We start from the raw sequence: 144179 nt of genomic DNA on the forward strand, positions 1-144179 counted from the left end.
TTTTACCATTTGCAGCCATTAAAAAGTATAAAGTATCCATATATAAAAGTATTTTAAGCAGTTATACATATATATATATATACACACATACACACACACACACACACACACACACATATATATATATATATATATATATATATATATATATTTATTATTATTTATTTTTTTCTGAAACATTATATAGTGACAACTGAATTTTTTATGTATTTTATTTAAGTAGTCTATTATACTGTTATAAAAATCTAACTGATTCACATTACAAGCAATCAGAATTTCATCCTACTTTTTGGTTATATAAATATCAACAAGATTTTGTTAGGTGCTATAAAAAAATTGTCCTTTCAGTTTTCTTTTCCTAAACTGCTATTCTTCTCTTTTCCCCCCAAAGTCACATACGAGGGCAAGAGAGGGAAATGCAGAGATGCGTGAGTCTCAATGATGTAATTTTACATGTCTTGTGGGGCTGGCCCATTTGAGCTGTTTTAGAGTCCCTCCTGAATAGGCTGTCATTACACTGCAAAAAATAAATAAATAAATAAATACATTAAAAACCCATTGAGACTTAATATCAAATTGTATTATTTTATCACCATTACTTTAGCTGTATTTTGGTATTGCTGTATCTCTCCACTAGATGGAAGAAGACACCAGTGCTTACTGAGCTGAATCAGACATCCAACACAGTGCTTTCATAAATATCTGTCAGTCTCATATGTGCAGCTCAAAGTGCATTTAAAGTCAACACTGGCCTTGTTTACTCTATTAAATATTCCCTGTATTATTATATATACAGTATGTCATAAAAAAAAATAAAAAATAAAATAAAATAAAAAACTTTGCTGAATTGATGAATTGTGATCACTGGCTGTCAACTTAAAATACAAGTGCCTAAATTGTATACAGTTTTAAGTGTTTCAATGCCCAATAAGGGTGGGATTCCAACCTGGGACTCCTTCCAAAGGCCAGAAAAACCTGTTTAGGGTCAGTAAAGGAGTTAATAGACAATACATGACTTTAATATGAAAATGTATATTTCACATTAATGGTTATAACTGGAATCATAAGACTTGCATTTGCATTACTGTGAGAGTTCTGAAACTCACAACGTGAGTTGAAATCTTGTTAATTTTCTCTCCTCTCCATATGTTTATCACTGTGAGGAAACAGAACTTAATGAATCAATTTTTTTCTCTCTCTTCAAATGCATCTCTCATTTGATGAGGCCCTGAAGCTGAAGAAGAAGCTTGATATGTAATTTAAGCTTCTTCAGTATAAACACAGACACATACATTCGCTCTATCTGGTGTCTGCTGGAGTGGGTCATTATCCATGTGTGTTGCCAAGAGCTGTAAACCCAACCAGCTGATGGAGATTAATGCATTAGATTTATCACAGCTCTCGATGACCACACTATGACAGACATTCACTTTTGGACCAGAGGTGTCAAGAAGTACTAACATAAACCTCTCATATTTCAGTTTTACAGACGGATGAAAGTGTTGGCTGGTAATTGATATGTAATATCATCACCATCCCCTGTACACTCCAATTCAATAGCAGCCTCAGTGAATTTTCAATAGAAATAAGCGCTTAAGAAAATGCACATTTATTTATCATATTTTAGTTCTGTTTGACAAGCACAGAATTCCACACTCAATGAATTAAAAAAACAATAACAACTACAATGACTAATAATGGTTAAAAATGGTTAGTGTTATCGTTTGTTATTTATGTTATGTGTAAAACTGTTTCACTCTCATTATGCTTGTACAAGCATTTTGGAAAACAATGGTTGTTTTATAAAAGTGCTCTAGAAATAAACTTTGATTTGATTTGAAAAAAACCTACTTGTATGTGCAATTTTCAGTTACACTTTTTATAATATAAAGACGGACATAAGTAAAAAAATGTAAATCTAAAAAAATAATAATTTAATCTATCTAAACATAAACAACTACAAGCTAAAAAAAAACAGTCAGCTGCGCCAAACAAGCATCATGACATTAGTAACGTTAAGAGAGTTCATTTGGTAAAACTGCTGAAAATGAAAATAGATCTCAGCATGCTGTCAAGTTCAAGCACAGTTGATTAAAATAAGTTAATTAAATTATAAGCATTGCATTGCCCAGCATGCCCAGAATAAGTTGTGCAAATGACAAAAAAGCCAACTTTACTGCACTTGATGTTAGGTCAGGATTCGAACCTCTGGTTAGGTTCAGTGAAGAAGTTAATAGACAATCACTTATTCTGACTGAACAGTATTATAAGAATTAATAAGAATTACTGAGTTACAAATTAAACTAAATATGGTCAGAAAATATTAACTACTTTTTACATTGGGGGGGGGGGGGGGGGTATTAAATTTGAGAGGTGTGTGCATGGTGTTTTACTTACATTTAATATTTTTTTTTTTTTGTTACATAAAGACTGATACATGGTCTAAACTAATCTATAACAGCTACAGCCAACAAGCAAGAAGTTGCACCACACAAGCACTGAGATGTCAGTGCCACCAAGTGAGTTCATTTGCTAAAACTGCTAAAAATGAAAATAGATCTGTGTAATCGACAGTAGTGCGCTGCAGCCCTGCAGCTATTACACAGAGTCCATTAAGCACACTGGCTCACTGTTTTTAGATGCCGAATGGGAGCGGATGAGAACTGCCTCTCTCTATCCTGCAGTCTAATGAGCTGTGCCTGGATGCTTGTCTTGTCAGATCTGAGGAACGTAAGGCGGGATACAAGCAACACGTAACGAGTCCTGTTTGACTTCGGCAGCGAACCGGCTTTTGGCAGCACCTAGTCTCAGTAGCTGTCATCAGATTTCAGCCACTGTCCAGACAGGCTGGCTTCTACCTCTGGCTCTGTCCTGCAGCATAGAGACCCACGGCCTCATCTCTTCTGATTTAGAGACACCTGGAGAGAAAGAGAGAGAGAGAGAGTGAGTAAATGCCAAGGATATTTCAGGGTGCAAACCAACATGCATGTGCAAACTTACACTTGTAAAGAAATATAACACTTTAAAGCCAAACTGTATCATAAATATATTTCTCACCCTCAGGCCAACAATATGTAGATTATTTTATTTATCTTCAGAACATATTTAGAGAAATTTAGCATTACATTTCTTGCTCACCAATGGATCCTCTGCAGTGAATGGGTGCCATCAGAATGAGTTTCCAGACGGCTGATAAAAACATCACAATAATCCATAAGTAATCCGCATGACTCCAGTAGATCCAGTCCAATGTCTGTGTCTAATGAAAAAGTCATCTTATTTTAATCAGGAGTGAATTATACGAAGATCAAGCTAACAAAAACAGTTCTAAACAAATATATCAGTGGATTTTGATGTGAGAGGACAGGGGGTGAACTTCTTCACTGGTGGAGTTGTTATTATGGTGAGACCATCCAAGTAAATGTGTTATTACATCACTTGCTCACCAATGGATCCACTGCAGTGAATGGCTGCCATCAGAAAGAGTCCAAACAGCTGATAAAATCACATAGTATCCCATACAACTCCAGTTGCTCAAGCATCGTCTTTTGAAGTGGCAAACAAATCCATCAAACCAAATACCTGTATCGCTTCTAATGGCAATGGCATCACATCCATGTTTCAGGGACATTCCAGTTCCATGAAAACATAAAAAACATCTCCTAACTATTCTTTCTTTATCTCTCTTTTAACACTTTAACACACTTTTACCAAGCCAACAAATAAGCCTTCAAGACCCCTTCCACTTAATTTCTTCCTTTGTACAACTTAATTCAATATTTCAAGCAATTGTGGGGTCATAAATCATCTCTGTCAAGATTTATTTTGCAATAATGACCAGGTGACAGTATTTTATATAGACTTTAAATACCACAGCTTGTATGACTGACAACCTAGGACTTTTAATATAATATATACTCTCATAAAAACAAAGAGTCTGAGAGAGAGAGAATGTGCACAGTTCAACGTGAAATGTAACAAAATGAAGAGCATCTGCTTGTGCCAGAATGTGGTCCTACACATGACACTTGAAACAAATGAACAGCGGCATCACCGATTACCAGGCGCTCAGATGAACTGGCTTCCTCTGTCTTCTTTGCATGTGCATTGGGATGGGATGGAAGTGTCTGGATGCTCCACAAAAGCAGCTGTCATATCTGCTGAGACACTATAATAGGGCATTCATTTCTAAGATTCAATGCAGTCTTTTGTGTCTAGGAAAAAAATGGCAATTTCACGAACAGATTTGTGTGATTAAACAGTGCTGTCTCAATATGGATTTAATAAACTGTGAAGACAGAAACACATTTAGGCCTCTATAATATGCTTCATTTAGAGACAGACACATTTCTGATTTAGAGTCTGAAAGAGGGAAATACCTGTTTATTTGCATAAACAAGATTATAATAGCTATACAGTATATAAATAACTGTGGGAATAGAATAGAATAGAATAGAATAGAATAGAATAGAATAGTTTTCAGGTGGTAGAGTTCAGGAAAGGGCATCAGGTAAAATGGGAGATGCCATAAGTATTTCAGTATTTTTAGATATAACTGTGGAACATTTTTAATTATTAATCAAAAATGTGTAAGTAATGTGACTGTGACTTATCATGTTAATATGCTAATTGAGACTAAAAATGATATTACTATGGTTTTACGCTGTATACAAAGGTTCACGAATACAAGTACCATGCGATGCATCTAGTATACCAAATGCTGCCATTTCTGTACCATGGTACCGTCACGCAACAACAGACACCTCAAAAGTAACTCGTTACAATCACTTCACAAGAAGGACAACCAGAATATCGCAAACGAGCTGTGAGAATGACACGAATAATGCGCGTGCGTGTGTAGTGTAGTGTAATCCATATCTCTGCAAGTAGTATCTCAGGGTTACTGACGTGTGTGCCCGCGCTCTTATATCTGTGCGCTCTCGCTTTACGCGCAGTTTGATGGCGTCGCCGCGCACTCCTCTCTGTGTTCTTCGATAATCGCTTATCATCTGACGGTTTATGGACGGCGTGGACCAGATATTATGATAGCACGTTGTCGGGGTTGGTTCTACAACATCTAAGCCAAAGTGTTCTGTGGAAACTGTCACTGCGTGAGCTCCGAACCGAGCCGTGAGAGATAAGAGAAGAAGTTTGCCAGATACAGGTGCGATCTCTCTTTAACTCCAGCTAATGATCACAGACACGGATCTGGACGGCCGGATTCCAGTAGATCATATCAGATCTAACGCAAGGTGAGCTCAGATACACACTAATATAATGATCATCGTTGGTGAGTTTTCTCAGTGAAGGATAACCCTGGCAGCAACAGTGATGCTCTTTAGAGAAATAGAAGGCACACTTTTTACTCAAGTAAATATTTCTCAGGGTAGGTTTGATAGTAGTTGCCACGATGGGAATCTTCTGTTTATTGACACCGACTTAAGATGAATGCATCTTTTGAAATATGAGATAATATCTCTACTAAAGAAGATATGGCATCTTCCTCAACATACTTAGTAGAAAAAATATAAACAGCACAACAATTATGTGACACAAAATTGACGAAAAAGAAATTATTTGGCCAACAAACAGTTACAAATTTGTTGAATTTAGTTTGTACAATGCACTAAAGTATCCTTATTTACAACAGTTTTGAATTTGGTGTTTGAAACCAACATACTAAACAACTGTTAGAGAAAATTAGTGTTATAATTATATTTTTTCATATCGCTCAGATACAACTTTTTATCCCTCTATTTATCAGTTGTATGTTCATTAATTTCTGTAATTGTAACTGAAGGTTACTTCTGTTATTAGACTGTATTATCTTAAATGTTATTCTTTAAACCCGTATCAGTGTGTTAAAAAATCAGACTCTGACTTAACTTGTAGCACAAAGTTGTTGAGAAACCTGAGATTGTTAAAATGTAAGTTTCATTGATCTTTATCCATTAATACTCGTATAAGCACCTCCGCAGATTAGAGCTGCCTGTCAGTGTCATGTTACCACAAGAGTGCTGACAACATGTTCATTTTAACAAGATGCAAAACATATGTCGTAACTGTCAACATCAGCCGTCGATTGGTAAGAGTAGTGAGTGAACCTTACCATTTATCACAGGACACTGAATATTCAGGCAGATAGATACTGTTAGAGTGCTGTAAGGTCTGTTTTATGAGCATTTGAAACTAATTGATAGAATAGAAGCGTGCTGACATCTTCAACCTCTGCCACTTTGATTCATAGTGTTTAGAGTGCACTCTCCTGCCAACATTACACGCACAAGTGTTATTTACAACACACTACATGCTCTCACTCTAACATCACTGCTTTTATTTTGCTTTTAAATTAAATTTATTAGAAGCATGTCCAATGTGGGTGTTTAGTTTAGTTCGGGTCAGAATTCTGTTACAGTCCTGTAGGACCTGCTGTCTGCTGCTTATACCTTCTGTGCTATTTTTCATAAACTTTCACACTGTCTTATGTGGTATTCAAAGATCAGAGGAGCTTTACAGCCAGGGATGAACTGAGTTATATATGAATTTCATAGATGCTTAGATATAATCCAACTGTACACTAACTTTATCAACTGCGAAAACACAAAAATACACATCACAACATAAAATTCTGAGCGGTTCAGCCATGTTCAAAGCCCTTGGAGAATACTGATAAACCCAAACCTATCAACACACATTCTATTTTAATATACTACTCTACCAATTTGGTATGTTGCTTTTAATCTGTATACAGGCATTCAGGAATGGTATGATTTATCATATTGTTGCTACTGTTTTATAAAAGTAGTATATTATGGAACGTGAACATCGTCCAAAAGTGCAAGCAAGGTCAGTGTTTTTTTGTTTTTATTATTATTTTTTATTATTATTATTATTACTTTTAGTAGATTTTAAGATGATAATAGACAGGAATATTAGCTGAAAATATTTCTGTCAAGGGCAGAAATTTTCAGTCCCTGGATTTGTATCACATTTAAAGGAATGCTCTGGGTCATATATAACTGAAGATGTATTGACTGCATGTGTTGAATGCTGTCGATTACCACAAAGTATTTAAGACTCGTCTCTAAGCAACCGTGTGAACGATAATACAGTACACTTACAATTGAACATTCTTTGTGTTCTCTTTAATCCAGTTGCTTCATAATTATGTACTCCCTCTCTCGTTTCATTTTCCTGGGTCAGGGTTTCAGGTTTTCCTGAAGAAAAAAAAACAACCATAAAACAATAAGTCATATATACAGTGCAAGAAAATTCACACAAAATACATTTCTGTCATTATTTACTCATCCACAATTTGTTCTAAACCTCTTTGCCGTTTATTATTATAGTAATTATTATTATTATTATTATTATTATTATTATTATTAAAAACACACAAAAAGAGAACTGGAGTACTTTTGAAGAAGTTTTACATGGCTTATCCAATATATATTATTGAAAATATATTTTTAGCCTCAGGCGAGTTAGATAATATGTAGATCAGTTTGTTTATTTGTCAGAACACATTTGGAGAAATTTAGCATTGCATCACATGCTCACCAATGGATCCTCTGCAGTGAATGGGTGCCATCAGAATGAGAGACCAAACAGCTGACAAAAACATCACAGTAATTCAGAAGAAATTCACATGACTCCAGTCCATCAAATAACATATTGTGAAGTGAAAAGCTGTGTTTTTTAATAAATCCGTCAAGACGTTTTTAACTTCAAATCATTGCTTTCAGGCTGACTCATCTATCCATAATATTGCTTTTTCAGCTGTTTAGACTCTCATTCTGATGGCACCCATTAACTCCAGAGGATCCACTGGTGAGCAAGTTATGCACTGCTAAATTTCTCCAAATCTAATAAAATTCTTCTTAACTGCCAATTTCTTCTTGTTTTCTAAATTAAGAACAAAGATAAGAATATTTTGTTTTCCCAAAAAAAATCTTAATAATGTTCTTATCTTTTTTCTTAAGATTGTTCTTAAGACAAAACCTAAGAAGAATTCAAATTCTTGAAAAAAAATCTTAAAAATCCTAAATAACTTCTTAAATTTAGGACAGCCCCAGACTTGTCTTAAATAATAATTATTTAATGGATTTATTGGGTTATTTCACATTAATTGTTATATTTAATCATTACAACAATAGCTACATATAATACATAGGAGGAAAAGGGATGTGCACGAGTTTTCTGAAGGGACAGCGATGACTGTTAATGTAAACAATGTTCGCTCATGATTAGTCTGTGTGTGACGCTGCTTTTTGCTGAATTCAAAATTCGTTAGCAACTCTAAAACGAGTCAGATAGGGAGCTTTAAAGGGATAGTTCACCCAAAAAAAATATATATATCATTAATCATCTTCGGAACACAGTTTAAGATATTTTAGATTTAGTCCGTTCAGTCAGTGTACTGTTTGAGTACATGCATTACTCCGGGATATTGGTTTGTTTTAACTCAGAGGGAGTGTCAGCCACATTAAAAAAGTTAACAGCTTAAGTCATTTGTGGATTAATGCGTATAGGAGACGCGAACCGTTTCAAACGATTCAGTTCGATTTGGTGAACTGGTTCAAGAAGATCCGGTTAAATGATGATTCCTTCGCGAACCGGATATCACAAACTGCTTTGTTTTGAACTCTCTCACAACAGACACGGAAGAGAAGACAATGATGAATAAAGTCGTAGTTTTTGCTATTTTTGGACCAAAATTTATTTTTGATGTTTAAAAAAATTCTAACTGTCCCTCTTATGTCACATGGACTACTTTGATGATGTTTTTCTTACCTTTCTGGACATGGACAGTATACCGTACACAGTTTCATTGGAGGGACTGAGAGCTCTCGGACTAAATCTAAAAATATCTTAAACTGTGTTCCGAAGACGAACGGAGGTCTCACGGGTTTGGAACAACATGAGGTTGAGTCATTAATGACATCATTTTAATTTTTCAGTAAACTAACCCTTTAATTGAATGCTGTTCATTTTAGCTTATAAATACATAATCTTTGGCAGTATTCAGCAAATATGAATGCGGTGGACGCATTTGATGTAGAAGCACGGACTCACATACCGGAAGCGTTCAGTCAGATGAGGGCTCAAAAACACGGCACAAAAATGAATTAAACATATCGCTGCAGCTTCAAACAGGCTATTTTAAAAGTAACTGTTCAAAAACAGGCCGCATTAAAAACGTGAAGCTGAGCTCCAGTCAAAGTCGCAACGAAAATATACATGGTGAAAATATCTATGGTGCATGCTTATTATGATTATTAGGGTAATCTACCGGAAGCGCAAAAAGAATAGTGTGAGTTTAGCAGTGCGTCATGTATTCATTCAGATAACGGCTGTTATTTTCTTCTTAAGAAAAAAATTAAGATGTTCTTAAGAATATATTTGAGAACTTATTAAGAATTTTTCAAGAATTGCACTTAAGAACATTCTTGCGAACTTCGTGGAATTTATCTTAAGAAATATCTTAATTTATTTCTTAAGAAGATTTTCGTGAATCCGGTCCCTGATCTCTATGTTGTATGGAATGTACAGCAGGTTCATATGCTCTGTTCAACAGTCCAGTCTTCTATAATCTGCTTAGTTTTTTTCTGGGTTCAGCTGTATTGTTTAATACTTTACACCTCTGGATGGCAGGTGCATGGGGTTTTCTCTAAAGAAGATATATTTGTCCTGTGCCCGCTGTGCTTTATCTCTGGTGAGCAGGGAGTCTCTTATAGCTGTGACACCCGTCAGTGCACAATGATAGATTTGGTACTAGTGCACAGGGGAAGTTTATGGAGCAAATGATTTTGCTGAAATATCCAATACGCGAGCCGTTGACTCTCCTGCGTAGAGACTCAATTCAAAAAATAATAACAGACCTTTAAAATGTGTGCATGCAGAACTGCAACTTGTTAGGATGTGCAAAACAACATATTTTCTATATCAACTAGTAGATTAAAGGATAATTAGGTTAGATAGTTAGGTTAGTAGGTTGTTTCACCACTTGTCAACTAGTTGTTCACCGTAACCCATCCCCGTGTGTGCTAAAATGAAGTTCAGATAGCAGCAAATGATTTTCCTTGTTTTTTGTTAATATAATAAGTGGAGTCAAAACCCATGTGGCCTCCTTTAAATATTATATTTTTGCCTAATCAACATAATTGCTCCGTCTCAGAGGGAATGATAACGATGTGCCTCTTCCTTTCTTTTCTTGTCTAAGACAGGCTGATCTTCTGACCACCACTCTAGTTGTGTTTTTTCTCAACACTGCTCCATGGCAACAGGCATGATGATCTATCAGGGGAAAAAAAAAAAACGTGCATCTTTGATATATCTCCAGAACTGCATTAATTGCTTTTCACACTTTAATCATTTGCAACCCCCCACATTATCGTTATGAGATATGTTGATGTAGATGTAGATGTAGATGAAAAGCCTGTGTAAATGATAGATCTGATCTTTTCTCATTGAGTGTGCAATCCAAGCTTGCACATTAAACAACATCTATTTTAAAACTAATGCTCTCCTATCATGTGGAAAATCTATTCTGTGGCTACTGACAGTGTGTTGGTGTGTAAAAAGGCTTTGGATATGCTGTTAACCACAGACATATAAGTGATTGTCTCTGCTTCAGATGTAAGTTCCTTTAGTAACTAAGATGAACATACTGTTACAGTACATTTGTGCGTGTGTGTGTTAGCTGAACTAACACCTGACATCAATATGTCAAGTGCTTCAAGAGGTGACAGAATTCTGTGGTGAATATTTTTTATTTAACATGTTTCCTGTGCTTACTATTTTATATTTTACATCTCTTTTATATGATTTTTCATGTAGAGAATAGGTATTGTTAGGGAATTCTAGGTGGTTTCAAGGATGTTTTTGGAGGTGTAGTTGATTTTTGGGAAGTCGTGGCCTAATGGTTAGAGAGTCGGACTCCCAATCGAAAGGTTGTGAGTTCAAGTCCCGGGCCGGCAGGAATTGTGGGTGGGGGGAGTGCATGTACAGTTCTCTCTCCACCTTCAATACCACGACTTAGGTGCCCTTGAGCAAGGCATCGAACCCCCAACTGCTCCCCGGGCGCCGCAGCATAAATGGCTGCCCATTGCTCCGGGTGTGTGCTCACAGTGTGTGTGTGTGTGTTTACTGCTCTGTGTGTGTGCATTTCGGATGGGTTAAATGCAGAGCACAAATTCTGGGTATGGGTCACCATACTTGGCTGAATGTCACTTCACTTCACTTTTTTTGTCTTTATTGTCTCTAATGTCCTTGCTTGTAAGCTAAATGAGATTTTTTTGTTACCAATTTTTCACTATGGGCAGAATAACTAAAATCTATTATAGTACAAGTGATTTTAGAAATATACCTATGTATAATAAGATATATATAAATTGTAAAACCAAATAAATAATATAAATAATAAGGCTGTAATGCAATAGTGAAGATTGGAGTAAGGGCTGCTGAAAATGTAGCTTTTTTCATCCACTAGGGGGAGTGTAACCAAAAGCTATTACAGTGATTTTAGAAGTTATATGATATAAATAATAAAAATTATTAAGTTAATGTGACACTGAAGACTGGGGTAATGGCTGCTGAAAATTCAGCTTTGCCATCACAGGGATAAACAACATTTGAGCATATTCAAATAGGAAATAGCTATTTTAAATTGAAATTATATTTCACAATATTGCTGTTTTATTGTATTTTTGATCAAATATATGCAGCCCTGGTGATCATAAGAGACTTCTTTCAAAAACATGAAAGTGATCCCATAGTTTATTTTCCAACCCCATATTTTTATACGTTACATAACCATGCATTAATGTCTATTAATCATAATCTAGTGACTTAGATGTTTTAATGAAAGAGACATGATCTTATATAATTGATCTTATATACCTCATTATAACTTAATGAATGCAAACCAAAAAGAAAGATTATTCATATCAGATGAATGATAAGTTGGTAAATGAAAATTATTTCACTTTGAGACACATTTGAAGCCACTGTAAAATAGCCAGTATATATGCAGAGACAAAGCAAATTATATGACGTCTGACCTTACACCAGTTGAATTTTATATTAGTTCATGTTATGTTAGCATATTAGTGTTAACGAGATGTTGCTATGCAACCATAAACATCCTACAATCACAATGTACATTTACAACATAAAAACTAATTTTCTCCTAATCAAAGAAGCCATCTGCACTATAAAAGACCTGTCATTTGTATGCCATATAAATTAAATTACACTATGATATAAATGATACAGAAGAATGTATCTTTAACATGCCACACAATAATAGTCATTCATTATCTCCATTATGAAAACAGTTCAGATTGAGTTTCATACTTAGTGGCATTAAACAAACCCCAAGTACAAGCAATATTGCAAGCCACTAAAATTGCACACATACGGACTATTCAGCTTCTCTGAATTTCATTTTGTTTCAGCAGCGCTTCAAACGTGTCTTTGTGTATTTGAGTTTGAGTCTACAGATGCCTGTGCAGCAGTGATATCCACTGGGTTGACGGGTCTTTCTGCTATCTGACTTCTGTCACTTGCGTTTCAAATGTCCAATGAGAGCCAGAGCTCATAAGGCTGTGAGTCATAGACCGCATGCTCTGGTGTGAACCAACCAAGAGGATAAAATGAATGTGGGTCTGCCTTTGTTACAGGATTTTGTTTGTTCTCTCTCCGTCTCGCTCTCTCTCTAATGTTTTGTTTACGCTTTTAATGATATCACTTCAAGGTATGCCATACCATAGCTGCTGGCGGAAAAGGACATCACTTTGTTCTTGTAGAAATTTGAGCAGCAAATGCTAAAAAGGGATAAAGGAATAAATGTATTGAAAGATTGTTATTATTTACTCACCCTTATGTTGTTTCAGACTTGTATGGTGTTTTTCTCTGTAAAACTGTACAAATGTTACAGAATGTAATAGCTATGAACATCAAAAGTGCCATACAAATATAATAAATTCAAACCATACACACACACAAAAAAGGTTTCCTATTGGCATTGATGGTTCCATGAAGAACTTTTAACATCCGTGGAATATTCATTGCACCAAATTTACTTTATAGTGGGAAAAGGTACTTCAGATTATTGAAATATTCTTAATACTAAGAAAAAAAAGGTTCTTCTTTTGCATCACTAGTAAAACACTCTTCTGGAACCTTTGCTTATAAGGGTATAACAAAAAAAAAATATATATATATATATATTAAAAATGTACTTACTCTTGAGCCATCCAAGTTGTAGACGAGTTTGTTTCTTCATTTGAATAGAAATGGAGAAATTTAGCCATATATCACTTGCTCACCATTAGATCCTCTGCAGTGAATGGGTGCCATCAGAATGAGAATCCAAACAGCTGATAAAAAGATCACAATACTTCACAAGTAATCCACATGACTCCAGTCCATCTATTAACATATTGTGAAGTGAAACGCTGCAAGTTTGTAAGAAACAAATTAATCATTAAGACATTTTTAATTTCAAACTGTTGTTTGTGGCTAAAATACAAGTCCTCTAATCATTTATGGATATAGTAAAAAAGTCATCTGAATCGGAGTCAGAATCAGGAGAAATGTTCACAGATCACCCCTTTTCGAAAACAGTTGAAAACAGTTCTAAACAAATATGATGGTAGATGTGAGGACAACAGGCTGATGGACATTTTACCTGTAGAAAGCGTGATTATGGACTCTGTACTTTGGCCAGAAATAACAGTTTAAATTTTAAATGCCTTGATGGATTTTCTTTTCTTTCTTTCTTTTTTGTTTTTTTTACAAACAAACAACAAACAACTTTCTTTTTTACAACAAACAAACGCTGCTTTTCACTTCACAAGACTGATGGACTGAAGTCGTGTAGATTATTATTATTGTGATGTTTTCATCAGCTGTTTGGACTCTCAATCTGACGGCACCCATTCACTGCAGAGGATCCACTGGTGATGTCATCCTGAATTTCTCCAAATCTGTTACCATTAAGAAATAAACTCATTAACATCTTGGGTGGCCTGAGGGTGAATGCATTTTCAGCAAATTGTCATTTTTTGGGTGAACTGTTCCTTTAAGAGTTTCTAACTTGTATTTCAGGAAAGAAAGTGATTTCTATGGGTTTGGAATGACATAAGGGTGAGTAAATGATAATATAATAGTTATTTGTTGGTGAATTATTTCTTTAACCCAGGTACAAGTAAGGGTAACCCTGGAAGTGCTAAAGCCAGTGACGTGAAGCTTCAGATCCACCCATGATTCCAAGCACATGAGGAGCCCGATGCGCCAGTGCCCCAGCAGGAGACACCATCTTTCTGCTCTTGCTACATCATGGAATGTGTCCTCATATGCTGGTATCCTGTAGGCATAGCTTGTTCATTCCCAAATGCCTTTCCAAGAATTACATAAAAGGGAAATGCAAATTCACAAAATGCCCCGCAGGAAGTGACGCACATGACTTGGTTTTGCATTACAGGCATCTGGCAGTCATATATTTGGCTTTAAGGCATGAAATGAGGAAGGGAAAATGAAGAACTGTGATTGACAGGTTTGCAAACAAGGACAGGGTGCTTCAATGAAGAACAGAAAATGAAATTTTTACTGAAATGCATTTATTCTGCAGTTATTGGTTCTCAGCTATTTTTGGTCTTATTGCATGCTGACTAAGGCCATATTCTCATGATATTGAGTATTATAGCACGTTCAATAAAGACGTGTATAAGGTCATTCAAAAATAACAGACTGTTGTAAAGGACAGTACACAAGGTACATATGTGTGAAAATGAGTGTTGCTGTAATTGTTCTTTAATGATGGCTATAAAAATAAAGCATGCTCTTGCTTTAATCCTAATTAGGATAAATCCCTAACAATAACTGACCATTCAAATTATTTGTAATCTCTCAAAGCCTGTACTAGGCAGATAATACAAAAAGTGACTAGTTTGCATTTCCTGAATGAAATACCAGTTCTTGCAAGGCAGCAAAAGTATAGTCTTAAAGGTTTTAGGCTTTGGTTCATAGATTAAATGCCACATCAGAGCTGCTTTGCGGCTGTAATGACATTCAGTGTTCATCTTGTTTTCTATCAGCTATGCATGTAAATCTATGCATTGAGCAGTTGCTGAGATGGTTAAATAGCTGTAAAGTATCTGGCAAAGACCAAATTACAGCATGCAGTGTAAAGAAATGCAGTTTCTTAAAAAGTAAGGATAAAATATGTATATTCGGTCAGTGTGTGGTACAGGTTTGAGATTCATAAAATTACACAACCACAAAGGCAAAGTTACTTCCTATACTGCATATCTCATTGAAACTATTACTGTTAATATATATATATATATATATATATATATATATATATATATATATATATATATATATATACAAACACTTCTAATGAACTGGATCAGCAGCTGCTGAATAAATGTTAATGTAACGTAATGTAAAATTGAATTGAAGATGACAAAGAATGAATATCAATACAGACCTGGGAGGCACTTAAGACAAATGAAAAAGTATAAACTTGTTTGAAAGGACATCTCAGATTTAATACCTGTAAAAGCATGATTTAACCCAGTGACTAGAAAAACCATTTAGCTGTCATTGTATATAAACTAAACCAAGCACTAGGAGATACTGTATGAACGGAATATGAACCGTATAATAACAGAGAAGGTTTTGAGGGGTGTAAACCGTGCTCCTGGAGCCTCAAAGGAACAGGAGATTGCATATTCATAACGCATTTCATAACGATAAGAAGCTTTATTATTTAGTCAAGTATGCTGTTGTTTTCTTCTAGAATATCATGCAAAATGTGCAGAAATAGTTGTCTTGAGATATCTCACCTGTCTCTGACATCCCTCATCAGAAAAGAGACTGCAGGATGCTGTTGTTTAGCCAATCGGTCTCTGCATATCAGTCATTTTGTGCATTTAGTTTTGCTGACCTGTTCACAGGATGGAAATTTAAGGGAATGTGCTCTAATTCAGTGGCAAAGTCAGTGGAAGTTAGCAAAAATGGCTTACATCGACTTGCGCATAGGATTGAAGGTTCTATCTCAAGAGATGTGTGGTAGAGAAAGAGCGTGGCATTTTGGAGCGTCCAACTCTTGGTGAACAGAAGTCAGTGTTGATGTGAAAATCAATATTTGTATAATCTAGAGGTTTGAGATTTCATGACCCTCTCAGAAGCACCTGCCTCAGTTTTTCTCAGCTTGTTTCTCTGTCATTATTATAATATTATTATATAAGACTCTAATGAACATACCCTTCAGCTAAAGTGCAAGTAAATGTTTCCTTTTGGGAAATACATGAATAAACAGGATTTCAGCATTATTGATTGAGAGCATGTATCTAATAAACAGCGGATGTGTGTGTCCCATCATTCCTAGAGAGGGTTTAGAAAGCAGGGCAAATCCTCTGTCATCTTGAAAGTGGGGTAAATAGGCATTTATTCAAAGGCTTTTCTTGGAAGATCCGATATCAGCTGCAGCCCACATTTAGCCCCAGACTGTATCCAGAGCATTGTGAAATGAACCAGAAAACCCTGGAGAGCAGAGGTGCACAAACTGAATAATGGATCCACACACTAGTATCTGTGCTACACACTAACAGTCTGAACAAAAAATTAAGCCGCAAGTTTAACAAAGCGGCATTAGCTCTTTTGGTGTCTCTTGCTGTTTAAAAGAGGGTTTCTCATGGCTCTGATTTCTATTTGGACTGACATGCTCCAGCTCTGCTGTCGGGGGTTGTTCATCCAGCTTGGAGGCTTTTGTTGCTGTGCCATCCTCATCTCTCATCTCTGCTAGAAATGGCCAATCTCACAGAGGGCTTCCACTGTGGGCTTAGATTTGGCAGGTATAAGGACAGTGGGATTCTCTTAAAGGTCAAAGACTGTGGACTTTCTGTAGCAGTCATATGTGGGAGACTTCTGAAATGAAGAGGCAAAGTCCCTCTCTGGATTAGGGCTTTATTTCAGTCCAGTATGAACTCATGTTCCTGCTTCATTTGAAATGAATACATTTTACAATAAAGTTGCCTTTTGTAGTTAACATTAGCCCTACATCAGTTAATATGAACTAACAATGAGCAGTACTTCTACAGCAAAATGTTATTCTCAGCATTTACTCATATATTTTCAAGAATCTTTTTTTTTTAACTATGGAATACTATTTCCACCATGGGATAAAAATATAAAAAAAAGTAAAAAAATAAATAAATAAAAAATTACTAAGTGTATATTCGGGTCAGGGGGCAAGATTTACTGTGTCAGTTCACAGCATCATTAACGCATATATGATTATTTTTTCTGTGCATTTGTATTTTTGAGGTAATGAATGCAGTTTATGTGTTTTGAGGACTTGATGTTTTTGTCCATCTGAGGCATTCTTCTGGGGCTGTCTGTAGTCTGTAAATGAGCTTATGATGCTAATGTTCTGGTCCATTACCCTCTGAAATGGAAGCATAGCTTACTGCTTGCTGGAGTCCTCAGTTAATACAGCACTGTATCTGACTATGCAAATAGTGAGATGGAATAATCTATTAGCTCACTGGCTAGGTGGCATTTTCAAACAGTCTTAATGAGCAGGTGGGTCAGTGCATTGTATTTGTGGCTCTGAAATTTAAATGTCACTGCTTTTTGATAGAGTTAGCTGATTTCAAGAAGAAAAAAAATCTATTATTTATATGATAATTTATATGAACCTAGTGTCTCCTTGATAAGTTACACTAAAATTAAAGCATGCACAAGACTCTAAAAAAATTAATAAACCAGAAATATGACAAAGAACATAATTTAGCACATACTGCTCCAGGTTTATGAATGTCTCATGACATATGTCTCATTTCACTGAAAAATATACAAAAATTTTAAAAGACAAATTAGACAGATTATACAAATTCTGAATTTGTGATAATAATATGTCATCATGTTATCAATAAAAAGGAACTATTTAAAATGTAATATAATCTAATTACAAGTAATACATTTTTTGGAATTCAGTAAATGCTAAATGAAAATACAAAGAAAATGGAAATGTTTAATTGGCAATTTTATGCAATTAAAAATACATTATTAACATATAAATTAGCTATTTTTCTCTATAATTTCTTTTCCCTAAAAGGATTAGTATACGTAATGTGTTAATTTGTGGATGTGCATCACAGAGCTAGTTCAAGATGCACATTTTTATTCTGGAAGTGAGCTAATAATTTAAAAAGTCTCAGCCAATGACATTAATTTAGAGATCAAGCGGTATATGAACACTACCTGTGTTTCTTTCTCTCCTCATTTATTCTGATGCGGCAGATAAATACCTCAAATACCTGGACATGGCATTTTAGTGGAACTGTTGTTTTACCACACAGGAGTGATGGAAACAGGCCACAAAAAGAAGAAAGGGAAGCGATCACAAAGGGAGAACCAAGGCCCAGATCTCTTTAAGTCTTTTAGCTGATGTATTTTTAATGCTTCCCTCGTGCTGGCGGATGGGTGAAAAAAAAAAAAAGTGTTCATCAACTTTTTAGGGTCACTTCGAAGAGACGTGGTTGTGGGATTCAGTACCATTTGTGGGGGCCTGAGGCTTTCAAGCCTGCCAAAATTAATTTAATTTACATATACGTTTCTCTACCTTTATATTAGAGTCTTTTCCCCTGTAGAGACTGATGTTCTGCTGGGTGGATATGGGAGACTTTAAAACCAATGATCTTTGATACTGTATGCCCAGTCCATAAAGTTGGAGCACTAAAACATGTAATAGTGCTGATTACCAGATAACAAGGAAAGCGGTCAGATCGACTGTCAATGTGCATCTCTTCACTGCAGTTAAAAGCACATTTATTTAAAGAGGCCTATTGATATTAGTTGGTGGAACCACCACACAAACAGTGCCAGACAAACTGAAACAACAGATTGACTCTGTCTTCACAGTTTTGTTTAACGCAGTGATCAAATCATGATATTATTATGCATAACAATATGTGACCCTGGACCACAAAACCAGTCTTAAGTCGCTGGGGTATATATATTATCAATAGCCAAAAAACATTGTATGGCTCAAAACTATTGATTTTTCTTTTATGCCAAAAATCATTAGGATGTTAAGTAAAGATCATGCTCCATTAAGATATTTTGTAAATTTCCTACTGTAAATATATCAGAAGTTAATTTTTAATTAGTAATATGCATTGCTAAGAATTCATTTGGACAACTTGCTTCAGCTGGGACCGATCAGCCCGTGGTGATTGCGTGCAGGTGGATCTCCTTCGTTGCCAGGGCGACGCTGATAGGTGCCCGGGACACGGCTCACCCCCCCCCCCCCTAAGCGTCGTCCTGGTTCGTCTGGCGAGGGGGGAGGTGGGGGCTGGGGGAGGAACAACACCTGACAGACCTGCGAAAGCTGTTCACAGGCGGGAGAGTCCATCCGCATTGGCATTGGCGGTTCCAGCTCGATGTCGCACGTCAAAGTGGAAGTCCTGGAGTGCTAGGAACGCGTCACCCGGGCATTGGTATCTTTAGCCCGGGCCATCCATTGCAAAGGGGCGTGATCGGTGACAAGGGTGAATTTCCGTCCCAGTAGGTAGTATTTCAGCTCCAGGACTGCCCACTTGACGGCCAGCACCTCCTTCTCCACCGCCGTGTACCGTTGTTCCGTTGTGGACAGCTTCCAGCTGATGTAGACCACCGGGTGTTCCTCACCGTCTTGTACTTGGGATAGTATGGCTCCCAACCCGGTGTCGGATGCGTCCGTCTACATTAAGAAGGGAAAGTTAAAGTTGGGAGTGCACAATACTGGCTCAGACGTGAGCGCCGCTTTTATCCTTTTGAACGCTTCTTCTTCCTGGGTTCCCCACCTCACCTTCTCCGGCTGTCCCTTCTTAGTGAGGTCTGTCAGGGCTGTCGCTAAGGAGGAGAAGTTAGGTATAAAGCATCTGTAGTAACCAGCCAACCCCAAAAAGGCCCGTACCTGTTTCTTGGAGGTGGGCTGAGAGAATGGCTGCCACTTTTCCCTCTTGTGGACGGATCAGGCCCCAGCCCACCCGGAAACCGAGGTATTTTGCTTCAGGTAGGGCAAGGTGGCATTTCTTGGGGTTGGCGGTGAGCCCCACCCGCCACAGTTCGAGAAGCATCCTCCGGAGCTGCTCCAGGTGGTCCTCCCAGGTCTCCGAGTGGACGACGGCATCATCGATGTAGGCTGCTGCATAAGCCTGATGGGGTCTCAGCACGATGTCCATCATCTGTTGGAAGGTGGCCAGAGCCCCGTGCAGCCCCGAAGGCGGTCTTCGGTTTGGTGGAATCTGTTAATGGCACCTGCCAGTAGCCTTTGGTGAGGTCGAGCGTGGATATGAACCGGGCTCTCCCCAGCCGCTCCAGCAGCTTGTCGACACGGGGCATCGGGTATCCATCGAACTCAGAGACCACGTTTAGGCGGCGGAAGTCGTTACAGAACTGGAGGGTGCCGTCCGGTTTTGGGACCATGACTATGGGACTGGACCAGGGACTGCGGGAGGGCTCGATGATCCCTAACTTCAGCATCTCCCGAACCTCCCCTTCGACTGCGTGTCGCCGGGCCTCCAGGAATCGGTAGGGCCAGAGGTGTCAAGGGGGACAAGAGACACAACATTAGCTGGCTGTCGTCTGGAGATCTTTCTCACCCGTGTATTCTCGGGTGCAGCTTTTGTAGTCCTCTCCTCGTTTGCTTCAGTTGGAACCGATCAGCCCGTGGTGATTGCGTGCAGGTGGATCTCCTTCGTTGCCAGGGCGACGCTGATAGGTGCCCGGGACACGGCTCACAATATATTTAATTATACTATAGTATATAATATTTTGCCTTTAAAACTATTTTCTAAAACTAAAACTCAGAAATAAATTAAAGCTAAATAGGGTTATCAGTAAAAATAGATAAGTAAACAATAGCAACAAAGGCACATAACAAAACCAGACAAGAATCTTATAGCACGATATGAGTAATTTTATTTCACAGTAATGATAATATATCACAATATAGCAATTTTTTGCTTTAAATAAGGTCTTTATGATATCAAAATATTTAATACCATAGAAATTTCATAATTCTTGTCACTATCACAAAAAAACTAATACTAGCTTTAAAAAAATCTCTTTTTGTGTTGTTTGATTATCATTAATGACTGGGGACAGAATTAGACCACTGTCCCTTAAAAGCTTTCCAGATCCAATATACTGTTACATATGTGTTTTCTTTCTCAATTGTTTGCTTTTACTTTAGACCTAAATGTTTTTATGAGGATTCTTGCAAAGACGGGCAGGTAACATTGCAGTTTAATAAATGACAGGGCCCCAGACTGTGACCACTTTTTTCAGTCGGTGTGACCAAATTTTGTGAGCAGTCTTACTGGTGCAACCACCGCTTTGTCCAACTCATAAGAGCTGCCATTTATATTTTATTTTTTTTGCATTTGAGAAACAACAAATGGCAAAAAACTAGGCTAATTGTTTGAGCTCTGCAGTTCATCAGCTCCGACCTACAGCCTACTTGAGTGTAGCGAAAGCAAACTGGTCCAAGCTCAGAAATGATTTACTCGGTAACCAATGTTGATTTCATGACACTGTCGCTGCACAGTGAGAAGCGTTTGAATACTGCACAGATCAAACTTATTGGCTTTATTAGTCAGTCATTTCTTCTTTTTGCTTTATATTTTGAAATTTCAAAATCACTATTCTAAAATATCAAAACATCAAGAAAACAAATCTTGCACAAATCTTTAATTTTAGGTGGGCTCAGCCCCCAGTGAGGGTATAATAATAATAATAATAATAATAATAATAATAATAATAATAGCCTAATAATAAAAAAATATATATCTAAATAGTTTGATTAATAGAGGTTGTATACTGCAGTATTCCACTGTATTGCATAGATAGGTATAACATTTGAGTACTGAATAAGATAAATTCAAGTTGTCATGATCTCACATACAGTACACAACCTGTTTACTGTACAAACAAAATGTTATTGTTTACATTTCTAGAACAATAAAATATCTTGGTTGGGTGACTTAGGCTTACAACATAACATGTTATCTACTAGCATGTACTGCATGCTCATATAAAGTTTTATAAAGTGTAAACCAGCATATCACCCACCCACCCACACACACACACACACACACTATATAATTGTTTATAAATAATACTAAAATAACTGAAACACTGACGTGCAATATTTGGTGCATCAACAAAACATTTCACAGACCACATTTTATGGAGTTTAAAGAAAAATTATACTCAACTTAACAATAATAAAACTGACTAATTAGGAATCCAAATTGAAACAAATCCAAAGTTATATTTTAAAACCTGACCTTTAAAAAAGAATGTGACCAGGTTTGACCAGGTTGTTAAAAAGCTACTGAAGCCCACCTGCAGGGAAGATAAATTAAACTCTCTTCTTACTTTTGTTTTGGACCTACATGTTCTTTTGAAGAGCAAATGCTCTCTGATTAAAGCGATGCATGAACTTTTGCATCTACAAAGGAAGGGCGGCCCATTTTACCACTGTGTCTTTCTCCCATTATTCATCACTGCCTTTTCCCCTGTAGAAAACCACACTTTATCAAGAAAACAAGTGTGGTTGTCCTCTGTCTGACAGTTGCATGAGGTGAGATGTAAGGAGCGAGAGAGAGAGCTGTAGTGGAAGAATATTAAGCTGTTGGTGGTTTCACCACGTGAAAGAAACAGGGCAACATCAGCATGTACTGTATTGTATGTCATGATAGCATGACCTCCACACAGTCACATACAGCTGTCAGGAGAGCAGGAGGCAGATGGAAGAGGGAGGTATAATGAAGAGGAGGACTTTGAGTGAGATGAGTGAACTGCTCTAGACACATGCATCACGTCCCATAGACAGGAATCAGCACGAATCGAAATCACGCATCTCTGATGTGTGGTACCTTTACACTTATGCAAGCAAATGTGGACACAGTCTGGAAAGAAACATCTTGTGGGCTGTTTTGTGAGAGTATTGTATTTGTGGCTGTGTAATCATGAAATTGTGAGAGATTTACTAACTACAGCAATACGAGTGCTTCTATCTATCTATCTATCTATCTATCTATCTATCTATCTATCTATCTATCTATCTATCTATCTATCTATCTATCTATCTATCTGTAACATTATTCTACTACACAGAATGTGTCAGCCTGTTGGCTACCTAATTATATTTTGTTAATAAAGCTTTCAAAATCATACATAATCCTGCTCAGGACATCCTAGCATTGTGGTGGTAAGGTTTTGCTCTTTGTAAATGGTGTGCTTCAGTCAGATCCCTATCTCGCTGCAGGAAATGTATAGTAGATCAAATAACTTTCTAGAGTTTGAATTCATGTTCACAGTATAGGCTATCAATTTAGTAAAGAGTGGAATGTGACAGTGCTGTAGATTCCTCTCTCATGTAGTGAACAAACTGGTTCAGACCCACGTCAGTGATAGCATTATTAAGCAAAGGAATATTGCACCTCTGTTTTATAAAAAGAAAAAACCTTTAAAGGGCTCTGTGTCATTCTAAGAAAATAAAAATTTAAGCATATTAAATTAGACTGCCACCGAGGCGCTGTGAGAGATCACAGAAGTGTCACAATACAATTATAATCACAGAAAATTAAATTGTGTGAAACAGGTTTTGTGTCTGAATGCCCACGGAGGGCTTGTTTTCGGCGCTCAGATAGAAAGAAGTCTTAAACAAGACCGCAGAATCAGAAAGGAACTTTATTATGACACAGGATCATTTTCCTTCCCGATTATTCTAATCAAGATTCTAAAAATCAGCATTTCATTAAAAAAAAAACATCCACGAAGCAAAAGCGAATGTTCAGTCATTAGTCTCCCATAGCCAAGCATTTGACTACTGGCCAAATCCAGTTCATTTTGCAGTTTGAACCACTAATATAGAAAGAGGCCACGTGACTGACATCTAAAGTGACCAAACACAGTATGTTATTTAAGGACACCTAAATCTGCAATCAGAAACTAAAAGTTAAATACAGTATATGTGTGTGCTAAATCTGATCTCATTTAGTTGCTGCTAAGTGCCTCAAACAACACTCTTGAGGGAGCAATACGATAAGAATGAATTGTGCTTGCTGATAATGTTGTTTATTTGCACACATTGTCTGCATTATTTTAGAACCAGATAAACTAAAGGATTTATGAAAAACAAATAACTGTGCCTACAAATTTGGTGCTGAACACAGTTTGCAAAGAATTTTATAGCTTGCAGGCTGATTCCTAATGCTGCTGTTGGTTGTGAAGGATGCAACAGACACCTCATATGCACTGTCAAAACTGTACTTGACTAAACTGTGTCTGGATTATATATACACTATAATATATTTATTTTTCTAAATAGCTTTTTATATTAATATTTTGAATTAGATGTTTATATTTTCAGCGTTCATTTTAATATGTTTGTAAAATAATTATATGTGCTTTTGTCATTTTTATTATTTTTTCATCTTTATAAATATTAGTATTTGTGATTAATTTTTAATTTCCATTGTAGTTTTTGTTTAGCAGTTATTTTAGTGCTTCTACTTAAACTTCTTCCAGTCATATATCAAGTTTTTCATCTAAAATGTATTATTTAATTTCAGCTTTATTTTAATTAACAAAATGTTTAAATAGTTTTGGTTTTAGTTAGGAATAATAAATGTGTTCTGGAATTTTAATCTTAGGTAAATATCAATTTGAATATCCATTTTTCATTCATACATTATAATGCTGTAATGTAATACTAATGCTTTGTTATCATTTTAAATTGTAAAATCCTATTATTTAGACAGAATACTATAGAATATAATATAGGCTATATCATGAAAATAGTTAGCAATTATCGAGATTTTAATATCAGAGCCAATTTTGATAGGAAAAAGTGTTATTAAAACGACAGGAGAATAAAAAAGTAATAGCCTGATGTAATAAGCATAGTCAAATGCTATACCAGCACATATATATACCCAGGATGGAAAAACCAAGGATAACTCAAAACATGTGTGAAGTTCATGTATTTATTTATTTGTTTATTTATTTAATTAATTAAGCCCTATATAAAGTAAACTACAAAAACAGAACCTCAATAAAAACCATACAACACAATATACGGTCTTCACGGCTCCCACTGCGTTACTGAAACACACGTGGAGATTGCCCACCGCTCACCACACCGACTTCCAGCTAATCAGGAACCTTGGTCCCACAGCTGCCTCCACAGAGTCCCTTGACCGACGGTACCAGGAGAAAACTAAGATCAACACCCAGCAGATCATGCTACAAACCACACAGTAAACCACACAGTAATCCACACAGAAATTAACACAGAAATTCACTCAGTCTGCCACGAGCTGCCCAGGGAAAAACAACAACTCCCCAAGAGCACTTCACTGGCTCAATTTATACACCCTTACTAATTGCCACTGATCCGCTTCAGCTGTGGGATTCTCACCTCGTCAACCTCAAGATATGGGACACCTGCTGAATAGAGACAGAAAACACCAACAACACACACACACAGACCTCACGGGTCATAACATAGCCAATAAAAACTCATCCATGACTCCCATCATGCATTGCGGCATGAATAAATTATTAACTTAATTGTCGTTGTAACTTTTTATTCTAACTATATTTTATTTTTGCAGTTTTAATGTGAATTATTAGTATCTAGTTTTGTGATGTTCAGAGTAGATCTGTTTATCTGAATATGCTGTTTGTCACCGCTGTTGAGATTCATACGCTGATTCTTGTAATCTGTGTGTGCCTAAAATAAAGACTCCTTAATAAAAAAAAATATTCAGAATCACTTGCAAGAGATGCCTACAAAATGTATAGAAAATACAGACTCTTTCATTGAGGAATCAAAGCTGTTACAATCAATAGTGGAAGTTTTACTTAGAGAAAAGACTGTAAATGAGTTCAGTAAATCTGGTCAAACAATGATTACATTAAAACATAATCATCACCACCCGATGACTTTTGCTCTTGGCTTGCCAAGTTAATTTCCAAATTAAAAAGTCACATGTCAAGATCCCAACTAAAGCAAACACTGACCTCTATAATAGTGACACACAAATTGTGATTTTCTTGTTTGGTGATTTTGCTTGTTAACATCAGGTGTCTTCAATAATGGTCAATCATAACTCAATTAACTTCTTAATTATCTCATTAACTTCAACTTTGCTTCAGTGTAACTTTAACACTCTTTTAGAGTGGGACCATATATGCTCCGAGCAGTGTTAATTTAACACTCTGGCTTTTACTGTGAAGAATCAAGATTAGACCACAGTTGAATTTCACAAGTGCAACACTATGAATTATTGATTCTGCACATCAGAATCGCCCTCACTCACAGATGGCAAAAGAGTGCTGCTGAATTCTCATGACTCTTCACTTTTCAATTATATAGCAAGGATTTGGTTTGATGGGTGGTTTCTTTGAATATCATATTCATTCTTGAGGAATATTGAGCCTAGTTTTCCTTTGTGATAAATGGTAAATGCCAATTCTTCCTTTGACTCATGGGCTTTGTAAGAAAACCTCAATGTGCATGAACAATGGGTTGTGAAATATATTTTCAAGCATCAGTCAACATCTGTTGCTTCACTACCTGAAATAGTATAAAACTGCAAACTTCAACATAGTGAGCTGCATCTACAACATTTTAAAGTGTCATACATGTGTTCCTGATGCAATATTTTCCTAAAGTTTTGCAGCATATATTAGAAAGCACTTTAGCTGATTCTAAGACATTACATGTATTGTTCATGGATAAAGCAATTCCATAATAAATTGCAATTAGATCAGTGAAAAAAGTCCATAGAAATGTTATAGGTTTGCCGTATTTGAAGATATTCACACATTTATATATAGGCTTTGCATTACATTTACATGAATACAACACATACAAAACAGTATATTATAGATATGTTTAAATGAGCCACGATCAAAAAAATTACAATATAGCTGATATACGGATATTCGAGAGAGTATCTTCTTCTGTCAAAGCTACCGATCGGGCCACTGTTGCTTCCTCACAAATGTTTTTGTGCATGTTTTGAAGCCTTGCCAATTAAAAAATTTAAGCAATTTTAAAGCATTAGAAGATGCAAAAGACAACATTCAGTACTCACGCTCTGTGTTCTGTGGCCACAGCTGCATCTCATCTCAGACAATGCTCAAACACTGAATTGAGTTCTTTCTCATGTCTTGCTTTAAGGGACAAATACACATGGCAAATTTAAACACTTAAGTGATTTTAAAGCATTCAAATGAAAGGAGAAGCAAATAACTCCATTCAGTGTGTTCTGTCCTTAATGTTAATGTAAACAAAAATGCTCTTGACTGAATAACTTAATTTATACAGTGAAGAATATGAAGTTATTTTACATTTGATTATTGATTTCTGTACCTGAACACCTACGAACCTAAAACCTAAATCAGTGTTCTTTGTTCTTTATATTTATTTGTGTTTTTATTACATTTGTTCTTATTTACAGCCTTTTTCACTTCAATAATGTCTTCAATAATGTTTGAACTTTATATTGGTTAGGCTAGACGTTTTTGCTGTGATAATTAAATTGGAATCAATAATTTTAATCTTAATTTATATATATATATATATATATATATATATATATATATATATATATATATAAGCTTATTTAATGTAACATGGGTAAAAAACAATGATAACAACTTTTTTTCAAAATGAAAATGTTGGCAAGGCAAGTAAAAATTTGGAAGCACAATAATAATGTTATTATTGTTGTTGGCCCTATAATTAAATAGTGTTGTCAAAGGACCCAATACCTCGGTACTAAGTCTATACTAAACAAATGAAAATGCTACAGTACCAGATTTTTTTAAAGTACTGGTGGACGTGGTGGTACCGAGTACCCAGTCAACCCAGTTCTTGATGAGCTATCTGAAAGGTGCGCAGATGCGCTCTATTCATAAAAGCACTGGAGGAAACACACCAAACTAACAAAACACTTTATAGACAGACACCCAGATCAAATGATAGAGTTCAAGCAGGCAAGTGTCATAGTGTTTCCCATACATTGGGAAATATCAAAACTGACCGCCACGAACAGATTTTACAAAAGGTGTTGAATTCGTTGAATAAACATGAGTACTGCATGAGTCAAAGTCAAAAACCCAGTGGGGGTGTTTTGAAATCACTGTATTTCTGAAGGAAACCGACTGTCTTCAGAAAATGATGGATGTCATTTTCATTTCATCTTGCCTGTTGTTACGAAGAGAGAGTCAGAGACGTTCAGATCCAAATTGCAGCATTTATTAAACAGAATGGTCAGAGAGGCAGAGATCAGGAATGGTGTCAGGTGTATCAGGGATAACCAGAATCTTAACCAGAAACAAGCAGAGATTGGTACAGAGAATCAGAGTCAGAATACACAGTCCAAAGGTCAAACACGGGAATAACAAACACTAGGAAAAAGCTCTGAAATGTCAGACAGGCTAAACAAGACTTCGCAATGTGGTGGCGTGAGTGTGCTGCTTATATGTGTGTGCGTGTATCAGCTGAAATGAGGTGCAGGTGTGAGTGCAGATGCAGGTGTGTGTGTGCAATCAGTACCAGGAATGAGGCAAGATGGGAAATGGAGTTCTGAATGAGTCCTGAGTCCGGAGTGGAGTGCCTGAAGATCTGAAGATCATGGGCACTCCAACTAATGATCGTGACACCTGCAACAAATGGTTACCATTGTGTCATATCAGTCAGCAAAGCAGTTCTGGGCCTTTTTTTTAACAACTAACTTAGTTGTTATTCTTGGCTTTAAAATTCAAAAGCCCTTTAAAATTAAATATGTACACAGATTGGATTAAACAAAAGTATAGTCATTTTTTTTAATTAGCTTGTTTTTGTGTTTTGCTTTGGTACCGAAAACCGTAACAACACTAAATTAAACAGTAAAAAATAACAGTTTTTGAACAGTGGAGTATATATATATATTATGGCTGGGCATTAATTGATGAACGCTGACAATTATTTTATCGGGCATTAACCCAGTTTTTTATTATAACAAAAGTCTGTTGCTCATTGGCTCTGAATACACATACATACAAACCATGGGTCACAGTAGGGGTGGGATGTTGATCAGTACTGGCTTGGGATGGGTGTCATCATGCGTCTCAACCAATGAGAGCATTTGGGGTGGGCCTAAGACTGCGCTCACGACTTCATAAGTGTGAAATAGGAAGTTTTTGCACAGTGGAGCGCATCATTTTGTTAACTTTTATGGTTTATTATTCTAATTCGTTTGGGATGCAGCAACACCCAGGGACATCTCACAATATAGTATAATATAAGGGAAGTCGTGGCCTAATGGTTAGAGAGTCGGACTCCCAATCGAAAGGTTGTGAGTTTGAGTCCCGGGCCGGCAGGAATTGTGGGTGGGGGGAGTGCATGTACAGTTCTCTCTCCTCCTTCAATACCATGACTTAGGTGCCCTTGAGCAAGGCATCGAACCCCCAACTGCTCCCCGGGCGCTGCAGCATAAATGGCTGCCCACTGCTCCGGGTGTGTGCTCACAGTGTGTGTGTGTGTGTTCACTGCTCTGTGTGTGTGCACTTTGGATGGGTTAAATGCAGAGCACAAATTCTGAGTATGGGTCACCATACTTGGCTGAATGTCATGTCACTTTCACTTTCACTTATATTGCTTTACAGATCTATAATTTTTTCAACCTAGAAATATTCACGCATTCATACTGCACAATTCAGAAGTTCAGCACTAACTGCTACTACTGTACAGTATGTAAAAGGAATACTGCTGTAAAAAAAGACCTTATTTGCTAAACAAGTGTTTGCAAACCAAATTTTATTTCACTTTTGTTTATATAGAAGTTCTTTTAAATGAAAGAAGTGCACAATACACTACTTTTATAATTTCAAGTAAAAGTACACAACATAGTTTATAGTTGTGGCATGAACTCTGCTATTCTTTTAAATAATGATTTATATAATAATAATAATAAATGTCTACTTTAAAAAATGTTTCTTTCAAAGAATACAATCAATATTTTTATAGTTGTCATCCTTAGTGTGATTAAAGTGACCGTTGCACATTTGAACTTTGTGTAAGTACATCATAAATAGAACGAGGCATCAGTTTACTGTCTGGGATTTGTCGTGTTGTGCCGCGCTGCTGGTCAGTCAACTGTTCTAATAGACTGACCAACTAACCAGTGGCCAAAACCCCTTAAAAAAACAACAAATCAGATTTGTCTGACTAGGTAAGAGCAACAGGATTTTAATAGATTTTTATTTCAGCACTGATAGCTCTGTAATATCTTTGTTTCCATCTGTATACACATTATGTATTGCCTTATTTGTGTAATTTTTCACATGCTGTTGCAATGACAGAAAAATCACAAACAAACAACGTTGACTTGACTTAAAAATAGTCAAAATAAAAGGTTTTTTTTTTTTTTTTTTTTACAGGAGTTTTGTGAGTCTCATTATACTTTCTTTGTGTGTGTGTGTGTGTGTGTGTGTGTGTGTTTGACCAGATGAAGTCTGCCGGAGTTGGTGATGAAGGACTCTTTACGGAGAGCTACTGTAACATCTGCAATGCTCAGCTGATCTCCGAGTCCCAGCGTGTGGCACACTATGAGGTGAGTGCGTAGACACACACACACAAACACACAAAAACACAGAGCGAGAGAGAGAGCAGTGACAAACATTACAGTAAAAGCAGGACTCATCAATTGATCATTAGGGATGTAATAATCATTTGTAACCTAAATGCTTCTCTCATGTATCTTTCAGTCGCTGCTTTTAAAGTTGTAATGAAGTGCACCTTTCCTCAGACCCACAACCCTTTCATAAGTAACCCAATGATTGACCATTAAATAATCATCCTCCTGCATTATTTACGTCTCTCACGTACAGTTGAGACCGTGGAGTACGCATTCACTAGATTAATGAGTGCGCTAATGAGGACAAACTCCCGTGCACAAAATCAGTGTAGATGAGGGAACATGTCTGTTCAACAGGATCGCTTGGCCAGATTGGTTTACAAAGAGAAGTGAGCTATATTCAGTGCTGCAGTAACACTTTAGCTCTTCTGTCATTGATCCCTGCGATCTCTCGTCTTGAGAAAACACTCTCAGATGTAACAACGTGAGGCTGATGTCCTGAATTACACTTAAACAAGGCTGAATTTACTTGTATTTATTTAAATATAATTACATACTGTCCCTCAGATGGCTTAAAAGAGTTATTTTTTGCCAGTTAGAGGAACTGTCTTTTCAACCAGCTGTTGCCAAGCAGATTGAAAATGACTAATCGAAGTAAAATGACATTAAAATTTTTTTCAAAATAACCAATTCATGTTTTACACAACACTTTACATGAAATTAAGGAAAGAAAAAAAAGTGCTTATATAACAGCACATAAAAAAACTATACTGTATTAATCTACACACTTTTTAATAAGACATTTTAATGTAAAAAGGTAGATAGTAAAAAATTTAGATATTCATGAACAAGTATTATTATCATTACTGCTAATATTAAAATCAAGACACTCAAAACAATGTTTAATAAAAAAATGTTTTACATTTATCAAATATTTTATTTTTTCCTTTTGCTTTCTAAAAATAATATTTCTACATTATTAATATTTATATTAATAATATTGTATTATAATAATTAATACTTCTACTAGTACTACTATTAATAATATTAGAAATATATGAGAAACTTAGGGAATATATGCCGCAGAGGGAATTTTTTGAAGGTTCTGTTTCACTGAACTGAATTATTCAATGAAATGGACAACTCGAAAATCTGTAATGATCTCAGCAGAGATGGGAATCATAATAAATTTTCTGATTCACAAAAAAAACAAAACAAAAAAAAACATTCAGATCCAGAAATAGCGTTATTGCCAACAAATTTGTTCTGGTGAAAGAAGCTTACAGTACACAGAGACAACAACAACAACATCAACACACAGATGATAAGAAAAAAACATGTATGTGAAATACACACACACACATATTAATATATATATATATATATATATATATATATATATATATATATATATATATATATATATATATATTTATATATATATGTGTGTGTCCATTATATATATATAAACTGAAGTAGACAAAATTTGTATTTACACCTGTGGTATATAGATGAAAAATGAAATAGAATAGGATATACAATGAAATGAAATAAGTTTAAGGATTATATTAAGTAAATAAACGTAGTATTGCACATCTTTTATTGAACAGCAGGGGAGAACATTTGCAAGGGAAAGAAAGTTTTCTTGTGTCTGGCTGTCCTGTAGTGACGGCCAGATGGTAAAAGTTAAAAAAGGAGATGGCTTGGATGTGAGGAATCCAGAGCTATTTTCTGAGCCCTTTTCCTCACTCTGGATATATACAGTTATTGAAGGGTGGGCAGGCGAGCACCAATAATCCTTTCAGCAGTCCGAACAGTCCTCCAGGAACACAGAGCTGGGTTAGTTTGGTCTGGAGGAGTGCTGGGATGATTGTATTGAAAGCCAAACTGAAGTCCACAGACAGGATCCTCACATAAGTCCCTGGTTTATCTAGATGTTGTAGGATATCCACGGACCTGTTTGCTCAATAAGCAAACTGCAGGGGTCCTTTAAGGGTCCAGTGATGTCCTTTAGGTAGTCCAACACCAGTCTCTCAAAAAAACAAAACAAAAAAAACAACAAAAATGATTCATTTAGGAATAAGTTCAACAATGTGAAACTGCCCTATTGTGATGCTTTTAAGGAAACTTAAAGACAAGATTGTAAATGAAAATAATCACAATATTCACATTGTTGATTTTTTTTTTTTTTTTTTGGAAATGCTGTTAATAAAAAAAAATATCTGATCCATCATCCCTATAAACTATACACCTGACATGAGAAACAATGGAAAAAATATTTCCCCAGTATCCAAAAAAGACTGCTGTGTACTCTAAGAAACTCCAAGATGATAAACTTGTTACTGTGACCAGTTCATTTCAGGACCTGGATCAACTGGCCATTTCCCTGGAGAGGTGAACAGAAGGAAAGGGAGAGAATGAGAGAAAAACAGAGAGACAGATAGAGACATTCTTTGTGATAACATGAGTCCGTCGCAGCACAGTACGCATAAGAGCCCTTCCCCAGGGACTGAACCACACCAAACTCTCTCCCACTGTCAGAGCAACTTTAATGGACTTTCGGATATCTAGGAGCTTTTTCCTCTTTCAATTTCTCATGCTACATGTGAGCATGTGCACGCATGGCTTATAATCTAATGGATAGCTAATGGACATATACTAAAAGCTCAGGTTTAATGTCTTATCTCAGTCTAGAGAAAAACCTTATTACCTGTCAGCTGCCCTGCACCATCTGGATTGGACACTTCTGTCTTCTCCATATCACTCTGTATTGTGTGTCCTGTCCATTTCTCCATTCTGCTTTCACTTGTTTATTTCAGTTTCCCTGCCTGTCTTAAAACATTTTTTTATATCAACAAAAAGATAGAAAATTAATAAACAATACAGAAGATGATATTATGATTTTATTTGGTCCCTCAGAGTCTACTGACACATCTAAAATTAAATTGGGCACACTATCCCCCTATCTGAGGCTTCAAGTAAAAAACTTAGGTATAATCTGCGATAGTGCACTGAAATTTGATAAACAGATAAATCAAGTAGTCAAAATGAGTTTTTTCCAGTTAAGATTAATCGCTAAAATTAAACCCTTTGTAACATGGAAGGACCTGGAAAAGATAGTTCATGTATTTATTTTCTCAAGATTTGACTATGGTAATGCATTGTATTATGGTATTCAACACAAAAGTTTAAACAGACTGCAACTAGTCCAAAATGCGGCCGCAATGTTACTGACAGGCACTAGGAAAACTGAGCATATTACCCCTGTATTAAGAGAACTACATTGGTTGCCTGTTTTCTATAGGATTAATTTTAAGATACTTTTATTTGTTTTTAAGGCCCTACATGGTAATGCTCCGATATATAGAGCTGATCTAATCCAGGTGAATAAACCAAAGAGAGCACTGCGCTCCGAGTCATTAAACCTCTTGGTAGTCCCGCGGACGTATAGGAAAATGAGAGGAGATCGCTCTTTTGCAGCCACTGCTCCCAAGCTGTGGAACAGTTTACCTCCTTATATCAGAGAATGCTCCTCTCTTACAGAGTTTAAACGACAACTGAAAGCTTACTTTTTCACTTTGGCATTTGATCATTCATGAGTGCTGTGCTAGTGGTGTAATAGGTAATTATTAATGCCGCTTGGATTATAAGGTTGTCTATGGCAATGTTTAGACTTTAAATGTGTTTTTATGATTGTTGGCTTACTCTTTGTACAGCACTGTGGTCAACTTCTGTTGTATTATTGTGTGCTTTATAAATAAATTGAACATTGAACATTGAACATATAATGATATAATGATATATATTAATATTAAAACTTTTAATACTCAAGACCACACTGCCAAAAGCACTAAAAGTTGGTGTAAATGACCATGGTTTTGATGTGCTTAACTGGCCAGCAAACTCAACATACCTGAACACCAGAGAGAATCAAGAGGAAGATGAGAAACAAGAGCCCAGACAATGCAGATGAGCTGAAGGCCACTGTCAAAGAAACTTGGGCTTCCATACCACCTCAGCAGTGCCACAAACTGATCACCTCCATGCCACGCCGAATTGAGGCAGTAATTAAAGCAAAAGTATTGAGTTTCTGTTGCCAAATGTACATACTGTACAGTCATACTGCTCTGCAGGAATGGCACTGCAAAATTCCAAATCATTCAAATACCCCAAAACGCAGTATTTTTAATAGCTGTATCATTTGCTTTGTGTCCTCTTAAACTCTCAAATCAAATCTCTCCCAGACCAAGTGTTGCCCCTCTCTCCCCCTCACTCTCTGGTCTTTAGCTCATTCTGAGTGTATCAGTAGGGCCTTTTGCACCGCTTTAGTTCCAGAACTAAATGTACAGTAGGGCTGGGCGATATATATGAAAAAAATATATATCTCCATATTGTCAATTTTTTTTACGATATTCGATATATATCTCGATATGTTTGCATTTTAAAAAAAACTGTCTACTGTCTCTGGTTTAAGAGAAGCTCTGTGGCATGAAACTGTTCCCATTGCCACTAAAAACCCTCTTAGATAGGAAGCTATTTGCTGAAGCACATAGGTATCTCTTTTATATATACCGTATATTATGAAAACTGGTAAAACAAATGAAACATATTATAAAAATTAAATTCCTATTAGTCATTACACATTGCAATAGCCTGTTTCTCTATTAACACAACAGCGATTGAGTTAGTTTATTTATACAGAGACCACAATCGCAAACAATACAGTCGAGATCTCATGACAGAACACAGACCGGCTGAATGATGCCTTCATTCTGATCGCTAAACTCCAGCTTGTTTGTTTTTCAGATAATCTGCAGCGGCGCTTCATAAGGAGCGAGCGTTTGGTTGCCATGATTGCCAGATTGCTTAAAATAAGATAGAAGAAAATGCCTAGAAGAAAATGTATCTATGAAAATGTATCTAACAGCGAAGCTCTGATTCGAGGATATCTGGCAACCACACTCATGAGAGTTCACGTATTAGAGTAGTGTAGTGCAGTCCGCAATAACATGTTCCCTTTTTTGGACATTTGGGGCGTTCTTTTGGGAAAGTATGCTTGAATTTGAAATATTTGATATATAGATATTTTCAAATTTTACATCGTCTTCAAAATAATTCTGATATTATCACTAATATTCGATATATCGCCCAGCCCTAATGTGCAGTACTAAAGTACTGGGACGATTTTGTGCAAACTATTTCCTGGTACCATTTAAAGGGTTGCATTCACACTGACAGTGTGTACTAGGACGTGACGGAATATGGTCGACAGCGATGTCATTTGTGCGAGGTGTTCAACAACGTTAACAAAGAAGAACATCGTTAACAACTGGAGGATGGAGGAGCTGTGTTTTTGTTCTCACGGGTTTAACAGAAATGGACATGGAATGTCGACGTATACGTAAAGCGATTGAAAGAACAGAAAGGCGACAACTGGCAGTGCTACTGTACATTTGCCTGCACTTAAGCGTCAGTCCATTTAACGCGGTTCATCATACTTGCAAAATAAGTTGTCACATTGTTTACAGTATGTTTACACTGCTTTTTGATTCATGGCAGGTGAAGGTGTTTTTGAACGCGTCTGGTCAATCAATGTCTACTTAAGTCACGGGTAGTACCAGTTGCGCTGGTAAGACCCTGCTCTGGAATAGGAGCTAATCTGGTTCTTAAAAAGTGGGTAGTTCCACAATTAGTTCTGCTACTATGAAAAGGTTCCCACTGTGCGAAAGGCCCTAATAGCCAGTTTCATCTGCTCTCAGCACGGAGCTCTTCACTGGACCAATGTAATCCAGTCTGACTGCTTCACAGACAACATCTAACTGAACTCACCCTGAGCCCAGCTGTGCCTTCACTGTCCTCCAAGTCAAACAGAGTCTTTAACTCACTCACACAGTACAGTATATAGCTACTGTGGGACAGATAAAATGAGTCCACCAGTAGAAATTGTTACAAATCACTCGGGAGGCTGAGGAGTAACAGACAGAAGGGTTTTTTAATAGACACAAGCAGAGGAGCAGGTAGTGATGGGTAGAGTGACGAATGGATCCGTGACAGCTGGGTGAAGACGTCAGAGGAGGGAAGTGAACCACACACACGCACACTGGGGATCTTGATCTTCGGAGAATCGCTGGAGAGAGGTAAGTAGAGGAAGAGTTAGTCCTTTGAGTTAGCATACAGGTAAGACCTTGTCGCGAACGAGACCGGACACTGATTGAGTGCGTGTGTGTGGTATTTATGGTGCCGAGGTGATTGGGTAATGATGAGGGTCAGGTGGAAGTGCTCAGTACTCAGGTGAGGGCGTGCGTTGTGAATGAGTGGAGGTGGAACCTGGCGTGTTTGTAACAGTACCCCGCTCCCCACAGCCCGCTCCTGAGGGCCGAGGACCCCGACGACGTGGTGGACGTCCTCTTCCCCTGGGAGCTGGTCGGTGAGGATGATTGGAGTGGAAGGTGTCGAGTAAGTTAGGATCCAGGATATCGTTGCGTGGGACCCAGGAACGTTCCTTTGGACCGTATCCTTCCCAGTCCACTAGACATTCCAGTTGTCCACCACGCCGCCGGGAGTCCAGGAGGAGTGGGGGGGGGCCTCGGTTTCACCAGGTTCTGTGGAGGGAGAGACAGAAGGATGTGAGGTTTAACCCTCTCAAGTCGATTAACGCGGATACGCGTTTTGAGTCATTTTCTCCTGATAACCCCGAAAAGAACTTAAATTACACTTTCAGTTTTAATCGTACAGATAAGAGCAATACATCAATCGAATCTGTAAAGGGTCTACTTTTTTTTGGATACAGACATAATAACAACAAAACTTTGTGCACTTATAAAATAAAGATAACAAACAAGGTGCGCTGTCTGCAGCCTTTGTCTGCGCTGATCTTCTTTTACAAACACGTCATTTAAATGAACTGTAACTCCGTGAATACTCAACGAAAATACATGAGAGAGATATCTATAGAAAGCTTGACATGTCTATTTTTAAACTAAACAAGTGCCGCCGAAAACAGATATTCTTTGATAAAGTAATCCATATGAAAACAACGCGATGTCTGTTTTTCATGTCTCCCTTCATTATATCTAATGTGACCACGCCCCCGCGCCGAACGCGCTATTCAGATTCAAACTGAAGCGTGCGGCTTGAATACGCCCATAACAGAAGAAAAAGCAGCGAGACTGTTCAAGTTTTTTTTTATTTTACTGTTTGCTTCGCGATGAGAGGAATAACACATAATTCACCCCAAAAAGATGTGATGTGGTTGAGGATTTGAGAAATGGATTTCCTCAGAAAAAAAGAATGAAGCACTTTATTCAGCAGAGATCATAAACATGAGTAAGTCTCTTTTTATTTATTTATATACTTGTACTAGTTTTCACATAACGTGTAAACGTTTTACTAGTTAGACTTTTTCCAAACGATAATTCCTGACTAAATGTATAATCAAGTGAAACATTATGAAGTTTCAATAACAATATACAACACTATACCCTTCAAAAGCTTGATGTAAATAATATAAATGTAACAAATAGATAACTGTAACAAATGTAAAAACAATGTTTTTCTTTCAATTTATTCCCCCTAAAAACCCAGAAAAATATTCAGCTCTTTTCAACTTTATTAATAATAATAATAATAATAATAATAATGATAATAATAACAACAATAAATGTTTTTTTGTAGAAAATAAGATTGTTAAAAGGATTTCTGAAGGATTGTGTGACTGGAGTATTGATGCCAAACAATTTGTTTGAAAGTCAGCTTTGATTGTTTCTAATAAACTGTTTACCTGCTCCCCCAAGTGGATATTAAATTATGTTGTGGGATAATTAAATATATTATTAATAAACTACAAACATAAAATTATATAGATTTATTTTGTTCTCACATTCTCTCTTGTAACTCCTCACTCACAGTGGCACAGATGACTGAAAGGCTCATTATGCAGCTCATTATGCAGGCCTTTGTCTTCTCAGGTGTAAATCACAATGATATTCATGGTAGTTGACGCCTACTCGCATATGACTTTTACCAACAAAAAGTGTCTTAGAAAATTTAAATCAATATATTGTTTTCTGTGAGTGAGTAAACAAGATAATTTTCACATCATTTAGAAAGAAAAATTCTAGGCTACAAGCTCCAGTTCTCAAAAATCCCGGGAACCATTGTTCTTTATGTGTTTTTTGCCTTATTCAAGCATTTTAACATTTTTAGTTTTTCACTAACCACGCATAATATTTTTTTTCTCAAAAACACAATCATGTACATACATGCATTTCACATATTATTATGGCCCAGTTTGTGCTGATTACAGTGAGATTAGTCTTTACCCATTTAGATACTTATAAGAAACTGAAAAAAGCACAAATGTCAGGGCATGACAAAACTTCTCCAGGCCCCAAAAATACCCTTAGACTCCAGAGGGTTAAGGAGAGACACATGGAAGGTGGGGTGAATCCGGTACTCAGGGGGTAATTGAAGTTTGTAAGTGACCGGATTGATCTGCTGGAGGATGGTGAATGGGCCAATGAATCTGGGACTTAGCTTGCGGCAGGGCAGGCGCAGGTGGATGTACGTAGGCGCAGGCAGTTTGGTACGTTGGGGCCTCAGATCGGCGAAGGTCGGCTGTTGTTCTGCGTCTGTGTAAGGCCCGCTGGAGTTGGTGGTGTGCCGCGTCCCAGACCCTCTCGCTCTCCCAGAACCAGTAGTCGATGGCGGGGACATCCGAGGGTTCACCTGACCAAGGGAAGAGTGGAGGTTGGTAGCCGAGTAAGCTCTGGAATGGAGTGAGTCCGGTGGTAGGTTGACAAAGGGAGTTTTGTGCGTACTCGGCCCACCCAAGGAACTGGTTCCAGGAGTTCTGGTGGCCATGACAGAAGGTACGGAGGAAGCGTCCAATCTCCTGGACCTTCCTCTCCGTCTGCCCGTTCGACTGGGGATGGTATCCGGAGGACGGGCTAATGGCCACACCTAGGAGTGAGAGGAAAGCCTTCAATACCCGGGAGATTAACTGGGGACCTCGGTCCGAGACAATATCCTCTGGGATGCTGAAGTACCTGAAGACATGGTTAAATAACAGCTCGGCCGTTTCCATGGCTGTGGGCAGACCCTTCAGGGGGAGAAGATGACAGGATTTAGAAAATCTATACACTATGACAAGAATGGAAGTATTATTATCTGAAGGAGGAAGATCGGTGATGAAATCCACCCCTAGGTGTGACCCAGGCGATTGGGAACGGGCAGAGGATGGAGCTTGCCTGATGGAAGATGGCGAGGGCCCTTGCATATGGCGCAGCTTGTGCATCCATTAACGTACCTCCTGACATCCGAGGCCATGTTGGGCCACCAGAAGTGTTCCTTAAGCAATGAGAGGGTTTCATTGACCCCCGGGTGACCAGTGCCAAGAGATGTGTGAGCGGAGTGAATGAGTGGAGTGCGCCGTGTCCTGGGAATATACTGATGTCCCGGTGGGCAACCCGGCGGGGTGTTCGTAGTAGGATCGGTAGGAGTAAGGGTCTCTGCGGACCAGGTAATAGGAGAGACGATGAACTTTTCTGGAAGAATGGTTTCTGGTTCTTCAAGATTCTCTTCGGGGGCGTGACACCGGAACAGGGCGTCAGCCTTTACGTTTTTCACCCCTGGGCAATATGAGATGGTAAAGTGGAAGCGGGTGAAGAATAACGCCCAGCGGGCTTGTCTTGGATTTAATCTTTTGGCCACTCGAAGATACTCCAGGTTTTTATGATCTGTGAGGACCAGAAAGGGGTGTTTGGCTCCCTCCAACCAATGCCTCCATTCTTCTAAGGCCAACTTGATGGCCAACAACTCCCGGTTGAAGATATCATAGTTGACCTCCGCCAGGTTGAGTTTCCGGGAGAAGAAGGCGCATGGGTGGAGGTGACTGGGATTCCCCTGCTGCTGAGAAAGGACCGCTCCCACTCCGGTGGTTGAGGCGTCGACTTCCACGACGAAGGGTCGGGATGAACCAGGAGTGGGGCGGTCGTAAAGGCCTCTTTGAGGGTGTGGAAGGCCTCTGTGGCGGCAGGAGTCCAGGGGAGAGATTTGGGTTTGTTACGGAGGAGACTGGTGAGAGGGCTGGTGATGGTACTGAAGTTTTGGATAAACCGTCTATAGAAGTTGGCAAAGCCAGGGAACCGTTGTAACTCTTTGAAGGTGGTAGGAGTGGGCCAATCTCTGATGGCATTTACCTTCCCCTCGTCCATCCGGATGCCACTGCTGCTGATGTTGTATCCAAGAAACTGCACTGAGGGCTGATGAAAAGAGCACTTTTCGGCCTTGAGATAGAGTTGAAAGGCCCTCAGGCGTTGCAGGACCTCCGCAACGTGGCGTTGATGTTCTGCCAGGCTCCGGGAGTATATGAGGATATCATCTATGTAGACGAGGATGAACTTGTGGAGGAACTCCCGGAGCACCTCATGGATGAAGTCCTGGAAGACGGAGGGGGCGTTAACAAGTCCATACGGCATCATGCAGTATTCATAGTGGGGAAGTGGGTACCTGAACTTGACAGTGATATTGTTGAGAGCCCGATAATCAATGCATGGTCTTAAACCTCCGTCCTTTATCTCCACAAAGAATAAACTCGAAGCAGCAGGGGAGGTAGATGGACGAATATAACCCTGGGCCAGCGCCTCCTTGATGTATTCCTCCATGGCTTTCTCCTCCGGAATGTATAGGGGGTATATCCTTCCTTTAGGCACTGGTTCACCCGGCGGCAGATCGATGGCACAGTCCCACGGCCAGAGTGGAGGCAGCTTGGAAGCCCGTTTGGGGCAGAAGATGTCACTGAAAGGGGCATAGCAGGTAGGGATGTCGATGGATTGGTTTTCCACTGGGCTCTCTATTGAAGTGGAACAAACTGGTAGAGGTTCAGGGGAAGATGTGGCCGGAACTGGACAACCTGAGATGCAGCTCTTGAAACAGGCGTTGCCCCACTTCAGGACTTCCCCGTCTTCCAGGAGATTACGGGATTGTGCTGCTCTAACCACTGGCGCCCTAGAATCACGTCAGCGGTGGATTCCTCCAGAACCAGCAGATGGATTTCTTCATGATGGAGTAGTCCGGTTTGGAGGGAAATGGGACCCACACTATGACGCACGCATCTTCTACTTAACGGTTTGGCAGTGATAGTGTGGTCTTGGTAGGCTGACGGCGTTGCCGTGGTAGCGAGCTTGAGCTGACGGCAGAGGGCACCGGAGATGAAGTTGCCGGCTGACCCAGAATCGAGGAGGGCGGAAACTGGAAGATATATGTAAGCAGCAGTAAGTGTCACAACAGTGGTGAGTGGTTTCATTTGGTATCTTGAAGGGAGAATGGCACTCACCATGGGACGAGGAGGACGGACGGCGCATACAGCGATGGCATGCCCCGGGGCTGCACAGTAGAGGCACAGATTCTGGGCCAGCCGTCTTTGTCTCCATAGAGAGAGACGATATGAGTCCACTAGCATGGGTTCGCTGGCTGGTTCTGGGGGCTGGTTCGTTCCATCCACTGGAGGCCGCTAGAGTCCTAAACTGAAGGGCATATTCATTGACAGACATTTTTCCCTGTTTGAGATTATACAGCTTCTCACCAATGGAAGAGTCCCAAGCTGGTCTGCCAAAAACTTCTCGGAAATGGTCGATGAAGCTGGAATAAGACTGGATAACTGGGTTATTTTGAGTCAATATTGAATCTGCCCACAGTAGTGCTTTATCTTGCAGTTGAGAAATTACAAAGGCTACCTTGAATCTCTCGGTGGGGTACAAGTGCGGTTGCATCTCCAGGACCAGCGAGCATTGTAGGAGGAAACCGCTGCACACCTCTGCCGAACCAGAGTAGGGAGCTGGCTGGGCCATGGGACTGGCGTGAACGGAAGGTGAGGAAGTGCTGGCATCATTGACGGAAGTGCTCGCTGGTGTTGGGGATGCAGGTGTAGCCGTGAGTGTTCTTCGGAGTGCATCGACCAGATCTTGAAAGGGGTCCATCAGTCTCATGCTTGTGCCTAGCGGTGTTGGTCCGGTCTTCTGTTACAGATCACTCGGGAGGCTGAGGAGTAACAGACAGAAGGGTTTTTTAATAGACACAAGCAGAGGAGCAGGTAGTGTTGGGTAGAGTGACGAATGGATCCGTGAGAGCTGGGTGAAGACGTCCGAGGAGGGAGGTGAACCACACACACGCACACTGGGGATCTTGATCTTCGGAGAATCGCTGGAGAAAGGTAAGTAGAGGAAGAGTTAGTCCTTTGAGTTAGCATACAGGTAAGACCTTGTTGCGAATGAGACCAGATGCTGATTGAGTGCGTGTGTGTGGTATTTATGGTGCCGAGGTGATTGGGTAATGATGAGGGTCAGGTGGAAGTGCTCAGTACTCAGGTGAGGGCGTGCGTTGTGAATGAGTGGAGGTGGAACCTGGCGTGTTTGTAACAGAAATCTTGCTACAGTATGTGATTTATACCATGGGAGATATATTTGGGATATCTGTGGAAAGGGCTGCTTAGCGTTATTTATATATGAGAGTGTTCTAAAATATATAGCTTATATATTTTAGTTGTTGTGCTTAATCTCTTTGAGAGGGATTTAATGTCCTGAGTCTGACTGACTGTCAGCCCAATAAAAACTACCAGAGAGTATCATCTTTAAATTCCCTTTACTGTTAAGCATCACTACTTGTTTGATGAAATCAACAACTAATTTCAAACAATCACCAACGATGTATTAGAATGTTTTGTTTGGGAGAGCTGAGAGTTTAATGGGTATTTACTTCTTTTTAAATAACATAAAAAAAAATCTATTGTGTACAATCGCAAGCCTTATAACTTTCTGATGCTTTTAATAACCAACGGCCCATTGCAGTTCATCTGATGGAAGATTTTCTAAAACCAGATACAAACTATGTAAAACCAGTCTTCCCAGTGTTGTTATTGTCAATTAAAACTACTAAACTACTAAAACTGCTTTTAATTAAAATAAAGCTGAATATGTATATATATATATATATATATATATTATCCAAGCCTTTCCCTGAACCAGCAGAAATTACCTGCAATCTGTTCTAAGTCTAAACTTATATCAATCACTTGCTGAATACCCACAGATGCTCCCATTCCAGCTTTTAATATCAAACATACTGCATATTAAATTACAAATTCAAGGTATTCATCTCAAACCCACGGTGATATCAGAGCATTAACATTCTGTCCTGGTTTGATTACTTATCTATGCAAATGCGGCTGTACTCCAAAATCTAGTGAGCTGGCTTGCTGCATACTGCCTGCATAGACATCCACCTGAAACAGAACCTTGTGAGTGATTATGAACATTCTATAAATGCAGCAACACCACAGAAATAGATATTTTCTCTAAAAACAAATGGGAGGTTTGATTCACAACTGATTCCAATAGAGTTTGCCGTTAGCATGTGTTACTAAACTGAATGTCCAAAACTTAAATGAGCATTAAACAAACATATAGGCCGTGAATAAAAGATAAATGGTCAGTTTTAAATGGAGAGGGCTTATGATGCTAGACCAAACCTCTAACAACTAATTAGCTACATTTTTGAGTGTCCTGAGTATGAAATTTGAAAAAAAAGTGATGTGATGAGTTAAAAATAATCCAGGTTTTAAAAATCACCCTTCTCTATTTTGTTGTGCAATGTTATAATGTCTTATTTTAATTGACTACTTGAAATATGTAAACAGAAATATTTTAAGTTTAAATTATAACTTTTCAGTGTTAAATTACTGTTTATTACTAAACAGTATGTACACACTACCATTCAAGGTTTTTGGAGTCAGTAAGATTTCTGAATAATAGTTTTATACAGCAAGGACACATTCAATTGATCAGCAGTAACAGTTAAGAGATTTTAAATAAATACTGTTCTTCTGAACTCAAAGAATCCTGAATTTTTCTTTCTTCTTTTTTAAAAGCAGCACATCTCGATGATAATAATAAATCAGCATATTTGCATATTATTCAATTAGCATATCAAGTAACGTTGAAGAATGTAGTAATGGCTGCTAAAAATTCTACTTTGCATCACAGAACTAAATAAAAAAAAAATAATAAAAAAACAGTTAAAATGTATAGTAATATTTCTCAGTATTACAGTTTTTACTGTATTTTTGCTTAAACAGTAGTGAGGGATACAATACAATATTTCCTCTCATTTTGGTCAAAATTAGATATCTAATAAGGCAGCATAATGTTGCTGCTTACTGTTTGGAATAGTCAACTTCACTAGGTTTTGGAATAAAACCATGCTTTAGTGTACATGTTCTGCTAATACAAACACTTCTGCTTGCAGGATGACATCACTGTAATTGACTGAATAAATATATTATGTGATTTTATAGAAACAGAACTGAAATGTCATACTGCAAGCCTTTCATTTCTCTATTACATTTTAAAAGCAGTGTTTTGAAATATATCCGTCCTCAGTGAGCTCAGGAAACGGCTCTGCATAAACACTGTGTGAAGTGGAGCGTTTTTACGCAGCCCAACTTGAAAATGCAGTGCAGCTTTAAGTTTTATATGCAGCTTTAAGTTTTATATTAAATGGGGGATATGAAAAAAAAATGTTAGACTGCCAACATGACACATTTTATATCTCAAATTCTCTCATATATGGCCTGATCTCATACATATAATACAGTGTTAGAACAGGGCAGGTAGAAAACTGTTACCCAAGAGGCCGGCAGTACAAGTGGAGAAAGAAAGTCACCATAGAGTGAAACATTCAAAGCCTGGACAGTACTGAATCTTGAAGTGGGTATGTTAGCTTTTTTTTAAAAAAAAAAAAAGGTCACTGGGGCTTTGCTCTCCCGACCCACTTTGATTATTTGATATGTACGTGGCTGTAAATGTTTTGAAAGCTAAGTAGTCACATGCATTTTTCAAAATTCAAGTGACTGCCAAACTATGCCAAACTATATACATATACATATGTATATGTATATATGATGGAAGATGAGACTTTGATTGGTTTATTGTATGTTACACCCAAAAAACACCCATTACTCATTAAGAGAATAGGGAGAACCCATTTAGACCATGCGCCAGGGCGCGCCAACCGCTTTTCCGCCGTTAAAATAGCAAAAATGGATTTGGACATGCCCTGAGTGCACCTGCGCCGTGCGCTTTACACTTTGCTTTAGATCATTAAAATAGGGCCCAAAGTTTGTTTTTAAAACTTTCAGTCATTTCAACACAACGGGAGCCAAAAGCATGATGGATCAAAATTATGTATGTCCTGTTTTTAATTCATAATCTATTTATTGTATAGTCAAATAACCCTTTCCATTGCAGACTGGATTGTTGGTAATGTGTGCATTATGTTAGGTATTGCAGAACTGGATATTTACTGGGTGTCATATGTTACATTCATTTCAAATCAAATGAGAACGCTTCGGATTTCAATTATGTGCTGTCTTTCTGTCTCTTTTTCACACACAACAGAGCAAGAAACACGCCAACAAAGTACGTCTGTTCTACATGCTCCACCCAGAAGATGGAGGTCCACCATCCAAAAGACTGAGACCAGACAATCCGGTATTTTCCAAAGCTTGTATAATAAAATTCCACTTTAGATTATAGTTGTCCTCTCTTTTATGCTTATTATTAATAATACAGTATATTGTTGGACATCTGGAGACACATAATGTAATTTCATTGAAATACCAAGCCAAGTCGCATCTGCAAATGATCTATTGTTTTATATTATAAAGCCTAAAAAAACATGTATTTTTGTGCAGTGTTTTACTTTAAAAGGGCCCATGTGCTATTTTTTAAACTAAATTACATGTGGTTTAATATTTTGTCTAATGCAATGACAAGTCATATATTTGAATTACATGCATGTTTAATTTTAGTTCCCAAGCAGCGTTTAGGACTGCTGTACTTACAGTAAATGATAAGTTATATTCCTTAAGAGAGGAAAATCACTAATAAGGTCTCATGTCAATCGTTTTTCCTTGATAGCAATGAAATTAAATGGAAAGCAAGTTGAGACTTAAGTTGCTTGGCTCTCAGTTATTTCTTTGGGAAAAACATTTACCCTCATCTCAAAATTGTCTCGATGTGTGCTCAGATACTTACTGTAAGTCTGCCAATCAAAAATCTGAGCTATTACATCCACATTAATTTTATGTTCTTACTATATATCACAATTTTTTTTAGCATAGTGTAAATGAAAACATCTATGAAAAAAAAAAGACTTAGCAATATTTTTTCTTTGTGATAATTGTTGATTAACCTAAAGAGAGACATTTTTGTCTTTGGTGAAATGCTAAATGAGGTCAGTGGAGATTACAGGCACTGAGCTTTTGATTTTTCTTTTAATTGTTTTTTTTTTAACTCCTCAGAGACAGAACGTTAATGTTCCATTTCCCCAAAAGGCAAATGACGGGCACAGCAGTCATCTAATGTCTTCATGGACTCTGAATTAAGCCATGATTAACCCAAGCCGGTTAGGATTTAGATAGACAACTTGAAGAGGCGATGAAGAGTTTCAAGGCTTTTTATTCTTTTCTGGCAGTTCTGGCAGTCTAAATATACCATAAAATCTTAATGATCACAGTGTGTATTGATGATTTGAAATAGAGACACATACAGGTTGTTTTGACTGGTTATGAAGTGCCTGATCATTTGTAAATGCTTTCAGAAGGGTGTCTGAGGTTAGGAGAAGTTAGATTATCACTGGCATTCAGTAAAACCGTCCAGTTATCATTGTGTTTGATCTGTAGTCTGTGCTCTTATACAGAACTCATTAGTTGGAATGTTTATGAATAATTCTTCTTGGTACAAGGCAGTCCTCGGCGATGACTGTGCTGTCACTTTCAAACATCATTTTGGGAAAATTGAGGCAGACAGGCCACAAATCAAAACCAAAAACAAAACGAGGGAAATACAAGATTCTAGACTAAAGAAACCAGTGCTGCTCAATCTTTCACTGACTGAAACTTTGAGTCTGTCACTTCACAACATTTTTGTCCACTCCACACATCCACACAAGTGAATAAGGACTTCTCTGTTAAGAATAGATGGATTGAAGCAGATCTTTCTCACATTTGCTCAGTTATCGGTCTGGAATCAGTCAGAGATATCATGTGCCCTGTCAATGCTGTCTCCCACAGAACAGAAAATCACACAAGATCTCCTTTCACATCGCTCTTTCTCTATAAGACAGCCATGTACTGAGAAACAGACCCTCATAGACATGTTTCTTCAAGACAGAAATTATAAAATGGAGAAAAAATTCAAACTTCTGCTTTTTCCTAATGAAAAGACTGATCTTGTATATGTCTCCTCTACAGTTTTAAAGAGACCTCAGTGTCTCAAACAGTGGCCAGATTTGCTAAGAAACCAAAGTCTACAGTAAAAAGTCAGATAATCAGTCTGTTAGTCAATATGAAACGTGTTTCTGTTTTTGAATCATTTAGGGATTTTAGTGGAAAACATCTGAGACAAAGTGGATAGTTATGTGAAAAATTACTGAGAACTCCATTAAGCTTCATAAACTAAGAAAGAGCAATGAGCAATTACATTTTTCTCTGGCTTCAATTTCTCATTATGTTCACACTGCACCCAATTCCAAACTTTAGGACTCGTTTGGACTTTCATTCTGTAAATGATCATTCTGTAAATGAAATCCGATCCATGTTACAGTGTAGAAAATATCTTCTTGGTTGCCATAGTAATGAATTAGGTGCCACACAAATGCCAAAAAAACAGACTATAGCTGTCATTGCTTGGTGTTACACTCATGTCACACCATGAATGACCTAAAAACCCCAAACTTGAAATCTCATAAGAATGAAAGAGATAAAAAAACATAATAAAAAAAAAGATTTTAATTATATTTGCTAAAGTCTTATTCATGTGGGCTACAAAAATAACTAAGCCAAATAATAATACATAAATAAATATCAATTAAATGTACTATTCAGTATCATTAATAAACTGTTATATAATTTGTCAGTATTTTAAATTAGAATTTATTTATATATTTTTCATTTCAATAAAAATTTTAGTAAGTTATTTTATTTAGTGTTTGTTAGTTTGGTTTATATACATTATCTTAAAAAAATGAGAAAATGTTGCATTGGCAACTAGCTGAAAAAAGTTTGTTTCATAATATTTTATTTCTGTTCAATTTTATTTTAAGTAATAAAAAATGTTTTATTTAATGGTTTAAATTTTTGTTAGTTAATGATAATAACACTAAATAAATAAAAACAATTCTGTTGCGTGTCCAAACAAAACCACCTGTGACCAAAAATAATGCCAATTGTGACTTTATATCTTACAACTGCAAATTTACATCTCTAAAAGTGGTACAATTCTACGTTTTACTTCATGATTACCGTTTTACATTTTTTTTACATTGAAGTGAAAACAGGCTTCTATAATGGAGACATTCCAGTTACCTCTTAAAACTCGCCTTGTTTTCCTGACTCCTCCACTTCATAAGAAAGGAAGTGAGTACACTGAAGCTGTGGAAAGCTTGTTTGAGTTTCTTTTTCAAAAATGTCAAGCAGAAGTACACAGACTCGCAGTAGAACAAAAGAGGAAAGTAGGTCGGAAAGGTGCTTGGTGATATTTTATATATATATATATATATATATATATATATATATATATATATATATATATATATATATATATATATATATTAAAGAATTTTTTATATTTTTTTCTCCTTCTCTATTCTCCTTCATTTTTTAAATCTATTTTTTGTATGCCGCTTTTAACCGCCACAATTATTGTTTCTGTGACTTTCCTCCTTTGGGTTCTTATTTTTAGCTTGTTTTTGCACCCTTCCCAACATTACAACAGACGAATGAGAGAGTGGAGGAGAGAGATAAACAGACTTCTAATATGAGTGCTGGTACTACTAGATTTCAGTGCTCCGTTTGACACTGTAGATCATAACATACTTCTAGAAAGACTGGAAAACTGGGTTGGGCTTGCTGGGATGGTACTCAAATGGTTCAGGTCATACTTAGAAGGGAGAGGTTATTATGTGAGTAAAGTAGAGCATAAGTCTAAGTGGACATCCATGACATGCGGAGTCCACCAAGGCTCAATTCTTGCACCGCTCTTGTTTAGCCTGTACTATATATGCTCCCACTAAGTCAGATAATGAGAAAGAACCAAATTGCCTATCACAGCTATGTTGATTATACCCAGATTTACCTAGCCTTATCACCAAATAACTACAGCCCCATTAACTCACTTTGCCAGTGTATTGATGAAATTAACAGTTGGATGTGCCATAAAAAATAACAAATCCATAAAGCAAGGAGAAACCATGGTGATTGCATACCCAGGGAGCAACTGAGGGTTCAGTGCCTTGCTCAAGTGCACTTCAGCCATGGGTATTGAGGGTGGAAGAGAGCACTGTTCATTAACTAATAAGTCTATATTTCTGCTGAGTTATAAAGGTTTTTATTATTATTATTATTATTATTTATTTATTTATTTACTTATTTATTTTGCAAGCAGCTCATATATATGACTGGCCTCACCTTGAAATGCTGATTTTAATCTGATGAATGTGAAAGCAGAGCACAGCTGAGCTCGTGTTTGTCATTGCAAGGTCTGATACATCAACTTTAATCACACTAAAAGATTAAAAGTATCGTTTTATGGAGGTGAGGGGTTTGGGTTTATATAATGATATTGTAGGACAGGACTCAGAGGAGCATTGAATTGCTCAGTGGCTGTTCTTTCAGGGCTCAGAGTACCAGAGCTTTCACTTGTTTCTTTTTAAGTGTCTACAATCTCAGATGCTTCTCCTAGAATTCCTTAGAAAAAAAAACAGAGAGAGAAATTGATACATTTGTTGTCGTGCAATCAGTACAGAGTTTTATTTAAGTACTTTAAATAATAAAACAAACATTTATATTAAATACGTTTTTTAATGTCTAAACATATATTTATATATGAACATTTTCCAGAGAAACAATCTTGTGCATGATAAAAGTAAAAAAAAATGTGAGTAAAGGCTTTCATTGTCTTTTGAACTTTTTGAACATTAAAGAATGCTGAAAATATGCATTACATTTTTCACAAAAAAATTAAGAAGCACAACTGTTTTCAAAGCTGATGATAAAAATGTTGAGAATGATGAATGATGAGAAAATTCTGTTACTCAGGAAACAGACAAATGTCTCCATTTGCCCCACATCTTCTCTCTTGGCGTTTTAGGGGAAACAATTGTGAGGTTATAGAGTTGTGGCAGAGCAGTTGTGGTGGTCAGGCATCTGCTGCTTCAACATGCTGTCTCACTGAACAAGGTGAGGAGGAACAGAGCTGTCAATGACAATTAAGATTTTATCATGGGCACCGAAAGTCAACAAGATGGCTGCCCCGAGGGAGCGTGACAGAGAGAGCTGTCTGGATATTCATTTGACAGAATATCTACAAAGAGACAGACCCAAGATGTTGTAAGAAGTGAGAGAGAGAGAGAAAGAAAGAGGGATACAGTACGAGAAACAGACCATTACACCTTCCAGTGGAAGTGCATCTCAGATTTTCCATGACTGCTGATTTACAGACATTTTGCTGATAAAGCCTCCCTCCTGATTGTTTTTTTTTAAGTGGAGAAATGTCTGGGGCCTAATACTGGGGAAAATGTCTTAGACAACATGCTTAAGCCAAACTTTTTTTTCTCTACTCTGAAATGAAAATATGGCAGATTTATTTTTAAATGTCTGATTTAGATCGAGCAGATGCTATCTGCAGTGTCAACAACAGTAGTTCACCCAAAATCTGTCATCATTTACTCACACTTATGTTGTACCAAACTGGATTATTATTATTATTAAATTTGTTTCAGTGCTGAAGGTGCATTCAGTGATTTTCTTCATCATTAAAAAAACCTTACACACACAAATGCATAGTAGGTGAGTTGAGGTTAATTGGGACGTTTCTACCCAGTCATCTTAATGGTCAAATGTGTCACAGTTTACATGAATTCACCCCTGCTTTAACATTTTGATGTCTTCCTCGCACAGAACTATTGGATAGCTTCAGATGACTTGAAATATAGCTCACAAGACAACTTTTTGGTGCTTTTTCTCCTTTTTCTCCACGTGGCTTCCTTTATGCTCTCAGGTTTCCCACTCCTCATCTCATCTTCTCTGTTTTCAGTCTGGAAAGATCTCACACAGAGACTACACCATATTCAGTTTTACAACAGGAATCAGTCAGTCATTTCTTAAAGTTCTTCTGCACTCTTCACTGAGATTGTGATTCTAATTGCACTTAGTAGCTACTGATTTTATCTTGCTGGACTATATAGAAACATAAAAAGAAAAATGTACATATATGGTAATAACAACTATATTTATTATTACAATTCATAATATTCATTTATCTACAATATTTATTTGTATCACTAAACAGATCTAATATTTTTATTTAAAAGATTTTCCTTATTTGTAGGTATTTCCAAAATCTTTCCAAGTTCCCCACACAACCTGTTAAAACATCCCTTAAGCTCCACATACCTCTGTCTGGGCTCCACTGATCTAAGACTGCTCTAAAGGAGTGTTTGGTGTGTTCACTGACTGATTTTGTTTCGTTTATAAGAGATGATAAGCTGGACTGTTGCTTTGATCAGGAAAGTTCTTGGCTTCTCTTTTCACCTGGTTTACTTAAAGCTGACTTCTTTCCTGCTGGACTGGATCAGGACCTGACTGAGAGCGGGGGGTTGGGAAAATGCCAAGGGCCCCGTCTGTGCTAGAACTGATAGTGGCCCTGTAATCCACAGTCCAGTCTCCAGACACGTGAAGGACAGTTCAAGCCACTGGCAGCAGCTCGCAGCACACAAAATGTGTCCATAATCATTCTATTGTCTGTGAACATTTTTACTGGCATATGAATATTCAAAATATCTTCTGGCTGATAGATTCTGGAATCTGAAGCACATCTTATCAGTTTTTGATGATCAGAGAACCCTGGCTGAATATTTTATTTGTTTGATTTCTTACTGTCCATCTGAAATATATGTGATGACTACCACAATTTTGGAAAATATTTAAAATGTTAGCACTTTTCACATTACTGACTCAGAATCACAATCATTGTACTTTTCATTTTTGAAAAATAATCAATCTAGTATTTGAGAAATAACTGGAGCAATAAGTCTGCCTTTTCACAATATATATATATATATATATATATATATATATACAGTATTCCTAGAGACTATGGCTGGGTAATATATTAGATCTAAAATATCTATCCATCTTATAGTCAATTATATGTGTATATAGTTATATAATATCAGTGTGTGTATCTACTCTGGTATGGTCTAAGGAATCATTTCATCCATTGTTGCCAAAAAATAATAAATAAATAATTTTCTATACTTTTTCACAATGAACATGGGAAATGAAAATACAATAATACTTATTTACAAGCTACCACTAATAGTAATAAAAATGTGTTCATACCTTAAACCATCAATAACCTAAACTTTTCAATGTGACAATGTATGTCCTATATATTATGGACATCCATTATATGTGATTCATGTGCTATATGTCCTGTATTTCTATCTTTTTTTTAGGACAGTGCAGAGAATGAGGTGGACAGAAACAAATGCTGTACGCTCTGCAACATGTTCTTCACTTCTGCCATCGTGGCTCAGTCGCACTACCAGGGCAAAACGCACGCTAAGAGAGTTCGCTTGGTGCTGGGGGAGACGCCAAGTCTGCCAGCATCCACAGGTAAAAAACATTAAACTAAATGCATTCTAGTATTGTTTAGTTTCTTTAGATATTACTTCATAAAATATGCTAAAAATAATCTTGTTTTTTGGTCTTTTTCCACTTTTACTGAGAATAGAGACACTATACAGTAGTGGATTAGACCCAGAGGTGTGTCGTGAATCAGAGCTGTAGGAACATAGAGACTGGTTCATGCATGAAGCCCAGAGCGCTAAACTCAACCTAAAGTTCATTTCTGTCAGGCAGGCTTTGTTTATGCCCACCGGCCCAGCTGTTTGTGCAGTGGTTATGAACACAAGCTACAGTGAGCGTCCTAAAACATTACAGGGATACACAGACACAAGACATCAAGAAACATACTGTAAGATTGCACTGTGGAGTCGTGCAGAGTAGTTGTCTGTTAAATGTGCAAAATTGTGAAAAGGAAGCCTTTATACAATAAGCAGACAATCACATGTGTGCACAATATGAGATAAGAATGATCTAGAATATCTCATGTTTCACTGCTAAATCTAATGCTTCATTTGAAGTAAGTGATACAGTGTAAAGTTGTGGTCAAAGTTTTACATACATGTTCCAGTATCTGCAAAATGTTAATTATTTTACCAGAATTTCATACAAAATGCATGTTATTTTTTATTTAATACTGACCTGAATAGACATTTACATATAGTCCACAAGAGAAAATTATAGTTGAAAATCTGCATCGACCCCAATTTATTATTATTATTATTTATTTATTTTATTATTATTTATTTTCATTTTTGAAAGAAGTCTCTAACCTAGGCTGAAATTAACAGATTAAAATTCTAAAATATTATTGTAATTTAAAATAACTTTTCTATTATCATGTAATTTATTCCTGTTATGACAAAGCTGAGTTTTAATATGCTGCTCAATAAATTTTTCTTATAATACCGGTAATCAATGATGAAAACAGCAGGTTTCCTATTTTTTTACTTTATTATAAAGTTGAAAAGAAATGCTTTCATTATTATGAATGTATTTATTGTAACTTTTGATCAATTTAATCTATCTTTGCAGAATATAAGTATTAAGTTCTTTTAAAAAATAAAAATCTTACCCCAACTTTTGAACAGCAGTGAATATATCTCACTTAGTCTTTTGATGATATCAGTATTTCAGTATCTTGATAATTTTGTATTTTGTCTAATCAACATTAAGTTATTAAAGTGCTTTCAAACTTTCAAGCTTTTCAAAAAAATTAAGGCTCGCACAAGTAGTATAAAAATCTACTCAGTCTAGAACTTAAATTTAAATTAAATTTAGAAACTTATTGGACAACTAAATAAATGCAATAAACTTTACCACATTACCATTACCACATTGGAATCACGTAATCACGAATCACATAAGAATGCATAAGGCTGAAATGTCAAGAAAACAACATTTGAATGGATTTCATGTGAATTGAATTGCATGAATTTAATACACTGGGTTTGGAGTTAAGAACAGAGCATTAAGCAAAATGCCTGAGGAATATTTATACAGGGCAGCCTTGAAAACGCAGTAATAAACTCATGACACCAAAAAATTATGTTTATGTCTCTGATGATATTCACAATCCTAACAAATAGTTTTATCTATGCTCAGTGTCAATTAATTATTCAGAACTGTGGTTGTTTACAGACCAATGGAAATAATGTGATTTATAGCAGTTAAAAGTGGATCTGAGAAACAACATCATGTTATTAGATTTCTTTTACCAGTAAAGTTCTTGGAAAAAGTAGAGATAATACAGTGTTTGAAGTGATGAAGAGGACAGACTGCATCTGAGGCATCAGAGATGAAGCATGATCAATGATGAACAATATTCATGTGTGCTGACAGAAACAGTCTGTTAGATTACCGAAGTATCCGTTTTCTTGTTTGAAGCACAAAACTTCCTGAGATTAAGGTTGTGCAGACACTGCCTGAAGCAGTGTGAATTTGTATGACCCAGGGTCAATGTCATGTACGGTATAAACTCGCTGTAATTATATTGAGCTTATAAATGAATAATGGTTAATAAAAGAAAAAGCAAGCCATTGCTCCCATCCGTCCATATTGATCCATTCATCCATGAACCTACCTACCTAACCATCCACCCACCCAACCACCTACCCAGTGTAAACAAGGCATAACTATAGGTTGCTTATGGTTGCCAAGCAATGCCACAACATTCAACTAAAGTGTTTATATCAGCAAAATGTTTTTATAATTTAGATAATTACCATATCAGATCATAATTTACTTTATATATAAATATATATATATATATATTTATATATATATATATATATATATATATATATATATAAACCCAGGTGACAGGTTTTGGCATTACATTTAGAATACAATAAGTGTGTTGAATACAATAAAATGTAGTTTATTTGCATTAAAAAAAATACATTAAAAAAAATTGAAATATTTGTATTATATATAGTTTGTAATCCGTAATCTTTTTTTTTTCTTTGAAATAAATTAATACTTTTATTCAGCGAGGATGCATTAAATTGATCAAAAGTGTCAGTAGAGACATTTATAATGTTACAAATGATTTCTATTTCAAATAAATTAACGCTGTTGTATTTATTTATTTATTTATTAAGTTTCTATTCATAAAATAATTTTTGCAATTTTCCATTCACATATTGTGATTTATAAAAAATAAACTTGTCGTATGTACGCACCGTACAGACATTATAAACCATGCAAACTCTTTTCCATGGAGTAAGAAAAGTAATAAATTAAACAAAAATTTTAAACTCATTTACACTTAATCTTCCACTAGCAGTAAACGAGATGAACACTGAAATTACATAATTTTACAAACAACATAATTACATAATTTCATTAACTATAAACACAATTTCCCTGTGACATGCTATGTTTTAATGACAGCGAGGAGTGCTATAAGTGCACAATTATTAACATACGCACAATCTTCCCCTGACTGGAATTTATAAAGATAATTTTGCGCAGGTTCTGGTGTACGCATGGTTTTATAAATCTGAAAACTTTTGGGCATACGCAAAATCTAGCTTTTGTGCCTACATAAAATTTTATAATGAAATCTACAGAGAGTTTTATAAATGAGACCCCTGATATTTCAAATCTTACCAACTCTTAACTTATTAGAGACATTGAATTGACAAGTAGCACACATTTCCATCAGCATTTTGACCTGAACAAATCAACTCTCAATTGGATTTTGCACTGTGAAACTAAATTGATTTGTGATGGACACTTTCAATCACCTGAGCTTTGGTCACTGGATATGTGCCAGTGTGGAAAGTCATCAGTGTGGGTGGTAATAAATACTAAATTTTGGACTCAAATTGCTGCTGTATTCAGTGTCAGACAAATTTGCCTTAACACGTTTCAGTCTTTCTGTACATATTTGATTACGCTTCACTTTAAAATGATCTTAACCACATTACAGATGTCTACTGCAGGCATCAGGACAAACAAGAGGCATGTGTTTCTATCTTTAGCCTGTCAATGACTATTGAATTTCATTTCCTGTCATAAGGGAAATGATTTCAATCAAGCAGGGTGGTTTTTCTTACAGCCCTCCAGACTAATTTCACTAATGTTCCTGGTTCTCCATGTCCAGTAGGATATTATAACAAGCGCTTGATGGTGAGCGTGATCATGCAATCATCATGGTTCACTCTCAGCTTTATTTGTCTTGTTTTTTTAGTCTTTTATGACACACAGATGAGATGAGATCACATAGTAGACGGCATTAGCAAAGCAATATGAAAGGACTTTTCCACAAATTTAAAGAAAAAGTGGTGGAACGGGCGTTTCAGGAGAGATTAGAGTCAAAAGTAACCTACGTGAAAATCCAGAGTGCTGTTCCCTCAGGAAAACTCATCAGATGAGGATCGTTGTTGGCAGTCAAAGCGGATGTGATGGAGTTGCCCTTGAGATCTTTACCTGCCCATCCCCCGTCTATTCGTGCTCATCTTACTCCAGTTCTAAAACCATCTTTTTGCTTAAGGGTTTATCTGCAACATCTGTCTCTGCACATCATGCACATCAGGAATACATACAGATCAGTGTGTTAGTAATGTTCAAAATGGTTTTGAAACTAAAGGATGTTCACATAGCATTGACTTTTGCTTTTAAAGTGAGCTCAACAAAATGAAACAAAATCCAAGGGTCTCAAGACGTGTTTTTAAAAGTCAGTCGACCTTTTTTTCACTCAACGCATCTCCATAAAAACACTCATAATTGCCTCGAAATGTATTGTTGAATGCTGTGAATTTGGTACAAAAGCAGTGCTTTGATGGGTTTAGCGGTAGAGCTTAAAGAGCATGAATTTAGAGACGCAACTTATCAGAGAGGATTTTAGTGTGCTGGCTGTTCAGCAGTAGCACACTGTCAACATGCTAAAAATCCACTTTGAGAAGCTCTCATTTTTTTTTTTACTAAGGATAAAAAGATCCACTTATCAACAATTTGGAGCCATTCCTAATGTGTGTATGCTGGTTTTGTCAATCCACTGAAAGTTGCACAGTGATTTGAATCATCTTTGCTCATGTTAGTGAGATGTGGGTGGTGAGAACAGAGAGGTGTAGTTACTGTAAGTGTTCTTGGTTGCTACACCATGACAAATCAATTTAGCAATCAGTGTCAAATTTAAGATTACATCCAACCATCAAAGACATCAAAGACCACACGCACACACACACACACACACACACACACACACACACACACTACATATACTCTAGAAGAATAAGGATATTGCAAAATTTTGATCAAAACAGATGGCAGAGGTGTCATGTTGTTGTGTCGTGCTGGTAGATTCAATGTATTTTTCCGCCAAACTTTACGTTTTAGAATTCAAGCTATTATAACCCAAAGCTATTAAAAAGTGTTACTCTACTGATTTAAATAGAGTATTAGTTTTACTACAGTGGGTCTTTGAGAGTTAAAGGGATATTTCACCCAAAAATGAAAATTCTGTAATTTACTCACCCTCAAGTCTTTCCAAACTTTTATGACTTTCTTCTGTGGAACATAAAAGAAGATATTTTGAGAAACATCTCAGTTTCCATACAATGGAAGTCAATGGTCAGCAAATGTCACGGCTTATGCTGCTGGAAGGAACACGGAGCCGAGGGATAAACAAAACAAGGATTTATTAAATAAAACATAAACAAGGTAAGTCGTAAATAACAGGTGGCAAGAGGCAAGTGGCAAGTAACAGGTGACAAGTAGACAAGTTGACATTTAGACGAGTAACGTGTAGACGAGTAGACCCGACAAAACAGAACTGAAAGGACAAGGCTTTTATAGAAGGGATAATTGGGGAAACACAGGTGGATGGCATGACTAAATTAACAGGGACATGGAACACATGGGGAAATGACTAGACACACCTGGGAACTAATCAAAACCACACACGGAAGACAGAAACTGGGTCACAGGGGAAAAAACACACAAAATAAGTCCAGGTGTGTGACAGTACTCCCCCCCTCCCGGTAGGTGCGTCCTCGCACCGTAGAAACAACAAAGGGAGGCGTGGGTGGGAACTTGGGAGGAGGTTCCGGTGGAGGACAGCCTCCCAGGAGGGGGCCAGCAGACAGGGACTACAGAGGAAGGAGCCAGGGAGGAGATGACGGAGGGAGGAGCCAGGGAGGAGACAGGAAGGATGTGAAGCAGGAGGTACCCAGCAGGACCCAGGCCACAGCCATAACGGCCCAAGGTGGGGCCGACGGTGGAAGGAGCCATGGAGGAGGAATGGTCACTGACTCCAGGGACTCGACCCACGGCAACGGAGCAAGTGGAGGAGGAGCCCGAGGTGGAGACGGAGAGCCGAAGAGCCAGGGTGACGGGGAGGAGCCGGAGGTCCTAGGCGGAACTGATGGCTCTGGTGACTGACGCGGCGATGTGGATCCGGAAGGCCGCGGTGAGGCCAGAGTGACCGAGGACTGAGGTGTAGCCGAGGGGATGAAGGAGCCTGACGGAGCCGGAGGGACGGAGGGATGAGGCGAAGCCGGAGGAGTGGAGTCCCGAGGCATAGGATGGACGACGCCAGACCAAGGCGGAGCCGGAGGGACGAGGGAGCCAGGCAGAGCCTGCGGACTGCCGGGCCACGGCGGAGAGGAAGGAGCTAGGAGCCATGGTGGAGCCGACGGGTCAACGGGCCGAGGCGGAGTCCAGGCCTCAGAGGCTGGAGGCGGAGGTGAGGGAGACGCCGACCAAGGCGTCGCTGGAGGATGGCGGTCCCGCTGAGCTCGCACCACAATGATGGTAGGCTGAGGGCGAGCAGAGGGGCAGCCAGACGACAGCGGAGAAGGAGGCAGGAGTGGGTGGGAGGGTGGGAATTTTGGAGGAGCAGGCATTGGAGTAAGCTCTGGGGCTGGAGCCCTTCCTGGGCTTAACGGAGGATCAGGAGCCCGTCCTGGGCTTAACGGAGGATCAGGAGCCCGTCCTGGGCTTAACGGGGGTTCAGGAGCCCGTCCTGGGCTTAACGGGGGTTCAGGAGCTCGTCCTCGGCTTAACGGGGGATCAGGAGCCCGTCCTGGGCTTAACGGAAGATCAGGAGCCCTTCCTGGGCTTAACGGGGGTTCAGGTGCCCGTCCTGGGCTTAACGGGGTTTCAGGAGCCCGTCCTGGGCTTAAAGGAGGATCAGGAGCCCGTCCTGGGCTTAAAGGAGGATCAGGAGCCCGTCCTGGGCTTAACGGGGGAACAGGAGCTCGTCCTCGGCTTAACGGGGGATCAGGAGCCCGTCCTGGGCTTAACGGAAGATCAGGAGCCCTTCCTGGGCTTAAAGGAGGATCAGGAGCCCGTCCTGGGCTTAAAGGAGGATCAGGAGCCCGTCCTGGGCTTAACGGGGGAACAGGAGCCCGTCCTGGGCTTAACGGGGAATCAGGAGCCCTTCCTGGGCTTAACAGAGGATCAGGAGCCCGTCCTGGGCTTACAGGAGGATCAGGAGCCCGTCCTGGGCTTAACGGGGGAACAGGAGCCCGTCCTGGGCTTAACGGGGAATCAGGAGCCCTTCCTGGGCTTAACAGAGGATCAGGAGCCCGTCCTGGGCTTACAGGAGGATCAGGAGCCCGTCCTGGGCTTAACGGGGGAACAGGAGCCCGTCCTGGGCTTAACGGGGAATCAGGAGCCCTTCCTGGGCTTAACAGAGGATCAGGAGCCCATCCTGGGCTTACAGGAGGATCTGGCATAGGTGAATTGGAACCCCCCTCATTTTGACCCATTTGGCGCTCCATATTTTGCTCCCTCGTGGTGGGCAGTGTCGCCGGCTCTCGCACCTGGTCTGACGGGATGCTCTCTGGCTCTCCGTCATCGGTGGGCTCGGGCTTATGCCTCGTACCGTGGGGAGATTGTAGGCTGGGCTCTGGGTCCAGAGTGGACCTGGCGAGATCCTCCATTGGGCCGACCGTGAGAGGGGACCCATTTCTCACCAGATTCCACTCTATAAATGCGGCGAAATCCTCCCGAGGACCATCTTCGGGCGACAACGCTCTGCACCTAGGGTTCAGGCTGGCGTGATAAAAGGTGCAGAGCGCGTGGTCCGGGTAGCTGGTGGCATTAGCTAGCCAGAGAAACCGTCTGGTATGGTCCTCGAGAGACAGTCCCTCCTGCTCCAGCAGGAGGAGGAGGTATTCGGGGCGATAGAGGGGATCCATGAAACACTACGGAAAGAAAAAAGACTGTGAAAAAAAACGGAAAACAAAACGGAGGGAAAACACGCAGTTTTTAACTTTTTCAGGACGGGTCTTCTGTCACGGCTTATGCTGCTGGAAGGAACACGGAGCCGAGGGATAAACAAAACAAGGATTTATTAAATAAAACATAAACAAGGTAAGTCGTAAATAACAGGTGGCAAGAGGCAAGTGGCAAGTAACAGGTGACAAGTAGACAAGTTGACATTTAGACGAGTAACGTGTAGACGAGTAGACCCGACAAAACAGAACTGAAAGGACAAGGCTTTTATAGAAGGGATAATTGGGGAAACACAGGTGGATGGCATGACTAAATTAACAGGGACATGGAACACATGGGGAAATGACTAGACACACCTGGGAACTAATCAAAACCACACACGGAAGACAGAAACTGGGTCACAGGGGAAAAAACACACAAAATAAGTCCAGGTGTGTGACAGCAAAACTGTTTGGTTACCAATGTTCTTAAAAAAAAAAAATCTTCTATAGTGTTCTGAAGAATTTTCTGGAGCACTTTAATTGAGGACCAATTCTCACTAATAACTAGTTGCTTATTAACATGCATATTACTAGCATATTGGCTGTTTATTAGTACTTATAAACCATTTTTTAATGCCTTATTCTGCATGACAATATTCTACATCCCTAACCCTACCAAAAACCTAAACCTTAAACCTAAACTACATTAACACACTAATAATAAGCAGGAAAACAGAAGTTTATTGAGTCAAAATTTGTAGTTAATTAATAGTGATAATTGGTTCCCGAACTAAAATGTGATTGAATATACTTTTTTGTTTTTTTGATGATTTGTCCCTTTAAAAGGAAGCAACCTTTCTGTAAATGCTCAGTTACAACATTTAGGAGAAAGACTGGGATTTTGTTGCATTTTCTCTTTAATAACAATTGACTTTTTATACATTTTAAGCGTTAGTTTCCCTAAGAAATTATAATAATTCTGTCACCATTTACTCAACCTTTTGTAGTTCCAAACCCCTTTTTATACTCTTTTCCTCCATTGGAACACAACAATTAGATGTTTAGCAAAATGTCCATTAATCTCTTGTCAATACAATGAACTAAATGAAGAATATTTTATTCCATTCCATAAATTACAAAAAAATCTTATCTTTTTTCAGCATCTATTGGTTTTAAAGGTCCAGTAAACAATAACAGTGTGTTTAGCTCATTCTAACCTGCGGCACTGTTGCCTTTGGGGTTGGTAACTATGGAAACAAGTCCCATGGTGTCTTCGAGAGTGTCACCTAGAAGATCAATCCATTTGTTTGCTTTTTCCTCATAAGATGGAGGAGGGTAACCTAACTCAGGGGTGAATTTTCATCTCCACATGCGCTGACCCTCTCTTGACCTGCATAGCTGTTCAGTAGATTAGGCTTTGAGCCATCAGTGTGTTTGCCAGCAGAACAGTTTCAGCTGCACTCAAAAGAATATTTATTGTATAGGCTCTTGAAGGTATATTGATTGATATATATATATATATATATATATATATATATATATATATATATATATATATATAATTAATGTATATTCTGTTCTGTGCAGATTCAGCCCCGCCCACTCCTCTGACCACAGACCCGCCCCCTCCCTCGTGGCAGCCGCTGACCAATCATGGTGAGGCAGGCAAGTACTGCTGCTTGTGTGGCGCCTGGTTCAACAACCCACTGATGGCACAGCAACACTACGAAGGCAAGAAGCATAAGAGAAATGCGGCACGGGCACGACTACTGGAGCAGCTGGCTGGCAGTCTGGATGTGAATGAAAGCACAGGTGAGACTTCAACTGCCTGAGTTAGAGATGTCATGTGACTAATCACATTTGGAGTCCTACGAAACTGTCATGACAATACTGGTCACTGATGGTTCCTCAAGAATACACAGTTGCAAACCCTTCACTAGCAACTATACAGAGCAGTAACGTTAATGCAGACAAATAAATAAAACAAAATAAGTTGCTTTCACTAAGAGCCATCCAACAATAATAATTGTAAAGCGCACGTCTCAGAACGCTGACTGTTTCTATAGCAACTGGGACTTCTAACGGCTGCTGCAGTGACGCACTGACTTTACAGATTAGCGATTGGCTCTTTTACTCAGAAGGAGGGGCTTCGTTTGATAGAGCAGCCTGTTGAGCATAGCATTTTTCCTCCATTCAAAGCTATACAAGTGTCATGTTTTGAGTATTCTATAGTCCTTGTGTATCTGTAGTTTTACTCTGGTACTTTCCCTCCATTTGTGGTCATTACATTTTAATTAATTTTTATCCATCAACGTGATTGGATAGGGAGAGAGTAATTGGTCTCTTGACTTTCGTCAAATCAAACAGTGTTAGAAAACAATGCTGCCAAGTCCATGGTTTTGCCCCACAGAATTGGGCTAATTTAACACTGTTGCAGACAGTTTTTCATGTCCACGGGTCGAAACAGCCCCAGTAACATGATATTTAGTGCCTGTAATCCGAATTTTACCAGGGGAACCCTGCCAAAAAAGGGTTTACCCCACGGTTTTTATCAGGGGTCTATCTAACAAACAAAATATTATGTGAATTAGAGTATATACATTGTTTTTTCAATGTTGTATAGCTTTTATTATAAAGGGATAGAATCTGCAGCTCAGTGCTCACTACACTTATAAGCTGCTCTTTTGCGCAAATAGTTTTTTTGGACAAGTACTCTTTCCAGCCCTGGAGACTTTGTGCTCTTTAAATACATATTTCACACTGATTTAATCACTAGACATATTATTCATACAGTGTGTGATCCAGAAATCCTGACAGATCCATAAGCCAGTTCAAATAAACCGTCACATTGCAGTAGTTGCTCAGGGGTTTGAACAAGGTCAAGTCGAATATTTCCTTCAGATACATTTCAAAAACTAGACCTGTAATCCTTGAGAGTTACTTTCCCCAAGGCAAATTTGCAAAAAGCTTGTCACTTGTCTTTAGGAACTAAGGCTCAAAGCACTTTGCTTTTGATTTGAATTGAACAAGTCAGTCCGATTCAGGCTTCTTTTGTTCAGTAGCAATATTTACTACATAATCATTCGTATTAGTTAAAAAAAACTGGAAAAAAAATTATATTTTGATAGACTATGTCTTTTGTCTACAGAAGACAGTGTCCTATTTTAATTCCAAAGAAAACACAATAAGTGATCTTAAAAGGATAGTTCAATCAAAAATGTCATTACTCACCCTCATGTTGTTCAAAACCTGTATTTCTTTTTTTCAGTGGAATACAAAAGAAAAAATGTCCATGAAATGATATCATGTAGCAGTGACTGGCTGATCAAGATGATTGGCATTCTTTTTTTGTTACATGTTTGTCATTAATCAGATTATGTATTATGTGATCACCAGTTATCTTCAGTGTTGCGCTGCTTATTTTTAAATGTTGCCATATAATCAAGTGACTTGCAAAAACAGTGTTTCTGTCATCAGGCCTGAACTAATGTGTTTAAAAGTGCCATTTTAAAACTGAATGCAAGCCTGAATAAGGCCTAAGAGCTCCAGCTATTGTATACGCATAAGAAGGCATTGAATATATTGAATGAGTCACATTGACTACTAATATGGGTCTCTTTAAGGGAAACAGATTGGACATCATGTGCAGAACTGTAGCCAACAATGCCAAAGGTATTAAGGAAACATAGATAAAAAATGTGTAAGGGTAGAAAGACTGGCTTAATGTTCTCTTAAATAACGGCAAACAGATCAGTTCAAAGGTAATCTGAGCTTTGCCTGTAGTATGCCTGTAGTCATGCATTTAAAAGATCTTGGGGAACAAATTTGTTGTGTGTTACATATCTGCTGTAGAGAAGCACAGTTCCTATCAAGTCAAATCCGTGTTCTGGTCTGCAAAGACTAGAGACAACAAAAATGAAAATCTTACATTGACGCTGACATTCTCATTCTCATAAGAGGTAATTATTTTCTCCAGCCATGACACAGCAGGGTTCCCTTGTCAGGATCTTTTCTCTGTAAATGTGTCTTCTACTGAAATATCAGCAGAATTGCTGCTGATCACAAAAGCCTATCATCAAGGTGTTCCTCACTCGCAAACATCACAGCTCTGTATGCTGTAGGTGTCGGTAATTCAGCTTAAAGGTGCACTAAGCGATTTTTGAAAAATGCTTTTGACCACTGTGTCGGACAGAGCCCCAAAACAAACTCACAGCCAATCAGTAAGGGGCATGTCTAGCAATGATTGGGAGAAGAGAGCACTCACTGAGTTTACAGGATGGATATTAGCAGATCGACTATAGATAGCGAGAGATAGCTGATAAAAAAAGGGAAAACTTCAGAGGAGCAAAACATAAAAAAAGGGTTATGATCAGGCAATAGGTAGGATTCGTGTAAATATTGGAGCAGCTTTACAGCGTTGGAGAGAATTTAAGGAGTGGGAAGGCCTGATTGGATCCTGAGGGTGCTTTGTTTCTTGCTCATATGTTAGTGTACAGGCTTCCGGCTTTGCTACCGTTCGGACGTTCTAGCTTACTGCTCTGCGCTTTGCTTCTTATTTCTGTACTTTTCTCTAATTTTTCTAAGATTTTTACTTCAGCAGATCAGCACAGTGCTCAAACAACAGATTTTTGGCACAAACGCTAAAAACTAAAAACATTGGGACTGGAATAATACTACAAAAAGAAGACTTTGCCTCCCACTGCCAGCAGCTTACATTCCGGAGACAGGATAACAACTGCCTACATTCAACTATCAGGCGCTTAAGGTCGAGCAGACAGTGGCATTCAGCTCAGAGCGCAGCCGAGCCAAGGACTCTGATAGTGGGTGACTCTGTTATCAGAAACATTAGTAGCAGGACTACAACAACATTCTGCCTTCCTCAAGCAACGGTCTCTGATGTGAACAAGGAACTTAAGAACATTCTGATGAAGCACAAGACTGCAAATCGAATCATCATCCATGTGGGAAAGAATGATATTCGGATAGAGCAGTCAGATCTCCTTAAGCACACTTCAAAGACTCTAAGTTCAGTCATTCATCAGTGGACCACTCCCAGCAAGGGGAACAAATATGTTTTCACGGATGCTTGGGCTGAACACATGGCTACAAAGATCTTGTAATATAAAAGGAGTGAATTTCATTGACAACTTCAATCTTTTCTGGGGCCATAGACAACTGTTTAAACCGGATGGCCTCCACCGAAACAAACTTGGTGCTAGAGTGTTTAAGGACAATATCTACTTCTCCCTCCGTCATCCTTCAGCAGAGTGTGTCAATCCATTCAGCACACACACACCGGGTCCGAGTCATCATGTGGTTGACATATCCCACAAGGACACTGATAACACCACGCAGCCAAAACAAGCACTGCTGATAGACACTATCCCGGCTGAGCCCTGCCCACAGAGCTCCTCACAGACAGACTGTGATATCAAAACAGCTACCAGATTCAGCACCCAAGGACGACTTTCTGGAAAACAGCCAGGGAAGCCAGGACAACACATCACAGCCACCAGAAACACCAAAAGACACAGCCCATTTCACCAGACACATTATCCCTTTCTCCAAGCATCTCCACTTCTGTGCTTCTCACAGAAAATGGAGGAATTGGTGTATGCTGGGACTAAACTCTCCCACTCATTCGCTGCTAGCCCACAGATATCAACAAAAAGACGGCGGGCCCCCCAACCACCAAAGCCTGTGGGCCCTGTTCCTATGAGAGCTCTCCGACCGCTGCCACAACGCCAGGGCCCAAACCCTCTGTCTGCTGAAGGTGAACCACAAACAACTGATAGCAGCTCTCAGTGATATGTGTCGGGTCCCCGCTATAATAGCAGCAACATTCACAAATGCTTACAGAACAAGCGGGAACCCAGTGTTCCTGTAGCTTTCTCTATTTCAGTTTTATCACGTGATAGAAAGTCTAAGGCCTTCTCAAGCCGAAGGGCAAACTCATCTAATCTGCGACCTATTATGCATCAAACTAAGATTGATGTAAAGACACAAAGCACTGCCATCAAGTTAGCACTTTTAAACATTCGCTCACTAAAAAATAAATCATTTCTAATCAATGACTTTATAACCACAAACAATCTGGATTTTATGTTTCTAAATGAAACATGGCAAGAAGACAGCTGCAGTGCAACAATCCTAAATGAAGCCGCCCCTCCTAACTTCACTTACATGAGTGTTTGCAGGACTGTTAGGAGAGGTGGAGGTGTAGCTGCTCTATTTAAAGATGTCTATCTATGCAAGCAAGTGTCATTTGGTCAGTACCTGTCTTTCGAATATCTAGGGATTTTGCTGAAAGGTGCCCCACGCATTCTGTTTATTATTATTTACAGGCCTCCAAAATACTCTCCAGTCTTTGTTGAAGAGGTCACAGAAATGTTATCAATAATTTCCTCAGAGTTTGACTGTTTTGCAATTTTAATATTCACATAGATAATGCAGAAAACAAAACTACAAAAGAAATGATAACGGTTCTAAACACTTTTGACCTGATTCAGCATGTGCATGGACCCACACACAAAGGTGGACACACTCTAGACTTAATCATCAGTAGGGGTCTAAACATTTCATCCATTGTTACTAAAGGCATAGCACTATCTGATCACTTCTGTATTTTCTTTGATATATTGATCTCTGCTACCACTGAATCTAGATCTATCTCTGTCAGAAGGAGATGCATAAACGAGAACACAAGTGTACTATTTATGGAGGCTATATCTTTAACACCAAGCATTTCCGCAGACTCTGTTGATATTCTTCTTGATTCCTTCAACTCAAAACTGAAGAATGTTATTGATGATATTGCACCAATAATAGTCAGGAAGAAAACAAACTGACAGAAATCAGTTTGGAGAAGATCAACAGCAGTTCAGACTATGAAAAGACAATGCAGAAAAGCCGAGCGGATGTGGAGGAAGACAAAACTTGAAATTCACTATAGCATCTATAAAGACAGCCTTCATGCTTTTAATGTGAAACTAGCCACAGCTAGACAGACTTCTCAAACTTATAAACAGTAACTTAAATAACACTCGTACTCTTTTTGCCACTGTTGAGAGACTGACAAACCCCCCAAGTCAGATTCCCAGTGAAATGCTATGAGACAGCAAATGCAATGAGTTTGCTTCCTTCTTTTCTGAGAAGATCATCAATATCAGGAAGGCGATTAGCACATCCTCAAGTAATGCAGAGGTCAGACAGATTCGGCTTAGAAGCAGATCTCTTAGAAGTGGTGAATGCCTCACTTCTTTCTGGGACATTTCCAAACTCCAAAAGCCCCTCCTGAAAAAAAGCAATCTTGATAACACAATTTTGAGCAATTTTAGACCAATATCTAATCTTCCTTTTATAGGCAAAATTATAGAAAAGGTCGTTTTTAAGCAGCTGAACAAATACTTAAACTCAAATGGATACCTGGACAATTTTCAATCTGGTTTTCGACCGCATCACAGCATAGAGACAGCACTCATTAAGATATTAAATGATATTCGCTTAAATTGTGACTCTGGCAAAATATCGGTGCTGGTATTGCTAGAGCTCAGTGCTGCGTTTGACACTGTCGATCATAACATACTACTAGAGAGACTGGAAAACTTGGTCGGGCTTTCTGGGATTGGTACTCAAATGGTTCAGGTCATACTTAGAAGGGAGAGGTTATTATGTGAGTCTAGGAGAGTGGACGTCCATGACATGCGGAGTCCAACAAGTCTCAATTTTTGCACCGCTCTTGTTTAGCCTATATATGCCTCCACTAAGTCAAATAATGAGAAAGAACCAAATTGCCTATCACAGCTATGCTGATGATACCCAGATTTACCTAGCCTTATCTCCAAATGACTACAGCCCCATTGACTCCCTCTGCCAATGCATTGATTAAATTAATAGTGTGCCAAAACTATCTTCAGTTAAATAAGGAAAAAACTGAAGTCATTGCATTTGGAAACAAAGATGAAGTTTTCAAGGTGAATGCATACCTTGACTCTAGGGGTCAAACAACTAAAAACCGAGTCAGGAATCTTGGTGTGATTCTGGAGACAGACCTTAGTTTCAGTAGTCATGTCAAAGAAGTAACTAAATCAGCATACTATCATTTAAAAAACATTGCAATAATTAGATGTTTTGTTTCCAGTCAAGACTTGGAGAAACTTGTTCATGCCTTTATCACCAGCAGGGTGGACTATTGTAATGGGCTCCTCACCGGCCTTCCCAAAAAGAACATTAGACAGCTGCAGCTCATCCAGAACGCAGCTGCCAGGATTCTGACTAGAACCAGAAAATCTGAGCATATCACACCAGTCCTCAGGTCCTTACACTGGCTTCCAGTTACATTTAGGACTGATTTTAAAGTACTTTTACTCGTATATAAGTCACTAAATGATCTAGGACCCAAATATATTGCAGATATGTTCACTGAATATAAACCTAACAGAGCACTCAGATCACTAGGATCAAGTCAGTTAGAAATACCAAGGGTTCACACAAAACAAGGGGAGTCCGCCTTTAGTTACTATGCTGCCCGCAGTTGGAATCAGCTTCCAGAAGAGATCAGATGTGCTAAAACACTAGTCACATTTAAATCTAGACTCAAAACCCATCTGTTTAGCTGTGCATTTATTGAATGAGCACTGTGCAATGTCCGAACTGATTGCACTATATTTTCACTGTTTTTTTATTTTATTTTATTTTATTTTATTTTATTTTATTTTATTTATGTAAAATCATTTTCTAACTGTTTTTAAATGTTTTAATCATTTTAAAAGTTTTAAAATTGCTTGTTTTATTTTTGTTATTACTTTTCTTCATGATTATTTTACTTTATTTTATGTAAAGCACTTTGAATTACCATTGTGTACGAAATGTGCTATATAAATAAACTTGCCTTGCCTTGCCTTGCTGATAGGTGAGATACATTGAGTTTGCATTTTCACACAACTAATCTCATTTGGCTTTTTCTTAGGCATAGCAGATTCCGTCAGGGTATTCCAGCAAATACACAAATAATGTGTCTCGGCAATTGTTCCCGGGTCGCTAGATTTTTTAACTTTCACACTGCCAGTGATTACCCTGAATATGTGCGTGCTTTCACACACAACCCGTAAAGGTCCCGTAACGACACGTGACATCAGGGTGTGACGTGTAATGTCGAAAAAGATTCGAAAACATTAGGCACGTTATAATTTCACTGAAGCTGGCGAATGATCTCAGCGTCAGCGTGGAAAGTGAGGAACTAACTGATCTCTGCCTCATTACAGTTTGCACATATTTTTTTTGTCACGAACGTTGATCTTCCTTCAAAACACCTGGTAAAAGAGTCGCGCGATAACGTGCGTCATCACTACGACCCGGCATTAGATCTGGCTTTTGTTCACACAGCGCTCGTTCTGGGACTGAACCCAGCAATGTTACTAAGTCCCCGACCCAGGAATCAGTCCCAGGACGTGTTTGCTTTCACACAGAAGGCGACCCGGCAATGTTCCGGCAATTTGCCGGGTCCGACGTGCAGTATGAAAGGGGCTTGTGTGTTTTCTGTTAATCACATAAAGTGATTGCATCTCTTCACAAGACTTTTACAGATATTTTACATTTTAGTTACCTGGGCTTTCAGTGGAGGGACAGAAACCTCTCAGAATATTTTTTTTTTACAGTACATAACCACTAATGAAATTACAATGAGTGAATGAATTAAGTTGTGGGAACAAAATCTCAATTTGTGGACATTATTTAACTGAGGGAACAAATAGAAATGGTAGCCATGATCTGACTAAAAACTATGCAACAATTTAATTAAACAAAGGATCAAATTCTTAAGTTTTGGCCATGATATATTTTTGTCTGCATGCCATGCTTATTTTGGTTTCTTAATGGTGATTTCTGGTGCATTTTGAAGTTTGACAGATAAGGTCACAATGAACTGTCATGGAAAGGTTTCCACTAGAAAGTATAGCAGCATTGAGACAAGTAAATAAGGACAGACCCTCTTTGGGGTCCAACATGGGTTTTATCAAGATTATATATTTAAAACACTGCCTTGCTTCAAATCCAGTCCTGAGCGTCTCGATCTCCTGAGCTCTGCCTGTGGTTTGGTCATCCTTCAGGGAGCTGTCAAGACTTCTTTTGGCCTGCCCTATCTCATTCATCATCCTCATTAGCAGCCTGCAAACGAACACAGGGTCAATGTAACATATAGACAAACACACATGTCCTTTTTTAAAAGAAAGGATTCAGAAAATGAGGGGAATGCAAAATAATGGCTTTCACGTGGATGTAGCTATTCATTACTATTTGAGCTTCTCATCAGGTTTAGAAAGCCATTGGTAGGGCTAATCTGAGAGGTGACTGCTAGTGGATCCCGGCCCAGACTCTTGGCTGTTTTTGTGGAGAACACTTCAGTGCAATTGCCTTCCAACTCAGTCTATATTTTGTTGCTGAGAAAATTGGAGCACAGCACACCCATCTCCTGCTGCAACCAGGTTTTCATTTCCCCCTAAACAAAAAAGCAGGGAGAGTGACAAGCTTTCGGATGTAAATACCAGCTCAGCGCTGAAGAGCCTCCTGCCATTTCGTGAAGGGGGAATATTGAAAGTGCAGCGATTTGCCCTGTTTAAAATTGCAAGAGCAGTTTATGTGCTTCACAGAATCTGTAAAAAGTCAAGAACAAGCCAGCACCTCCTTCCTTCTCCGTTCATATGCACCTTGACAGACAGGACTAAAATTGACATTCATACTGGATTATTATTGCCATAACTGTGCAATATATTAAAAGTAATGATAGAATTGAGTACAGTTATTTATTATCATAACCCAGAGGATATGGTCTCGATTGTGAAATGTAGGATTTGATGAACATAGCAGATATGAATCCTCCATAAAATGTGTGTAATTGCTGGAAGAATCATCTTGGGAATTATCATTATGTATGAAATTGGTAGTGACATAATTAGATGATCATTAGATTTGCTACGGCAAAACTCAAAATCTGAGGCATCTCTTATACTACCATGAGGGTTTCGCTTTCTTTTTTTGTTTGTTTGTCTGTTTTTTGAGGGTTTTGATGTTTTTTAACTTATATTTTAAAATGTAAATGATTCCTGCCATGGGAAAGCTGAAAAACTTTTCAGCATAATTACTTCAATCTTCAGTGTCACATGATCCTTCAGAAATCATTCTAATACACGGATTCGGTGCTCAAGAAACATTTCTTAGTATTTCCAGTGTTACCAACAGTTGTGCTTTGTAATATTTCATGTTTTTGTGGAAAGCAACATTTTATAATTGTTTTTACTGACACTTTTGATAAATTTAATGAACACTTGCTGAACAGAAGTATTACTTAAAAAAATTAATACTGATCTCAAACTCTTGAAAGGTATATTGTATATTGAATGATATATTTTCAGCTAGCTCAGCCTGCTTTTAAACATAAATAAATAAATACATAGATACATACATACATACCGTATTTTTTGGACTATAAGTCGCACCTAAGTATAAGTTGCATCAGTCCAAAAAAAACGTCATGACGAGGAAAAAAACATAAATAAGTCGCACTGGACTATAAGTCGCATTTGTTTAGAACCAAGAACCAAGAGAAAACATTACTGTCTACAGCCGCGAGAGGGCGCTCGCGGCTGGAAACGGTAATGTTTTCTCTTGGTTAATTTCTCTCGGTTCATGTCAAATTAATTTCGATAAATAAGTTGCACCTGACTATAAGTCGCAGGACCAGCCAAACTATGAAAAAAATTGCGACTTATAGTCCGGAATATATGGTACATATATATAAAGTACAGACCTAAAGTTTGGACACACCTTCTCATTCAAAGAGTTTTCTTTATTTTCATGACTATGAAAATTGTAGAGTCACACTGAAGGCATCAAGGGCTATTTGACCAAGAAGGAGAGTGATGGGGTGCTGTGCCAGATGACCTGACCTCCACAGTCACCGGACCTGAACCCAATCGAGATGGTTTAGGGGTGAGCTGGACCGCAGACAGAAGGCAAAAGGGCCAACAAGTGCCAAGCATCTCTCGGGGAACTCCTTCAAGACTCTTGGAAGACCATTTCAGGTGACTACCTCTTGAAGCTCATCAAGAGAATGGCAAGAGTTTGCAAAGCAGTAATCAAAGCAAAAGGTGGCTACTTTGAAGAACCTAGAATATGACATATTTTCAGTTGTTTCAGACTTTTTTGTTATGTATATAATTCCATATATAATTCCACATGTGTTAATTCATAGTTTTGATGCCTTCATAGTCATGAAAATAAAGAAAACTCTTTGAATGAGAAGGTGTATCCAAACTTTTGGTCTGTACTGTATATATATATATATATATACAGTATATACACACAATGTATCATACCAAGTGGCATCTGCAAACAAAATAATTTTAGAGGTTTGTTTAGAATTACAAACCAGCTGAGCACCAGTACAGCTAGGCTGGGAGACTAACTAACCTGGTTAGTGAATTGTAAACAGAAAGCTTTTTTCAGCAGGGAATGGTTCAGGATTCATCACAGTTTACAAGCAAAATTCATCTTACCTAATGATAATACTTTCCCAGACAATCTTCATCTTCAATATTTTCATATTTATGCATATTCTGACCTATTTTTTAAATTTCCTAATGTTTTTAATGATTGAGAGACGCTTTTGGAGTTCTAAATGAATACTCAAATTCTGAGTAAAATAGCACTAGCAATCAAGTCTTTCTCTCTGATTGGGCACGATTAATAATTTAGTTGAATTTTAAGAGTGTCTCATCAGTTTGGTATCAATTTCCTGGCCAAGAGAAGAGAAACTGATTGATGGCCTATTTTCGGAAATAAGTGAGACTTCTTTCCCACAAGCCAGCAGTTAGGAGCACACTTTAATCTCCTACCAGTAAAAATTCATCTTACCCTGAACCACATTTCTCGCTGTCTGTCTTTCTCTGTAGTTCTTTTGGCATCTCAGTCAGTTTAATTAAATGGGATTAGAAGCCACCACAGTGTCTTCTAAGGCTGGTTTATGAGTAGCACATTAAGAGGTCATCAGGGTTCCTACATGAAGGAAAATCCCATCACACAGAGCTTTTTAACAGAAACAAACACTCAGTGAAGCTATTTATGAACTCTGAAGTTCTTACATTTTTTAATCTTTGAAAGAGGCGGGTTCTTCAGCTACTGATATAATAGCAGAATAGATTTCAGTTAAATGCAAATTCTTAATTAAGAGACATGGCAAAGTAGCATTAGAGTTTAACAGAAAAAAAATCTTTTCTCAGACTAATTTAAGCAGGCTGTAAATTGTGTTTTATAAATGTAATTTAAATTTCAGTGCAATATTTCTGTAATGCCTTACATCCTGTTCATATTAATAGCTTGCTATGAATAGTGTTGCTGTCACCAAGTGTTTGGTGTACTGACACCACAAGCTGTCTGTGAACATGCATCACATCACTCCCAACTCACAGAAAGCATTCAGAAAGCTTCATCAGAATGTGTGTGTGTTTCTATTTCTATTTCAGGGACGATGACGTAAAGATGTTGTTGTAAAGATGTATATATATATATATATATATATATATATATATATATATATATATATATATATATATATATATATATATATATATAATTTTTTTTTTTTTTTTTTTTTTTAAAGCACTAAAATGCTTCTGGAAATCATGATTAAATGATTTTTTTTTTTAGTTTTGTCCATTACTATGGAATAAATCAATACGGTGACAAAACACTGGTAATAAAAATGTGAGTCTAGTCTAGATGCCCTTGATGAAACCACTTTAAATGACATAATCCATCAAAAAGTAAAGCAGGTATCAAATCACAGCATTTCACTCAGGACTTGATCAGTGTCCTCTAATTTCCGCAGACCTGGTAAGACTAAAGAATATGGAGAAGTCTATGAAGAAGTCTTCATTTAGTCTTCATTTGTAATTACCCTTCAGCTGATTCATGTCAAGTATTCCAGACCTTGATGGAAGCAAATTGGTGAAAATTGGTGTCCTGGTGAATTTACAGAGTACTTAATAAACCATTAAGCCGTGAGAGGGTGAGCATTAGGTGTTCTAGCCCCATTAAAAAAAAAAAAAATACTAATAAATAATAATCAACATAAATATATTAGTAGTATTAAAATGTTTGGGGTCCCGGGGAATCAAACCCCCAACCTTGCGCTTGATTGTGCAGTGCTCTACCAATTGAGCTACAGGAACACAGTACAGTACAGACCAAAAGTTTGGACACACCTTCTCATTCAAAGAGTTTTCTTTATTTTCATGACTATGAAAATTGTAGAGTCACACTGAAGGCATCAAAACTATGAATTAACACATGTAGAATTATATATGGAATTATATGCATAACAAAAAAGTGTGAAACAACTGAAAATATAGCTGCAAGCAGCGATGGCGGGCTCAAGCCATCAGTGCAAAAGCCACCCCGGTGGCATCGGGAAAACTGTGCCCAGTGGGCATAAGCATTTACAGTAACCCTCTGGCAATCAAGTTTTAAGGGATACGGCAGTTAAAGGGTTAATCCCACCCATCTAGACTTTGAAATCACATACACAGAACAATATATACAACTTTAGTAAAACTTTATTTTAATATATATAAAAAATGTATAAGGTGTGCATCGTAGCTGACACCTAAATGAACACATTACAATTGTTTTATGACTGCAAGTCTTTCTCCTCAAATGCTATTGAGCGTCAAATTTGCGTTTGAGCCCATGTGAAAAAGTAGCATAATTTACATATGACTTACAGTTTGTTTTAATAAACATCAAACATTCAATTTAATTGTGCATTATAGCTGTCACCTAGATGAACAATTACAGTTGTTTTCATGACTGTAAGTCATTTTCTTCAAATGCTACTGACCTTAGAAAAGCGTATAACAATATCACATGTAACTTTAGAGACGGTCCCTAAATTTGAGACTCTCGAATGTCCAATGTCAAGCCAACTTTATGCCTGTTTTTTTTTTTTTTTACTTTCTTTAGTTTTCTTTTCTCTGTGCCTGATTGTTGATGTTCTTTACCTGGGCATAGATGTCCATCCATCAATTACGAACATTGAGCCACAAACATAAGGTGCGAGCGCGGATGGGAGAATGGAGCATGTTTTTTTTTTTGCTTTTTTGAGCAACTGGGATGGTGCCCCCTCTGGGAGTTGGCGCCCTACGAAGACTGCGTACTCTGCATATAGGGAGTGGCGGTACTATCTGGAAGATATATTCCTCAAACAATCGTACAAGAGGAGGTGATGCTAGTCCTTCAAGAATCACTCAAAACCTGTTCATAAAGCCTATACATAAGGTCATAATAAATAATTTTCCACAATACGTCATTCTATTCTAATTAAGTCATTTTTTGGGATCTTTTACGTCTCTCAGAACCTGACACATTGTAATTCTGAGACTCCAGGAAAGTTGCAGTTCTGGAAAATGGTGGCACTGTAGACTAAATGTTCCCTGATAGTGTCACACCTAATTCTTCACTTTAATTCTTAATTCTTTTGCAGTTTACGTGTTTCTGTTCTTCTCCACCTGTTTTTTTTTCTGACCCTTCTGACCCAGTAAGCATTTTGCTGTCCAGTGGTCATGTCTTTACTTTGCAATTACTGTAGTGATCTAATTTTGAATATTTATCATGAGGATCTAATAATTTAGTTTTTTTCAGTCTGAGTGAAATGTCTTTTTTTGGCTCATTTTATCAGTAACGGAAAAAGTACCTAATAATTCTGCACACCTGAATATAAGGAGTTATTTTTTTCTCTTCCAGTCTTCATGGTCAACTACGTATATATCACACTCGTTGCCTTCTCTAGTGCAGCTCAACCAATTCACATCCCATTTGTCAATATTTGTGATATCACAAATCCCGGAAAATGCTTGTTGTAGTCCAAACAATTTGTTTGTTGTAGCTTTTAAAAAGTGATTTTTGTATAATTGCGCATGTTTATATTTCATATATATATATATATATATATATATATATATATATATATATATATATATATATATATATATATATATATATATATATAGCTTTCCAATGCCGTTGCTGTTGATAATAGGATAAAGCAAGTGTAGAACACGTACAAACAGCGTCCATGTAGACAGATGTAGATGCATAACAAATGTTTTTCTTTATTACTTGAGCTCCATTAAACATGATCTCAAACTTCTTGTGGCCTCTCCTTGTTCACATGTACACACAAAGCCATACCTTAAGAATCCACCTTACGGGCTAATCTGCCATGCGCTCAAAAACTGTGCTTCCCAGTTACCAACACTGCAACACACACAGTTCTTGCTTAGGTGCTCTAATTAAACATAACCACAGCACCACCAAGTGGACAAAACCTTTACCATCACCAAAATGTCTCCTACTATATATATATATATATATATATATATATATATATATATATATATATATATATATATATATATATATATATATATATATATATATATATATAATTCAAGTGTACAGTGTGCTTTTATTGCATATTGAAATAAATATTTCTGAGTTCTGTATCAATCTGTGTTGTTGTTGTTTATTTTAATTTTTCTTAGGAAGATAACTGACCCTTTACTTTCCTTTGTAATAAATGTGCTTATAAACCAAGAACAAGCTATTTATAGCTGTATTTATAAACTGCTTAGTATTGACTATTAATGTTAAGACAAGGCTTTATAAAGCATAAACTGACTATTTACTAATGAGTGCAGTTATTATAAAGTGTTACCAATGCATTTACTAATGTTAACAAAATAGACATTATTTTACAGTGTTATCAAATCCTTAAATGATTTATAAGTGTTTTGTAATGATTTTATTGACCTATAAGCATTTGTGAAAGTTCTGCTTGCATTACAGCTTAGTCTTCATCTGTGAGCTGAACAGATTTACTGTTACATCCATGAGATTATGTAAATTCAAATAAATATCATGTCACAGGATGTCATAGGTCAGTATCAAATGAGTTTGAAATTATTATTTGCAGCACAAATAAGGTTTTTTAAGATTTTTAAAAATCCCTAAAACTGTCAGAAAAGGATAAGGCCTAAGATATTTCTATGTGAGTGGCTAAATTTATTTTTGTTTTTATAATAATAATAGATAAACTATGAAATTATACAAAATGTATAAAAAAGTAAATAAATAAATACATACACACATAAAAAAAGCAGCCAAGACAAATGAGTTTCCTTTTTTTATATATAGATTAAAATTGAAGACACAAGCAACTGGTATATGCGGTCACTTAATATTCAAATCCAGTAGATCCACTTCAGATTTATTTCTCAACAGTTTCACTGTCGCCAGCGCGGATGGGAGAATGGCGCATGTTTTTTTTTTTTTTTTGAGCAACTGGGATGGTGCGAAGGCTGCGTACTCTGCATATAGGGAACGGCGGTACTATCTGGAAGATATATTCCTCAAACCATGTACAAGAGGAGGTGATGCTAGTCCTCCAAGAATCTCTCAAAACCTATCTGTTCATAAAGCCTATATATAAAGTCTTAATATAGTATTCCACAATACGTTGTGCTATTCTAACTAAGTCATTTTTTGGGATCTTTTTACGTCTCTCAGAACCTGACACATTGTAATTCTGAGACTCCAGGAAAGTTGCAGTTCTTGAAAATGGTGGCACTGTAGACTAAATGCTCCCTGATTGTTTCACACCTAATTCTTCACTTTAATTCTTAATTCTTTTACAGTTTAAGTGTTTCTGTTCTTTTCCACCTATTTTTTTTCTGACCAAGTAAGCATTTTGCTGTCCAGTGGTCATGTCTTTACTTTGCAATTAATGTAGTGATCTAATTTTGAATATTTCTCATGAGGATCTAATAATTTAGTTTTTATAAAAAAAATTAGCTTTATTGACATATATTCCAGCTGTAATTCATGATAAAGCATTTATAAAACATTTAGTAATTGCCAGCGATCTATTTTTGTGAGCTCATCTAAAGTGAGGACTATTTATACATTTATAGCATTCACAAAGGAGATTTAAAGAATCATTGATCTTCCAAACTGAAAAGTTAAACACAACACAGAGGGATAAAGAACACAGAAATATTTTTTCAAGATGCAAAAAATGAAACCGTACAGCTGTACACTTGATAAAAAAAATTAAATATCAAAGTATGCAATTATATTATATATATATATATATATATATATATATATATATATATATATATATATATATATATATATATATATATATATATATATATATATATATATATATATATATATATATATATATATATATATAAATTAAAGTGTATAGTTTTCTTTTATTGCATCTTGAAATTAATAGTTCTGTGTTTGTTTATTTATTTATTATTTATTTATTTATTTATTTATTTTTTGGAAGATTACAGCCTTTAATCTACTCAAAATAAATGTGCATATAAACCATGAACAGTTTAATTATAGCTGTATTTAAAAAATGCTTACTAACGACTATTAATTTTGGGAGAAGGCTATATAAAGCATGAACTGACTATTTACTAATGCTTAGCTAATGAGTGCAGCTATTATGAAGTGTTACCAATGCATTTACTAATGTTAACAAATGAGACATTATTTTAAAGTGTTACCAGATCCTTAAATAATTTAAAAGTGTTTTGTTATGATTTTATTGACCTATAAGCATTTGTGAAATAGTTTTGCTTGCATTACAGCTTAGTCTTCATCTGTGAGCTGAACAGTTTTACTGTTACATCCATGAGATTATGTAAAATCAGATAAATTTCATGTCACAGGGTGTCAGAGGTCAGTATCAAATGAGATTGAAATTATTATTTGCAGCACAAATAAGTATTTTTTTTTTAATTCCTGAAACTGTCAGAAAAGGATAAGGCCTAAGAGATTTCTTAAGCTGTGATGAAAACAGCACAATTAGCAACAACAACAAAAAAATAACAATTTAAAATACAGTTTTTTTTCTGGTGATTAAAGAGATGTTTTCTCTCTCTGTCTGTCTGCCACTCAGCTCATGCCCATCCCCCACTCTCACACACATACACACACACACACACACTCAGTCAGCACACATACATTCCTCAAACAGAGGGACAGAGTGAGTTGAGATGTCTGACAGTTTTTTAATTTTCTTTTAATCATACAGTGTTGTAAAGTCATGAAACTATGCATATTTCCTCAGAATGAGTTGATCTCTGTATGAAAAAAATGCTTTTAAGTGTTTGGAAGCTGCAATTTAAAAATACAAGAGAATTAATGATTCCCTTTTTACTGTAATTTCAAAAAATCACCACGACAAAACAGTTCAAGCTAACCAAAATCCGTTCGCAATTTCAGTTCCTCAATGTTTTTTCTTCATGTAGACAAAGTTTGGTGAGTATAGTGTACTTCCCCTGTGAGGAGTATGCATTAATTCACAACTGTAAAGTCTCAAAAATCCATATTCAAATCAAAATAGCTGACTTCCTGTTGGTCGTAGCTGATGACTGTGAATTAGAAAGTTGTCCGTCTTGATAAGAACAATATACATACCGAGTTTGGTGTCTGTAACTAAAACTAACCCCCCCACTTTTGACAAAAGGTGGCGCTATAGAGTGCCTTTTCCACACCCTTTTAAAAGCTTTTTCCAATGTCTAGCTATCAATAATACTGATATGTGTTTTGAGTTTCATGTAAATCTGAGGTTGTTATCTGCCTCAAAATCACCATAACAGAATTTTCAAGTTTGACACGTTGCCATGGCAACAATATATAAGATATCAATATCCCCACAACAGATTTACATCGGCCATGTTTTGTCATTATTCTGATGAAGTTTGAAGCAAATCCAGTAAAAATATGATGCTGAATTCAAAGCATTTTGAAAATGACTCAATTCCTGCTGCCAGTTGGTGGCGCTATAACGTTGACTTTTAATAGTCACATATATACGATCGGTATCATACATCGAACAAATCGATGAAGTTTGATCAAACTCAGGCAATGTATGTGGATGTTATTAGGCATTTCCTGTTTCTCATTTTTTGCCCAAATTTCAACGTCGCGCCACGGGCAAACCGTTCGAGATATCAAAAATCCCCTCGCAATTTTTCATCCCCAATGTCTTGAGATCATGTTGATCGAGTTTGGTGGCAATCAAGTAAAAAACCTATGACAAGTATATCAAATTCCAGAGCATGCTTTTTTTAAACAGCCCTGAATAGCTGACTTCCTGTTGGGCGGAGCCTATGACATAGAGCGCTAAAGTTGTTCAGCTCAATGAGATCTATAAGTGTACTGAGTTTCATATAAATATATGCAAGTGTGTGTGAGCTATGGTTCAAGATTTCTGACTGTGTTCCAGGGGGCGCTGTAGAGCCCCTGTGCCACGCCCGGGTCCCAGTCTCTGCGACGTCTTGATGGCCGCAGGTTCCAATGTGTGTGCCAATTTTCAAGAGTTTTTGAGCATGTTAAGGCCCCCAAAAACCCCCGGAAGGTTTAATAAAAAATAAAAATAATAATAAAAAGAATAATCCTTAGGGGAACAATAGGGCTCTTCGCCCCTTCGGGCTTGAGCCCTAAATATGTCATATTCTAGGTTCTTCAAAGTAGCCACCTTTTGCTTTGATTACTGCTTTGCACACTCTTGGCATTCTCTTGATGAGCTTCAAGAGGTAGTCACCTGAAATGGTCTTCCAACAGTCTTGAAGGAGTTCCCAGAGAGATGCTTAGCACTTGTTGGCCCTTTTACCATCTCGATTGGGTTCAGGTCCGGTGACTGTGGAGTGTGGAGGCCAGGTCATCTGGCGCAGCACCCCATCACTCTCCTTCTTGGTCAAATAGCCAGATGCCTTCAGTGTGACTCTACAATTTTCATAGACATGAAAAATAAAGAAAACTCTTTGAATGAGAAGGTGTGTCCAAACTTTTGGTCTGTACTGTATGTATATATATATATATATATATATATATATATTTACATATACAGTGCCCTCCATAAGTACTGGAACAGTCAAGACAAAAATTTTCTGTTTGCTGTGGAGTCAAAAAATCTGTAAATATGATTAAAAGATGAATATGAAACAAAACTAAAGAATCTCACATTTTATTATTGGGTGATTCAACACAAAGATGTTTTACCAGCTAAGAAGATCAGCACTTTTATAGTTTCATCTCCATGTGAGCATAGATATTGGAACAGTTGCCTCACAGGTCTTTCTAAGTGTTCAGCTGTCTCCTGTTGCATTAATTCTTCAGATATCAAAAGCAGGGAATGTGTCTTATCAGTTATATCCATTGCTTCTGCATTCTAATCTTGCATTCGATGATGACACACACAAACCAGGATGAAGATGAGGATGCTAAAAGAAAAGAGGAAGTCAATTAGAACTATAGGAAAAACAAAGGGCATGGAGAAAGGGCATGGACAGTTGTTGATGACCGACAAATCATAAAAGCTATGAAAATGAAACCTAAAATACATGTCTGTAAAATCACCAACAACCTCCAGAAAGCTGGGGTGATGCTCTGTTAATCTACAGTCCACAGGAGAATTTGAGAAGCTACACAGCCACATGCAAACCTCTGATCAGCACCAAAAATAGAAAGGCAAGATTCTTCACAAATGTGAGCCAGTAGAGGTTTGAGTTGATGGACCGATGAGACGAAGATTAACCTTTATCTAAGTGATTGGAAAGCAAAAGTGTGGAGAAAAAAGGGAACTGCAAATGATCCTAAGCATACAACTTCATCTGAAAAGCTTGGTGGAGGTGGTGTCATGACATGGGCATGGGCTGTCTCTAGAACAGGACCTCTTAATTTTAATGATGATTTAATGTATGATGGCAGTAGCAGAATGAATTTGAAAGGGTACAAAATCAGCTTGGCTACCAATATTCAAAAATATTCAATTATTCAATTATACCAATATTCATTAGAAAGCACTTCATATTGGATCAGGACAATGACCCAAAACAACCAGCTAGTTCAGTCAAGGACTTTATCAGGGCAAAGAAAAAGAAAAAAGAAAAAGATTGCCCAAATCTATCTCCAGATTTAAATCTTTTAATCATATTGGCAAATGTCTTGACTCCACAGCAGAGAAAGATATTTTGTATTTACTGTTCCAACACAACTATAAACTGTTTACATTTTCGGAGCAACGTACTGTAGCAACTTGTCACATTACTAAGCAGTGAAATTTGCAATAACAAGTAAGCTTTCAGATTTGAATGCAGCTCATTAATTCAGAATTAATAGTTGGATATATACATGAAGTATAATCTTCTGATGTACAAAATGTATACAAAATCTTGGCTGGCTTGATACTAATTCCATATGTATTCATGTATGTAATTACCTTTCCTGACCTGAGATAAGTTTGTATTATCAGCAGTATTATAGTTTGTATTATAGCAGTGTAACAGCAATATATAATGTAAGGCTTGTGGAAAGCCTATTTTTGAACAGATCGAGGAACAGACAACAGTGTCATCAAAAATAACTCTGCAGATGTCTGAGAGAAATATTGCCCAGAAAGAGCACACATGGTCTCTCCACATGTGATGAACGAGCCTCTTTGCATTTCTGTTTTTTTTCCCATTCTTCACATCCGTCTATTTTTGGTCCGACACTATTCGTTATTTGTGGCACCACCTGCAAAGCCTTTAATTAGCTCACATCTGCTTCACTCCCTCCCAAACTGATGCACTTGGTGCCCCTCCACTTTAAAAGACTATCATGAATCATAACCCCAAATCAAAAGCCCATCAGGACAAAAGCAAGCTACAGTATAATTGCTAATACTTCTGATTCCATGAAGAATGCAGAAGGAGATGCAATTTTAAGAACTGGTTTGCTTTCATCTGACACACGGAGAATGAAGTCTTCAAACAAAAACCTCGTCATGTCGAGACAAGCAAAACAATAGGGATTAAATATAGATTTCTTTGCTCTTTGTCATCCAAGGCAATCTCAAAAACAAAAAGCAATCAATAATGCTCAAAAGAAAACGAGAAATGAGACAAAACAATTTTAAGAGCATTTCAGCTGGGACTTGTTTCCATTCTACTTTCAAGTCGGAATTTCTTTTTTGCTTTGTGTTGCAGGCCTGCGCCGGAGTTACTCGTGTAGCGTTTGCAACGTGGTGCTGAATTCCATCGAACAGTATCACGCACATCTCCAGGGCTCCAAACACCAAAACAAGTGAGTGAGAATTTTCTGTCCTGAATGATATTCCATTCCTTCAACTCTTTCCAAGAGACTGCCCTCTTGATAGCCAAGGAGACTTAATGGAGTTATAATTATTGTTTCATTTAAGTAAGAACCAGCTTTATCTTAGATGTTTTCCTAAAATTATGTAGGAAAAAAATAAATACAGACAAATGAAACCAAAAAAAAAAAAAAAGATAAAATAAAATATACAAACCCATACTTTCTGTTTCACAACAGTTGTTCTTCAAAAAAAATAAATAAATAAACACTTTCATATTTCCCTTTAAATCTTCTCTCTCTCTTTAACTCACGTCTTCTCTAAGATTGGCTTTTTGGCCATATTTCTTATACATAACCTGACATCCACTGCTTCTGTCCTCAAAGGGAACATCAGTGGTCACCTCAGTTATAGTCGCTCAGGTCTGCTGCCGCTCAGGTCTGCTGCCTCCTGTTGAGTTCAGTAAAAATCACTGCAATACTGCCAAAACTTTTCACACCGTACAGACAAATCATGCACGATTCTATGATGTGTGCTGCTGACCGGTGGGATGTCTGTGATTAAAACATTCTCACTTAAGGATACAATATAAAAATAAAAATAAATAGTTTCGGTCTTTCTTTTAATTCAGAGCACTCTCTGCACATCTCTGTACTAAGAACCACGGGATGCTGCATTCCTGTCTTAAAGGGACAGTTCACTCAAAAAACCAAATATTCTGTCATTATTTACTCACCCTCATGTTGTTCCATATGTGTTTATTTTTTTTTATTTATTTTTTTTTTTGCTGTTCACTAAAGGAGTGTTTCTGGAGAATCTTCATGCTGATCTTTTTTCCATTATTCACAGAAAATCTTCCCCATCCTCTTTAGCTCTCAAATGGGTACAGATCAATTATTTTTTTTATCATAATTGGTTAATGGACTAAACATGTCACCATTAGTTTAAGTTTCATGAACTTTCAGTTTGTATTCTTTTGTTCCTGTCTGCCTTGGCTTGATTTTCCTGCTTGTCATTTGTAGTTATGGTTTCAGATATCATTAGGTCTTTGGTTTCAGCTGTGTCATTAATTTACCTTGGTTTTGTTAGTACTTAAGTTCATCTTTTTCCTTTGCTCAGGGTCCAGTCTCATTTTACTTTACAGTGTGCTACCTTCTGTCCTGTTACTTTTGCTTTATGATAAAAGATCCTTTGTTTGATACTCAATCTAGTAATTTTGTCTGCCCGTCTGCAACACTACATAACAAAACATCATTAAAACAGATGACATGTCTAACAGCCGTATTTGATTTGACAGCTGCAGAAGGGATTCAGAGCAAAAATTCTATTCAGAGCAAAAATATGCAATTTGGAGCAGTTGCTGATATTAATAAAGCAGAAATAAAATGAAATCTTGATAGCTTGTAAATAATTAGAGGCTTTACAAATCTTCATATCAAATATAATACAGTGGGATTTATAGAATTAACTAAGCTTAACGAGCAAAACTTTGTCAACCAGCTTTGCTAAGGGCTTGTAAACATTTTGGCTAAACATCTAGATCAGCCTAAACCATAAGTGAAATTCATACTAGACTAAGTTGGTTATTTACGCAGGTTGGTATAAAGTGATGTTTCTATTCAGACCGAGGTTGGTAAACATTACCACCTGTGAGCACTTAGAAACAATTAAAGTCACTTCTTGTTTCCATCTGGCAGAGCCCTTTGCACATCAAGCAGTGGTGTTTGGTTGATCTGCCACCCTGTTTGCCTCCAAATACACCGACTCGCCTCCAGCAGGACATGCCCATCAACCTCGTAATGAAATAAAAATGATTTAGAGCAAGAAAGTGGAGGGAGAGAGGAAAAGAGGTAGTAGAGCTCCTGCTGTTTGTCCAATAACACACAGATGACAGAAATGAAGCCACCTTTATACGAGGAACCTTCAGGTTTAGAGTCTGTGGTGATGGCGCTTTAATGTCTTCACTTCGAGGCAGCTGGCCCATTTCTTTGAGCTACGTGAGGTGACTACAACCGCTTCCAGCAACCCCTAATTGCTCTTCACAATAAACCAATTGATTAACATGCCAACAGAGTTGAGGTTTGGCAGGAGGACTCCAGCTGAAATGCAATTCACTACTATCTTACAATCATTAATTGTAATTAGAGCTACATCCTCTTGTACGAGGAATCACTGACAGCCAGGAAGAGCATTGATTAAAGAGGATGTTTCCCTATCTTGTTGCTGCAGCGGGTCTCTGCGTATTCTGATTGAGGTAAAGTTCATGTAAGGGTCTGTTTTGCATTAAGTAACCCTTGCAGAACATCACGCTTAGGATGCTGTTGTGGGAGGACAGCGTTGCCGATCTGTGCCGAACACAAGCGGCTTCCTGCTACATACACATTAACATTTTGTTTGTAAAACAAACAGCAGTTGCATGCAGTGCCAACCTGCATTAAGCACTGAGTACAAAAAAGAATATTTAACTAATGCAAAACAAACTATTGCAAAACTACTTAAATATAAATTTTATATTTATGCTATTTACGGTAAATTCACCCTCAAGATACACAGTATTGACAATTAATGTAATTGTACAATTATTATTGTTTCTGAATGCCTAGTTGTGGCATTCTTTAGTCAAATATATTCATATAAATGACATTGTAACGTTGCAACAATGTCCTACAAATCATGCTAGTTTAATTATTTATTCTCATATAACTTACAGTACATATATATTTCTATTTATGTATTTATTATATGAAGAGAGTTTTTGTGTATAATTTACATGTATTATTTATTTATATTTAATTTGTATATTAATTAATTAATTAATTAATTTATATATAGAGCAGAGACATTTATTTATAATATTAAACTTTATTTATTTATTGTTTCTTTAAATGCCCTTTTGTTCTCATGTAGCATTGGCAAGTCAAGAAGCTAGGCCTTTTGGGGTGGGGGCGGGGTAAAATTGCTAATTATTATGTTTGTCACCAGTTTTAACTGTTTAATATTACAGCATCCATTGTCCTCCAGAATAAGGTCACATAAAGTGCACTGAGACACAAACGGCATCACAGGGGCTGTTCCATCTCTTGGTGAGAAACACTCCCTTCACACACACCCATCAGAGGGACTCCAGAAGCCTGTCACTCTCATGTTGAGACAGACACACACTCTAATCAAAGGAGCTCCAGGGACCCATCCCGCTCATACTGGTACTCAGCAGATGGACAAAAGGGCTGTAATATCTGCCAGGTTGGTTTCATTTTGTAGGGCAGCAGCCAAAAAAACACCTGATTTCATTTTAAAACTGCCAGCATGCTGGGAGAGATTGTACCAAAAGAAGAGTACTGACCAGAATATTAGCATATACAGTCTGGGCTGAGTTTATCGGGAGATTACACCTTTAACTTGATTCAAGCGCAGTGTGATTATAATACAAGGATTGTGCTTTATTGTACACTTTATGACTCGTTTTCTTATTTTTGTTTTATTAATTTATAAATGAAATAATTAAAAAGGGCAGAAATATAGAAATACATAAATAAATAAATTTAAATAATTGTATGCATTTAGCAGACGCTTTTATCCAAAGCGACTTACATTGCATTCAGCCTAACATTTTTTACTTTGCATAATATATAAATAAAGTATATAAAGTATATTATATATCAGGGATAGGCACCTCCGGTCCTGGAGGGCCACTATCCTGCAGAGTTTAGCTTCAGCCCTCATAAAAACTCACCTGCCTGTATCTATCTAGTAATCCCGAAAACACTGATTACCTCGTTCAGGTGTGTTTAATTAGGGTTGGAGCTAAACTCTGCAGGACAGTGGCCCTCCAGGACCGGAGTTGCCTATCCCTGTTATATATTATGTAAAGTATAATATTATAGACTATAATATAATATAGTATTGTTTTGTTTTATAGTTATTATATCCAAGTTGTCTGTCTGGAACGCAGCATTATGTTAACATCAATAAACAATAGTGTACTACAATTAAGAGCCATTTTATAACGTGACATTTCAGCACTTGATAAACGGACAGCGAAAAATCATAATTATGTTATTAATAACTCACCCTCATGTCGTTCCAAACCCGTGAGACCTCCGTTTATCTTTGGAACACAGTTTAAGATATTTTAGATTTAGTCCGAGAGCTCTCAGTCCCTCCATTGAAACTGTGTGTACGGTCTACTGTCCATGTCCAGAAAGGTAAGAAAAACATCATCAAAGTAGTCCATGTGACATCAGAGGTTCAGTAAGAATTTTTTGAAGCATCAAAAATACATTTTGGTCCAAAAATAGCAAAAACGACGACTTTATTCATCATTGTCTTCTCTTCCGTGTCTGTTGTGAGAGAGTTCAAAACAAAGCAGTTTGTGATATCCGGTTCGCGAACGAATCATTCGATGTAACCGGATCTTTTTGAACCAGCTCACCAAATCGAACTGAATCGTTTGAAACGGTTACCGTCTCCAATACGCATTAATCCACAAATGACTTAAGCTGTTAACTTTTTTAATGTGGCTGACACTCCCTCTGAGTTAAAACAAACCAATATCCCGGAGTAATTCATGTACTCAAACAGTACACTAACTGAACTGCTGTGAAAAGACAACTGAAGATGAACACCGAGCCGAGCCAGATAATGAATAAAATATTTCCAAAAATACAAATAAAGAATGTAATACAATGATTTTGGGTAAACTCTTTCTTTTACTAGCTTCACAAATTGTATCAATTTATTTTCAATTTAATAAAAAATTTCAATTTTAAGGTCATATTTGAAAACTTTATTATATACAAAGACTTAACAGGTGCTCTTAGAAACCCCAGCTGTGTTTACTACAATATCTTCTTTGTTTTCAACCTGGAAACTACTAATTAAAGTTGAGTCAGAAAGAAAAAGAAACAATTAAATGCAATTGTGCAATAAATCAGCATTACGCATGATTGTTTCTGTCTTGTGTCTGTCTTTTTGGTAAATTAGAGAGCATTGTTCTCTGTGACACCAGACCTGAGTGGAACCAGTCAAAGTTAGAATTTAAGGATAAATGTTCAGCAATGGCATATTTATAGCATGATTCATTGACTGCAGCATGCTGTATTGCCTTGTATTGGATGCCTGGTATCACATAAAACTTTAAACTTGAACTTTGGTAATTGATGTTATTTTAAGTATGATGCATTTTCGGGGGGTGGGGGGGGAAGTTATGTGTATAATCATAAGTTGAAATTTCATGAATTTGTTTATTTATTTTAATCAAATCTGGTATTTGAAAAACTACTAAAAAGTTAAAATTATATATATATATATATATATATATAAAACGTCTCAAGGTTATGAATGTAACCCTGGTTCCTTAAAGGAATGAGACGCTGCATCAAGCGCTTTGGGGAACGTCCCTGACGAGAACGACTCTGAATATCGTGTGCAATCTTTCCAATGGAAGGGCATGACGTCACGGGCGGGGTGACGTAGCGACCAGGAAGCTATAAAGGCACCTGCCACGCAGCTGGCTTCAGCTTCGTGTAGGGAAGCAAGCGCCGGCAGGGATGCCGGGAGTATGGCTCTGCGACGCAGCGTCTCGTTCCTTCAAGGAACTAGGGTTACATTCAAAACCTTGAGACGTTCCTTTTCAGGAACTCGAGCTGCGTCAAGCGCTTTGGGGAATGATGTGTCCACGTTGCCAGAATTCCAAATCCCTGCCTAGTGTGTATCCCAAGAGCACAGCTAAGACAAGAGAACAAAAGAGCCCGGAGTGGCTCGCATATCAAGGTCATAAAATCTGGCAAATGTAGAGGGCGTGGATCATCCCGCAGCGTTGCAGATGTCAAAGAGGGACACACCTGCTAGAGAGGCCTTAGAGACAGCCAAACCCCGAGTGGAGTGAGCCTTGGCTCCCAAAGGAAGGGGAAGACCAGAGGACTCATAGGATACGTTGATAGCCTCGACTATCCAACGACTAAGGGTCTGCTTAGAGGCAGGAAAACCCTTTTTAGGAAGACCATAGCAAACAAGCAATTGGTCAGATTTTCTCCACAGGGCAGCTCTGTGAACATATGCGCCCAGCGCTCAAACTGGACACATACAGTTTAGCTTCTCCTGGTCTGGCACCCGAAAGGGAGGAGGGCAGAAGGCCTGCAGTAATCTGGGTTGTGGAGTAACAGAAGGAACTTTAGGAACATAACCCGCTCGCGGGTATAAGAATGCTTTGGCCATACCAGGGGCAAACACCCACAACTACCAAAACTCCGGGCGAGGATTAATTATTTTGCCCTGCGCCTGAGAGAGTAGATCTGTCCTGATCGGAATCTCCCAAGGGGAGCCGTCGAGGAGAGAGATCAGATCTGCGAGCCATAACGGGCCCAACCAGAACGGGGCTAGTAATAGAAGAAGGACCTCGTCCCGGCGTACTCTCACCAGAACTCCCAGGAGCAGAGCGATAGGGGGAAAGGCGTACAGATGAAGCCTCAGCCAGGTCTGTAACATAGCGTCCAGTCCCAGAGGAGCTGGATGAACTATCCGGGCGAGGATTAATTATTTTGCCCTGCGCCTGAGAGAGTAGATCTGTCCTGATCGGAATCTCCCATGGGGAGCCGTCGAGGAGAGAGATCAGATCTGCGAGCCATAACGGGCCCAACCAGAATGGGGCTAGTAATAGAAGAAGGACCTCGTCCCGGCGTACTCTCACCAGAACTCCCAGGAGCAGAGCGATAGGGGGAAAGGCGTACAGATGAAGCCTCAGCCAGGTCTGTACCATAGCGTCCACTCCCAGAGGAGCTGGATGAACTAGAGAGAAACAGAGGGGACATTGCGATATCTCTTGAGTCGCAAAGAGGTCCAAAAACTCTCCATATCTACTTCACCACCTCGGGGCTTCGGCCCTTGTCTCGACAGTATGTCTGCTCCCACAGTCAATCTCCCAGGAATATACACTGCTCCGAATGAGAGGAGTTTGTCCTGGGACCACAGAAGGATCTGGTGTGCCAGCTTGTACAATGGGCGCGAATGCAGATCTCTCTGGTGACTGATATAAGAAATCACCAATGTGTTGTCGGTGCGCACCAACACATGGTGACCTCTCAGGTCTGGGACGAAATATTTCAATGCTCGATGCACAGCTAGCATCTCTTGACAACTGGTATGCCATGTCAGATGGCAACCGCTCCACAGACCGCGGGCAGGGTGGCAACTCATGACCGCACCCCAACCGGTGAGGGACGCATCTGTCGCTAGCGTTACACGGCGACCAAGAGCTCCCAGCACCGGGCCCTGATTCAAGAACCAAGGTTTCTTCCACATGTCTAAGGCACGAAGGCATCGCCGTGTGACCTTGATAGTCCCTCAGGGAAAATCCCTTGGTCTTGAGCCACCACTGTAGGGGTCTCATGTGCAGGAGGCCAAAAGGTATCACGTTGGACACAGCTGCCATAAGCCCTAACAGTCTCTGAAACTGTTTGACAGTGAGTGACTGGCCTTCTTTGACTCTCTCGACTGATGTGAGGATCGACTCAATCCGAGCAGGAGACAGACGTGCCTGCATCGTGGTCGAATCCCACACTACGCCTAGATAGGTGGTACTCTGAACTGGAGAAAGTACACTCTTCTTGGCATTTAGTCTCAAACCCAGCTCCCCCATATGTGCGAGAATGACATCTCGATGTCGAACCGCCATTTGCTCTGATTGAGCTAAAATCAAACAATCGTCGATATAGTTCAGAATGCGGATGCCCTGCATACGGAGGGATACCAGAGCCGCATCTACACATATCGTGAACGTGCGGGGTGAGAGTGCAAGGCCGAAGGGAAGTACTCGATATTGGTAGGCTTTGCCCCCGAAAGCAAACCTCAGAAACTTCCTGTGTTGTGGAAGGATGGATATGGAAGTTTGTGTCTTTAAGATCTATTGTGACAAACCAGTCTTCGGATCTGATTTGAGCTACAACTTGTTTGACAGTGAGCATTTTGAACTTCAGTGACATTACTGAGAGGTTTAGATGACGTAAGTCTAAGGTCGGACGCAACCCCCCATCCTTCTTTGGAACTATGAAATACCGGCTATAAACCCGGACTCCCTGTCTAGAGGAGGGACCACCTCGATGGCCTCCTTCCTTAATAGGGTATTCACTTCTTGTTCCATAACCAGAGCCTGCCGGGGGCCGACTATTGTCGGTGTAACCCCATTGAATGTTGGCGGTGGATGGCCGAACTGAATGCGATAGCCTCTTTCTTCTGTGTGCAGGACCCATTGAGATACATTTGGCAGTAGTTTCCACGCTGCTAACTAATGTACTAAGGGAATCAGTCTCTCGAGACTGACCTCTGGTCTAAGAGGCCCCCGAAGGGGCGGCAAGCGTCTCAGCTCTGCTACGCTCACGGGCGGAAATAACTGAGAGCAGTGCTCGCTGGAAGCCGCTGCACCCTGAAACTCTGGCAGGGTTGGCAGACCCACCTCCCGAGGGCACTGAGGTGAGACGGGCACCGTGTAATGAGGTGGACAACACTCTACCCCAGTAGGGGCCCCCCTGTGGAGTGACCGAAATGCGTCATGACTTCTTGGCCGTGGACCTCCCAGCCTGAAGTACGCTCCATCGGATTCGGATTAGGTTGAGAAGTCACTGGCCCAGAGTGTTGCTTCAGCCTCTGGTCCCAAAGCGGCAACGCTCTGTTTGTATGCGGAGGGGGCTGCTCCCGCCCAGCAGTCCCTCCAGTACATCTAACTTCATGAGTCAAATAACTGTCATTATATTCCTCAGAATTTAATGCAATCAAACAATCAGACAAGTAAATACGGTCTGGATTGTGATACAATACACATTGAAGTGATATATTGAACTTCTCGAAGTTAGATAACAGTCATTAGATTCCTCAGAATCCAATGCAGTCCAACAATCAGACAAGTAAACACGGTCTAGATTGTGATAAAGTACACATTGTAGTGATATATTGACTTCTCAAAGTCATCATATTACTCAGAATTTAATGTAATCAAACAATCAGACAAGTAAACACGGTCTAGATTGTGATAAAGTACACATTAAGTGATAGAACTAACTCCTCCTTATTAAATGGAGTTTTAATAACTAGACACGCGGTCGGGTATGGAAAAATTCACATCAAAACTGAAAATGATGTAATACACGCGTTGCCTCGACAGCGCGCGAATAGCTTAGTCACACAAACAATATTAATCCCCTCAGAGATTAAATAGCTGCTCATTAACGCTGCCCGTATAATGTTAGCCATAACACTGTTTGTTGTATACTGGTGCTTATGCAACTTTATGTTTGTGCAACTACAAGCTCGCCGACGCTCTCCGTGTCAATCTCGTCGGAGAAAGAAAGGCAGAGCGTCAAGCCCGATGCCTGGGGGGGAAGAACCGAAGCTTGGTCTTCCGAACCACGGAATTGGGTCAGGTCTGATGGGTACCGGCATCGCGAGGAACGCTGGCGAAGGCCCACTTCTCGAAGAGAGCCCTCCGGGATCGAAGCGCACGTGAACTACGCTGCACGCTTTGATCCCGGGCAGACCACGCACAGACCGTGTGTATCCCCGCCTCTAACGTTTAGCTTTGTTGAGTAGGGAGGAACACACAATCTGAACGCGGTCTGGATTCACCCTTCAGATGCCAGTCTTAGCTTTGCTCTCTGACATACTATAGCTACTTAAAAGAGCTAATAGAGACAAACGACAATAAATAAGACTGACAAGACAGAAAGAAATGCACACACAGAGCGCTTACTGAAGGACAAGAAGCTGAAGCCAGCTGCGTGGCAGGTGCCTTTATAGCTTCCTGGTCGCTACGTCACCCCACCCGTGACGTCACGCCCTTCCATTGGAAAGATTGCACACGATAGTCAGAGTCGGGGTCGTCAGGGACGTTCCCCAAAGCGCTTGACGCAGCTCGAGTTCCTGAAAAGGAACCACTTTTGCACCAATAACTAACTAAAACTGAAATTCAAAAATATAAAATAAAATAAAGAAGAATTGGTCAAAAAAGAGGAAATCTAAAAATAGTAATGTTCAAAAACTATATGCAAAATAAAAGTTACTTGTGCACCATAAAAACTAACTAAAATAAAAAATCTAATTTTAAACAACAAAGCTAAATAAACATCAAATAAAAGCTACAATATTTAATGGTTTATAATTGGACAAAAAGAGAGAACAAATCCATATCTAATGATGTCTATCAAATTAAGCTCTGAAACTTTAGAAAATTAAAGCTCATCTGTAAAGTCATTATCATAATTATTAAGATAATTTGCAAAATATCATGTTTTGACATAAACTTAGAGATCGGAAATATGCTTCTAGTGCACCAAATAAAATAAAATAAACATTTTTAAAAAGGCGTGGCTTTTCCAATGCAGACAAAGATTTTATAGAATCAGTGCTCCACATACATAAAGCATTTTTTCTCACACCATTAAATAAGAGGAACATTTAGCCAGAAGGAACTGCTGCTAATGTGAGAGAAAATTGATTTTTGAAGACCAGGAAGGATGATGATAGCAGTCTAAAATAAGTCATAAATGAATCATGAATTCCCATTCAGCTGTGCCGGCTGGTTGGAGATCTGAGCATCTCAACTACAGACAAAAGCCTCAGTGTGAAAGGTACTATGGATTTTGAATGCACGTTAAGGTGCTCTAAATGCCTGTCAACAGAAATGACTACTGGATTTTAAAGTAGACATTATTGCCTATTTATTTATGGTGAAAAATTTATTATTGGACACGAATGACCAGATTAAACACTCAGCCTGTCCCCTCTTTGCATAGACAGCAGTTTGTTGATGGATGCACTGACTTAAAGGATGTTTCTTCTCATTCTTCTTCTCTTAATTTTTTTCTACTGTTCAGTCTCATATTGCACAATCATGCGTTCCTTGAAAAGCAGCCATGACAATCCAAACTCTTACGGCTATAATTATCTATCTGGGAAGGGAACTTCAGAGAGACTTCCTTCTTTTAGGGGTGGAGGGAGAGCTGTCACACCCTGCCACCCCCTGCTGTGTATGTGGAATGAGCTCTGATTCAATCTGAAGTAAAAAAAAATTCACCTGTCACTACTGCAGGCTTCAAAAAATCATTGGTGTTAGATTAAAGAAATAACCAAGTGGTTTTCATGTTGTTCCAAACCCATATGTTATTTTCTCAAATCAAATTGAGTACATATTGACAGAACTTAGATTTTTGAGTAAACTACTCCTTTATAATGTAGTGGTGATGTACTCCTTTATAATGTAATGTTTACCTGGATTCATCAACATGGAAATAAACAAGTGGTATCAGGTAGCCACTCAGATGGTGCATTTTTGGTTCAGCTCACGTAATCATCAGAATCTCTTCTGCATGAGCAGCATTTAACCTCTTGCTTTTATAAAAATCTTACATTTTTTATATGCATTATATATAACATATAATATTGCTCAATTTTAATTAAAAAGAAAAAAATTATAAAATGTAGTACAATTCCGCCTATCAGCATAAGCGTTATGTGTGAATGATTTTTTGGTGTGCAATACTCAGGCACCCAGACTTGCATTTGTAACATTTTGTTTCTCTTCAGTGCACATTTAGCATACTCCAAATTTAGGGATAATGATATGGCAGATAATGAGCAGCAGTTTGATTCAAGCTGTGCTCTTTTGTCATCAAGGAACCGTTATTGTCTGTGCATCCTTCCGGCTCTGATTTACCAGATTGGATGATGCAATAACTCATAGTCCCCAATACTGACCTCTGACACTCACAGATTACCAGACAAGACAGGTTGTTATCATCAGCCACAGACATGATGATACCTGCAGAGATTAAGCTTTCATGCAATCATGTTTACTGGCTTTCACCCCGACCGCAGTCTGTCTGCTCCATTAGTGTCTGAAGTGCAGTTGGTGGCCAGTGATTGTCTCACTGCACTGTGACCAGAGAGCTTGTGGTACAGGGTCACGCCAGGCTGTGCTGACAGAATGTGTTAGCAGTGCTTACCCGCTGCTGGCCAGTGTTGCTCTCTCAAGAGCTCTAGGGTGCATTGCTGGAAGAAGACTGCCTGGTTTAGCATCTGCGGCCCACTCCCACTGCGTCCTCTAAAAGCATTTTGCCACTCTCCTTCAGCCACCAAGGCTCAGGCCATAATTTCCATAAGTCTGCTGAATCATAGCGCTCACACCCCATCTCTCACTCCACCACAACACGTCAGCCAAGATGCAACGGCCACACAGAGCTGGTTTCAAATTCACACACACGTCTTCTTCTTAGAGCACATAAAAACATATGAGACAAGAGATGAGAAACAATAAGAGCAGCATTCATATAAAAAAGGCTCTGAGTTTGACTTATAAGAACACTTAAGATTTTTTGAGGGTACAGAACGAGTCAAATTAAGTGGGATTTTGGACAACTGAACCTGCATGGCTGAAATTTGTCAACATACAATGCCGTTCTAATTGTTTTATTCCATTTTAAATAAATGTTGTTCAAGCATTCTATTCAAGAATCCTGAAAACAATTATCACAAAAATATTAAGCACCACTACCATTTTCACCAATGATAATAAGAAATGTTTCCTGATCATCAAATCAGCATTATAAAATGATTTCTGAAGGATTGCGTAGTAATCATGTAGAGTGCAGTAATGATACAGTTGGATCTCTCAAAAAAAAGCACATTCACACACAATCGCTTTCGCAATAATGCATTCCAACAAATGTAATCTTACAGTGCTACTTCATCTATAACTGATTTTGAATAAGCAAAAACTGTAAGAAATGCATTGAACTGTAGATAAAATAACTGACGAAAATGTACTGTTATTTTTATCACAAACAAAATTTGCACAGCAGATAGCAGCAATTATAGCCTACCTTTTAATGTTGACAATCATGTTATTAGTCTGGCATGTGGTATGAAAAAATAGTTTGCACACAATAGCCTAAGCCATTTTGAAACTCTCCTGTTATTTTATTTATTTTAGTTTTTGTTTTAATAAAGGCTACGTTGTGAACAACATTTCCAACATATTGTAATACTTTAGCCACGGATCGGTGTTTCTGGTATCAGTGAGCACGGAGTGGAGCGGGAGTGGAGTGATTATTAAATGCTCTGAGCGCGGAGGGGTTGTCTTTCAACTCTGCTCATATATTCTGGTTTCATCCTTTTGATGTCTCCACGTCTCAGTACTTTTAAGAAGAGAGCGCATCTGCACACCTCTCAGGGTTGACCGGGTACTCGGTACCACTGGTAGTTTAAAAAAACCTGGTACCGTAACATTTTAATTTTTGTAGTACCGACTTGGTACCAAAGTACCAGGTCTTTTGACAACACTACTCGCAACACAACCAGATAGAGAAATGTGCCGCAAATACTCGCAACATAACCAAATACAGAAACGTGCCGCAATTATGCCCAATACAACCATATAAAGAAATGTATTAAATTATATTATAGATTATATTTAGTGTTAAATATAATGTAGAAGATATAGAGGATTATATCAGGGTCAGTATTAAAAAATGTGAAAACACCTGCTCTAAAGGATGCATATCATTACTGCAGTCTTTTCCTGAAGTGAAAAGTTTGAGAAGCATAATCCATTTGCTCAGTGGTGACTACAGGAAACAACTGATACACTAAAGTGACCTAATTTGAGATTTTCTTTTCAACAGTATGCCTTTCAGATGCATTTTTCACACAAGACTTGCATTTAAAGTTACCTAAGGAACTTGTGGTCTCCAAAATAGACAATAAGCTCTCTGATTTCAGTTTATTTCCTCCTGCAGTTGCAGACACCGGCTCATCTATAACATTCCGTCCCTCTAATGTTCTCCATCAGTACAGCAGTTGAAAATGGATCTTACTGCCTCAGTGTAAATTATGCCATGCTTTTCAGTTGATGAGTTGCCAGTTGGATGTGCTCTGCAGGTGAAAGTCAAGAAGAGTTAAACACATACGTTTGGGAGTTGAAAACACATCCTCTTTACCAGATCCCCTCTCCACCCACTAGAGTATATGGGCAGTACAGAGTAGAAGTGTGGAGTTGAATGATTTAACCTGGAGCAAGGAGTGATTTGTTTGAAAGTCAGAGCACCTTTGTTTTCTCTTGCTCTAGGAGGACTCTGATACAGCTGTATAAAAGGCCATGTGTACTCTATTAAAATAACATAAAAATACAAATCAAAAACAAGCATTAAAATAATCTAAAACAAAATTCTAAATGTTAAGTGAGTCCATGTATCATCCGATCATTTAATAATTCCATTCAATCTGACAAACGAAAAATGGCAATTTTTCGTTTTTCCATTTGAACCACAAATTGAAAGTTGGAGTTCCATGGAGAAAGATTCAATAAATGAAAAGATGGCTAGTTTTTTTTTTTCTTTAACAACGGAAAACTACATTTTGGTTTGACAGCTTTGTTCATTTTAGGAACACAAATTAAGATTTTTTTTTATAAAATCGGAGAGCTCTCTGACCCTCCATAGACAGCAACACAACTGTAATGTTGCCAGGTCCAGAAACGTAGTAAGGACATCAGTAAAACAGTCCATGTGACATCAGTGGTGCAATTTCAATTTTGCAAACCTACGAGAATACTTTTTTGTGCGGAAAGTAAACAATAACAATAATTTATTCTACAATTCTTCTTCCCGAGTTACGTCTTCCTCAATTTTGATGAGTTCCCCAAGAATGTAATCAGCATTGTTTACGCTTGGGGGAAAGTGTGCGAATGGGTTGTGACACTCTCTAAAATGTCAGAAGACGGTAACTCTAAAGGGAGAAGAATTATTGAATAAAGTCATTATTTTTGTTTTCTTTGTGCAAAAGGTATTCTCATAGCATCACGAAATTGAAGTTGAGCCACTGATGTCACATGGACTGTTTTACCGATGTCCTTACTACATTTCTGGACGTGGGAACAGTTGCGTTGCTGTCTATATCTTATGTCTTATCTTAATTTGTCAAATTGGCAAATTAAGATAATTTTAAGATAATTTTCCTTAATTTCCAAAGATGAACAAAGGTCTTATGGGTTTGGAACGACATAAGGGTAATTAATGACAGAATTTCAATTTGGGGTGAACTAACCCTTTAATTAATGATTTGCTGAGCTTAAAAATATTTTCGGTTCTTTTAAAATTTTAATGTGCCAGACGAAGTCCTGCTCCAGTCCATCCTTGCTTTCTTTATAGTTCTGCAGTAAAGGCTTAGCAGAAGTACAATAATACCTAAACATTTCACTTTTAACCAGTGATGTAGCATTCATCCGTGGCGCATAGAAAAAAATATAGGGACTACAACAGAATCATAATTAATGTGATTACATATAAATGTAATAAACAACCCTCTCCATCAGCAAATGAATTAACGTAGTACAGAAAATGGAGCTGTTTGACCAATCAAATGAAGGGGGAATGTCAGCACCACCAACGTACACAAATGTAATACTGAAGCCATAAACCGACTTACAATATACAAAATAACAGAGAAAATATATATTTTTCCATTTGTTAAACAAAATGGAAAAAAAAGCCATCTTTCCATTTCATAAGTGTATTTCTCTACAGAATGACAACTTTCCATTTTTGGTTCATACAGAAAAAAAAATATTGACCTTTTTACCTTTTTTGGTTTGCCAGATTGAATGGAATAATTGAAAGATCAGATGATTCACGGACCAAAGTGGCATCATATTTCGTAATTCCCTCAACAACTGTTATTTCTTTAAAAAACAGAATTCCAAAAGTCTTGGAAAACCTGGATATTTGAAGGAACAAATCTATTTAAAAAAATAAAATAAAAAATCATGGAATTTTTAATGAATATTATTTTTTTAGTTATGTTGAGCTCTAAAATATTCAAAATTTAAGTTTGTGAGTAAAAAAAATAAAAATAATAATAATAATTTAAAAAATATAAATTTTATATATTGGGGGCCGCAGAACCAAACAGGTTGAAAGCCACTGATAAACACTAAAGCATCATTGCAACTGTACAAAAGCAGAGTAAACATCATAGTAGTTAATGATATGTTTAAAACAGCATAGGGCTTCACAGACTTCTGCCACTTAAAAAGCTCAAGCTCTTCAAAGTCAGGTGGATTCTGATTGGATCTCATTGATTTTATTGTTCATCAGTTGGAGAAAATCATTCTGAAAATGTTTCCAACCAGTAGAATGTTTAGGCACTAAGCAACCTACACAATTGCGCGGGCCCAGCTGTCCATGGGGCCCCCCACACAACACAATTTATACCGAGGGGGGACCACTTGCTGAGGGTCCCCAAAACACTAAACACACCCCTGATTCCAACAATATTGTTTTCTGTGTTTTTATAGTTGTGGTGTGGACTTCCCTTTTCTCCTATGATGACAATGATTGTTTACACTTATCGTTATAGTTCTCGTCCTTGACCGCCCATTATACTTGAAAGCAGCAAAAGATTTTTCTCACCTTTGAATGCGGCGACATGCAAAGTAGAAATCCTGAAGCGGAGCTGGACTGGAGTGATTACAGAACACTTAAACTGAGGATGGAAAATATCTGCCGCTCCAGTCCGCTCATCGTCATAGCGCTCTCTGCTTTTTTCCTCCTGCTTAGTGTGTTTTCTTATCTCCTTTACAGCTCAGGAGCACACGGGTCTGTCCTGCTGTGATTATACACCCTTTATCTTACAGGCAGGCCGACTCTGGCCTCTCTGCATCACTTGACTGGGCTTTCACCTGAGCTCTGTTTGCTCATCATCACACTTAAGGAGATTTTTAGTATGTGGCCAGCAGCTGGATAAGTCAGTGATTTAGTGCAGGCGAGAGCAGGACCGTTAACAGTCTGGTGTTTTACTACAGATGGTGAGGACAGGGCATGTGAGAGCTCAGGATTCAGTGTTTGGTGACCCATTTTCTAGGTGTGATGATAATGTGAGTGAAGATACCTTTGTCTCACCCCGTGACAAAAATGGAAAAAGGGGGAAGGGAAAGCGAGGATCAAAGGAGACTGTAAAAGAATGAAGTTGCGGAAGGAGGAGGAGGACGGCAGAGTGCTTGAACAGTTGTGCTGATTGATAAGATGAGAGTGGTGTAATCGGAGCCCTTCGCACTGATGTTTAGACCCTCTCCTCCTGGTATCGATCCCTTGGGCAGCCTGGAACACGGTAGGAGGTTCCAGCTCATTGGGCTTCCTCTGCTTGTGTAATCAGTCTCCCTGAACAGGAAACCCGCAAGACTGGGGGCATGGACAGGTAGAAAGTGGTGCCTCTGGTGGGAAAGAGCTGATCTGTTGAGACAAGACAAGCTCAGGCTAACAGCCTTTTCATCCCGTAACAAACAAATGACACAGTGTCTTGTAGGGATTGGGATAAGAATGTTACAATAAGCCATTATATGCAGATAAGGACTCTATTTGGTACACAAGTATATAAATGCAGATGATTCTAGCTACACAAGCTTGAATTTCACATGTTGCTGTGTTCCCAAAAAATATGGTAGATCTTTATTAAAATCAACCTTGTAATTTTTTTCTTGTTATATGAAGATCACAATAAGACATTTTACCCTTTTCCCAGAGCCAGACAATTATAAAATGGTGCTTTCAAAAATGACAGTACTTTATTACTATATATAACTAAATTGTATTACTTTATTACAATATATAGTATATATACCTGACTCACTGTGTGGGAGCTCATTCACAGGGAAGAATTCTCATGATGGACGGGCACAAATGAGTTTCATCTCATCTTGCTCTTATATAACGCAGGAATGAGCTGCCTAATGTGTCGCTGGTTGCCAGGTGAGAGAGAGTGGCTTTGGGGATTAAAGCATCCCGTCTCCAGGGGACGACGGGACGATGGGTGATGCAGAAATAGCTCCTGCTGGATGGACGAGGAGTCGTGTAAGGAGCTTAGGTGGGGTGACGAGTATTCAGCTGACAGTCACTGAGGATTAGTTCCCAGCACTGCACAGGCATAAAGAGAGTCCGGCTGTAAAAACAGATTCCTCTTCCCGTCCTTCAGCAGGGGCTAGCATGGGTCTTTAATCTGACTTCCTTCCTCTATTACGTTTCAGCTCTCTCAAGCTTCCCCACTGCATCTTCGACGTCTCGCAAAACTCCCAGCTTTGCATTAAAAGACAAGTTGTTTTTAGCAGTGCAACATCGGTGCAATTTTTCATCTTAAAAAATGTGATTTATGAGCATGAGAGTGCAAATCATCATTTTTAAGCTTGCATACATTACTAGAACTCATGAAGCATAGGTACATTTTAAAAAATAGCATCAAAATAAAGAGAGGTTATTCTGAGACTTCATATTAGTGCGTCATTTTTTAGTGGCTAGTCCCTGAAATCCCTCCTCTACCTCAGACTATACAATCTTGAGGGTTGCTAGATTGAGGACAAGCAACAGAAACAAATACAATTGACAGTAGAAGGTGACAAGTTCACAAGTTAATATATCTGAATTTTAGATAGATTTTTTTTAGATTTGAAACTTTATTTTAGATTTGAAACTTTTTAGGTTGAGTAGAATCTGCAAATCTCTGACCAAGTCTGTTTACTGCCTTCTGTGGCTGCAATATGTGTGTTTTCCGCCAGCTGGCAACCTTGGGTATCAAAATACTATTGGGTAAATTGGCAGTGGGCAGAAACAAACAGACCAAAACAAAACATTCCAACATGGAGTGCACATTTTAAAGCTGAATAAATGGCTGTAGCGTTATTTTTTTGTAGAAAGAAGTATGAGAACTTAGCACATTTCCTAAATATCTGCAAACATGTTATGGTATTTTTATGCTTTAGTACAGTCAAAAATGACACACACAACCTTTAAAAACAAGTTGCTTTTAGTAGTGCAAATATCTGTTACATTTTTCATCTTAGCAATGTAAATAATGAGCATGATACTGCAAGTAGTAATGTTAAAGCTTGTATACATCACTAGCATTCATAAAGTTAAAGCATACATTAATCTTTCAAATTTTTTTTTTTAGATAAAGAGCATAATTTTAGTGACCCATCTCTGAAATGTATTTTTTTTTTAAATGAACTGCATTAAAATCCACTCAAAAGTGTAAGATATGAAAGTTTGAGGTGTTTTTTTGATAAACGAAAATTAATGCTACAGTATTATTCAGCAAGGATGCATTCAATTGATCAAGAGAGACATTAAAGACTTTTACACTTACAAAAAAAATCTATTTCAAATAAATGCTGTTTTCAATCTAAGCGCTTAAAAACTTGACTTTTAGTAGCACAATATATGAGCAATTTTTCCTCTTGAAATGTGATTAATGAGCATGAGAGTGCAAATAGTCACTTTTAAGCTTGCATACATCACTAGCATTCATAAAGCTAAAGCATAGTTAAATCTTTAAAAATAGCTTCACTGAGCTCTTTAACTTGTGTGGAACTGTTCCTCTTAAACCACTTTTAGTGAAACCCTAGTTACTTATTTGTACTTATTTTTCCTAAAATAGTACCACCCAATATTTCTGTAAACGCTGGTATAGTTCAGTTTTGTAATGGAGGGATGAGTGCTTCCTAATCTTATAATGATTTTGAGACACATTAGCAAACAATATAACCCAAATTTCCTTCAGTTTCATCATTTATTTATGATGCATGAAAACACTGGATATTAGAAGTGTTCTTTTCAGTGTAATTACCAAAAAGATTCCTATGGATCCTGAGCAATGATGCTTGGATTTCACACCTTGTTAGGTCTAGTGTCTAAATACACTTTAAACGAGAGAGTGCATCTTAGTGCTCACTAGGGAGGGATCTAACAGAAGTACCATCATGTATTGCATTCCCTGATATTGTCTTTCAGTAATCACCTAGATTGTTCACTTTATAGGAGGAACATAACCTGGAATGGCTGTTTTGAGATTCTAAATGGTGCAGTAATTTTCAAGACTCCATGGCAAAATTAGTAGTACCCTTACAGGTACTGATTTATGAAGATAAACTAAGCCTATTATTTAGGCTACATGTGACACATTATGTATCTCTTTATTTGTCAATGCCACTCTGGTCAAGGCTGAACTGACTATTTTTTGAGGCAAAGAAAATGCACAATGCATACAGTATGTCAAACACAGTGCTGTCAACCCAAGGGAAACATCTAACAGAGGTACTGTCATATTGTCTTCCAAGATATTGCCTTCGGTAGTTCTGCACTCATCATCATCGTCTAGATCTTTCACTTCAGGGGAGAACAGAGGAAAATAAACTAAAGTGTTCTAGCTCACATGGGCCTTTCTCAGGGTTTGTTTTCCTCTCAGCCCAGCTTGCAACACTTCAAAATATAGCAGAGAAGCATGAAGGATAAAGTATAATTTGAGATGCTCAATGGTGCAGTAAGATTCCTCTCCAATTACTTTAAAACTTTTCTCCCTGTGCCACGTGTCAGTAAACTCAGTTTCAACCAAGGTGACCAACCATGGTCACTTTTTGTGCAATAAAAATGGCATCGAAATGCATATATATATATATCTGTCAAATTCATTTTTTTAATTATAATGAATGGATTTCAATGATATATTGAACACTGAACTAAAAATGGCCCCTGTCCATCAGCTTAAATTGCCTGTCTACAGAGTCTCAAAATGTTGCCAATATGCCTGGGGCCTTCTGCAGTCCAGTGAGCTGTCCAACATCAGCCAAAGACAGAGAAAAGAAACCAAAAGCACACCAATACTTCACCAGGATCTCACGAGATGAGTCAACAGCTGACAGGGTTTTTTTTTAAAGCTCATGTAAATAGGGACCCAAGAGTCTGGACTCACAGTGATGCTGAAAGGGAAGGCTGATGTCAGTTCTTCTTTCTTCTGCTGTCACTCCAGCAGACTGGAGCAGATACAAGAGGATCATGTTTTTCTCATGACCCCTCTGGCGCCCCCACATATAAACACTTCTGACTCATTTTGGCAATGGCGGATTGTGATGGCAGTTCCCCTTCACCTGGGATGTCAGGCTTGGCATAGTTTCCAAGGTGACAGCTGCCTCAGTGACTAGCTAAAACACAGCAGAATCCACACGACACAAACATTTGCTAATGCATTTCTAATTAAAACACACTAGAGGTCTACACGGGCCCAAAATTCGTGCTACACTGAACTAGAAATAATTTCGAAATATTTTCTTCAAATGTGAGCGTGCAAGTCTGTAAGCAATTTGTTTGCATTTATTGTTGCACACAATAAGAACATGATCACGGAATTACACATACATAAATCAGTAATTACTGCCAAGTAATTTATTTACTTTTTTGTACACAAAACCATGCATGACAACAAGAAGTATTTAATGATGGCTATCTTAACTTATCCATTAAGTTATCTCTGTGCATTTGCATTAACTACGCCCGCCCTGCTTCTGATGAAGTTGCTCGTTTTTTTATTTTTTATTTTTTTTTTCACCTTATTTCAAATTACAGACTTAATACTTTTCTCATCCTAATTTTACAAGTTGAAAGTTACAAAACAACACACACACAGCGCTGACTGACTCTGATAATGGCCAGGTGTTCTCCAAGTCCGACCGGGTCCCGACAGACCCGGGACCCTAAGTAAAAGATTGGGACCTGACCCGGACCCAGCTGACCATTTAAAATATAGCCCCGAACCCGTATGGATCCTCTGCAGTAAATGAATGCCGTCAGAATGAGAGTCTAAACAACTGATAAAAAAAATCATAATATTCCACAAATAATCCACATTAGTCCAATCAATAAATTAATGTCTTGTGAGCAAACTGCTGTGTGTTTGAGAAACAAATCCAGAATTTTTTATTCTAGATAAAATACAAGTCTTCTATCCATAATATTACTATCTCCAGTGAAAAAGACGATTTGTTTTAATCAGGAGGTAAGTATGTACAGACTGTTTACAAGTGAAAACAGTCCATAAGAGTTCTAAAATAAATGTTAGAGGATTTAGATGTGAAGGGACGAGAGGGGATGGACTTTTTCACTGGAGGAAGCGTTATTATGGGTTGTGGATATTTTAGCCAGAAGTGACAAAAAAAATTACAATGTCTTAATGACAGATTTGTTTCTTGCAAGCATGCTTTTTGACTCTCTAAGATGTGTATTGATTTACTGGACTAATGTGGATTATTTGTGGATTATTGCAATGTTTTTATCAGCTGTTTGGACTCTTATTCTGACGGCACCCATTCACTGCAGAGGATCCATTGGTGAGTAAGTGATTTAATGCTAAAAAAAAATTTCTAAATCTGTTCAGATGAAGAAACAAACTCATCATACATCTTAGATGTCCTGAGGGTGACTAAATGTTCAGCAAATTTTCCTTTTTGTCTGAGCTATTATTTTAAAGCAGAAAACAGCTATTTCAAATGTTAATTAGATTTCACAGTAATACTCCTTAACTATATTTTTGATCAAATGAAAGCATCCTTGGTGAGCATAATAGACTTCTGTCAATAACATTGAAAAAAATCTCACAGACCCCAAACTTTTGATCACTAGTGTATATGGGTGATAAGCTGGTATTTTCATCGGGGAAATGTGGTGGAATTTAGCCATTGTTAGCTTCACATTAATGATCATCTTGTTTATCTTGTAACTTTTTTCTCTCCTCTTTGCTCTAAACACTTATATGGTGGTCTCCTGATGGCTTACTAAGCTCAGATGTTTGACAATTATTTCTTATGTCTGGGAGGATGGGCAAATAAACATCTGGAGGAGAGAGGTGCAGAAAGTTAAAGATTCTTTCTATTGCTGGCTCTATTAAAATCTGTATTTCTGTCAGAATGATTGACGATAGGTCTTTGTTTATGAGCCATCAAAGAAACGCCTCAAGGTTACGTATGTAACCCTAGTTCCTTGAAGGAATGAGAAGCTGCGTCTAGCGCTTTGGGGAACGTCCCTGATGAGACCGACTCTTAATATCGTGTGCAATCCGTCCATCGGAAAGGCGTGACGTCACGGGCGGGGTGACGTAGCGACCAGGAAGCTATAAAAGCACGTGCCGTGCAGCTGGCCTCAGCTTCGAGTAGGGAAGCAAGCGCCGGCAGCGGTGCCGGGAGTATGGCTTTGCAACGCAGCGTCTCGTTCCTTCAAGGAACTAGGCTTACATACGTAACCTTGAGGCGTTCCTTTTCAGGAACTCGAGCTGCGTCTAGCGCTTTGGGGAACGATGTGCCAACGCTGCCAGACTTAAAAAATACCTGCCTAGTGTGTATCCGAAGAGCACAGCTAAGACGAGAGAACAGAAGAGCCCGGCGTGGCTCGCATGTCAAGATTGTAAAATCGGACAAATGTGGAGGGCGTGGACCACCCCGCAGCGTTGCAGATGTCCAAGAGGGACACACCTGCTGAGAAGGCCTTAAAGGCCGCCATACCCCAAGTAGAGTGAGCCTTGGCCCCCAAAGGAGGGGGAAGACCAGAGGACTCATAGGAGATGTTGATAGCCTCGACTATCCAACGACTAAGGGTCTGCTTGGTGGCAGGAGAACCCTTGTTAGAAGGACCATAGCAAACAAGCAGTTGGTTGGATTTTCTCCACAGGGCAGCTCTGTGGACGTATGCGTCCAGTGCTCGCACTGGACACATACAGTTTAGCTTCTCTTGGTCTGGCTCCCGAAAGGGAGGAGGACAGAAGGCCTGCAATACGATAGGTTGTGGTGTGACAGAGGGAACCTTCGGAACATAACCCGCTCAAGGGTGTAAGAATGCTTTGGCCATACCAGGGGCAAAGTCTAGGTAGGTAGGGGCCACCGAGAGGGCCTGGAGATCTCCAACTCTCTTTAGAGAGGTGATCGCCAATAACAGGGCAGTTTTAATGGTTAGATGTCTGTCTGAGATGTCTTGAATTGGCTCGAATGGAGCTTTACAAAGAGCCTCTAGCACCACAACCAAATCCCAGGGGGGAACACGGGATCGTACTGGAGGTCTCAGCCTCAGTGCACCTCAGAGGAAACGTGTAACTAGGGGGTGTCTACCCACTGACTGATCATTGAAAGGGACATGGAAAGCAGCTATGGCCGCCACGTAAACCTTTAAGGTGGAGTGGGATAACCCCGCAGAGAGCCTGGCTTGTAAAAACTCCAGAACTGTACCAACTGGGCAGTTTGCTGGGTCAAGCTGGCGGTCTCTGCACTATGAAGTGAAGAGTTTCCACTTCAGGGCGTACAGTTTCCTCGTAGCGGGAGCTCTGGATTGGAGTAGGGTCTCAACAACCTCGGTTGAGAGACCAGCTGCTAAAAGTTGTGCCCCCTCAGGGGCCACACCCACAGCTTCCACAACTCCGGGCGAGGGTGAATTATCGTGCCCTGCGCCTGTGAGAGTAGGTCTGTCCTGATCGGCATCTCCCACGGAGAGCCGTCGAGGAGCGAGACTAGATCTGAGAACCATGGTCGGCCCGGCCAGAACGGGGCTACTAATAACAGACGGACCCCGTCCTGGCGTACTCTCGCCAGAACTCCCGGGAGCAGAGCGATAGGGGGAAAAGCGTACAGACGAAGCCTCGGCCAGGTCTGTACCATAGTGTCCAGTCCCAGAGGAGCTGGATGAACTAGAGAGAACCAGAGGGGACATTGCGATGTCTCCTGAGTCGCAAAGAGGTCCACCTGGGCTGTGCCAAATACTCTCCATATCTGCTTCACCACCTCGGGGTGAAGCATCCATTCCCCGGGCCTCGGCCCCTGCCTCGACAGTATGTCTGCTCCCACATTCAACCTCCCAGGAATATACACTGCTCTGATCGAGAGGAGTTTGCCCTGAGACCACAGAAGGATCTGGTGTGCCAGCTTATACAAGGGGCGTGAACGCAGACCCCCCTGGTGATTGATATAAGAGACCACTGATGTGTTGTCGGTGCGCACCAACACATGGTGACCTCTCAGGTCTGGGAGGAAATATTTCAATGCTCGATAGACTGCTAGCATCTCTAGGCAACTGATGTGCCATGTCAGATGGCGATCGCTCCACAGACCGTGGGCAGGGTGGCCACTCATGACCGCACCCCAACCGGTGAGGGACGCGTCTGTCGCTAGCGTTACATGGCGACAAGGAGCTCCCAGCACCGTGCCCTGATTCAAGAACCAAGGTTTCTTCCACATGTCTAAGGCACGAAGGCACCGCCGCGTGACCTTGATAACTCGAAGTGGATTTCCCCTCGGGGAAAAGCCCTTGGACTTGAGCCACCACTGTAGGGGTCTCATGTACAGCAGGCCAAAAGGTATCACGTTGGACACAGCTGCCATCAGCCCTAACAATCTCTGGAATTGTTTGACAGTGAGTGACTGGCCTTCTTTGACACTCTCGACTGACGTGAGGATCGACTCGATCCGAGCAGGAGACAAGCGTGCCTGCATCGTGGTCGAATTCCACACTACGCCTAGATAGGTGGTTCTCTGAACTGGAGAAAGTACACTCTTCTTGGCGTTTTAGTCTCAAACCCAGCTCCCCCATGTGTGCGAGAACGACATCTCGATATCGAACCGCCACCTGCTCTGATTGAGCTAGGATCAACCAATAGTCGATATAGTTCAGAATGCGGATGCCCTGCATACGGAGGGATACCAGAGCCGCATCTACACATTTCGTGAACGTGCGGGGTGAGAGTGCGAGGCCAAAGGGTAGTACTCAATATTGGTAGGCTTTGCCCCCAAAAGCGAACCTCAGAAACTTCCTGTGTTGTGGAAGGATGGATATGGAAGTATGCGTCTTTGAGATCTATTGTGACAAACCAGTCCTCGGATCTGATTTGAGCTACAATCTGTTTGACAGTGAGCATTTTGAACTTCAGTGACATTACTGAGAGGTTTAGATGACATAAGTCTAAGATCGAACGCAACTCCCCATCCTTCTTTGGAACTATGAAATACCGGCTATAAAACCCGGACTCCCTGACTAGAGGAGGGACCACCTCGATGGCCTCCTTCCTAAAAAGGGTATTCACTTTTTGTTCCATAACCAGAGCCTGCAGGAGGCCGACTATTGTCTTTCCACTGTGCGCAGGACCCATTGAGATACATTGGCAGTAGTTTCCACGCTGCTAGCTAATGTACTAAGGGAATCAGTCTCTCGAGACTGATCTCTGGAGTAAGAGGCCCCCGAAGGGGAGGCGAGCATCCCAGCTCCACTACGCTCACGGGCGGAAATAACTGAGTAGTGCTCGCTGGAGGCTGCTGCACCCTGAAACTCCGGCAGGGTTGGCAGACCCACCTCCTGAGGACACTGAGGTGAGACGGGCACCGTGTAATGAGGTGGACACTGCTCTACCCCAGTCAGAGGTGGGTAGAGTACCCAAAAACTGTACTCAAGTAAAAGTAAAAGTACTTCTAGAAATATTTACTCAAGTAAAAGTAAAAGTATTGAATAGTTACTTGAGTAAGAGTAAAAGAGTATCGGATAAAAAATCTACTCAAGTAGTTAGTTACTAGTTACTTTGGGTCATATATACTGAGCCTATTTTTATTTAGATATATAGATAAAATGTATGTAATGTATGTGTGCGTGTATAAATGTATATATTTCATCAGCCTTTACTCTAATTTATGTAATTTATTATAAAACCCTGTCTGTTTACTTAAGTAACAGATATAGGTGTCATGCCATAACATATTTTTAATATGACTGACTTTATATTAAATGTGAATTTAACATTGAAAGTTAATGTGATATAAATATTGCTACTAATCTTTCATTGTTCAGAAAGAGAGCAAATAACATTTACATTATTAAAGATAATTTTCACTGACAGTCTAGATTTCAATCCCTCTCAGAAACTCCCATTAAAATCACTGAAACTGTTAACACTGTGAAATCAATATCTTAATTAAAGATTCGTACACACATCTGCACTTTGTTGTTCCTGGGAGAGAATTCGCCAGAAAGAGGTATTCAGTCAGTGAGCGAGTGAAGGAAGCACCGGCATTTTAGCGATGACTCATCTGAACGCCTCTGATTGGCCAATGCTTTAATAAGCTCAAAAGAATCATGTGTGATTTGTTATAATGCGCAGCGCTGTATAAACGCATCTATCTCTGGCTAAGCGCCAGCAAGCAATCACAGATCTGAATTTTGCAGCTGATAATATGACTCGCTGAACGTACTTGCACCAGTGTGATTGTATTAAAATTAATAAAATCTTAATCGGCTATTTTTTGTCTTTTGGAAGCTGCATTCAACTTGACTCCCCTCTGTTATAAGCCACACACGTACAACAAACTAATGTCACAGTGGTATCGTGTACTGTAATCGAATGTAGCCCAAGTTATTACCTGTTAAACAGTAGACAGCACACGCGGTGTTCATCTAATAAGGATCTCCATCGCTAGCAAATAATAACCTTTGCAGATTTCAATTCAGTGCAGTTCCAGCCATGTTTTCAACGCTCTTTCTGTTCTTAAACGTTACAACTCCGAGTGAACCACTTCAGACGCTCAGCGCGTGCGGCAGGGAACTGAACGACTCATTCAAACTGATTCATGAACCAATTCACTCGTTTGCCAATTGGTTTGATCAAGCCTTTGAACAGAATTGACTCAAAAGAATGAATCATTCGCGAATGGGCATCGCTCATTGCCCAGAGAAAAGTAGACGGCGCGTTTGGAATAAACTGAAGCAGTTATAACATTTATTGCATTAAGATAAAGTAACGAGAGGAGCGTCGCCCACAATAACGAAGTAAAAGTACAGATTTTCCCCCCAAAATTTACTCAAGTAAGAGTATAAAGTACCCATCTTTAAATATACTCCGAAAAGTATTCGTTACCCCAAAAAATTACTCAAGTAAATGTAACGAAGTAAATGTAACTCGTTACTACCCACCTCTGACCCCAGTAGGGGCTGCCCTCTGTAGTCGTGACTGTTTGTACGCGGAGGGGGCTGCTCCTGCCCAGCAGTCCCTCCAGTACATCTAACTTCATGAGTCAAATAACTGTCATTATATTCCTCAGAATTTAATGAAATCAAACAATCAGACAAGTAAATACGGTCTGGATTTTGATCGGTCTAGATTGTGATAAAGTACACATATAGTGATATATTGACTTCTCAGAGTCATATTCCTCAGAATTTAAAAATAATCAAACAATCAGACAAGTAAACACGGTCTAGATTGTGATAAAGTACACATTGAAGTGATAGAACCAACTCCTGCTTATTAAATGGAGTTAAAATAACCAGACACGCGGTCGGGTATGGAAAACTTCACATCAAAACTGAAAATGATGTAATACACGCGTTGCCTCGACAGCACGCGAATAGCTTAGTCACACAAACAATATTAATCCCCTCGGAGATTAAATAGCTGCTCACTAACGCTGCCCGTATAATGACACTGTTTGTTTTATACTGTGCTTATGCAACTTTGTTTGTGCAACTACAAGCTCGCCGACGCCCTCCGTGTCAATCTCCTCGGAGAAAGAAAGGCAGAGCGTCAAGCCCGACGCTCAGGGGGAAGAGCCGAAGCTCGGGCTTCCAAACCCCCGGAATCAGGCAGATCTGGTGGGTATGGTAGGAGATAAGTACGTGCCCGTCTCCATACCTTCCAGCAGATCGATCTGCGAACCCAACGAATGCCGGCGCGGCTTCGCCTCGGCGAAAGCGGAACCGGCATCGCGGTAAACAGTTTGTTAAAAGAGACACTTGTGTACTTTTTCTACTAATTTTGGCAGCATCAATTTATAATGATGCCAAATTAGAATCAACTGATAGAGGATAATGGATAAACTGTAGACAATGTGAAGTTTTTTGTTTTTAATTTTACAATATCACAATATAAATATAAGTATACAAAAACTATGGGGGTGAATAAAAAAAACACAAGTATGCTTTTTTTCTTTTACATTTTACCTTCATGCAGCTCATAGTTTAATAAAAACCCTGCATTATACCGGTACTAATTTGTAAGTTTTAGAGGAACCGATAGAGTGCAGAGGTGTACGTATGAGTGTAATGTCACAGTGGCAAACTAAAGGTATTATTTCACACATTATTACTCACAGGAAAAAATGCTATAAGCATTTATTTTGTGGGTGTCTTTGCACAATTACCTGATTTGCATAATCTCTTTAGTGAATCAGATGCTAAAACAACGCATGCCAATAAACCTTATCAGCATGCGCAATTCATTCCCCCCTGTATTTTCAGCCAGTCTTCTGCGGTACGACTTAGATAAGCATTATAAGACCAGTGGGTTTGCCAAACTCCAGGTTTGGGAAGGTCATTCTACAGGCAAACTAGCAGATGAGCAGATTTATTGCAATGGTGCTGAGAATGACCCCCCTAGAGACTGAAGCTTCCCCAGGAGTTCAGTTGTGTCACTGTTACAGGCTTGAGGACAGAACTGAGGCTTTGGATTTTAATACGTAGAGCCCTGGTGGGTAGAATTAGTCTTGTGAATTTCTCCTGAGGTGTGTCTGTGCGTGCAAATTGATGCTTGAGGAAAGAAAGGGAAATATTCATTGGAACAGTTTATCTTCTGTAATGGATTAGATAGATGAGAGTAAATATTTACACCGTGTCATTACATGCACGCCAAGAAATATTCATCCTGAAACAATCTCATACCCTCCTCAAGCTTGGCAGGTTTACTGTGTTTCAAATGAAGGCATTTAATGGAGGATTGTTTTTAACTATAAGGATGGAACCATTATTGATGTAATGCTACTGAAATGTACTTAAGTTAGCAAACTGGCCATGGTATAAATATATGATTTTTTTCTTTCAGCTTGAAACAACATCAGCAATGAAGAACTGGAAGTATTGCATCTGAAAGAGAAGAATCAGAGCATTTCAGGAACTTACAGAACTGCACAAACTAATTGTAAACTACTAAGAAAAGACCTCTTGTTTTGCCACAGGAATCGTTCACCTACACTGTCTGAGGTTACGCAAATCTCAAGTGTTTTATGTTTTTATTCACAATCAAAATCTAAAAGATCAATCTACTTTGGGAATATCATCCATCCTTCCAAGAGTGTAAAGCAAAAGGGTGTCTGATCAATCCAATGATATTCATCATGTAACATGAGCACACCAGCCTGAGCAGACATGCAACGGTCCTGCAACTTTAATTTTTGCCTTTCAAACTCTATGCAGTGGCCTGCCATTTTCTCTGCTCTTCAAAAGAGACATTCCTGCTTTAGCTGTTGGTTTTGGCATGCCGGTGACAAAAGAGATCATCAACCTTTTTCCAATGACTTTGTTGAGTACGTCTCTCACTTGTGTGTGAATGTTGCCAATGAGGAATCAATTCATCTGCCTTTGTGTGAAATCTCTCTCAGCTGTGGTTAAAAACAATATTTCAGCACTAATTTCAGCACTGTTAACACAGACTAAATGCACGTCCTGTTTATTCACACCCCATTCAGTATTGCATAGGGCAGAACATTCCTATAGAGCTGTGATGCTGCTTAAACACTGATGTCAAATGGAATATGCCATCAAAAGGAGTCCAGGCACAATGAGTTGGCATTTTACATCCCTGACTCAATCATGGATGATTCACATGGATATAAATGTGTGAACCAGGCTCTGAGCTTTGTCTAAATCTATGCCAAAATGACAGCCTGTAAAACCAGAGCTTAGTGCCTGCTGTTTCAAGTATGAATGCTCTTTTTTTATGTGGCATAAAAATACAGTTGTGGAGTTTTTCTTGTTATCTTAGAATATATGGTAGCTACTAAACTAAAACAGGCCTAAGGCCTCATTTATAAAGACATTTCCTAAATGTTCCTACAATTCATATAAAATTTCCATCCTACTTTATTTTATTTCTTTCAGAAAGCCCACAAAACATCCTTAGATTCATTCATCATAGTTCATCAAAAATATTTTCACAAAAATGTGTACTTGACAGTAAAATGTCCTGTTATCTTATTCTGTAGGTCATTTTTCAGAAAATAAGACTTGTCGAATTCATATCATAATATTCATGTGAATGTAAACTTTGTCACTCATTTACAGTACTCAGTACTGTAGCTAATTTGTATCATCTAAAGTCATCATGATATTCAGCGCCAAAAAAGGGGGCATTGACATACTGATCAGAAGGTGAACATTTTCACAGCAGTTTCTGTCTTTATAAATTTCAGTTTGTTCGTCATGTAGGATCAAATCCATGGGATTTAGCATGGAATCATATGTGCATTTTATAAATGAAGCCTTGGTCAGAATAGTGTGATATTTATGCAAATCAGAGTATTATGGTAGCGACCAAGCCAGATGCTTTAACATGGTATGGTTGATTCAAAAAAAAAAAAACCTTTTTGTAAATAATCGATACATAACAATATTGTTAGTTTCACCCTTCAACTGCTAGTCCAGGGTGTTTATTGTGGAGCATCTACTTGACAACGTTTTTGTGTGCTGCTTTTTGATCAATATGCGACTGAAATAAAATCCTGAACACCCTTGGACTTTTACAAAACATCTATTAACAGCCATTGAATACACAGTATTTATGTTTAACCCCAATGATATCACTGTTGAAAGTTATAAAATAAATAATCTGACATTTTCTATGAGCTAGACTACCGAATGGCTGTTTTCTGTATGTGATGTCTTGGTTTCCAGTAAAAGTGTCTAAACATCCTTACAAGATAAATTACCTTCAAAGGCAAGTTCTAAATTTTTTCCATTATTTACTGGAAAAAAAGACAAAAAATACTGATTAATAAAATTATTTGTTGCAGTGCTGTTGGCTACAGTATAAAAGGACTCAGGATTACAGGAAACCCGTTTGGACATGGTTTTGCGAAAATACCAGAAAGCTACGTCAGAAACTCAAAGCATTGGGACAAAGGACACTACAGACACAAAAGTGTGATTCATTTAATGTGAAGTATGGAGTATGGAGTATGTAGATCTTTTGAGAACAAACTCAGGCTGTTAAGATGTATCAGTTCTTGTTTCACCTTTAGCCTTTCACTCAAATATCAGTCTTGGTTTCCAGGAAATGGAATGCAATTTCAACTACAAATGGATAACAAAATATTTTATGGTCAGTAAATGCTGTGAGCTAGAAATGATATATTTATTATGAAAAAATAATATATTAAATAGAAACTATAAAATCATATACAGTATGTTAAATGAAAGAATTGTAATTTTCTTGTGAAATGGTGAGAAATGAAGTCTGTAATGTGCACATTTGTAAATACAATTGATAATGACTATTTTCACTTTCAAACTATAAATGTTTCCGAGTATTGTTTTTTGTGACATGAAAATATTAACAAGTCTGTATGTCCAGCTGACAAAGATTTAATGACAGAATGATAGAACAATAGATAGAAAGATAGATAGAACTGTACATAGAACTGTAGATAGATAGAGTGGATAGACAAAACAATAGATAGAAATGTCAGAAAGACAGAACAATAACAAACAGAACAATAATTGATGGAATGACAGACAGATAGACAGACATGTAGATAGATACTGTAGATATATAGTGTAGATAGATAGATAGATAGATAGATAGATAGATAGATAGATAGATAGATAGATAGATAGATAGATAGATAGATAGATAGATAGATAGATAGATAGATAGATAGATAGATAGATAGATAGATAGATAGATAGATACTCTCAGAAAAGGCAGACGGCTAGAAAACCAGACATTTAGCAGATGTTCAACTGGTCCATGGTCAAGACAGTCACAATGACATTATTCTGTAAGCTGGTGTCCCATCAGCTGTGATTGCTGCTGAAGGATGGTGCTTTGGAGGAAAGGAACATTATACACAATTTTTTAGCCTGTGGGTATCGATAAACGATTGCCATATTGATCCTACATGCTTTCAGATTTCAGGGTTTATTATAGTTAATGTGTCTGTGTGCAGTTAGCCCCCAGCTGCACTTTGCTGCATGTTCAGACCTTATTGAGGTTGAAACAGTTTTTCCTGCTGAACTGGAGACTGCACAACCACATTTGAAGATAAATAGTTCATATAAAGGTTTTTTTTTTTTTTTTCAAAAACATAAGCACATAGAATTAATTTGCATTAACAAAATTAAAATGCTGTCATCATTTGGATGTGTAGTGCACCCAGCTTCATCTGGATACATACTGTACAGTACATTCATGTAACGCAATTTACTATGTAGAAATATAATACTGAACTATATTGTTTATATAGTTGCAAAATGTGAAATTTATTACCACCCAACTCTATAAGTAGTAAATATATTAAGATATAAGATATAAAGGTATTATAAACATCATGACATATATATAATATATAAATATATAACATCATGATTTTCTATAAAGCAGCTTGAGTATTGTATTGTGAAAAGTACTATAACAAATATAACCGACTTGAAATAAAAAGAGCAACTTGAACATTTTGCTAGAAATCTCCTATGATGCCACACAGTTTTTCAACAATATGAGGGATGTTTTTTTATTTTGGGCATAATATTTTCATAACCTTGCACATGAAATGCATATATCAATTCAAACAAAAGATTTTAATTAAATTCAAACAAAACATGTACACTTTTTTTCTGTCTCTTACTCTATCTGGCTCTCTTCATAACAAACTTATCATTCTTTCTTGGTATGTTTCTCTCCTTCACATTGTGCCACACTCAGAGGATGGTGTATTCAGGATGGTACCACTATAATCTAATTAAATGGGAAAATCAAATCATCTCTTGGTAACAACCTGCTAAGGAAAATATTTCAAAGGCTCTCAAAAGGGTAATGACCCGGACTCTTAAAAAAGCTGAATTTAATTGATTTCATTCATTTGAAATCCTGTGTCAAAGATGAAGACAGCTCTTCCATAGATAAATCATTTCTTGGCAATGGTGTGCAGCCAATAATAATATTACCTTTCTCTGTGACATCAATAGAAAACAGGCATTCACAAACACACACACACTTCAACACAACACTGCAGTGAAAACAAGTGACATTCACATTATTTGCCTCTTTGGAATTGATTTTCAAGGGCATTTTCTTTCTTTCCTCTCACCTTAAACAGTTTGCCTTCAAATTATCTTAGTGCTTCTATTAAATGTTACAAATATAAAGAAACAGGAATAAATAATGCACAAGATATCAAAACTCAAACAAAAGAGTGATGGAGCCAATCAGTAGATCATTTTGCTAATTACCTCTTATAAAACTCAAAATATTAAAATATAAGTATAAAATATATTTTATACTCATATTTTAATATTTTGAGTTTTGAGCTTTTATCTATTATATGATATAACTTTTATTTTCCATGTATTCCATTTGTGTTTATTCTGTTTTCATTTTAATTTTAGTGTAGGTTTCAATTATTTTATATGATTTTGTCAATTGTATTACTTTTTGTTTTTGTCCAACTTTATTTTTGTTTCAGTTTTAGTTTTAGTAATTTTTGTACTTTACCCACAGCTTATTTGAGTTCATTTCCAAGGCAACATGTCAAACTCTTGTTTAAGCTTTTCATCTATTATTTAAATTTTTCTTTTATTACAGCTTTCTTACCGAGAACTGTTACCGTCACTTAGTTTTGGAGTTGCCGAGAAGGCTTTTCAATAAACTTCATCTTAGCTACACATTCAACAACACCATCATCTGAGACAGTGAATATAGAAATCTTGACAGTTAGAGTTTGTCTGCAGAGATACTAAACCTATAAATAGAAGTTTGTGAAAGATATCAAATATCTTGATAACAAGGAAACAGGAATTTCACACACACACTTCCTCAAACTATTTGTTGTGGAAGGTACTTATAGCAGTCCAACACATTAAACGTTCACTGAAAACCATGCGCTACAGTTTCAAATCCTTTACAATACTGGAACATTGAATCGCACTGGCTGAATACAGGAGATTTGGTTTGACAAGAGCACAGTTGCATGAAGACAACCTTAACCCTGAATGCACAAAATGCAATTTATCAATCAGTCCATTTGTTATTTTTTCTGTTTTCACTGTCAAGCTGCTGTAGTTTTTTGCCATTTGCTCACAAATCCTTACTGCTAAATGGAACGCAGGCTCATTGTAGACTGTCAATATGCAGCAGATGCCTGTCACTTCGCACTAATCTGTGATGACAGTATTTGCATATCAAATTAAAGCATAAATTGTCTTATTGAATTATGGAATCTATTTGTGAATTCATCTAATTACTGTAACAAATAATTGTATTTTAAATAATTACGTTTAACAGACAGTCTGTTCTGTCAGTATGGCATGACAAAACAAAACTGCTCCCATTATAAGTGCTTGCAGTATAGAAAATTTTGTTGATTATAATGGGAGAACACATCTAGTTTTGCTAACTGTCGCTCTCTCTTACAGCGCAGACATTCATTTACTATAACGAGAACTTTTTGATTCATCACATCATTCTCTTGCAGTGCAGATATAGAAATTGTCAAAAAATGTCAGCATGATGGTAGCAGGCTGGATTTTCAGTATCCCTAGTATAGTCATTGGGCAAGGGATCTGTCCCGAGCATAAACAGACCTGATATAAATATCCTGAAATCCATCAAATCAGAAGATAAAATGTTGCACATCTTGACCCCAATAAGAAATTGGCCACAATTCATGGTTGATGATGAAATGCTGGCTGTCACTCATTGTAATAAGATTTTTAGCAGTGATATTGAAATTTCCAGCGGTTGACTGAAATGAATGTCAGCGCTGACTCTGGAGTATTTGCTGTCTAATAAGCTCACTTCCAACAGACGTCTGTATCATCTGTCACTGTCAGATGCATGCAGGCCTCCCGTTCCTTCTCATATTGAGATCTCACAACCGGACACCACTGACAAAACACTCGCATCAAATCTGCAACATGCAAGACATTTTGCATGCTATCAATATCTACACATATACATGCTACGCAGTCAAGTGATTTTAAACCATTCGATTCATGATTTGAGTTCTTATTTGCATCTTCTTGCACTTATAGACAACTAGAGCCCCAGATACTGATCCCCTGTAAAGACCTTGTCTTAGACGACCACAGGAAACAGATTATTCTTCTGTACAATCTGACTTTGCTGCAGCCTGGGATTGAACTGCTGGTTTAGCCTGGTCAGAGGAGAACGCCTCAAGGTTACGTATGTAACCCTAGTTCCTTGAAGGAACGAGACGCTGCGTCTAGCGCTTTGGGGAATGTCCCTGACGAGACCGACTCTGAATATCGTGTGCAATCCGTCCATCGGAAAGGCGTGACGTCACGGGCGGGGTGACGTAGCGACCAGGAAGCTATAAAAGCACGTGCCGTGCAGCTGGCCTCAGCTTCGAGTAGGGAAGCAAGCGCCGGTAGGGGTGCCGGGAGTATGGCTTTGCGACGCAGCGTCTCGTTCCTTCAAGGAACTAGGGTTACATACGTAACCTTGAGGCGTTCCTTTTCAGGAACTCGAGCTGTGTCTAGCGCTTTGGGGAACGATGTGCCCAAGCTGCCAGACTTCCAAATCCCTGCCTAGTGTGTATCCGAAGAGCACAGCTAAGACGAGAGAACAGAAGAGCCCGGCGTGGCTCGCATGTCAAGATTGTAAAATTGGACAAATGTGGAGGGCGTGGACCACCCCGCAGCGTTGCAGATGTCCAAGAGGGACACACCTGCTGAGAAGGCCTTAGAGGCCGCCATACCCCGAGTAAAGTGAGCCTTGGCCCCCAAAGGAGGGGGAAGACCAGAGGACTCATAGGAGACGTTGATAGCCTCGACTATCCAACGACTAAGGGTCTGCTTGGTGGCAGGAGAACCCGTGTTAGAAGGACCATAGCAAACAAGCAGTTGGTCGGATTTTCTCCACAGGGCAGCTCTGTGGACGTATGCGTCCAGTGCTCGCACTGGACACATACAGTTTAGCTTCTCTTGGTCTGGCTCCCGAAAGGGAGGAGGACAGAAGGCCTGCAGTACGATAGGTTGTGGTGTGACAGAGGGAACCTTCGGAACATAACCCGCTCAAGGGTGTAAGAATGCTTTGGCCATACCAGGGGCAAAGTCTAGGTAGGTAGGGGCCACCGAGAGGGCCTGGAGATCTCCAACTCTCTTTAGAGAGGTGATTGCCAATAACAGGGCAGTTTTAATCGTTAGATGTCTGTCTGAGATGTCTTGAATTGGCTCGAATGGAGCTTTACAAAGAGCCTCTAGCACCACAACCAAATCCCAGGGGGAAACACGGAATCGTACTGGAGGTCTCAGCCTCAGTGCACCTCGGAGGAAACGTGTAACTAGGGGGTGTCTACCCACTGACTGATCATTGAAAGGGACATGGAAAGCAGCTATGGCCGCCACGTAAACCTTTAAGGTGGAGTGGGATAACCCCGCAGAGAGCCTGGCTTGTAAAAACTCCAGAACTGTACCAACTGGGCAGTTTGCTGGGTCAAGCTGGCGGTCTCTGCACCATGAAGTGAAGAGTTTCCACTTCAGGGCATACAGTTTCCTCGTAGCGGGAGCTCTGGATTGGAGTAGGGTCTCAACAACCTCGGTTGAGAGACCAGCTGCTAACAGTTGTGCCCCCTCAGGGGCCACACCCACAGCTTCCACAACTCCGGGCGAGGGTGAATTATCGTGCCCTGCGCCTGTGAGAGTAGGTCTGTCCTGATCGGTATCTCCCACGGAGAGCCGTCGAGGAGCGAGACTAGATCTGAGAACCATGGTCGGCCCGGCCAGAACGGGGCTACTAATAACAGACGGACCCCGTCCTGGCGTACTCTCGCCAGAACTCCCGGGAGCAGAGCGATAGGGGGAAAAGCGTACAGACGAAGCCTCGGCCAGGTCTGTACCATAGCGTCCAGTCCCAGAGGAGCTGGATGAACTAGAGAGAACCAGAGGGGACATTGCGATGTCTCCTGAGTTGCAAAGAGGTCCACCTGGGCTGTGCCAAATACTCTCCATATCTGCTTCACCACCTCGGGGTGAAGCATCCATTCCCCGGGCCTCGGCCCCTGCCTCGACAGTATGTCTGCTCCCACATTCAACCTCCCAGGAATATACACTGCTCTGATCGAGAGGAGTTTGCCCTGGGACCACAGAAGGATCTGGTGTGCCAGCTTGTACAAGGGGCGTGAACGCAGACCCCCCTGGTGATTGATATAAGAGAACACTGATGTGTTGTCGGTGCGCACCAACACATGGTGACCTTTCAGGTCTGGGAGGAAATATTTCAATGCTCGATAGACTGCTAGCATCTCTAGGCAATTGATGTGCCATGTCAGATGGCGATCGCTCCACAGACCGCGGGCAGGGTGGCCACTCATGACCGCACCCCAACCGGTGAGGGACGCGTCTGTCGCTAGCGTTACACGGCGACAAGGATCTCCCAGCACCGTGCCCTGATACAAGAACCAAGGTTTCTTCCACATGTCTAAGGCACGAAGGCACCGCCGCGTGACCTTGATAACTCGAAGTGGATTTCCCATCGGGGAAAATCCCTTGGACTTGAGCAACCACTGTAGGGGTCTCATGTACAGCAGGCCAAAAGGTATCACGTTGGACGCAGCTGCCATCAGCCCTAACAATCTCTTGAATTGTTTGACAGTGAGTGACTGGCCTTCTTTGACTCTCTCGACTGACGTGAGGATCGACTCGATCCGAGCAGGAGACAAGAGTGCCTGCATCGTGGTCGAATTCCACACTACACCTAGATAGGTGGTTCTCTGAACTGGAGAAAGTACACTCTTCTTGGCGTTTAGTCTCAAACCCAGCTCCCCCATGTGTGCGAGAACGACATCTCGATGTCGAACCGCCATCTGCTCTGATTGAGCTAGAATCAACCAATCGTCGATATAATTTAGAATGCGGATGCCCTGCATACGGAGGGATACCAGAGCCGCATCTACACATTTCGTGAACGTGCTGGGTGAAAGTGCGAGGCCAAAGGGAAGTACTCGATATTGATAAGCTTTGCCCCCGAAAGCGAACCTCAGAAACCTCCTGTGTTGTGGAAGGATGGATATGTGGAAGTATGCGTCTTTGAGATCTATTGTGACAAACCAGTCCTCGGATCTGATTTGAGCTACAACCTGGTTGACAGTGAGCATTTTGAACTTCAGTGGCATAACTGAGCGGTTCAGGAGACGTAAGTCTAAGATCAGACGCAACCCCCCATCCTTCTTTGGAACTATGAAATACCAGCTGTAGAATCCGGATTCCCTGTCTAGAGGAGGGACCACCTCGATGGCCTCCTTCCTTAATAGGGTATTCACTTCTTGTTCCATAACCAAAGCCTGCTGGGGGCCGACCATAGTCGGTGTAACCCCGTTGAACTTCGGTGGTGGATGACCGAAGTGAATGCAATAGCCTCTTTCTATTGTACGCAGGACCCACTGAGATACATTTGGCAGTAGCTTCCACACTGCTAAATAATCTACTAAGGGAATCAGTCTCTCGAGACTGACCTCTGGTGTAAGAGGCCCCTGAAGTGGCGGCGAGCATTCCAGCTCCGCTGTGCTCACGGGCGAAAATAACTGGGAGTAGCGCTCGCTGGAGGCCGCTGCGCCCTGAAACTCTGGCAGGGTTGGCAGACCGACCTCCTGAGGGCACTGAGGTGAGGCGGGCACCGTATAATGAGGTGGACCGCGCTCTACCCCAGCAGGGGCTGCCCTCTGGATCCTGGCGTCAGGATCTTTTCGTCGAGGACTTCCGGGCTTCGATGACAGATCTTAAATCGGTTTTCGCCCTAGAAGCCCCCGACTCAGAGCACTCTGACACTCTGTTTTTGTACTTCCCGGTTTGAGGAGCCGGTATGTGGCGTGGTCATCTCCCGCCCAGATGCACCATGAGAGCGACGAGGGAGGATACTCTGGAACGCCGCCGCCTGTTTGCGTGCCTCCTGGAACCTGTCGACGACAGTGTTGACTGTGTCGCCAAACAGGCCCGAGGCTTGAAGCGGGGCGTCCAGGAGGCAGACCCTGTCTCTTTCTTTTATCTCTGACAGGGTCAGCCACAAATGCCTCTCCGCGGCCACTAAGGCTGCCATAGACCGCCCAATTGCGCGAGCGGTCTCTTTAGTGGCGTGGAGGGAGAGATCAGCGGTATTTCTGAGTTCTTCTATATCTTCAGACTTAATCCCCTCCCCCTCATCGACATCTCTCTGACCTGCTGCCACATAACCTTTGCCCACTAGCGATGATGTAACTCAAAGAGGCTTAGTGGGCAATGCCGGAGCCTTTAGAGACGATGCCGAGCCGGGCGACAGATAGCCCGCGAGCGTCTGTTCGACCCGTGGCATCGCTCTATAACCCCGCTCTCCCAGCCCCATCACTTTGCCATAATATAGTGAAAGCGAAAACAGAAAGCGTTCGTCTAGTTTGCTTCTCTGCGGCTCGGCTCTTGTTTTTCAGCAGGCCATTCGATTTTTAATTTATCTACTGCTCGCGTAACCACCTCCAACAGCTCCTCATACTGGGGCGAGAGGGGTGGCGAATCCCCAGCAACCGTCTCCACATCGACCTCCTCGGAGGAAGAGAGGTGAAGAGTTGATCCCTCACCCTGGGGGGAAGAAACTGACGAGCGTGCTTCCGAACCCAGGGTTTGGGCGCCGGATCTGGCAGATGAGGAAGGAGATAAGGACTGGCCCGTCTCCATTCCCTCTGACAGATCCACCTGCGATCCCCACGAGTGCAGCAGCCGCTCTGCCTCGGCAGAAGCGGGGCCAGCACCGCGAGGAACGCTGGTGAAGGCTCCCTCCTCGAAGAGATCCCTCCGATCCCAGGCAAGCCACGCATAGACTGTGTGTATCCCCGCTCGTAATGTAGCGAGGACAGGGAGGAACACACAATCTATAACGTGGCTTGGAATCGCCCTTCATATGTTTGGTCTTTTGCTTTTGTTTTGGCATATTGAGCTGTTTTAGCGATCTTTTAATGGCTAAGGGACAGACAACAATAAATAGGACCAACGGGACAGACTTTTGACATGCACACACAGAGCGCTTGCTGACAGACGCGAAGCTGAGGCCAGCTGCACGGCACGTGCTTTTATAGCTTCCTGGTCGCTACGTCACCCCGCCCGTGACGTCACGCCTTTCCGATGGACGGATTGCACACGATATGATATTCAGAGTCGGTCTCGTCAGGGACGTTCCCCAAAGCGCTAGACGCAGCTCGAGTTCCTGAAAAGGAACTACCTTTAACTGTCATTTTGGGTGTCTTGCTCAAGGACACCTCTACACTTGGTCAGGTGGAGCCAGGGATTGAACCACCAACCTTCCGGTTTGTAGACAACCTACATGAACCACTGAGCCACTGCCACCCCAAGTGAATGTAAGCAGTTGAGAGAGAAATCAGATATGTATCATTATATTGGATCTGTGCTTTAAGTATTAAAGTGACAGCAGCTTAAAATACCTGCCTCTTACTATGTCATTAATGTTAATAAAACAACAAAAGACAAAGGAAACATCTTAAGATTCATCTTAATTTATACATTGCAGACTATGCAATTTTATTTTACCTGAACAAATTATAGCAGTGTTTATTTAATTTGTTATGTTGTATCTATTAGCTATTGCTTGTAATTTTTATTCATTTGTACTTATTTTACTCTTATTTTTACTTCTTCAATAATGTTTTTACTTTATTTTAGTTAGGTTTGTAGTTTTTGCTGTGGTATCAAAATTGGAGCTAAGAATAACACATTTTAATGTCATCCACTGGAATACAATTTTATGCAATCTCAAAACAGTTAATTTATTTTTATTTATAGATTTTTGTGTATATAAATTCAATCATAAAAGACTTCAAACAATAAACTGTATGTTTAGGACACCTTCAGACAATTATGTCACCCTCAAAGATGGTGCAAAACTGGCAGAATATCAAATGAGTGGCGGCTGTAAATAAATAATGCTTTTTTTGTGCAAAGTGTTTTAATTTTGCAATAACCAACTGGTCTCACTGTGATTAAAAAAATAAATAACTCTATTCTGTAAAATGCTGTGTTTAAATTGTTTGTGCTGTCTGTCTTTAAAAATAAATGCATCCTGGTTTGATATTTTGTTATACAACACAAAGTTACTGTATCCTCCATCACAATGTTTCTCAGTCACAGAAGCCCCCGATGGTACATCAACACTACAGGCCAGTGAAAGTGTGAAGATAAGGTTCACAAAACCGATTTCAGCTGAGCAGAAAATTAGATCTCAGGGACAAGGAGCAAATAAAACACTGGTAATAGGCAAGTGCAATACTACAGATATGTTTCCTCATTTATGTGAGTGACAGCAGCTAGCCTGTCGTAATACTGCACTGCTTAAAAAGTAGTTCGTTGAGGGATACTGGAATTTACTAGTAATCTTACACTTAATGAAAATAAAATGTATTCTTTATTTTAAATATATTTTGCTTTCTTAAGAAAAAAAAAGATTTTGTGCTATAAAACAGTTTTTAACAACTAGGTATATCATCTTGCAAGTTTTTGATAAAATGTCTTCGGTGTTGGCTGGATATAACCTCATGCTTATGAATAATCACTGATGTTTGTGAAAGCAGACAGAGATTTCTTCATTATTATATATTTGGTCTCTTACATGTCACTACACTTTAAAAATCCTCCTGACTATACATGTGACATATTAAGACAGTTATTAATAAAGTGTTTTCAACCATGTTTAATTTTAGACTGATAGATAAATACTGTAGAATGACAAATCGACAGAACAACAGATCCATAGATCCTTTATGTATTGTCTTGACTAAGTCAAAGTTTTTCAATAAAATATTCAAGAAAATTAAACCATTGCTTTTAAAAAGGATAATAAAAATTTGATGCATAGTGTGTGATAAAAGTTTCATAAGTCTAATTATTCAGATTATATTTTGAGTGGGCTAAAGCTTTAGAAACTTTGCTGGAGTTGAAAGGGACACAGCTGTTTTCATCTCTATAGGATGCAGAAATAGTGATCAATTGCTGCTGTTGCAAAACAATCTTGTCAATTGTCCATTTATGAAACTGTGATAGGTCAGTCCCATCTGTGATCATGTAAGTATTGAGCTCAACTCTGCTTTTGGAACACATTTATTTGATTTCTTTGGACTGGCTTGTCTAAAAATGACATTCTAGCACCAGCTAGCTGACTTTGAGGTTTAGCGTTTCAGGCACTAAGATGACGAACACAGCAGGTCAGTGCTAATGAAAACTGGCACTGCCTTCGTGCACTTTAATAAGCTGTTAAAGCAAAATCTGGTTGTTGTGAAAGGGATAGTTCACCCAAAATTACCCTGAATGAAGAAGTGTTAAATTAAAATATTTACAAATTGAGTACACGTTACTGCCTCCATTACCTCTGAACTATCGTTAAGCTCATACTTTCCAAGAAAACAAACTGATATTGAGTACAAGCACAGAAAATAACATTCATTTAGCTGATTTATGAGGAGACAGACTCCCATCATTCTCTGTAGCAGCATTATAATTATAAAATACACAGCTTAAACATAAGTTACACACCAAATGGGGATCCTTTGCTCTGCATGTAGTGGTAGAAAATAAGTTAATGAAATAGAGAGAAAGAAATGTTCAATTATTCAGCATATCAAATATTCTTCCAGTCAAAATTACATAAACATGCATTATTTCAAAAAAGTTATTTATGATAGGAAAAATATATTTTTATCCCAAAAATAAAAAAGCAACATAAAATGTTATTCCTATCAAAATAATATACATAATATCATTAATCAGCTAAAGTAGTATTTTCTGGAAATTCTATGGCTATTTTTCAATAATGGTTCACTACTATCAAAGAATATGCATGAAATTGATAGAAAATACTACTTATTTAGCTGATTTATGATTACATTTAACCCATCATTCCCTGTAACAGCATTATAATGATAAATTACACAACAAAAAATCAATTACACACCAAATAGAGATCCTTTGATCTTCATGTGTTGCATTAGTGATATAATCTCTCTTCCTATATAAGCAAGTGGAAAAGAAAGAAAAATAATTATTATTCAGCAAATTAGGCATGTCATAGTTTCTTCTAATCAAAATTACATATTACATATCATAATATCATACATGTATTTATGATTTCCAAACTGGTAAATATTCAAGGAACACTTCAATGTAGCATACAAGTTCATGCCACATCAGAAAAATCAGACCCTATAAGTCTATACAAACTTCATTGATCCTCATCCAGGCTCTCAACATCGCAAAACTGGTCTACCTCATATCTCTTGCTGGTTCCCTTGAATACACTCCTATAATTCATTTTGGATAAATGAGATTTGTTTTTATAGCTAATCATTTATCTTTAAAGTTTTTATTTCCTATTTGGAACTAATTAAGTATTTCATTAGTGATCATATTACCCCAATTCTGCACTGCACATTGCACTCTGCACCTATTACTCATATTACTCATCCAGGTGGATGCTGCACACTGGTGGTGGATGAGGAGATACCCCCTGACAATGTAAAGCGCTTACTTGCCTATAAGGCCCTAAATGGTTTAGCTCCTGCGTACCTAACTAGCCTTCTACCACGCTACAATCCATCACGCTCCCTAAGGTCACAAAACGCTGGACTTTTGGTAGTTCCTACACTCAAAAAAAATTATTTTTCAGTTTTGTTCACTTTACCTGAACAAAGTCAAAAGTCACCTTTATTTATATAGCGCCTTAAACAAAATACATTGCGTCAAAGCAACTGAACAACATTCATTGGGAAAACAGTGTCAATAATGCAAAAATGATAGTTAAAGGCAGTTCATCATTGGATTCAGTTATGTCATCTCTGTTTAGTTAAATAGTGTCTGTGCATTTATTTGCAATCAAGTCAACGATATCGCTGTAGATGAAGTGTCCCCAACTAAGCAATCCAGAGGCGACAGCGGCAAGGAACCGAAACTCCATCGGTGACAGAATGGAGAAAAAAACCTTGGGAGAAACCAGGCTCAGTTGGGGGGCCAGTTCTCCTCTGACCAGGCGAAACCAGTAGTTCAATTCCAGGCTGCAGAAAAGTCAGATTGTGCAGAAGAATCATCTGTTTCCTGTGGTCTTGTCCTGGTGCTCCTCTGAGACAAGGTCTTTACAGGGGATCTGTATCTGGGGCTCTAGTTGTCCTGGTCTCCGCTGTCTTTCAGGGATGTAGAGGTCCTTTCTAGGTGCTGATCCAGCATCTGGTCTGGATACGTACTGGATCCGGGTGACTGCAGTGACCCTCTGATCTGGACACAGACTGGATCTGGTGGCCATGGTGACCTCGGAACAAGAGAGAAACAGACAAATATTAGCGTAGATGCCATTCTTCTAATGATGTAGCAAGTACATAGGGTGTTATGGGAAGTGTTCCCGGTTCCGGTTTACCTAATTAATGCAGCCTAAAAATCCTTTAACGGATTTGGATAATAAAAGCATATTAGTATGTTATGTGTATGCCAGGTTAAAGAGATGGGTCTTTAATCTAGATTTAAACTGCAAGAGTGTGTCTGCCTCCCGAACAATGTTAGGTAGGTTATTCCAGAGTTTAGGCGCCAAATAGGAAAAGGATCTGCCGCCCGCAGTTGATTTTGATATTCTAGGTATTATCAAATTAAAAAAAAGTTTTGAGAACGTAGCGGACGTAGAGGATTATAATGTAAAAGGAGCTCATTCAAATACTGAGGTGCTAAACCATTCAGGGCTTTATAAGTAATAAGCAATATTTTAAAATCTATACGATGCTTGATAGGGAGCCAGTGCAGTGTTGACAGGACCGGGCTAATATGGTCATACTTCCTGGTTCTAGTAAGAACTCTTGCTGCTGCATTTTGGACTAGCTGTAGTTTGTTTACTAAGCGTGCAGAACAACCACCCAATAAAGCATTACAATAATCTAACCTTGAGGTCATAAAAGCATGGATTAACATTTCTGCATTTGACATTGAGAGCATAGGTCGTAATTTAGATATATTTTTGAGATGGAAAAATGCAGTTTTACAAATAGAAACGTGGCTTTCTAAGGAAAGATTGCGATCAAATAGCACACCTAGGTTCCTAACTGATGACGAAGAATTGACAGAGCAACCATCAAGTCTTAGACAGTGTTCTAGGTTATTACAAGCGGAGTTTTTAGGTCCTATAATTAACACCTCTGTTTTTCAGAATTTAGCAGTAAGAAATTACTCGTCATCCAGTTTTTTATATCGACTATGCAATCCATTAGTTTTTCAAATTGGTGTGTTTCACCGGGCTGCGAAGAAATATAGAGCTGAGTATCATCAGCATAACAGTGAAAGCTAACACCATGTTTCCTGATGATATCTCCCAAGGGTAACATATAAAGCGTGAAGAGTAGCGGCCCTAGTACTGAGCCTTGAGGTACTCCATACTGCACTTGTGATCGATAGGATATATCTTCATTCACTGCTACGAACTGATGGCGGTCATATAAGTACGATTTAAACCATGCTAGTGCACTTCCACTGATGCCAACAAAGTGTTCAAGTCTATGCAAAAGAATGTTGTGATCAATTGTGTCAAACGCAGCACTAAGATCCAATAAAACTAATAGAGAGATACACCCACGATCAGATGATAAGAGCAGATCATTTGTAACTCTAAGGAGAGCAGTCTCAGTACTATGATACGGTCTAAATCCTGACTGGAAATCCTCACATATACCATTTTTCTCTAAGAAGGAATGTAATTGTGAGGATACCACCTTTTCTAGTATCTTGGACAGAAAAGGGAGATTCGAGAGTGGTCTATAATTAACTAGTTCTTTGGGGTCAAGCTGTGGTTTTTTGATGAGAGACTTAATAACAGCCAGTTTGAAGGTTTTGGGGACATATCCTAATGACAATGAGGAATTAATAATAGTCAGAAGAGGATCTATGACTTCTGGAAGCACCTCTTTTAGGAGCTTAGATGGTATAGGGTCTAACATACATGTTGTTGGTTTAGATGATTTAACAAGTTTATACAATTCTTCCTCTCCTATAGTAGAGAATGAGTGGAACTGTTCCTCAGGGTTTCTAAAGTGCACTGTCTGATGTGATACTGTAGCTGATGGCTGAATGGTTGCAATTGTATCTCTAATAGTATCGATTTTAGAAGTAAAGTAGTTCATAAAGTCATTACTGCTGTGATGTTGGGAAATGTCAACACTTGTTGAGGCTTTATTTTTCGTTAATTTAGCCACTGTATTGAATAAATACCTGGGGTTATGTTTGTTTTCTTCTAAAAGAGAAGAAAAGTAATCGGATCTAGCAGTTTTTAATGCTTTTCTGTAGGATGTTACTTTCCCGCCAAGCAATACGAAATACCTCTAGTTTTGTTTTCCTCCAGCTGCGCTCCATTTTTCGGGCTGCTCTCTTTAGGGTGCGAGTATGCTCATTATACCATGGTGTCAAACTTTTTTCCTTAACCTTCCTTAAGCGTAAAGGAGCAACTTTATTTAAAGTGCTAGAAAAGAGAGAGTCCATAGTTTCTGTTACATCATCAAGTTCTGAGGTTTTGGATATGCTAAGGAATTTGGTTACATCAGGAAGATAACTTAAAAAGCAGTCTTTTGTGTTGGAAGTGATGGTTCTTCCATACTTGTAACAAGAAGTAGGATTTACAATTTTGGCTATATGAAGTTTGCACAGAACTAAATAATGATCTGATATATCATCACTTGGCTGAATAATTTCAACACCATCAACATCAATTCCATGTGACAGTATTAAATCTAGAGTATGATTTCGACAATGAGTAGGTCCTGAAACGTGTTGTCTAACACCAATAGAGTTCAGAATGTCTATAAATGCTGATCCCAATGCATCTTTTTCATTATCAACATGGATATTAAAATCACCAACTATTAAGACTTTATCTGCAGCCAGAACTAACTCGGATGTAAAATCACCAAACTCTTTAATAAAGTCTGTATGGTGCCCTGGTGGCCTGTATACAGTAGCCAGTACAAACATAACAGGGGATTTATCATTAACATTTGTTTCTCTGGATAATGTTATATGAAGCACAATTACTTCAAACGAGTTATGCTTGAAGCCTGCCCTCTGAGAAATCCTGAAAACGTTGTTATAAATTGAAGCAACACCTCCACCTTTGCCTTTTAGACGCGGCTCATGTTTATAACAGTAATCTTGGGGGGTGGACTCATTTAAAATAATGTAATCATCAGGTTTTAGCCAGGTTTCTGTCAAACAGAGTACATCTATATTATGATCAGTGATCATATTATTTACAAAAAGTGTTTTCGTAGAAAGGGATCTGATATTCAATAAGCCAAGCTTTATCATTTGTTTATCCATATTGCTTCTGTTTTTTATTTGTTGAACCTCAATTAAATTGTTAATCTTAACTTGGTTTGGACGTTTTTTGTTTTTTCTAGTTCGGGGAACAGACACAGTCTCTATAGTGTGATATCTAGGTGAAAGAGTCTCTATGTGCTGAGAATTAACTGACCTCTGTGACAGGAGGCAGCTAGCAGACGATCGGTTTTGCCAGTCTGTCTGCTTTCTGACCTGGGCCCCAGTTAGTCAAGTATAAACACTAAGACTATTTGCCATATTTCTAGAGAGAAGAGTGGCGCCACCCCAGGAGGGATGAAGACCATCTCTTTTAAACAGGTCAGGTCTGCCCCAAAAGCTCGTCCAATTGTCTATGAAACCTATGTTATTCTGTGGGCACCACTTAGACATCCAGCCATTGAGTGATGACAATCTGCTATGCATCTCATCACCACGGTAAGCAGGGAGGGGACCAGAGCATATTACAGTGTCTGACATCGTGCTTGCAAGTTCACACACCTCTTTAATGTTATTTTTAGTGATCTCCGACTGGCGAAGTCGAACATCATTAGTGCCGGCATGAATAACAATCTTACTGTATTTACGTTTAGCATTAGCCAGCACTTTTAAATTTGCCAAGATGTCAGGCGCTCTGGCTCCCGGTAAACATTTGACTATGGTGGCTGGTGTCTCTATATTCACGTTCCGTACAATAGAATCACCAATAACTAGAGCACATTCATCAGGTTTCTCAGTGGGTGCATCACTGAGTGGGGAGAACCTGTTTAATGTTTTGATCGGAACAGAAGAGCAGTGTTTTGACCCACGACTACGCTGCCTCACCGTCACCCAGTTGCCCTGCTGCAAGGGCTCTGTTTCCGGAACCGAACAATGTACAGGAATCCCTGAGCTAGACGCATCCAAAGCCAAATATAGAGCCCTAACATTCTTACTATCCTCAATTAAAGTTTGGATGCGTGTCTCTAATTCTGAAATCTTCTCTGTCAGCCTAACTGTTTCCCTGCATTTATCACATGTGAATCCCTCATCAGCGACAGAGATAGATAAACTGTACATGTGGCAAGAGGTGCAAGAAACAATGACGGGAGAAGCCATTACTCACCGTGCTTGATTCAACAATTCATGTTGAATTAATGCCATTTTGGCTATTTTTCAGTTCAACATGATTGTGTCATGTTAAACTGACTTAAAACTGTCACTCGTTGGTTTAACATAAAGTTTTCATTTTGAAAGAACATGTTTCAATCAAGTACCTCAAAATAAGTTTTACACTTCCCATCATGCTTTGCACAGGACTGGATATGGGGAGAGAAAATGTTGAAATAAAGTGTTATTTTATGCAGTTTTTAGTAAAATGTGATAATAAGGAGACTTTTTCATGTCTAATGCTCTATTATGTGGGCATTTTAAAAGACTTTATATTGGTGTATTTTGTGTGAGTTACCATTGTGGTGAAGTGTGGAGCTTGTGGTTGGGTTGAGGACCTGCCAAGTTAGCTAAAATTATAATGTTGGCAATTTTATCTAGTAGGCAGGACAAAAATGTATATTGTTGACATGGCTTTGTTAGATATATTAGACATGACACAATTAAATGTAGTTAACAGGGCATTATTTTTTAGAGTTTGCATGGCAAAATTAGACCTAGTTAACCTGAAAAGATTTTCTCTATTAGGGATGGCAAAACTTTATCTAGTAGGAATAACAGATTTTTTTTTGAAGTCTTGACTAAATGAATTCAAGTTCATACAACAAGATTACAACAAATCATATCAAACAAATTAGATATTGTTGGAACAATGTAATTCAATTTCCTTAATTTATTTAAGTTCGTTCAACAATTTTTTTTTTTGAGTGTAGGATAGCAAAGTCCACTAAAGAAAGGAGGTAGAGCTTTTCGCATTTGGCTCCCAAACTCTGGAATAGCCTTCTTGATAATGTTCGGGGTTCAGACACACTCTCTTTGTTTAAATCTAGATTAAAGACACCTTTCTTTGGCCAAGCATTCAAATGATGCATCTCATAATTTTGAATTGCAGTTATATCTGATCAAATGTGCATTATTATTCTTTAGCTTGGGTTAAACTAATTAATTTTACTTTGTTGGAACAGCAGCTGCGCTAATTATGTCTCTATTTGTTTCTGTTTTGCCACGGGATGTAACCAGGATTTACACAAGCTTCAGTCTGGAACCAGAACACCTGAGAAGAGATGATGTCACCCCCTCAGAGGACCTCAGTTGATGCAAACCCTGAAACAACATACAGAACTACCAAATTTTGCTACAAGTGTGATTGCATTATATAATAATTGCTGTAAATATTGTTCATCGTCTGAAAATTTCTGCCATATTCACATAAACTGACAGACACCACTGATAATCTACTACTAAATATTGTAGAAACTTAATTTTCTGTAAAGTTGCTTTGATTTGTTTATTTTGTATCATATAAAGCGCTATACAAATAAACTGGAATTGAAATTGAATTGAAGTATTTGTCATGATTCATAATGGCTGGCAGCAACTGCAAGTGCTACATATGGAAGTTTTTTTGTTTTGTTTTTTAACTATGGAAGTCATAATCACGTTGTAGAGCTATATTCATTGATGAGTCAGAGAGTTTTGGGAATATTAAAAGGTTTCATTTAAATCACCCCCACGCCCTCCTCAACCTTCCAGGTCACCCTGAGAGGACGAAACTCTTCAAAGGGAACTTCCTGTCTGGCTCCATTACACACATTACATGCTTGAGTCTCTGCAGAGTGCAGATAGAGTTCCATCATCCTTCACGGATTACCTTAAGCAGCAGAATGTATCGTGCATTACCCCACCACTACCTCACGGAGGGAAAGAGAACACAGGTTACGGGAAAAACTGGGGCAGGTATTCTCATGAAACTCAAGTCCACTTTTCTTTAGGGACAAATGAGGACTGTGAGCTATTTTTACCATTCAAAACTCTGCCTGCATCAGCCTTAGACACTGTGGGTTTACTGCCGATGAATTGATGAATGGATGGATGGATGGACGGACGGACAGATAAAACACTAGAACTACAGACAGAATGGTAGAACAACAGATACTGTAGATAGAAAGACAGATTGACAGAAAGACATTGAATGACGGATAGATAGAATGACAGATAGAATGGTAGAATGACAGAACAACAGATAGAATGATACATCGATAGAATGGCAGACAGACAGAGCAACAGAACCACGGATATAGAATGATAATAAGATGGATAGGCAGATAAAACACTAGAACAACAGATACTGTAGATAGAAAAACAAACAGAATGATATATTCTGATATATAGAATGATAGATAGAATAGTAAAACAATAGAACAACAGATACTGTAGGCATAATGATAGATTGAATGATAGATAGAAAGACTGATACAAAGACAGACAAAAAGGATGACTTACAGACAGATCTATAGATCAGAAAGAACATATACAGTATATAGAATGACAGATAGAATAGAACAATATAATGATAGACAACAATAGAATGATAGCTATAACAATATAACGATATATATATATATATATATATATATATAACGACAGAACGAGAGATTGATACTGTAGATAGAATTTTCTGTTAAATTTGGGCTCTTCAACATTAACAGTACACAAACTCAACTGTACAGTCACCGATCCTCAGATAAGCAGCTCATGGACTCTGCTGCTCCTCTATTAAGCAGCTTCTGAATTGAAGCTGCCCTGAAGAATGACCCCGTGAGGCTGTCACAGAGGTGTCAACACTTCCCAAGTCATTTATCTCACATAATGTCACTTCTGTCAATCACATAGCAGCTCAAATCTCAGACAGTGCGACGTGGGAGTCATGCTAATGAGAAACGCATTGTTATTCTATGACAAAATCGCCCCAAACCATATTCTTTAACGGAGGACGCCAAACACCACAGGACTGTGGCTATTTAAAACACACTCAGAACACTACGCGCTGAATTCTGTAAGCAAATTAGGATATATAACTACACATACACATGCTGTCATTTATTTATGTAACTAGTATTTAGCTAATGTGTCCAATATCCACTCTGGGGGCTACTGAAATAAAGATAGCATTAGTCAGTCAGTCATGTGATCTCAACATGGCAGCCCCGATGAGGCAACCCTCTTTATGTAAAATAATAATTAAAAAAAAAAAGGCTTTTAGAAGGCTACTGATGTGACTGGAGTCTTCATCTAATACTTCCTGTACTGTACTGTACAGGATTTTAAAATTATTTTACAAAAGCACTATTAATTTCTAACTGCAAAAATTTTATAAAATTAAAAAAAGTAAAACATTTTTTAAAAATGTTTTCACTGAAAACAATTTAAATAAAAACAGCAATTAACTAAATCATTATAAATAGATATAAAGATTTTAATAATAATAATAATACACAAATAATAAAAAACAAATAAATAATGAAAAAAACATTATATAATACAAATAATTAAACAATAACTCATTATAAAAATTAGACAAACTTAAATAAATAAATAAACAAACAAATAAACATATATGCATATACAAACCTGTTTTGTTGCAAAAAGTGTGTTCAGTCATATATTGCATTTTTCCCCCCGCCCAACAATGGTGAAAATCTTTACACTATGTCAATATACAGAGATTCACAAAAAATAAAATAAAAAAATAAATAAATAATAATAAATCAATCAAATGTGCCACCTAGTCACGGTCTTCCATTATTATTAATTTACTGTACTAAAAGCACACAGAAGATGTGAAGAAACCCTGAAACCCTGAATAAAAATGTTTTATTACTATTATCACAGCATGCTAAATTAGTTCAATCAAACATCTAATTCACCTTCCATGCTCACAAAGGCTTCTTAAAGATTTTATTGACTGAAGACACTATGGGTGTCAGATTCAGTATTACCTGTACCTGTGGGGAACAGTCCTCCAGTAAAGGGCCATTTCTATTAGTGGCCTATTTCAGCAGGCATTCGGCTAAAGGGGAGCGGCAGGTCAGATCTATCTGACCATTGAAAGCTCCACAATGGCACTGAAGACCCAATGGAATGTGAGATGTGTACAAATCGATAAAAAAGAGGAATTGACATTCGCCCTAGTCCTCGGGGTCAACAACAGCCACTATAGTCTCAGCATGGAAGTCTGAAAATGTTCACCTTACAATAGGACACATACAGTGAGAAATGGAGTTGAGAGCTACTGAGGTGACTGAGGTGAAAAGGTTCAGATGTACATAAAAGGTCTTTAAATACCAAATGACAAGTGATTTCCTGGATTAGTTTAGGACTATCGTAAATTAATATGAGAAAAGACAGGTTTGATGTCCTTTAATGTCCATCAGCATGTATCTCTGCGGGGACAGAGGTCCGTTTACATACAAAAACAAGGTCGAGAGTGTCAAAATCTCAAAGGTTGAGCCACAGTCTCCTGACAAGCTTTATAACTGACCATGACAACTGATTACTGCTGCTAACCACGGGCAACAGCATTCCACAGAGCTGACTGCAGTTTATTTAAAAACAGCAACATACAAAAAAAAAAAAAAGCAGTAGCATCGTATTTCACAATGGTTAAAATGGTGAAAACTATCAGAGGAAGCAAAAAGACTTGAATGTTTAAAATTATACCATTGGAGGCTTTTAAAATCAACATGAAATTAGAACTAAATTTCATTACATTTTCATATTTTTTCCATAATATTACATTCAAAAAAAAAAAAATGCTGGGTTGTTTCAACCCAACTTTGGGTCAAATATTAACTAACCCAATTTTAAATTAGAATTATTACACAAAAGTTGGGTTAGTCCATATTTGACCCAGTTAAAACAACCCAGCATTTGTGTGTGTGTGTTTGTGTGTTTATAAATAAAGAAATATTTATATCTAATTATTATTATTATTATTATTATTATTATTATTATTATTATCGTTGTTGGATTTGATGCTGTTCTCAGAAATAAAATAATGAAGGCTCATTATTGAGCCACACAGCTCAGGTTTGTGTGTTCATATTGACATGGTCCAATAGAGGGTACAATACCTAAACCAAACACAAAGCACCATCCCATATTTCATTAAATATATTTTGGAAGAAATTACATCAAGAAGACATAAATTGCTTCGGTTTATTCTTATAATCTGTTTATTTGAGTGCATACTGTGACATTTGCTAATTAGTTGTACTGTCTGGCTTGAGCAAAAATAAATCATGCATAGAAACCATCTGTTTGGGGAAATGTTTATGGAATTCAAATAATTTAGTTATAATCATCTCGCACTGAGATTTAAGATTTTACCTTTTCATATAAGCCTGCTATTTTCACTTAATTCTGTATTGTTTATTTATTTAGTACTTCTACAAATAATAATAATACAAATTCAGGTAATATTACAATGTTAAAACAAATATATATTTTTATAAAGTGGCGCTTGGTTTTGCGTTTGCCTATCGCGGGACTGCCTGGTTTCGATCTGCTAAATAGTGAGGCGTGGCCAGCTGACTTCAATCACAGATAATCAGGCTAATACAAAAGCGCTAAGTTTCACCGCGGCAGTGGTCGCGGCAGCCCTCGTGTGAATCCTCCTCGTGTGAAGACCGACGAGTGTAAAGACAATCGACTCTACCTGCGCGACTCCACCGAGCAAGGACACCGACAGGGCACTTGAGTATTGCTTTTCTCCTCTTTCTTCACTTTTTGTATACCTTGTTCTCAAATATCTTACACTTTTAGTCACTATGTGCTTTCAGATCTCTACTATCACTACTAACACTCGGAGAGCACGCTATGTACGTCACAGGAAGGCCTGTCTGACAAACCTACGGCCTGTCCCTCTGACCTCTACTACTACACTCTCTATTACAGTTGGTCTCTGGAACTGCCAGTCTGCAGTTAACAAAGCAGACTTCATTTCTTCTCTTGCTACTCATTCCGGTCTCAACCTCATGGCACTGACAGAGACTTGGATCAAACCTGAAGATACTGCCACCCCTGCAGCCCTCTCCACTAATTTCACTTGTTCCCACACTCCTCGTACCACTGGGAGGGGTGGAGGGACAGGTCTCCTTATATCAAAAGAATGGAAATTTGATCTTCAGCCATCACCACCAGGTACTGGTTCATTTGAATCACATGCCATTACTGTAACCCACCCTGTTAAAATCCACTTTGTGGTCATTTACCGTCCCCCAGGTCAATTGGGAAACTTCTTGGAGGAGTTGGATGTGCTGCTATCAAACTTTCCTGAAGATGGTACTCCTCTGGTACTGCTTGGTGACTTCAACATCCACCTAGATAAACCCCAGGCTGCTGACTTCAAAACTCTGCTCTCCTCATTTGATCTCAAGCTAGTGTCTACTACAGCGACTCACAAATCAGGCAACCAACTGGACCTCATCTACACGCGCTGTTGCTCTGTGGACAATTCCTCAGTTGCTCCACTGCACACCTCAGACCACTTCCTCATTACTGCTAACCTAGCACTTACTCCTGAAGTGCCTCACACTCCAACGCAGGTCACCTTTCGACGGAACCTACGCTCAATCTCTCCATCTCGCCTATCTTCTGTGGTTTCATCCTCGCTTCCTGCACTCTCTCAGTTCTCTGCTCTGGACACAAACAGCGCTACGGACACTCTTTGCTCCACTTTAACATCTTGCTTGGACAACTTTTGCCCACTGTTGTCTAGACCAGCACGCACTGCCCCATCTGCCCCCTGGCTGTCTGAGGTTCTTCGTGAACATCGCTCTAAACTCAGGGCTGCTGAGAGGAAATGGCAGAAATCAAGAAACTCTACAGACCTCAGTGTGTATCAGTCTCTCCTCTCTTCCTTCTCTGCAAATGTCTTCACGGCTAAAACATCCTACTACCACAACAAAATTAACAGCTGTTGTGATGCTCGGACACTCTTCAAGACTTTCTCTTGTCTTCTTAATCCGCCGCCACCACCTCCTCCATCGACTCTTACAGCGGACGACTTTGCAGTTTTCTTCACAAATAAGACAAGATCCATCAGCGACCAATTCTCCACACCGCAGACTGAGGACAACTTCACAATAACCGACGCACACTCTTTCTCTTCCTTCTCCCCACTCTCAGAGATGGACGTCTCCAAACTTCTCCTGTCCAATCATCCTACTACTTGTCCACTTGATCCGATCCCCACTCACCTCCTTCAAGCGATCTCTTCTTCAGTCATGCCTTCGCTTACTCACGTTATCAACTCCTCTCTTCACTCTGGAACATTTCCCTCAGCATTCAAGCAGGCTCGGGTAAGCCCACTGCTCAAGAAACCATCTCTGAATCCAGCGCTTCTTGAAAACTACAGACCGGTATCCCTTCTTCCATTCATTGCAAAGACACTTGAGCGAGCTGTGTTCAACCAGTTTTCTATGTTCCTTGTACAGAACAACCTCCTGGACAGCAACCAATCTGGCTTCAAAAGTGGCCACTCAACTGAGACTGCTCTGCTCTCGGTTACTGAAGCCCTGCGACTAGCAAGAGCAGCTTCAAAATCTTCGGTACTCATCTTACTGGACCTTTCTGCTGCTTTTGACACTGTTAATCACCAGATTCTCCTGTCCACCCTCAGAAAGATGGGCATCTCTGGAACTGCACTCCTGTGGGTTAAGTCCTACCTCTCTGACAGATCCTTCAGTGTGTCTTGGAGGGGTGATGTTTCAAAATCACACCACCTTGCTACTGGGGTTCCTCAAGGCTCAGTACTTGGACCACTTCTCTTCTCAATCTACATGACATCATTAGGATCTGTCATTCAGAAGCATGGCTTTTCTTATCACTGCTACGCTGATGACACCCAACTCTACCTCTCATTCCAACCAGATGACCCGACGGTAGCTGCTCGCATTTCAGCCTGTCTGAGTGACATCTCTAGCTGGATGAATGACCATCACCTTCAGCTTAACCTTACGAAGACAGAACTCCTGGTGATTCCAGCTAACCCATTGCTTCATCACAACTTCTCTATACAGCTGGGCTCATCAACCATTACTCCTTTGAGGACAGCTAGAAACCTAGGAGTTATGATGGATCATCAGTTAAGCTTCACAGACCACATTGCTACAACTACCCGGTCCTGCAGGTTTGCCTTATACAACATTAGGAAGATTAGACCCTTCCTGTCAGAGCAAGCAACCCAACTTCTTGTCCAAGCGCTTGTTCTCTCCAGACTGGACTATTGTAATGCTCTCCTAGCGGGCCTTCCTGCATGTACTGTCAAGCCTCTGCAATTGATCCAGAATGCAGCAGCGAGGGTTATCTTCAATGAGCCAAAAAAAGCTCACGTTACTCCTCTCCTCATCAGGTTACACTGGCTACCAGTAGCTGCTTGCATCAAATTCAAGGTACGGATGCTAGCCTACAAGACGACCACTGGCACGGCACCAACTTACCTAAACTCATTGGTTAAATCTTATGTGCCCTCCAGAAGTTTGCGCTCTGCAAGTGATCGACGCCTTGTGGTACCATCCCAAAGAAGTTCAAAATCACTCTCACGGACCTTTTCCTGGACTGTGCCAAGCTGGTGGAATGACCTCCCAATCTCAATTCGTACAGAGTCTTTACTCATTTTCAAGAAACGGCTACAGACTCATCTTTTTTGCCTGCCCTTAACCAACTAACACTAGCACTTTTCCTTTTCTTGTCTTTTAATTAAAAAAAAAAACCAAAAAAAAAAACCAATGTGCGTTCTATACTAGACTAACTGAGACTTGTCATGGCACTTGTATACTGTGGTTGTTCTCTTGTTGACCTGACTGCTTCTATTGTTCTCATTTGTAAGTCACTTTGGATAAAAGCGTCTGCTAAATGATTAAATGTATAAAAAATAAAAAAAAACAATAGTTAATTTATAAATATTAATGAATATGCATTTATTATGTTAATTATAATATAATACACTTTTTACCATTTGAATAATTGATAAACAACAAATAAATATGAATAAACTAATAAAACAATGTAAATGATATTCATCAAAACTGTGCAACCCTAATAACAGCAAAGTAATTAAAGGGGACATACATATTGATATATATATATGTATATCTTGTACATTGTGCACGAAAGATAAAAGCTATTGCCAAAGGAAACTATGTACAAGAGAAATTAGTAACTGACTGCAAGTTTTGGGAATTACGCAACAATGAGGTTTTAAGTGAACACTGTAGAGTCTTTTCTCTGGACACCTTCATTTATCCACATGCCTCTTGGCATAATCTTACACACTCAGTCCTTTCCAAGTGACAGGAATATCAAGGGGAACATATTAAGGACATACATAATAAATGTGCAAGCAAAGAATTTACATAACATTTATACTGGAGAAGTGAATACATTATGCCTGTCAGAATCAACCAGCACTGCTAATGGAAAATGAATATCTGCAAATGAATCTGTTTTGACTGAATGAAGGTTAAAGGATCATGTCAGGCAGACCGACCAGCATAAGTGTCAAATTATGGAGACTTTTCATTTGAAATTCCAGGACCTCTTTATTTCTTAAAAGTCTTAATTAATTTCAAATTTAGTTCTCTTTTATATTAAAAGTGAGTTTCTATTAATTCCCCTAGTCTCATAAGTGTTATTTTATTTTATTTATTTATTTATTTTTTTATTTGTTTTGCTGTTTAGCAGGGTTTTGTATACAGTATGCCTTCTAGAGTTGACCATGACAGTAAATCTGGTGAAAATTCTAATGTTTTGCAGAAATTTCCTTCCAGTAAAGTGGCAAATTGAAATAATGCAAACAATTTGGATATTTTGGATCATGTTCCATAAAGATATTTTGTAAATATCCTACCATAAATATGTCAAAACAAAATTTATGATTAGTAATATGCTTTGCTAAGAATTCATTTGGACATATTTAACAGCGATTTTCTCAGTATTTTGATTTTTTTTGCACCCTCAGATTCCAGACTTTCAAAAAGTTGTATCTCTGCAAATATTGTCCAATCCTAATAAACCATACATCAATTGAAAGCTTATTCAATTTCAGAAGATGTATAATTCTCAATTGTGAAAAATTGGAACTTAAGACTGGTTTTGTGGTCCAGGGTCACATATTATCTCCTGAACAACACTGCAGTAACAGCTTTAAGATTTACTATCTAGATTTATAATAGCAGTCAAAATGACAAATAAACCATTTATAAAAACAAATAAAAATGATTACACTTTTAGAAGCCCATTTGCAGTTCGAGATATACAGATATTTCGAAACTAACATAAATATAGTCTGTGTTCTTTCAATCTGTTGGATGTAATGAGTTTCCCTGGCAACCAATCAATAATATATGAACGCCTTTTAAATGCTTTTAATACCAACAAACTTTTCACTGGACTTAAAAACTTCCTCTTAATGTGCCAATGAGGTTATAAGTTTGGATTTATAATACTATAATACTAATAAACAATAACCAAAAATATTAAAACAACCATTGGAACTATACTGGTGCTGGAACCCAAATAACCAGACACCGGTTCTCCATAATTTTACAGAGTTGAACAATACAAACTTAAAATAATCAAGACATTCAAACATGCTAATGAGCTGATTAGCATTTTAATGAGGAGCAGAAGTGCTGTTGTTCTAGAAAATTATCATAAAATAATTATTTGTAT

At 38.6% G+C, this 144179-nt stretch overlaps 1 protein-coding gene across 3 annotated transcripts; it reads left to right on the forward strand.

Annotated features, from left to right (window-relative positions):
- The first annotated feature begins 4819 nt into the window (after positions 1 to 4819).
- Positions 4820 to 114909, forward strand: LOC132110474 (zinc finger matrin-type protein 4-like). Of its 3 annotated transcripts, none has more exons than XM_059517103.1 (7): positions 4820 to 5252; positions 30576 to 30680; positions 46157 to 46249; positions 53277 to 53436; positions 62703 to 62927; positions 84224 to 84320; positions 114022 to 114909. In XM_059517103.1, exons 2-7 carry the CDS (start codon positions 30576 to 30578, stop codon positions 114041 to 114043), a joined length of 702 nt encoding a protein of 233 aa, XP_059373086.1. In that variant the 5' UTR covers positions 4820 to 5252; the 3' UTR covers positions 114044 to 114909. The 3 variants fall into 3 exon arrangements, with proteins under 3 accessions (XP_059373086.1, XP_059373088.1, XP_059373087.1); XM_059517104.1 differs by lacking the exon at positions 4820 to 5252 and adding an exon at positions 30194 to 30299; XM_059517105.1 differs by lacking the exons at positions 84224 to 84320; positions 114022 to 114909 and adding an exon at positions 73193 to 73323.
- Positions 114910 to 144179: the final 29270 nt, after the last annotated feature.

This window comes from Carassius carassius, chromosome 30 (assembly GCF_963082965.1).
Source record: "Carassius carassius chromosome 30, fCarCar2.1, whole genome shotgun sequence".
Classification (NCBI taxonomy): domain Eukaryota; kingdom Metazoa; phylum Chordata; class Actinopteri; order Cypriniformes; family Cyprinidae; genus Carassius; species Carassius carassius.

What these genes read in the sequence shown, in the direction of transcription:
- LOC132110474 (XM_059517103.1), top strand. Translation starts at nt 30,576, where the DNA reads ATGAAGTCTGCCGGAGTTGGTGATGAAGGACTCTTTACGGAGAGCTAC. An exon ending in GACTGAGACCAGACAATCCG is followed by an intron (nt 46,250 to 53,276) that starts GTATTTTCCAAA and finishes TCTTTTTTTTAG; the next exon opens with GACAGTGCAGAGAATGAGGT. An exon ending in AAGTCTGCCAGCATCCACAG is followed by an intron (nt 53,437 to 62,702) that starts GTAAAAAACATT and finishes TGTTCTGTGCAG; the next exon opens with ATTCAGCCCCGCCCACTCCT.